The 121,896-nt window shown below is 42.6% G+C and overlaps 5 protein-coding genes and 2 long non-coding RNA genes across 13 annotated transcripts; 2 read left to right on the top strand and 5 right to left on the bottom strand.

Moving 5' to 3' along the window:
* Positions 1–4,778: 4,778 nt before the first annotated feature.
* On the top strand, positions 4,779–34,330 carry LOC121542467. 2 transcript variants are annotated; one of them, XR_006657545.1, is made up of 7 exons: positions 4,779–4,985; positions 27,050–27,093; positions 29,568–29,711; positions 29,911–29,980; positions 30,999–31,024; positions 31,115–31,192; positions 34,217–34,330. It is a non-coding gene; the product is annotated as an uncharacterized LOC121542467 (long non-coding RNA). The 2 variants fall into 2 exon arrangements; XR_005995910.2 differs by lacking the exons at positions 4,779–4,985; positions 27,050–27,093; positions 29,568–29,711; positions 29,911–29,980 and having other exon boundaries at positions 30,762–31,024.
* Positions 34,331–36,683: 2,353 nt separating this feature from the next.
* On the bottom strand, positions 36,684–39,599 carry LOC121543830. Its single transcript, XR_005996047.2, has 6 exons — positions 39,509–39,599; positions 39,173–39,266; positions 38,918–38,990; positions 38,663–38,793; positions 38,425–38,570; positions 36,684–38,095 (listed from the first exon to the last, which is right to left on the bottom strand). It is a non-coding gene; the product is annotated as an uncharacterized LOC121543830 (long non-coding RNA).
* A 7,524-nt stretch (positions 39,600–47,123) lies between these two features.
* LOC121557846 (aryl hydrocarbon receptor nuclear translocator-like protein 1) lies at positions 47,124–73,949 on the bottom strand. Of its 6 annotated transcripts, none has more exons than XM_045208843.1 (17): positions 73,694–73,949; positions 62,078–62,240; positions 61,930–61,968; positions 61,775–61,816; positions 60,823–60,980; positions 60,354–60,442; positions 59,232–59,324; positions 58,225–58,342; positions 57,719–57,865; positions 57,281–57,512; positions 55,742–55,848; positions 53,102–53,249; positions 50,206–50,258; positions 49,994–50,105; positions 49,591–49,675; positions 49,112–49,217; positions 47,124–48,904 (listed from the first exon to the last, which is right to left on the bottom strand). In XM_045208843.1, the coding sequence occupies exons 1-17, from the start codon at positions 73,749–73,751 to the stop codon at positions 48,747–48,749; spliced, it is 1,908 nt and encodes a 635-aa protein (XP_045064778.1). In that variant the 5' UTR covers positions 73,752–73,949; the 3' UTR covers positions 47,124–48,746. The 6 variants fall into 6 exon arrangements, with proteins under 6 accessions (XP_045064778.1, XP_045064780.1, XP_045064781.1 ...); XM_045208845.1 differs by having other exon boundaries at positions 49,994–50,102; XM_045208846.1 differs by having other exon boundaries at positions 57,719–57,862.
* Positions 73,950–80,526: 6,577 nt separating this feature from the next.
* Positions 80,527–91,169, bottom strand: LOC121557844 (serine/threonine-protein kinase 38-like). The gene is made up of 13 exons (XM_041871312.2): positions 90,794–91,169; positions 88,936–89,075; positions 87,900–87,951; positions 87,617–87,739; positions 87,214–87,421; positions 84,667–84,821; positions 84,456–84,558; positions 84,268–84,329; positions 83,926–84,043; positions 83,645–83,768; positions 83,030–83,125; positions 82,734–82,825; positions 80,527–82,379 (listed from the first exon to the last, which is right to left on the bottom strand). The coding sequence occupies exons 2-13, from the start codon at positions 89,067–89,069 to the stop codon at positions 82,255–82,257; spliced, it is 1,392 nt and encodes a 463-aa protein (XP_041727246.1). The 5' UTR covers positions 89,070–89,075; positions 90,794–91,169; the 3' UTR covers positions 80,527–82,254.
* A 2,141-nt stretch (positions 91,170–93,310) lies between these two features.
* LOC121557855 (mediator of RNA polymerase II transcription subunit 21) lies at positions 93,311–95,843 on the bottom strand. Its single transcript, XM_041871323.2, has 4 exons — positions 95,711–95,843; positions 95,318–95,432; positions 94,634–94,734; positions 93,311–94,134 (listed from the first exon to the last, which is right to left on the bottom strand). Exons 1-4 carry the CDS (start codon positions 95,750–95,752, stop codon positions 93,955–93,957), a joined length of 438 nt encoding a protein of 145 aa, XP_041727257.1. The 5' UTR covers positions 95,753–95,843; the 3' UTR covers positions 93,311–93,954.
* A 166-nt stretch (positions 95,844–96,009) lies between these two features.
* On the top strand, positions 96,010–98,507 carry LOC121557854 (FGFR1 oncogene partner 2 homolog). The gene is made up of 6 exons (XM_041871322.2): positions 96,010–96,096; positions 97,032–97,185; positions 97,310–97,427; positions 97,616–97,758; positions 97,872–97,985; positions 98,080–98,507. The coding sequence occupies exons 2-6, from the start codon at positions 97,051–97,053 to the stop codon at positions 98,215–98,217; spliced, it is 648 nt and encodes a 215-aa protein (XP_041727256.1). The 5' UTR covers positions 96,010–96,096; positions 97,032–97,050; the 3' UTR covers positions 98,218–98,507.
* A 453-nt stretch (positions 98,508–98,960) lies between these two features.
* Positions 98,961–115,900, bottom strand: LOC121557852 (transmembrane 7 superfamily member 3-like). Its single transcript, XM_041871321.2, has 12 exons — positions 115,626–115,900; positions 108,970–109,124; positions 107,559–107,709; positions 106,918–107,038; positions 105,433–105,604; positions 105,123–105,300; positions 103,289–103,375; positions 102,773–102,853; positions 101,482–101,634; positions 101,238–101,335; positions 100,899–101,061; positions 98,961–100,806 (listed from the first exon to the last, which is right to left on the bottom strand). Exons 1-12 carry the CDS (start codon positions 115,696–115,698, stop codon positions 100,553–100,555), a joined length of 1,686 nt encoding a protein of 561 aa, XP_041727255.1. The 5' UTR covers positions 115,699–115,900; the 3' UTR covers positions 98,961–100,552.
* Positions 115,901–121,896: the final 5,996 nt, after the last annotated feature.

The following is a 121,896-nucleotide window of genomic DNA, read 5'->3' as shown; positions in this document are numbered from 1 at the left end:
TTAAATTAGCAGAAAAACTCCATAGACTTCAATGGTCAAATTGGATCCCCCACTGCTCTTGAACCGTTTATGCTACAAAAACCAGACTGACTCGATGTATATTTCTTCTCAAAAGCCTATAACCATTTTCAATTTGCACAAACGCTCCATAGGCTTCAATAGTAAAATGTGGATTTGCCAATTCTCTTGAACCATATTAGCAAAAAGAGAAAGAAAAAATAACCAATGTTAAAATGTGCAGCTTGTCAACAGATGGTTGATTATATTTAGACTTTATAAACTATAAAGCTTTTTGCATTTTATCTTCTTTATTTTGGTAAGATTTAGGTTTTTAGACAATAGACATAGGCTGCAGTCCAAACACGTTATTTTTACCCCCTCAGCCCTCGTGCTAGCCACTTTCCTTCAGGGGAATCCCCATAGAAACCAGATGCAGTTTGATTGCCATCTTAACTGGAGGTCCAATTCAAAAACGTTGCCCCCTCTGGGAGCTAGTGAAGAAGTTTGGTCACTTGTGGGGTTGATATGACCCACAATTCAGTGCAAACTGTAGTCACATGTCAAACTCTGGTGGCCGCGAAGTGTCAAATTTAATCAACACGGCTGCATTTTCGGCATGTGAGACCAAATTATGACACTAGCTTGCTCAAAAAAATACACTGCTCAAAAAAAAAAGGGAACACTAAAATAACACATCCTAGATCTGAATGAATGAAATAATCTTATTAAATACTTTTTTCTTTACATAGTTGAATGTGCTGACAACAAAATCACACAAAAATTATCAATGGAAATCAAATGTATCAACCCATGGAGGTCTGGATTTGGAGTCACCCTCAAAATGTAAGTGGAAAACCACACTACAGGCTGATCCAACTTTGATGTAATGTCCTTAAAACAAGTCAAAATGAGGCTCAGTAGTGTGTGTGGCCTCCACGTGCCTGTATGACCCTCCTACAACGCCTGGGCATGCTCCTGATGAGGTGGCGGATGGTCTCCTGAGGGATCTCCTCCCAGACCTGGACAAAAGCATCCGCCAACTCCTGGACAGTCTGTGGTGCAACGTGGCGTTGGTGGATGGAGCGAGACATGATGTCCCAGATGTGCTCAATTGGATTCAGGTCTGGGGAACGGGCGGGCCAGTCCATAGCATCAATGCCTTCCACTTGCAGGAACTGCTGACACACTCCAGCCACATGAGGTCTAGCATTGTCTTGCATTAGGAGGAACCCAGGGCCAACCGCACCAGCATATGGTTCAAGGGGTCTGAGGATCTCATCTCGGTACCTAATGGCAGTCAGGCTACCTCTGGCGAGCTCATGGAGGGCTGTGCGGCCCCCCAAAGAAATGCCACCCCACACCATGACTGACCCACCGCCAAACCGGTCATGCTGGAGGATGTTGCAGGCAGCAGAACATTCTCCACAGCGTCTCCAGACTGTCACGTCTGTCACGTGCTCTGTGTGAACCTGCTTTCATCTGTGAAGAGCACAGGGCGCCAGTGGCGAATTTGCCAATCTTGGTGTTCTCTGGCAAATGCCAAACGTCCTGCACGGTGTTGGGCTGTAAGCACAACCCCACCTGTGGACGTCGGGCCCTCATTCCACCCTCATGGAGTCTGTTTCTGACCGTTTGAGCAGACACATGCACATTTGTGGCCTGCTGGAGGTCATTTTGCAGGGCTCTGGCAGTGCTCCTCCTTGCACAAAGGCGGAGGTAGCAGTCCTGCTGCTGGGTTGTTGCCCTCCTACGGCCTCCTCCACGTCTCCTGATGTACTGGCCTGTCTCCTGGTAGCGCCTCCATGCTCTGGACACTACGCTGACACAGCAAACCTTCTTGCCACAGCTCGCATTGATGTGCCATCCTGGATGAGCTGCACTACCTGAGCCACTTGTGTGGGTTGTAGACTCCATCTCATGCTACCACTAGAGTGAAAACACCGCCAGCATTCAAAAGTGACCAAAACATCAGCCAGGAAGCATAGGAACTGAGAAGTGGTCTGTGGTCACCACCTGCAAAACCAGTCCTTTATTGGGGGTGTCTTGCTAATTGCCTATAATTTCCACCTGTTGTCTATTCCATTTGCACAACAGCATGTGAAATGTATTGTCAATCAGTGTTGCTTCCTAAGTGGACAGTTTGATTTCACAGAAGTGTGATTGACTTGGAGTTACATTGTGTTGTTTAAGTGTTCCCTTTATTTTTTTGAGCAGTGTATATACACTCTTGGTAAAACATTTTAGAACACCTACTCATTCAAGGGTTTTTCTTTATTTTTACTATTTTCTACATTGTAGAATAATGGTGAAGACATCAAAACTATGAAATAACACATATGGAATCATATATCCACCCTTTGCCTTGATGACAGCTTTGCACACTCTTGGCATTCTCTCATCCAGCTTCACCTGGAATGCTTTTCCAAAAGTCTTGAAGGAGTTCCAACATATGCTGAGCACTTGTTGGCTGCTTTTCCTTCACTCTGCGGTCCAACTCATCCCAAACCACCTCAATTTAGTTGAGGTCAGGGGATTGTGGAGGCCAGGTCATCTGATGCAGCACTCCATCACTCTCCTTCTTGATAAAATATCCCTTACACTGCCTGGAGTTGTGTTGGGTCATTGTCCTGTTGAAAAACAAATGGTAGTCTCACTAAGCCCAAACCAGATGGGATGGCGTATCGCTGCAGAATGCTGTGGTAGCCATGCTGGTTAAGTTTGCCTTGAATTCTAAATAAATCACAGACAGTGTCACCAGCAAAGCACCCCCACACCATAACACCTCCTCCTCCATGCTTTACTGTGGGAAATACACATGCAGAGATAATCCGTTCACCCACACCGCGTCTCTCAAAGACACGGCGGTTGGAACCAAAAATCTTAAATTTGGACTCCAGACCAAAGGACAAATTTCCACCGGTCTAATGTCCATTGCTCGTTTTTCTTGGCCCAAGCAGGTCTCTTCTTATTATTGGTGTCCTTTAGTAGTGGTTTCTTTGCAGCAATTTGACCATGAAGGCCTGATTCACAGTCTCCTCTGAACAGTTGGATGTTGAGATGTGTCTGTTACTTGAACTCTGTGAAGTATTTTATTTGGGCTGCAATTTCTAAGGCTGGTAACTCTAATGAACTTATCCTCTGCAGCAGAGGTAACTCTGGGTCTTCCATTCCTGTGGCAGTCCTCATGAGAGCTAGTTTCATCGTAGCGCTTGATGGTTTTTGCGACTGCACTTGAAAAAACTTTCAACGTTTTTGAAATGTTCCGTATTGACTGACCTTCATGTCTTAAAGTAATGATGGACTGTCGTTTCTCTTTGATTATTTGAGCTGTTCTTGCCATAATATGGACTTGGTGTTTTACCAAATAGGGCTATCTTCTGTATACCCCCCTACCCTGTCACAACAACTGATTGGCTCAAACGCATTAAGAAGGAAATAAATTCCACAAATTAACTTTTAAGAAGGCACACCTGTTAATTGAAATGAATTCCAGGTGACTACCTCATGAAGCTGGTTTAGAGAATGCCAAGAGTGTGCAAAGCTGTCATCAAGGCAAAGGGTGGCTATATGTGTTTAACACTTTTTTGGTTACTACATGATTCTATATGTGTTATTTCATAGTTTTGATGTCTTCACTATTATTCTACAATGTGGAAAATTGTAAAAATAAAGACAAACCCTTGAATGAGTAGGTGTTCTAAAGCTTTTGACCGGTAGTGTAGATTACATTGATTTTAGCGTTGGCAAGTGGGAATGACGCTCAAATTAGCTTAGTCTCATTGTGAGGAGCCTATAAAACGTAGCTAGCTTCATAAACATATTTTTTGGAATTCTGAAATGTATTGGATTAAATTACCAAACTATAAAACTAGCTAGCCAGCTATGGGTAACTGTAGCTAAAAAGATTTAGGTTGGTTGTTTTTAAGCTCAACTTCAAGATTTCCACCAAGGACGTTGCCTCGCTGATCATCAATCTTATACTTTTTCAACTATAAGCATTTCAATTTTGCATAAAAACTCCATAGATTAGAATAGTACACTTAGAATTTCAGATGAGCAGACTGAATCAACTTAGATTGCTTCAATAAAGCTTTATGCTACTATTTACCACAGTCAGTAGTAATACCACAACTATTGCAGTAACTACTACTACTACTACTACTACAACTACATCCACTACTGCTGCAGTCGCTACTACTACTACCACCACTAACACCACTACCATTACTACTAGCCCACTATAACCCACTATAATAACTCCACACCTACACATCACCCCAAAATAGGTCACTATAACTAACCCATAGCCTATCCTATTGTCATGAATGAGCCTGGTCATTGTGGCCTGATGACTCCTCCAGTCCCCCAAACGGACTGTTAATACTGAAACAAAGAAGAAGCAGAAAAAGAGGATCCAACAACAAGCTGCTGAAGAGGCAGGAAGGAAGTGGCAGGTGCGGGTAGACTATAGATGTTCCTCTGCCGGAGGGTGGAAGTTCATCTTATATAGCGTCATACTCGTCGAACTCAAGCCCTGGGTTAGAGCCACAGGAGGTTGGTGGCACCTTAATTGGGGAGAACGGGCTGGTGGCAATGACTGGAGCGGAATAAGTGGAATGGTATCAGATACATCAAACACATGGTTTCCAGGTGTTTGATGCCATTCCATTTGCTCCGTTCATTATTATGAGCCGTTCTCCCCTCAGCAGCCTCCTGTGGTTAGAGCTGGTGGAGGTGCCAAAAGGCACATGGGCGTTGAAGCAGTTGTCACCGCGGATCATCATCACAAGTGAAGAAGACAATGTGTTACCTAACTCTGTTTAGACATCACGTGTAAAGGAGACAATGTGTTGTATGGCTGTATTTAAGAGAGGCATAAGCTTGGGCAAAATGTATAAATAACAATGTAAGCGATCGGGAAAGGGCAGATGCTGGGGCGGACAGCGCAGGAGCAGATTGATTTGTCAGAAACTTGAAGATTTTGGGTAAGTACAGAGTGTAGCCCTTTCCTGCAGTCAAATTACCTAGTGGCCTCATGGGTGGAATATTATTAATCTTTTTCATAATTAAAATCAACAATATTTCAAAATACCTGACGAAAAACCTGTGTTTCTATGTCAAACAGTGTTATATTCCACTCTTCTGTGATGTATATAAAGTGTAATATTGGGATGCAAACTCAAAATCAAATACATTTAATCTATATATCTGACATGGTACAGGTGTCTTCTTTTTTTTACGCCCATAGCCATGTGTGTGAGGTGTATACTTTTGTTTTTTTGTTTAAGACTACCAAGAAACACTGTGTGACCCTGATTTAGTCCACTGCAGTAAAATGTTAATTACTACTGTTAGAAGCAACTGTAGAAAGAACCAAGTGTTATTGCTATACAAACTAATCAAAATGTATCAGTTGTGAAACTGAGGGACCGAACAATACGTTTTACTGTTTCACTAACTAGTTAGTCTGTTGGTTGAATAAAGTGTTCAAAGGAAAAGAACACTGACAACAACCTTAGTTTAAAGGGCTCTACCTTAGGTGGCCTGCTGCCAGACCATATTGTGAGCCCGAGCAGGATACCAAAGGGGAAGAGCGGGATACCAAAGGGGGACAGCAGGATACCAAAGGGGGCAACTGTGTTAAAGGCACACTGGGAGTCTGGCCTGTAGAGCTTCAGTCCTCTACCCAGACAAAGAGCCAAACCCCTGTTTTCAGCTAAAGACGATTTAGTTGAAACCCTATACCCGGGACTTAATGAGTGTGACTCACCCATGAGGGTGTTGTCGGTCAATTATAAAATGGAGGAACAGCCTCTAGCAGGAGTGACTAAGATTATGCACGCTTATAATAAATAGTATTACCCCGTGGCGTAATGTAGCCTGCGAGCACAGCTACAGTAGCGCAGTAATAACCGCACCAAGTATTAAAATAGTAAAGAGCAGACTATAACTAAATATCAGACAAAAAATAGCCCCCGCTGACACGTAGTATACCATGTCATGAACTGCTTGTGAAGTGTGGTCAGTAAGAAGGAGTAAGCCAAGAGGGGTGACCCGGTTGTTTTGAGTGGAGCTCAGCACTGTGCTTTAGAATACAACTAGTTGTCGGAAGACCACTCACCGGGAAATAAATGTATCCCGCGGGATAATCCAGGCCTACAACGACTGGTGAGAGTTGACCCACCCTGTGTGATCAGTTGAAGATCCACAGGCAGTAACTACCCACGCGTGAGTGAACTTAATAGGGATGTTTGGGAGATGGCCCGTACTAGTCACCTCGACACTATGAAAACTTTACTACTACTACTACTACTACTACTACTATTTCACAACCATAAATACCTCAAGACTAGCAAGCACACACATTTACTTCAGGAAATATAATTTTCTAGTTATTATTTTCCTTCTTCCAACAGCTCTTGCGCTTAAACTGCTTTGGCTATCAACACTAAACCATTTTAAGAATGTGCAGGCAGACCATCTTCAGGTTGCTATTTGCATAAAACTCAATTAATGTCAATGGCCATAGACTTGAATGGTAAAAATATAAGACGCTACTCCTCTTGAACTGTTTATGAAAATGTATGCACTCACTAACTGTAAGTCGCTCTGGATAAGAGTGTCTGCTAAATGACTAAAATGTAAGCTATCAACTCCAAACCAATGTTGAATGAAATGTGCAAACTGGCCAACTTAGGTTGACTGTCAAAGGTGTTTTAATACTATGTATAGGTACTTTTTGAACCATAACCATTTTAACTTTGCATAAATAAATACAAATAAAAAAGAAGAAACCCGCACACTGCTCTTGCTAGTATCACCGCTCTTTATTAAGCTTTACGTATCGGCCTCAAGGCATTCCTCAGAGCTTTTGTGAGTGTTTACAACTTGCACCCCTTTGTAGACACTGCTCCACCCACATCAGTTCAATGCACCGAATGGGGTTGGAGTCGAGCGAAAACAAGGAAGTGTTACCAAATATAACAATGTGCACCTCACAAGTATTCCTATAAAGTGTGCACATAAAACGCCCCAAACACATCTGCAAAACCACAATGAGGACAAGCCTTCACAAATCATTGGGCACAGTGCAAGAAAAAACGCCAGAGTGGTCTGAATTGATGGCATTCATTCATGTTCACATTTACATCATAACATGCATGGGCATTTCATCATTAAGACTGTTATGTTCTGTTATTTACTGATGTCCCCTTTAAGAACGGAGCGCCCTTGCTCATGCGCAGTGTTGCTCTATGTTATTCTTGTACTAACTCGCTTTAGTAAATGTGACGCTCCAGTTCACTTCCTTGTATTCGGAGTCTTTCTTATTATATCAATTAGTAATAAGAGCTAAGACACTACAAAGGCGACGAGGATGACGAGAAGGGAGTGCTGAAGAGAACGAGGCGGCAGAACAAATATTGCAAAATCACCTACCACCTAAACCACTCCTCATCGCAGAATGTTTTCGTTTACACAAGAGAGACCAGAATGAGGGGGAGGGTGTTAGTACATATCAAATCAAATTGTATTTGTCACATACACGTGTTTAGCAGATGTTATAGCGGGTGTAGCGAAATGTAGCAGAGTTGAAGAACCTGTCTGAGCATTGCCAGTTTGGAGAGAACCTAAATGACACATTATAGATAGGGATAGATGCGTTTGTGGACTGAAACATGAACACATTCAGAAACGTTTGCTCACAGAATCAGATCAAATTTTTGCAAAGGCTGTTGCAATTGCTGTAGCTATGGAAATTGCGACCAAAGATGCAACTGAGTGGCGCAGTGGTCTAAGGCACTGCATCGCAGTGCTAACTGTGCCACTAGAGATCCTGGTTCGAATCCAGGCTCTGTCGCAGCCGGCCGCGACCGGGAGACTCATGGGCGGCGCACAATTGGCCCAGCGTCGTCCAGGGTAGGGAATGGCCGGCAGGGATGTAGCTCAGTTGATAGAGCATGGCGTTTGCAACGCCAGGGTTGTGGGTTCGTTTCCCACGGGGGGCCAGTATAAAAAAAAAGATGTATTCACTAACTGTAAGTCGCTCTGGATAAGAGCGTCTGCTAAATGACTAAAATGTAAATGTAAAGTTGCAAAGTAAAATAAATACTGACCACCTATCACAAACTTCCCTGCACAAGTTCACGCAGCCGACCGTGTGGCCGAAAAATGCAACAGGCGTGACAGATTGTCACAGAGCAGAGGACTGCCATTTCAAAGACGAAATTTGTCACAAATGCAAATAGAAGTGGGCACATTCAAAGAGCATGCAGAGGTAAATACAGTCACAACAGGAAAACTGAGAAAATGAAAGGGTCTGTTAATGCACTAGCAGAGAACAGTAGCAGTGATTCAGATGAACAATTAATTGGTACAATGGACTTAAACACAGTGACTTCTCCCAGCAGTAGAATAATATGGGTGACACCAGAAATTGACGGCAAACCCCTCAAAATGGAGCTGGACACATGATCTGCAGTGTCTATAATTTCCATGACTGTTTACAATGAACACTTCAAGGCTATCAAGCTGAAGACATACTCAGGAGAGAGATTGAGCCCAATGGGGGTGTTGCAGGTCAGAGTGAGTTATGGGGAGCAAACACAGCCGTTGCCGCCCTATGTGGTGCCGGGAACTGCCCCCCCCCATTATTTGGCAGGGAATGGCTGTCCAAAATAAAGCTGAACTGGTGGGACTTGAAAATGCTCCACATATCCCAGCCTAAAGAGAAAGGCACAGACCAAACACTGGAACACTTGCTGAAGAAATACAACACCGTTTTCATCAGATGGGAACAGTAAAAGGCTTCTGTCATGAGAATTTCTATCTCTAATTAATCAAACTTTAATGCTCTGAATAATTCCCAGAGGGTGTAAATTCTCTGGTTTAATCATGAATTAAACAAAGGTCCGCTACCAGCAAGAATGATCTGTATTTTTATTCATGGCGAGCTCTCCCGCCCAAATACATACATACAGATTTATACCCCTTGACACACAAAGGCACTTTGCTCCGCCCACCTTTAGGAGGCTTTCTTAAACAGTTTCCTCAGTCTCCTTCACCCTGGAATGTTTAGTCCCGCCCCCCTCTGTTAGTGGGTTGACACTACATTCTAATTCTAACACCGTTTACACATTTATACTGTATTTGGGGTGAAATCCTTTAGTCATTATTCTTAAAATACAAATTAATCTATCAGCTTCACAGCCAAACTCGTACTGAGAGATGATGCAACCCCAAAATTCTGCAAAGCCAGATCTGTTCCATACTCCCTGAGACCAAAGTTGGAAGCGGAAATCGATCGCTTGCAGGATACAGGGATCCTGACGAAAGTGGACAGAAGCGAATGGGCCACACCCATTGTTCTATTGTAAAGAAAGACGGGTCTGTTAGAATGTGTGGGGACTTCAAGGTAACTGTGAATTCAATGTTGCATGTGGACCAATACTCCCTGCCACGTCTGGATGACATCTTTGTTGCACTAGCTGGTGGGAAACACTTCAGTAAAATTGACCTGAAACAGGCTTAACTGCAGCTACCAGTTGAAGAGAGCTCAAAACAAACAAACAAACACACACACACAAAGGTCTATACAGGTATAACTGCTTGGTTTTTGGCATTGCTTCAGCCACAGCCATTTGGCAACTAACTATTGACCAGAGTTTGCAAGGAATCCCAGGAACCCAGTGTATCCTGGATGACATGATCACAACAGGACGCACAGACAAAGAGCACCTGGCTAACCTGAAAGAGGTCCTGAGAAGACGGAAAGAGTATAGACTACAGGGCAAACGTACAGAAGTGTGAGTTCTTCAGAGACAAGATTGTCTTCTGTGTACATGAAATCGACCGAAATGGATTGCACAAAACACAGGACAAAATCGATGCAGTTGTACAGACACCACGACCGCAAAATGTGACAGAAGTGAGATCTTTCACTGGACTGATCAATTACTACAGAAGATTCCTCCCAAACCTTTCAGCAGTACTCCAGCCTCTCAATCAGCTCCTGGAAAAGAATAGGACATGGCAGTAGACAGCACAGTGTGAAAATGCGTTTCTTGAGGCAAAACATCTCATCACATCTGAGCAGGTCCTGATGCATTCTGACCCCAAACTGCCAGTGAAGTTGGCTTGTGATGCGTCCCCTTATGGCTTAGGGGCCGTCCTTTCACACACACTGAAAGATGGGTCAGAGAGGCCAGTGGCCTTTGCGTCACAAATATTGAATGATGCAGAGAAGAACTACTCACAAATCGACAAAGAAGCATTGGCGCTAGTGTGGGGCGTCAAGAAATTCCATGCATACCTACAGTTGAAGTCGGAAGTTTACATACACCTTAGCCAAATACATTTAAACTCAGTTTTTCACAATTCCTGAGATTTAATCCTAGTAAAAATTCCCTGTCTTAGGTAAGTTAGGATCACCACTTTACTTTAACAATGTGAAATGTCAGAATAATACTAGAGAGAATGATTTATTTCAGCTTTTTATTTCTTTCATCACATTCCCAGTGGGTCAGAAGTTTACATACACTCAATTAGTATTTGGTAGCATTGCCTATAAATTGTTTAACTTGGGTCAAACGCTTTGGGTAGCCTTCCACAAGCTTCCCACAATAAGTTGGGTGAATTTTGGCCCATTCCTCCTGACAGAGCTGGTGTAACTGAGATGTTGCTTCAATATATCCACATAATTTTCCTTCCTCATGATGCCATCTATTTTGTGAAGAGCACCAGTCCCTCCTGCAGCAAAGCACCCCCACAGCATGATGCTGCCACCCCTGTGCTTCACGGTTGGGATGGTGTTCTTCAGCTTGCAAGCAACCCCCTTTTTCCTCCAAACATAACGATGTTCATTATGGCCAAACAGTTATATTTTTGTTTAATCAGACCAGAGGACAATTCTCAAAAAAGTATGATCTTTGTCCCCATGTGCAGTTGCAAACCGTAGTCTGGCTTTTTTATGGCGGTTTTGGAGCAGTGGCTTCTTCCTTGCTGAGCGGCCTTTCAGGTTATGTTGATATAGGACTCGTTTTACTGTGGATATAGATACTTTTGTACCTGTTTCCTCCAGCATCTTCACAAGGTCCTTTGCTGTTGTTCTGGGATTGATTTGCACTTTTCGCACAAAAGTATGTACATCTCTAGGAGACATAACGCGTCTCCTTCCTGAGCGGTATGACGGCTGCGTGGTCCCATGGTGTTTATACTTGTGTACTATTGTTTGTACAGATGAACGTGGTACCTTCAGGCATTTGGAAATTGCTCCCAAGGATGAACCAGACTTGTGGAGGTCTACAATTATTTTTCTGAAGTCTTGGCTGATTTCTTTTGATTTTCCCATGATGTCAAGCAAAGAGGCACTGTTTGAAGGTAGGCCTTGAAAGACATCCACAGGTACACCTCCAATTGACTCAAATGATGTCAATTAGCCTATCAGAAGCTTCTAAAGCCATGAAATCATTTTCTGGAATTTTCCAAGCTGTTTAAAAGGCACAGTCAACTTAGTGTATGTAAACTTCTGACCCACTGGAATTGTGATGCAGTGAATTATAAGTGAAATAATCTGTCTGTAAACATTTGTTGGAAAAATTACTTGTGTCATGCACAAAGTAGATGTCCTAACCGACTTGCCAAAACTATAGTTTGTTAACAAGAAATTTGTGGAGTGATTGAAAAACGAGTTTTAATGACTCCAACCTAAGTGTATGTAAACTTCCGACTTCAACTGTATATGGCAAGCATTTCACACTGGTTATTAATCACCAGCGATTGCTTCCCATTTTCAGTCCAAAGAAAGGCATTCCGGCAATGACAGCGGCCAGGTTACAGCGATACACCTTGTTCCTTGCCGGTCATATGTACGACATTGAGTTTAAGTCGTCGTCCCTCCACACAAATGCAGATGGATTACCCAGACTGCCCTGTACAAGAGGAAGACAAAGGAGTGCGGACGCAGTGGACATTTTCTATACCTCTCAGCTCGAGGCACTACCTGTCACAAGCACAGTTATCAAACGGGAGACAATGAAAGATGTGACATTGTAAAAAGTATACACCTACACCATGTCAGAATGGCCAGCTACAGGCAGAAAGGAGCTGACAACGAATTTCCAGCAGAGAAACGAAATTACAACATACCAAGGATGTTTGATGTGGGGAATGAGAGTCATGATACCTCAGAAATGCCAACATCAGGTTTTGCAGCAACTACATAAAGGGCATGTTGGAATTGTCAAAATGAAGCTGCTCGCGAGGAGCCACTTCTGGTGGCCCGGTCTGGATCAACAGATAGAAAACATGGCGGATGTTTGGAAACACTTCACATGCCTGCTCCTGCCCCAGTCCACCCATGGGAATGGCCCAGAGAGCCATACCCTGGCCCCTTTGAAAAGCACATGTTTCTGGTTATAGTTGATGTCCATTCCAAATGGCCAGAGGTGTTTTGCACTGACTCCTCCACCTCAGCTCAGACAATAGTGTCTCAGAACAACGTTTGCACGCTTCGGATTGCCTCTGCATCTGGTAAGCGACAACGCGCAAGTTTTCGTAAGTGACGAGTTTACCAGATTCATGTCAGTAAACGGAATCAAACACTCAACCTCAGCTCCGTACCACCCTGCCACCAATGGGCTGGCAGAACGCTTTGTGCAAACCCTAAAGCAAGGACTCCGTGCAGCAAAACGAGACGAAGGGAATTTGCAAACAAAACTGGCCAAGTTCCTGGGTTCCTACTGAAACACCCCACATGCCACAACAAATGAAAGCCCAGCAGCACTGATGTTCAAGCGGCCTTTCCGCACACAGCTGGACATCATGAAGCCAAACAGGCGTAATTAAGTACTAAACAAACAAGCCAAGATGCTCTCCGGCGGCCGGGAGCGCCATCTCCGAACAGGACAGGAAGTAATGGTGCGAGACTACAGAAGGGGAGGGAAATGGACAAGCGGGACCGTACACGCACAAACGGGACCCAGAACTTACCAGGTTCAAGTGAGCCCAGACATAATGTGGCGGCGTCACATTAACCAAATGCATTCTACGGAAAACAGCACACTAATCGTGAGAGCACAGGCACAGAGAGCTCCTGGGAGTGACACACAGGGAACTGTAGAGGATGGTGGGGCAATACAGAGACCCCAGGCTGAAAGATGGGAACGTGTGGATGAAGGTGCTGCGATAGCAGAAACTATTATGGAGCAAGCACACACTGAGGATGTGCAGGAGCCTCCAGACATTCCAAGGCTAGCCTGAACAAAGGCACCATCCACCAGACAGACTGAACTTATAAACAAACAAAAAACAAAAAAAATAACTAAGACTGTTCAAATCAAAGATGCAAAATAACTACAACAGGTTCTGGGAAATGTTTCGGTTGTGGTTTGGTAAAAGTAACTGATTGTATAAGAGAAGGAACGAGGAACGTTATGTTCTGTTAATTACTGATGTCCCCTTTAAGAACGGTGCGCCCTTGGTCATGCGCAGTGTTGCTCTATGTTATTCTTGTACTAACTCGCTTTAGTAATTATTGTACTAACTCGCTTTAGTAAATGTGACGCTCCAGTTCACTTCCTTGTATTCGGAGTCTTTCTTATTATATAAATTAGTAATAAGAGCTAAGACACTACAAAGACCTTTTGGGAATAATGTCTGGAGGGTGAAAATCCCTAAACATTCTCTTTTGTTCAGAGTAATATTTATATCACCTCCCCTGTCTGATATCTTGACTTCCTCTATGCCACAAAATCTAAAAAGTAGAAACGTCAAGTTGTTGGTCATTAAAATGTACTGCGACTGATAATCCCTGTCGTTTCTCCTGATTGAATTTGTATGTTCACTAATTCTCTGTTTGAGAGAACGAGAGGTTGTATTTACATAACACAGCCCACATGGACATGTAATCATGTAGATAACATGGGTGGTGGAGCACGTAATAATGTCATTTATTTGGAACCGTTTTCCTGTATATGGGTGGCAGAAATATACACACTTCATAATGTTGCACTGTGCGCAACCTCTGCAATTATAGCTACCATTCGGAAGAGGGACTAAAAGAGCCTGGCTCATTTTGTTTTGTTGGCTGGCTGTTGGCATGGACCAATTTGTCGCGTAAATTGCGACCTCTCCTATAAACAATGTGGTGACAAAGCTGGGTCCGATGATAATACATTCTGTTTATTGACAGCATCTCCCACTTTGCGCGAGTTCAAAGTATACGTGGTGGTGAACATTTCAGTATTCTTTAGCTCTAGTGGGTATTTTGTGTATTAGTTCATTTCTTGTTTTCCTTAATGCCAAATTAAGAGCTTCATCCACACATTGTGGAGAGTAGCCTCATTTTAGAAACCTATTGCGCATCTCCGCTGCTTTTTGTAGATAGTCGTCTGTGGAGTGGCATATACGGCGCAGTCTGAAAAACTGGCTTCTTGGAAGGCCTCTTTTTAATGGCTCAGGGTGGAAGCTGTCCCCCTGTAATAGTGTATTTCTGTCCGGGTTTTTTTTCTGTACAGAGTTGTAAACAGGATTCCATTCGATTTCTCAATCCACATATCGAGGTAGTGAACACGTTTAGTGTCACATTCAATAGTGCATTTGAGATTTGGGTCAATGTCATTGAGTAATGCCTAAAGTCTGGCAGCTGTTCTCCCGTTCCTCCCCATATGCAAAAAATGTAGTTAATATATCGATACCACTTCAGGATTTTATTCTATAATGGATTTTAATTGTTAACATTTACATTTTAGTCATTTAGCAGACGCTCTTATCCAGAGCGACTTACATGAGCAATTAGGGTTAAGTGCCTTGCTCAAGGGCACATCGACAAAACGTTCTTCAAAATTACCCACATAAAGGTTAGCATAGCTTGGAGCGAATGTGGAGCACATCGATGTTCCATTCATTTGGTGGTAGTATTCATCATCAAACCTGAAATAGTTATGTCAAAACATATTCAGCCAGCTTTAGAATAAAGTTTGTTGGTGGGTATTTGTTAGTATCTGTCTTTCAAATAGTGAGCTAGGGCTGCCAGCCCCCTCGTGTGGGGAATGTTGGTATATAGACTCTTGACATCTAATGTGACCAAAATTGTCTTCTATTTATCCCGTTATTGGTGAGATCTTATTTATGAAGTCTATAGAGTCTTTCACATATGATGGCAATGCTTGCACATGAGATTTAATAAAATAGCCTATAAAGTTTGACAACGGCTCTAGCATTGAGCCTATTCCTGCAACCACTGGTCTGCCTGGACAATTGCCTTGTTGTGTTTTAGGGTTGTGTAATGTAGGCAAAATATACAGGCATGGACGTATGGCACATTTGCAGCAAAGGTATTCATATTCAGGTTTTGAGATAAGGTTGTTTAATAGGGCTTGCTCCAGATTTGAGCTAATGTCCCTTTGGAAGACCTGTGGGGATCAACACTCAGTTTTCTATAGAAACGTTCGTTACTGAGTCGTTTCAATCTCTTCTTTGTATTTTTCGTAGTCTAACACGACCACAGCACCCCCCTTGTCTGCAGGTTTGATAACCAACGATTAGTCTTTCATTAGCTCATTGAGTGCCTGTTCTTCTGTCCTGGTGAGGTTCTTCTGAATATGGTTGGTTTTTCTCGTATATATACAGACATGGCTTTTTGTTCGACTAACCTACAATAGGTATTAATCGAGGAGTTGTTAACCATAGGACATAATTTGCTTTTGGGCATAAAATGGGTAACAGTTCTTTGTTGGGTTTCTAGGCCAGAAACAGTGTTTTGGGAAAAGACGTGTTTAAGTTTAATCTTGCGAAAAATTAACAGATCTACTTTCATATCAAATGGTTTGTCTGTACATGTAGGTACAAAAGAGAGGCCCTTAGATAAGACTGAGACTTGTGCGTCAGTGAGCTCTTTTTTGGAGAGGTTAATTACGGCGTCCTGCTGTAGCTCCGGTGTCCACGGCCTGTGTTCATGGTCCCCTCTTTGACCGCTCTCCTACATCGTTTATTTTCTTTCGTGGAGCCTTGTTGTATTGCTTTGGGCAAAAAAATAACTGTCTGTGTGCGATGGTAGCTGGAGTCGCTGTCTGTAGGGAATTCGCTCTCAGTGGATGCCTCTGTGTCTGCGTTTTCGTGTCCCCCAGCTTCTGTGTATCTGCGTCCCCAGGTCAGTGGTGCGTCCATACCTCGGCCTCTCGTGCTCCCGTCCTTGGGCCTTCCCATGCGTAGACCTGGTTGAGCTGGTAGTCCTCTGTGTCTCACTGATATTTCTTGATCTTTGTTGCTTGTAGGAAGTCTCTTTATTTCCCAATGGACTGGTTGATTGAGTCGTCTATGGCTGTGAAGTCTGGGCCTAGAATCTCTTTCATTATAACCTCATGTTCACTGACATTAACTTCAACCTCTTTTACTTCCTTCGACACATGTTGAACGATTAGTAGCATTAAATCTAAAGAACATTTGAGGATTTCACCCCATTTCTGAACGAAAGTTGTCGTTTTTCCCTATTGTAGGCTCCTTCTGTACTCTTCAGTCCAATATGACTAGACCGCACGCGCATGTTGATTTTGTCCACCCACACCAGACTTGATCAGGACATGCAGGTTGAAATATCAAAACGAACTCTGAACCAACTATATTAATTTGGGGACAGGTCGAAAAGCATTAAACATTTATGGCAATTTAGTTAGCTAGCTTGCTGTTGCTAGCTAATTTGTCCTGGGATATAAACATTGGGTTGTTATTTTACCTGAAAGCAGAAGGTCCTCTACTCCGACAGTTAATCAACATATACAAGGGTAAACAGAGTTCGTTTCTAGTAATCTCTCCTCCAGGCTTCTTCTTCTTTCGACTTTATATGGCGGTTGGCAACCAACTTGAAGGTGCATTACCACTACCAACTGGACTGGAGTGTGGACCTCAGTTCATCTTTCAATATATGCTCCTAAAAACCAATGAGGAGATGGGAGAGGCAGGACTTGCAGCGCGTCAAGCGTCACAAATAGAACGAAGTTCCAATTTAGCGCCTGGCAACGCAGACCCTCGCGAGCAGTGTGGGTGCAATGATTGAATAATGTACAGTAGCTGTCAAAAGTTTGGATACACCTACTCATTCAAGGGTTCTTCTTTATTTTTACATTGTATAATAATAGTGAAGACATCAAAACTATGAAATAAAGCCAGATCTGTTCCATACTCCCTGAGACCAAAGTTGGAAGCGGAAATCGATCGCTTGCAGGATACAGGGATCCTGACGAAAGTGGACAGAAGCGAATGGGCCACACCCATTGTTCTATTGTAAAGAAAGACGGGTCTGTTAGAATGTGTGGGGACTTCAAGGTAACTGTGAATTCAATGTTGCATGTGGACCAATACTCCCTGCCACGTCTGGATGACATCTTTGTTGCACTAGCTGGTGGGAAACACTTCAGTAAAATTGACCTGAAACAGGCTTAACTGCAGCTACCAGTTGAAGAGAGCTCAAAACAAACAAACAAACACACACACACAAAGGTCTATACAGGTATAACTGCTTGGTTTTTGGCATTGCTTCAGCCACAGCCATTTGGCAACTAACTATTGACCAGAGTTTGCAAGGAATCCCAGGAACCCAGTGTATCCTGGATGACATGATCACAACAGGACGCACAGACAAAGAGCACCTGGCTAACCTGAAAGAGGTCCTGAGAAGACGGAAAGAGTATAGACTACAGGGCAAACGTACAGAAGTGTGAGTTCTTCAGAGACAAGATTGTCTTCTGTGTACATGAAATCGACCGAAATGGATTGCACAAAACACAGGACAAAATCGATGCAGTTGTACAGACACCACGACCGCAAAATGTGACAGAAGTGAGATCTTTCACTGGACTGATCAATTACTACAGAAGATTCCTCCCAAACCTTTCAGCAGTACTCCAGCCTCTCAATCAGCTCCTGGAAAAGAATAGGACATGGCAGTAGACAGCACAGTGTGAAAATGCGTTTCTTGAGGCAAAACATCTCATCACATCTGAGCAGGTCCTGATGCATTCTGACCCCAAACTGCCAGTGAAGTTGGCTTGTGATGCGTCCCCTTATGGCTTAGGGGCCGTCCTTTCACACACACTGAAAGATGGGTCAGAGAGGCCAGTGGCCTTTGCGTCACAAATATTGAATGATGCAGAGAAGAACTACTCACAAATCGACAAAGAAGCATTGGCGCTAGTGTGGGGCGTCAAGAAATTCCATGCATACCTACAGTTGAAGTCGGAAGTTTACATACACCTTAGCCAAATACATTTAAACTCAGTTTTTCACAATTCCTGAGATTTAATCCTAGTAAAAATTCCCTGTCTTAGGTAAGTTAGGATCACCACTTTACTTTAACAATGTGAAATGTCAGAATAATACTAGAGAGAATGATTTATTTCAGCTTTTATTTCTTTCATCACATTCCCAGTGGGTCAGAAGTTTACATACACTCAATTAGTATTTGGTAGCATTGCCTATAAATTGTTTAACTTGGGTCAAACGCTTTGGGTAGCCTTCCACAAGCTTCCCACAATAAGTTGGGTGAATTTTGGCCCATTCCTCCTGACAGAGCTGGTGTAACTGAGATGTTGCTTCAATATATCCACATAATTTTCCTTCCTCATGATGCCATCTATTTTGTGAAGAGCACCAGTCCCTCCTGCAGCAAAGCACCCCCACAGCATGATGCTGCCACCCCTGTGCTTCACGGTTGGGATGGTGTTCTTCAGCTTGCAAGCAACCCCCCTTTTTCCTCCAAACATAACGATGTTCATTATGGCCAAACAGTTATATTTTTGTTTAATCAGACCAGAGGACAATTCTCAAAAAAGTATGATCTTTGTCCCCATGTGCAGTTGCAAACCGTAGTCTGGCTTTTTTATGGCGGTTTTGGAGCAGTGGCTTCTTCCTTGCTGAGCGGCCTTTCAGGTTATGTTGATATAGGACTCGTTTTACTGTGGATATAGATACTTTTGTACCTGTTTCCTCCAGCATCTTCACAAGGTCCTTTGCTGTTGTTCTGGGATTGATTTGCACTTTTCGCACAAAAGTATGTACATCTCTAGGAGACATAACGCGTCTCCTTCCTGAGCTGGTATGACGGCTGCGTGGTCCCATGGTGTTTATACTTGTGTACTATTGTTTGTACAGATGAACGTGGTACCTTCAGGCATTTGGAAATTGCTCCCAAGGATGAACCAGACTTGTGGAGGTCTACAATTATTTTTCTGAAGTCTTGGCTGATTTCTTTTGATTTTCCCATGATGTCAAGCAAAGAGGCACTGTTTGAAGGTAGGCCTTGAAAGACATCCACAGGTACACCTCCAATTGACTCAAATGATGTCAATTAGCCTATCAGAAGCTTCTAAAGCCATGAAATCATTTTCTGGAATTTTCCAAGCTGTTTAAAAGGCACAGTCAACTTAGTGTATGTAAACTTCTGACCCACTGGAATTGTGATGCAGTGAATTATAAGTGAAATAATCTGTCTGTAAACATTTGTTGGAAAAATTACTTGTGTCATGCACAAAGTAGATGTCCTAACCGACTTGCCAAAACTATAGTTTGTTAACAAGAAATTTGTGGAGTGATTGAAAAACGAGTTTTAATGACTCCAACCTAAGTGTATGTAAACTTCCGACTTCAACTGTATATGGCAAGCATTTCACACTGGTTATTAATCACCAGCGATTGCTTCCCATTTTCAGTCCAAAGAAAGGCATTCCGGCAATGACAGCGGCCAGGTTACAGCGATACACCTTGTTCCTTGCCGGTCATATGTACGACATTGAGTTTAAGTCGTCGTCCCTCCACACAAATGCAGATGGATTACCCAGACTGCCCTGTACAAGAGGAAGACAAAGGGAGTGCGGACGCAGTGGACATTTTCTATACCTCTCAGCTCGAGGCACTACCTGTCACAAGCACAGTTATCAAACGGGGAGACAATGAAAGATGTGACATTGTAAAAAGTATACACCTACACCATGTCAGAATGGCCAGCTACAGGCAGAAAGGAGCTGACAACGAATTTCCAGCAGAGAAACGAAATTACAACATACCAAGGATGTTTGATGTGGGGAATGAGAGTCATGATACCTCAGAAATGCCAACATCAGGTTTTGCAGCAACTACATAAAGGGCATGTTGGAATTGTCAAAATGAAGCTGCTCGCGAGGAGCCACTTCTGGTGGCCGGTCTGGATCAACAGATAGAAAACATGGCGGATGTTTGGAAACACTTCACATGCCTGCTCCTGCCCCAGTCCACCCATGGGAATGGCCCAGAGAGCCATACCCTGGCCCCTTTGAAAAGCACATGTTTCTGGTTATAGTTGATGTCCATTCCAAATGGCCAGAGGTGTTTTGCACTGACTCCTCCACCTCAGCTCAGACAATAGTGTCTCAGAACAACGTTTGCACGCTTCGGATTGCCTCTGCATCTGGTAAGCGACAACGCGCAAGTTTTCGTAAGTGACGAGTTTACCAGATTCATGTCAGTAAACGGAATCAAACACTCAACCTCAGCTCCGTACCACCCTGCCACCAATGGGCTGGCAGAACGCTTTGTGCAAACCCTAAAGCAAGGACTCCGTGCAGCAAAACGAGACGAAGGGAATTTGCAAACAAAACTGGCCAAGTTCCTGGGTTCCTACTGAAACACCCCACATGCCACAACAAATGAAAGCCCAGCAGCACTGATGTTCAAGCGGCCTTTCCGCACACAGCTGGACATCATGAAGCCAAACAGGCGTAATTAAGTACTAAACAAACAAGCCAAGATGCTCTCCGGCGGCCGGGAGCGCCATCTCCGAACAGGACAGGAAGTAATGGTGCGAGACTACAGAAGGGGAGGGAAATGGACAAGCGGGACCGTACACGCACAAACGGGACCCAGAACTTACCAGGTTCAAGTGAGCCCAGACATAATGTGGCGGCGTCACATTAACCAAATGCATTCTACGGAAAACAGCACACTAATCGTGAGAGCACAGGCACAGAGAGCTCCTGGGAGTGACACACAGGGAACTGTAGAGGATGGTGGGGCAATACAGAGACCCCAGGCTGAAAGATGGGAACGTGTGGATGAAGGTGCTGCGATAGCAGAAACTATTATGGAGCAAGCACACACTGAGGATGTGCAGGAGCCTCCAGACATTCCAAGGCTAGCCTGAACAAAGGCACCATCCACCAGACAGACTGAACTTATAAACAAACAAAAAACAAAAAAAATAACTAAGACTGTTCAAATCAAAGATGCAAAATAACTACAACAGGTTCTGGAAATGTTTCGGTTGTGGTTTGGTAAAAGTAACTGATTGTATAAGAGAAGGAACGAGGAACGTTATGTTCTGTTAATTACTGATGTCCCCTTTAAGAACGGTGCGCCCTTGGTCATGCGCAGTGTTGCTCTATGTTATTCTTGTACTAACTCGCTTTAGTAATTATTGTACTAACTCGCTTTAGTAAATGTGACGCTCCAGTTCACTTCCTTGTATTCGGAGTCTTTCTTATTATATAAATTAGTAATAAGAGCTAAGACACTACAAAGACCTTTTGGGAATAATGTCTGGAGGGTGAAAATCCCTAAACATTCTCTTTTGTTCAGAGTAATATTTATATCACCTCCCCTGTCTGATATCTTGACTTCCTCTATGCCACAAAATCTAAAAAGTAGAAACGTCAAGTTGTTGGTCATTAAAATGTACTGCGACTGATAATCCCTGTCGTTTCTCCTGATTGAATTTGTATGTTCACTAATTCTCTGTTTGAGAGAACGAGAGGTTGTATTTACATAACACAGCCCACATGGACATGTAATCATGTAGATAACATGGGTGGTGGAGCACGTAATAATGTCATTTATTTGGAACCGTTTTCCTGTATATGGGTGGCAGAAATATACACACTTCATAATGTTGCACTGTGCGCAACCTCTGCAATTATAGCTACCATTCGGAAGAGGGACTAAAAGAGCCTGGCTCATTTTGTTTTGTTGGCTGGCTGTTGGCATGGACCAATTTGTCGCGTAAATTGCGACCTCTCCTATAAACAATGTGGTGACAAAGCTGGGTCCGATGATAATACATTCTGTTTATTGACAGCATCTCCCACTTTGCGCGAGTTCAAAGTATACGTGGTGGTGAACATTTCAGTATTCTTTAGCTCTAGTGGGTATTTTGTGTATTAGTTCATTTCTTGTTTTCCTTAATGCCAAATTAAGAGCTTCATCCACACATTGTGGAGAGTAGCCTCATTTTAGAAACCTATTGCGCATCTCCGCTGCTTTTTGTAGATAGTCGTCTGTGGAGTGGCATATACGGCGCAGTCTGAAAAACTGGCTTCTTGGAAGGCCTCTTTTTAATGGCTCAGGGTGGAAGCTGTCCCCCTGTAATAGTGTATTTCTGTCCGGGTTTTTTTTCTGTACAGAGTTGTAAACAGGATTCCATTCGATTTCTCAATCCACATATCGAGGTAGTGAACACGTTTAGTGTCACATTCAATAGTGCATTTGAGATTTGGGTCAATGTCATTGAGTAATGCCTAAAGTCTGGCAGCTGTTCTCCCGTTCCTCCCCATATGCAAAAAATGTAGTTAATATATCGATACCACTTCAGGATTTTATTCTATAATGGATTTTAATTGTTAACATTTACATTTTAGTCATTTAGCAGACGCTCTTATCCAGAGCGACTTACATGAGCAATTAGGGTTAAGTGCCTTGCTCAAGGGCACATCGACAAAACGTTCTTCAAAATTACCCACATAAAGGTTAGCATAGCTTGGAGCGAATGTGGAGCACATCGATGTTCCATTCATTTGGTGGTAGTATTCATCATCAAACCTGAAATAGTTATGTCAAAACATATTCAGCCAGCTTTAGAATAAAGTTTGTTGGTGGGTATTTGTTAGTATCTGTCTTTCAAATAGTGAGCTAGGGCTGCCAGCCCCCTCGTGTGGGGAATGTTGGTATATAGACTCTTGACATCTAATGTGACCAAAATTGTCTTCTATTTATCCCGTTATTGGTGAGATCTTATTTATGAAGTCTATAGAGTCTTTCACATATGATGGCAATGCTTGCACATGAGATTTAATAAAATAGCCTATAAAGTTTGACAACGGCTCTAGCATTGAGCCTATTCCTGCAACCACTGGTCTGCCTGGACAATTGCCTTGTTGTGTTTTAGGGTTGTGTAATGTAGGCAAAATATACAGGCATGGACGTATGGCACATTTGCAGCAAAGGTATTCATATTCAGGTTTTGAGATAAGGTTGTTTAATAGGGCTTGCTCCAGATTTGAGCTAATGTCCCTTTGGAAGACCTGTGGGGATCAACACTCAGTTTTCTATAGAAACGTTCGTTACTGAGTCGTTTCAATCTCTTCTTTGTATTTTTCGTAGTCTAACACGACCACAGCACCCCCCTTGTCTGCAGGTTTGATAACCAACGATTAGTCTTTCATTAGCTCATTGAGTGCCTGTTCTTCTGTCCTGGTGAGGTTCTTCTGAATATGGTTGGTTTTTCTCGTATATATACAGACATGGCTTTTTGTTCGACTAACCTACAATAGGTATTAATCGAGGAGTTGTTAACCATAGGACATAATTTGCTTTTGGGCATAAAATGGGTAACAGTTCTTTGTTGGGTTTCTAGGCCAGAAACAGTGTTTTGGGAAAAGACGTGTTTAAGTTTAATCTTGCGAAAAATTAACAGATCTACTTTCATATCAAATGGTTTGTCTGTACATGTAGGTACAAAAGAGAGGCCCTTAGATAAGACTGAGACTTGTGCGTCAGTGAGCTCTTTTTTGGAGAGGTTAATTACGGCGTCCTGCTGTAGCTCCGGTGTCCACGGCCTGTGTTCATGGTCCCCTCTTTGACCGCTCTCCTACATCGTTTATTTTCTTTCGTGGAGCCTTGTTGTATTGCTTTGGGCAAAAAAATAACTGTCTGTGTGCGATGGTAGCTGGAGTCGCTGTCTGTAGGGAATTCGCTCTCAGTGGATGCCTCTGTGTCTGCGTTTTCGTGTCCCCCAGCTTCTGTGTATCTGCGTCCCCAGGTCAGTGGTGCGTCCATACCTCGGCCTCTCGTGCTCCCGTCCTTGGGCCTTCCCATGCGTAGACCTGGTTGAGCTGGTAGTCCTCTGTGTCTCACTGATATTTCTTGATCTTTGTTGCTTGTAGGAAGTCTCTTTATTTCCCAATGGACTGGTTGATTGAGTCGTCTATGGCTGTGAAGTCTGGGCCTAGAATCTCTTTCATTATAACCTCATGTTCACTGACATTAACTTCAACCTCTTTTACTTCCTTCGACACATGTTGAACGATTAGTAGCATTAAATCTAAAGAACATTTGAGGATTTCACCCCATTTCTGAACGAAAGTTGTCGTTTTTCCCTATTGTAGGCTCCTTCTGTACTCTTCAGTCCAATATGACTAGACCGCACGCGCATGTTGATTTTGTCCACCCACACCAGACTTGATCAGGACATGCAGGTTGAAATATCAAAACGAACTCTGAACCAACTATATTAATTTGGGGACAGGTCGAAAAGCATTAAACATTTATGGCAATTTAGTTAGCTAGCTTGCTGTTGCTAGCTAATTTGTCCTGGGATATAAACATTGGGTTGTTATTTTACCTGAAAGCAGAAGGTCCTCTACTCCGACAGTTAATCAACATATACAAGGGTAAACAGAGTTCGCTTTCTAGTAATCTCTCCTCCAGGCTTCTTCTTCTTTCGACTTTATATGGCGGTTGGCAACCAACTTGAAGGTGCATTACCACTACCAACTGGACTGGAGTGTGGACCTCAGTTCATCTTTCAATATATGCTCCTAAAAACCAATGAGGAGATGGGAGAGGCAGGACTTGCAGCGCGTCAAGCGTCACAAATAGAACGAAGTTCCAATTTAGCGCCTGGCAACGCAGACCCTCGCGAGCAGTGTGGGTGCAATGATTGAATAATGTACAGTAGCTGTCAAAAGTTTGGATACACCTACTCATTCAAGGGTTCTTCTTTATTTTTACATTGTATAATAATAGTGAAGACATCAAAACTATGAAATAACACATATGGAATCATGTAGTAAACAAAACATATTTTGTAGTAAAGCTGTCATCAAGGCAAAAGAGTGGCTATTTGAGTATATATATATTTTGATTTGTTTAACACTTTTTTGGTTACTACATGATTCCATATGTGTTATTTCATAGTTTTGATGTCTTCACTATTATTCTACAATGTAGAAAATAGTAAAAATAAAGAAAAACCCTGGAATGAGTAGGTGTGTCCAAACCTTTGACTGGTACTGTATATTGCACAGGAAAAAGTACGTTCGAAATTATTTTGTCTTAGTTAAGAACAAATTGTCATCCAGTAGGCTTTGATTAAATCTCCAATATCCCGTCAACGTGGAAATTCTGTAAGAGTTATGTGGAGGCCAATTAGATGGTGGTCCGATCGCATTCTGTCTCGCAAGGCTTTGGAAAACCACCCTGGTCTTTGTGGTTGAATCTGTGTTTGAAATGAACTGCTAGACTGAGGTACTTTACAGATAATTATATGTGTGGGGTACAGTGTCACGTTCGTTGAGAGACGGGTCGGACCAAGGTGCAGCGCGAAAAGCGTACATGTTTATTAACTAAATAAACAATCAACAAAACAAGAAACAACATAACGTGAAGTCCAAAGGGCTATACACATACCAGCCTAACAGGAACAAGATCCCACAACTAAGGTAGGCAACCAGGCTACCTAAGTATGAATCACATCCGGCCAAACATAGAAATACACTAACATAGATCTCAATACAGTTTAGCCTCCATACAGTATATCCATTAGTTCCAGTGGCGACCTGTCATTCGGGGCAGGTGGGGCAGAGCCAGTTTAGCAATTTTTTTGTAGCTTTTTTGTTGTTGTTTTTTGACTGTTTTGCATGTTATTTTGGCATGCATGTTAATTTGGCATTAATATGTGTCACATATTAGTTTGCAAACAATGTATGAATAATAATAACTGAGTTAATAAAGCCACATACAAACATGGTCTCTTTTTTGCTTTCTTGAGTAAGGCAGCTCCAAAATGCAGGTGTTTCAGCATAGCTCAGCGCTTTCTGTGGTGGTGGGGCAGCCAGCGGAAAATACGGAGCGTATGGGTTGGTAATGTTCTCTAGTTGCGCCATGATTGGCTCAGTGTTCTGTCAATCATAGGGACACTACGTCACCGCAAAAAATCTATGGGGAGAGCTTGAAAATTCAAGCCCCTTGGGTGCTGCTATAGATTTACATTAGAAGTGCCCATCCAAGAAGGCTCAAGGTCATTGGCCGTAGCTTTGATAGGACTGATCATGTCAACATCATACTTTCAAAATCTTAGCTAGCAAGCTAGACAAGCAGTCATCATCATGAATCATTATGAATCAAGTCGACAATCTAATGGCAAATATGAAAATTTCTCTTGTCATATGAAGAGAAATTATAGATAAAACATATCGGTGCTCATTGGCCATTGGACATAAACATTACACAACAAGTTGGAATTCGCAAATTCAACAATGAGTGGTTTTGAAGGAATCAGTGGCTAATTGCAAGCATAGCAAAGCAATCACTCGCCTGCTATTCAGTGGAGTGGATGTATGGTCCAAATCTGGGTTTAAGGGTCTCTTTTCCAAGCTTAAAAGGATAAACATTCACATACCATGGGCCAGAAAAGGTTGAACACATTGGCCATGCTGTCAATCCAGCATGACTTCTGCCACATTCAAAACAACTGGAAACTCAGAACTGAGAAATCTCAGACTTCATTGAGTTCAAGACAAATGGGAACTCGGAAAAAAATGAGCTCAGACTGGGAAAATACGTTTTGAACGGTCATCCAACTCGGAATTCCAGGTCGGGAACTCGGCCCTCTTTCCAGAGCTCCGACCTGAAATACACTGACATCATGATTCAACCTTATTTTTTTCAGAGTTCCCAGTTGTCTTGAAAGCACCATCAATCCAGAGAATGCCAGACTTTGATGACAAAGTTTAATGACAGAATTTGCCCACAGGAAGGACCGCCGCGCCACCTTACTGTTCAAGTGAGCACAACAAGGTGAGTCCAAAAATGTATTGTATTCTGCTGCATAAATGACGTTATATGCCAGGGAGATATGTATACTGTAGCTTAGAAAGTAATACTAAGTGTATGTTGTGTAGTAATCTGCCCATGTGTCTCACCCTAATAATTTGGTCCCTTTCCCCTTCATAACTTAGCCTACTGTTCTGACTTGGTGGTGAACATGTAGCCTTTAGCCTGTTTTAGAGAAATGTAATCATCGAATATTGTAAAAGCTTTCATTGTCTGCTTATATGCCCCCTTTATTTATCCTACGGTTCTGACTTGGTGTACAGGGAGAACACTGTAAGAACGGCCCATGTTCTGAATTCTGTCACTGTACATTTCAAAAGTGCTGAACAAATAGTTATATTGACTACGTCCGTCCTAGCTCACTCAATAATGTCTTAATCGAAGTGACGGATTACCTCTTATCCGCTCATCGTTCCCTTATGCCATAGTTTGTACATCTCAATTGTCAGTAGAAACCACATTTGTTTAAGCAAGTCAGACATGGGCTCCCGAGTGGTGCAGCGGTCTAAGGCACTGCATCTCAGTGCTTGAGGCGTCACTATTTTGTACCTTAGCAGTGCTAAGATATATTAGCGTTTTTTTTTCATACATTTTTTACAGATGTTAGAATTTTTCTTCCACTTTGACATCACAGAGTATTCTGTGTAGATCGTTGACAAAAAAATGGCAATTAAATCCGTTTTAATCCCACTTTGTCACACAACAAAATGTTGAAAAAGTCAATAATAATAATATGCCATTTAGCAGACTCTTTTATCCAAAGCAACATACATTTTTATATATGGGTGGTCGCGGGGATCGAACCCACTACCTTGGCGTTACAAGTGTCATGCTCTACCAGCTGAGCTACAGAGGACCACAAGTGGTGTGAATACTTTCTGAAGGCACTGTACATGGAGGAGGCTTTATCAAGCTAGCCATCTTGACTAACATCTTGTGTCATTTTCGCTTGCACCAAATGTAAAAAAAAAAAAAAAAGTGTTGATAGGACACAGAATGCGATTGGACCACAATCTAATTGGCCTCCACATAACTCTTACAGAATTTCCACGTGGACGGGGTATTGGAAATGGTATCAAAGCCTACTGGATGACAATTTGTTCTTAACTAAGACAAAATCATTTATAACTGACTTTTTCCTGCACAATATAGGTACAGCAGATCCCTTTATTGTATGGGTACGTTGAGGCTATTCAATACAATACTCATCATTAAAACAAAAGCAGTTTCGGTCAAAATAGATTAGACTAACAAAGGAAATGGAGGAACTAACACTTCCCACGTCTGTGAGAGGAAGAGAGAGTGCTATTGCACATTGATCAAAGGCAACAGTAGTCAATATTGCTAGCTTTCCTAGCCTGTATATACTCACTGGCCTGCATAGTGTCAGGGTTAGCATGGATAAATAATGACCAGAACAATAAATAGGGCTGGGTTATGAAAAGAAAATTAATGATGGGGCATCATTTCCTGTCCTTTTTTTTCATATTTTTTTTTACAGATGTTAGAATTTTTCTTTCACTTCGACATCACAGAGTATTCTGTGTAGATCGTTGACAAAAAAATTGCAATTAAATCCGTTTTAATCCCACTTTGTAACACAACAAAATGTGGAAAAAGTCAATAATAATAATATGCCATTTAGCAGATTATTTTAACCAAAGCAACTTACAGTCATGTGTGCATACATTTTTATATATGGGTGGTCCCGGGGATCGAACCCATTACCTGGGCGTTACAAGCGCCATGCTCTACCAGCTGAGCTACAGAGGACCACAAGGGGTGTGAATACTTTCTGAAGGCACTGTACATGGAGGAGGCTTTATCAAGCTAGCCATCTTGACTAACATCTTGTGTCATTTTCGCTTGCACCAAAAGTAAAAAAAAAAAAAAAGCGTTGATAGGACACAGAATGCGATTGGACCACAATCTAATTGGCCTCCACATAACTCTTACAGAATTTCCACGTGGACGGGGTATTGGAAATGGTATCAAAGCCTACTGGATGACAATTTGTTCTTAACTAAGACAAAATCATTTATAACTGACTTTTTCCTGCACAATATAGGTACAGCAGATCCCTTTATTGTATGGGTACTTTGAGGCTATTCAATACAATACTCATCATTAAAACAAAAGCAGTTTCGGTCAAAAGAGATTAGACTAACAAAGGAAATGGAGGAACTAACACTTCCCACGTCTGTGAGAGGAAGAGAGAGTGCTATTGCACATTGATCAAAGGCAACAATAGTCAATATTGCTAGCTTTCCTAGCCTGTATATACTCACTGGCCTGCATAGTGTCAGGGTTAGCATGGAGAAATAATGATCAGAACAATAAATAGGGCTGGGTTATGAAAAGAAAATGAATGATGGGGCATCATTTCCTGTGCTGTGTGAGAGGTTGGGGGTGTTGGAATCTTTTTTTCTTTCTTTTAGTGGTCTGCCTTCTCATTGGGAGTCCAGGGTGCTGAAAGGTTCCATCATGGTGGCTACACTGGGAGACCCGGTTGGTGGACCCGGTGTACACAGGCTGGTACTCTGTCAACCACAGCCGAGCACAGAGCCTGGTGTGGGGAGAGGGTAAGGGACAACCACTGCACAGTGTTACTTTAACTATAGCTAGGTCATCACTTTGGGTAAGCTCAAAGCATCTGCTTCTTACTATACAGGAAGTCTATATAGAAAGAAAGAAGTAAGGTGTTTTATGAGCGAGTCTGTGCATATCTGGTCTGTGTCTGTAGTAAGTTTAGTGTGTATGTCTTTTGTGTACTTTATGTAGGTGAGGGAGCACTTTTTGGATCGCTGTCAACCTGCCATGACAACCCCTCCTCCTTCTTCTGCACAGGCAGGTACTGTTATTATTTATTAATATCAAACACTTATCCATCTGAACAGAAAACCACATTTTCCCCCTCCTCAATAATATCTGTAGCTGTTCAGTTCATCCATCTCACTCTCTATTTGGCTTGTGTTCTCGTCTCTGTGGATTAGGGTGTCATTATCTTAACCTCCACAAGGGGGAGTGCCAGACTGACCAGTACCTGGATAGGTGCCGCAAACCTTCTGCTCTCATTCACTTCAGTTTAACCGTTTCCCTGTACTCTGTTCTCCATGACAAAATTGTATTTCAAACACCTCTCACCTTCTTTACCATTACACTCATTCCCTATTCGTTTTTTCCCTCGGATGCTCTGGATCAACGTGTACTACAGCGTGTTCCAGTTCCCACCAATATTTTGTTTTTAACTAGTCAAGTCAGTGAAGAACAAATTCTTATTTACAATGACGGCCTACACCGGCCAAACCCGGACGACGCTGGGCCAATTGTACGCCGCCCTATTGGGCTCCCAATCACGGCCGGTTGTGATACAGCCTGGAATCGAACCAGTGACACCTCAAGCACTGAGATGCAGTGCCTTAGACCGCTGCACCACTATACAGCAACTTTGAAGAGGAGTGGGACAACATTCCACAGACCACAATCGACAGCCTGATCAACTCTATGCGAAGGAGATGTGTTGCGCTGCATGAGGCAAATGGTGGTCACACCAGATACTGACTGTTTTTTTGATCCATGCCCCTACCTTTTTTTAAAGGTATCTGTAAAGATCTCCTCAATTCAAGGTAAAGGTTTCTCCCTTGTATGATCTAAATGTATATTGTTTTATGAAGATACCATTTATCTTTTCATATTCGTGCAAATGGATGGGTTGACACTTTATCCCTTTTAAAATTCTTTCTAAAAAAGAAAAAGGATACAATTTAATGGATATCAATCAACAAAGAGGTAAGAGAATATGTTAAAGGCTAGCTGCATTGGGCGCAGATGACTGAATTGCTCACTTATTTGTGTGTCTGTGTCTGCAGGTATACTGACAAGGAAGCACACAAAGGTATGTACAATTGGTATTGGTTTATCTCATAATGATCACATGTATCATCTACAGTTAATTTTAATTAATGGTTTCTCTAAAACCTTATAGGAATCAGTCACTGTAGCCATCTTCCTCCTCCATTACCTCTTCAATGAAGATCCCAGAAGCTTCTACATTATGGACAAGGTATGTGTATGAAAACCGTTGTCAAAAGTTAACAGTTCTCAATCCTACCAACCAGCCATGGAGATATGTCACTCGCCGTGGAAATCGAAAACAGCGTCCTCTGGCAACGGGGCCCTCCTTGGAGATGTTAAGCCCGGACCGGACACAGACTAGAAACAACTTCGCCGCCCTGGATCCAGAGGCTCCAGCGCCTTCTTCCATGGGGGCTTCCGATTCGAGATCGGATCTGGAGGTACCTGTGCCTTCATCCTCTGTTCTGTCTCCCTCTCTGGTGGCTTCTACCTCGGGTTCAGATCCTCAGAGCTCCCACCCTAATCAGACCGTGAGGCTGTCTGAGACTCCGGCCCATTCATCATCCACGATGGATACTACAGCTGGCTCGGATCCATCGGGTACCACCGCCCTTCGGTCCTCGAGGGGTTTGCGAAACCACTCGAGGCAAAAGAACGGCCGGACCTCCCTGGGACAAAAACTCTGTGATATCCTGGAGTACGAGTACAGGACATTACAAGGCTGCTTCCGACTGTTCTATGACAGCTGCCGAGAGCTGACGCTGTCATAGTCCATGTGGGGTCAAACTACATTAGGAGAGCTAGTTCGGAACTTCTGAAAATGGATTCTAAAGAACTGATTCTAGCACTGAAAGATTCCTAAAAGCAGCCAATTATTTCACGTCCAGTACCATCGTTGGGCCGTAGGTGTGAAAGATTCAGCAGGCGACTGGCATTACACACCCGGCTAAAAGATTACTGTAGCTCTGTTGGAATCACTTTTATAGATAACTTTGACACCTTCTGGAAACAGAAGATGCTTTACAGGAATTATGGAGTCCATCCGAATCATATTGGCTCCTGGGCTCTGTCCATGCATTTCAAGGCTGCATTGAGACAATGACCCAAGCCCAGCTCAGTTAATCCCTACCATTGTGTCGCTGAATTGTCATAATGTTGCAGCAAATGTACATTATCCTAGGGGCGTTGGCAGACACAATGTAAGTAACCTAATGTATGTCCCTCTAACTGCCCTGAATGCCTCTGTTGATCCGACAGCTATTGTATGCAGTAATCATGTGCCTATGAACCAGAGTTATACTGTTAGCACTGAGGCAGGTTGCCCTAGTAGGAAGTCCACTGTGTGCAGCTCACCCTGCTCTAACATAAATAAAATATGTGTGAAATGCTTGATAACGTATGTGATATCAACAGAGAGGTATATTTTCTGGGTGATTTAAATATTGACTGGCTTTCATCAAGCTGCCCACTCAAGAAATAGCTTCAAACTGTAACCAGTGCTTGCAACCTTGTTCAGGTTATCAGTCAACCTACCAGGGTAGTTACAAACAGCACAGGAATTAAATCATCAACATGTATCAATCACATCTTACCTAATGCTGCAGAAATGTGCTTTAAAGCAGTGTCCAAATCCATCAGATGTAGTGATCACAATATAGTAGCCATATCTAGGAAAACCAATGTTGATGATGTAAAGAATGTTTGCTGATCTGTGATGTGTAATGAGGAGCAACCAGACACTGCACTTGACACATTTATGAAATTGCACCCATTAAGAAAATTACTGTAAAAACATCAAACCCTGTGGTTTGATGAGGAATTGAAAAATTGTATGGTTGAGAAGGATGAGGCAAATGGAATAAGTCTGGCTGTATAACCGATTGGCAAACGTACTGCAAATTGAGAAATCATGTGACTAAACTGAATAAAAATAAGAAACTATACTATGAAACAAAGATAAATTATATAAAGAATGATAGTAAAAAGCTTTGGAGCACCTTAAATGAAATGTTGGGAAAAAAGGCAAACTCGGCTCCATCATTCATTGAATCAGATGGCTCATTCATCACAAAACCCACTGAGATGGCCTACTACTTTAATGACTTTTTAATTGGCAAGATTAGCACATTTATGCATGACATGCCAGCAACAAACGCTGACACTACACATCCAAGTATAACTGATCAAATTATGAAAAACAAGCATTGTAATTTTGAATTCCGTAAAGTAAGTGAGGATGAGGTGAAAAAAGTATTGCCACATCTTCAATCTAAGCCTACTAGAAAGTGTGTGCCCTCAGTATCACGCCCTGACTCAGGGGACGCTTATATATTGAGTCAGGGTGTGTATATTTCCTTGTTGTGCTTTTTCTATGTTGTCGATCTAGTATGTGTGGATCTATGTTGGCCGGTGTGGTTCCCAATCAGAGGCAGCTGTCGCTCGTTGTCTCTCATTGGGGACCATACTTAGGCAGCCTATTGGCACTGTCTATCTGTGGGATCTTGTTCCGGTTAAGGTATGTTGTGTGTGCTACCTTGGACTTCACGTTTAGTTTGTTTTGTTGTGTGTTTATTAAGTTCAATAAACATGTACGCATATCACGCTGCGCCTTGGTCTGACCCGTCATTCAACGAACGTGACACTCAGGCCTTGAGGAAAGCAAAAGTCATTCCGCTACCCAAGAATAGTAAAGCCCCCTTTACTGGCTCAAATAGCCGACCAATCAGCCTGTTACCAACCCTTAGTAAACTTATGGAAAAAATGGTGCTTGACCAGATACAATGCTTTTTTACTGTAAAACAAATTGACAACAAACTTTCAGCATGCTTATAGGAAAGGGCATTCAACAAGCACGGCACTTACACAAATGACTGGTGATTGGCTGAGAGAAATTGATAAAGAGATTGTGGGAGCACACGCACTCTCCACAGACGTACATTGTAATATTGTTGTAAGGTGGTATTATATATTTTGTATTGTAGATATGTAGTAGTGTAATAATGTTATATGATGTATCGTTGTATCTTCTGTTTTATTTGTGATGTAAGTGCCTTAATGTGTTTGGACCCCAGGAAGAGTAGCTGCTGCCTTGGCAGGAACTAATGGGGATCCCTAACAAATACAAATACAGTTAACAGTTTTTTCATTCACATTTACCACAAAAACCAAGGTATGAATACTGTTGTGTGCACGTTTTGTTAATCATCTGTATAATAATTTTTTGTATTCACAGACTTCACCCTTCCTACACCTCTGAATATAACCAGAAACCGGTTCGATCACCATGCACTGCAAAATCATTCTGGCTATGGATACAAAAGACATCACCATGCCAGAGGATATACCCATTGACTTGGGGCTCTGCTGGGAGTTTACCTCATATTTGGATTTTTTAATTCTGCTTTGCCACTAAAATATAAATAAACACTGAGAACTAAAATATGGTTTTATTGTTGTTATTGTTATGCTGATTATTATTATTATTAATGGGGGTGGGGTTAAAAAATGAACCCAAAAAGGTTATTTGAGGAACCATAGTTTCGATTTGAAGAACCCTTAAAGGATCCACCAGGAACCTTTTCTTTTTAGAGCGAGTAAGTTGTTACTAACGCCATGGGGGAGAAAATAACATCACAACAATAAATATACCAATGACACATGCTGACAAACAAAACTCCCTGCATAAACACAGAATTCCCCTGAGACACCCGAGGCAGGGTTTCCATTAGGAAAATGTGGCACCGACCGGGAATATTTTAATTTACCCGCCATTTGAGAAATTGACCAACACATACAGTATATGCATTGGGTGTGTAACTCATTAGGGGGTCCACCCATGGTGCACAGAATGACAGAAATCACATTCCGATTATGGTAATTCATCTTAACAAAAGCATGCAACTCCTGTAATGAAACAGCCAATAAAACATGATTTTCAAACATTTGGCAAAATGCAATTAGCTGGAAAAGGGGAAACACTATTCTAAACAGCGCACCTGAAGCGAGCGGTAGGCTATATTCATCATTATCATATTATGGCAGAGATGAAAATCTCCGTTAGGAACTTAGAAAGAGGGTGAATCTAAAGCTGTAACAACTAGGATGGGTTGCTATTATGACTAGGATTGTGCATTTGGCTTCTGGACAATGAAAGAAAGTTGATATGAAAACCAATAGAACAGGAGAGAAATGGCAGGCAGTGAACGTGGCAAACGACTTAGCTGATTATTGAGTTGTGGCTGTCAGTGAAACGCATCTAAAATATGTGTGAAGATAATGTGTCTTGGGTATAATTTAAAATGTTGAGACAAGAAGAAGGGGAGGGGTGTGTGGCGAAGACAGCCTATAGGCGCATCTCTCTCCAGAATTTAAAACTCAGCTCTCCAGAATCCACTCAGCTGTCTCCCGCCAATTCTTGCCATTCATTGTTTTCACTTTGATTGTTTATTTTGATAAATTCCCCATTACATATGTCACCAGCAGTAAATGTACTTTTAATGCCCTTCATTTGCTTACATTAACTACTGTTAATGCATGGTACTACTAATTAGGCATACAGTCATTTACCGTTCTCATTCTCAGAGTGGAAACATTGTTTGCAGAGTTCACAACCTGCTACACTTGTGAGAAACAAGTTGTGGTTTATTTCATAACATAATTTACTAGTTGTCAATTTTTTCATTGTCTTTTGTTTGGAGTGCACCATGTGAGCAATAAGCATGGGTCTGGTTTGTCTGTCTTCTTAATGTTGAGGGAGCGCATGCACCTGAACACACATAGAAGTAGCCTACCTGGCCTGCTGCGCGCAAATGTAGGAAAGCCCATTTGGGGATGTTGGATTTCTGATTGTCTTAGTCACCACGTCCACTACTAATAAACTGAGCTTCTCAGTCATCTCACAGAGTAAGACAATGAAGTCTGTTTTTTTAACATCCATTGTGAATGATAATCTAATAGTTCCTCACAGTAGGCCAATTTGAAAAATCTTTCCAACAATCTCCACCTCAATAATCACCAAGCCTCCAGCCTCCCGAGTGGCGCAGCTGTCTAAGGCACTGCATCGCAGTGCTTGAGGCATCACTACAGCCCCGGGTTTGATCTCAGGCTGTGTCACAGCCTGTCGTGACCGGAAGACCCATGAGGCGGCGCACAATTGGCCCAGCATCGTCTGGGTTAGGGGAGGGTTTGGCAGGCCAGGATTTCCTTATCCCATCATGCTCTAGCTACTCATTGTGGCGGGCCGGGCGCCTGCAAGCTGACTTCGGGTCGCTTGTTAAGCGAGCAGTGCAACTTGGCAGGGTCGTGTTTCGGAGGACGCATGGCTCTTGACCTTCACCTCTCCCGAGTCCATAGGGGAGTTGCAGCAATCGGACAAGACTAACTACCAATTGGATATCACAAAATTGAGGAGAAAAAGGGGTATAAGTACAAACAAATAAATTGCCTCGGTGAGCAAGATATCATTATCTGATGATCCCATATATCCAGTGGAAATTTCATAAAATACCTGAGCTCACTGGCGCAGGAAACTCTGAGAGCCTAGAATAGGCTAGTTGTTTGCTAGAGACAGCTTCGGGCAGGATCCAGTTGATTGATTTGATACAATGTTGCACTTCACTAGCAATAGCTCAAGTCAAGACAGATAGAAAGTGAGGCAGACAGGTTGAGTAGAGAGATTGTGAATGAAAAAAAACAGAATGTATATTTTCTACTGTTTTTATTTGTAGGCTTTATGTATTTTTACTATAGTTGAAAATGGAAATTAAAGGCCAACGGCTGCATTGGCATTCTCTGAGTCCTATGTGCTTCTTTAGTCTATTTATCCTCAAATGATCACGGTGTATCAATGTGTCCATAATATGGCGAGGCTGGTGCTCTAGCATTAGTTGAATTCTAACTTTTATATTTTGATCATTTAAATTATGATTTGCATTATTAACCACTTGACAATGATTTTGAGAAAGGAAAACGATATTATTGAAATTAAATTGATCCATGAAAATGCACATGTGAAAATCATAACTGACACCCAGATCAGTAGAAATGGTGGGATAAATTGTAAGCCTATGCTTCCCCAAACTTGAGACTCACATGATGCCTATGAAGTCTTTATAAAATAATTGCGTCCACCTTTCTATGGTCGGATTTCCAAGCAAGGTAAGACATGGTTCATAATATGAAGTAAAAAGTTCAGGTTTAAAACAATTTGTATGTTTTCAAAATGCATACTGCCTCCAGCTCACATTGTAAAGTGGTGGGTGACCCGCTGATAGCCTGCCTACTATTGTTTTTTCTCCTGGTCAATTTGGCCAGCAACCATTTTATTTATCGGCTTTCCATTTGTTTTCGGCCAAAAGCTGGCATTTTTCGGCTAACAGAAACCCTGACCCTCAGAAAGATGGGGTCAGAGCCAGGGTCAGCCATATCAGCACCCCTGGAGGAATTGGGCTTAAGTGCCTTGCTAGAGTGCACCTGTATACATCAAGGCCTGGTCAATCGTCATCGTGACAGAAATAAAAGTAGATGCCACATGGCCAACAAAAGATATAGCCTAAACACAAACAACAACAATTACATTCAGGGTCTTCTGAATCTGAGGCATTAGAATTTTGCTGGGGAGTACTGTTCGGTTGGACAACGGGATTTTGCTGGGGAGTACTGTTCGGTTGGACAACGGGATTTTGCTGGGGAGTACTGTTCGGTTGGACAACGGGATTTGGCTGGGGAGTACTGTTCGGTTGGACAACGGGATTTGGCTGGGGTATTCTGTTTGGTTGGACAACGGGATTTGGCTGGGTTGTTCTGTTTGGTTGGACAACGGGATTTGTCTGGGGTGTTCTGTTTGGTGGAGAAGCAGTATCACTGTACTGTATGAGGTATTCGGGGTAAACCTGATACTTTTCAAAAACTACAAATACTTTGGGGTCTTGGATGTTGTCCACACAGCTGTCATAGAAGATGGATCCTCCGGTTTCTTTAGGAGGTGGTTTCACATAGCTGGAGTTTCCCACAGTGTAGTCTCCCACCAGCACTTGACAAACAAACATGGACCTCACTCCTGACTGGCTGGTGTAGCTGTGTGAGTACTTAGCATCCTTGGCAAAGTAACTTCCTGAAAATAAGATTTATTGACCATGATAAGCCCAATGTTTAGATGCTTTCATTTATTAAATCTTAGCTATAAATTGCCTTTGTTCTTACTGACAGTAAGGGAAGGATATTACAAGTGTTAATAAACCAGTTGGGACATTTTTCTATCTAAGAATATGTAACTGGCCATTTGAACCTTTGAAATTATAATGTTTATCCATTGGGCATACCCTAATAGTCTATGATATTCACAGGCATAACAGCCTTTATGCCTGTGAATATCAACTGTTATTCATTTGGATTCATTGAAACATTGCATACACAAAGTATACTATTATACTGGCATCCAACCTTTTCCAAATGAAGTACCATTTGTTCCACATAGCCTCCAGTCAAAGTTGTTTCTGCAAATGCTGTCAACATGTTTGGAGTCAGTTCCATGGAAAAGCTGCTTCTCATTGATGCTTGTCCCTGAGGATTCCATCTGATCTCTTTGCCTAAAAAGGAATATACTTGAGTCAATTAAAACCCAACTAAAGAAAAAACGAAATACATTTGTTTTTGATGGAACTGTCTTTAAGAAACCTACAGCACATAGAACTTCCATAGGATAGGGTTTTGCACTCTCTCGATGGTGAGTATGTGAAACCCCACTGTTGTTTTCTCAAAATGGGCTTTGATGTCTTTGTATTCCTTTGCTGAGTTTGGCAACATAACTCTCTGTGAAGACAGATTTACAGTAAGACAAACTCCTCATAAGCTCATTCATATTCAATGCTCTTTCAATGTAAGGTCAGACTCACAGTCAGTGAGTATTGACACAATGTTCAGTGTTTTGTATTACCTCAAAGCCAATCCCAGGCAACCGAGACTGGTCCCAGAAAGGTGGCACAGATGAAGTTTTGGTATTAGATATGCTTAAGGAAGAAGTGAAGGGATACAGTGTCATCAATGACCATATTGTCCTCATCATACCACAAAGATAATACAAATCTAGAGATCCAATATCACACTCAATGAACCAAAATCAAATGACATCATCTTGTATCCTTCCCCTAGAAAACCAATCATTATTGAGTTTGCTGTATTTCACTCTTACCCAGTAACTCTCTGAACATCTCTGGATGATTTGAAGATCGGCCTTCTTCTTACCAGTCTTTGGGTGTGTGAGCTTGTATTTATCTGGATCAAGACTAAAAATATATATCTCTCAGTTCAGTGAATAAAACGGGTATACAAAAATGGATGAGTAACCTACAGACACAACATACAAGGTACTCTCTATCAACAATAACGTCTGACTATCCTGGGAGTTTCAGATGGGACAACATGTTTCATTGTTCAATCTGTAGTGTTCTGAAAACCTGTTTTTATCAACAGTATTTTAACTGTGCTGTATCTACACCATACTGAATCACATCTGATATCTGCCTACCTTCCAAATTGACTTCATAGGTGAATCTTCCAGTGGTAAACACAATCACTGAGCCATGGGAGGGATCCTTGTACACCCTCTCTAGGTCCTCCACAATCTTAGGAGACACACACACACACACACACACACACACACACACACACACACACACACCAACACTAGAGACACCTTTTCTTTGTGCCATATTATAGGGAGAAATTAGGTATCCTCACTACATACAGATGACAAATATGGAGTCCAGCCATCCTGGTGTTCCTCCCAGTACCAGGTCCACTTGGTAGCAAGGACAGCATCTGGCTGGTCCAGGGAGGAAACCGTAGCAAGGCGGCGAACTTTGCGGTGCCCACAGGTCATGGTGATAAAGTTAACCGGTGGTATCCTGCAACTGCAGGACATAGGAGCATCTTCAATGCTTTTATTTCATTTTTACACATCCTCATTGTCTCACTGCATCCTAACTACACGTTGTGGACATACATACCTCTGGGTCTTTGCTGGGTCACAGTAGTCCCTTTCAACACCCTCATTATCTGGGATATGTGACCAGCCACATCCATTCTCCACCTCCCATTGGTATGGCATAGTAGAATGGACGCCCATGCACTTAGCTTAAATATAAATCAATATCAGTTCAATAGACCTTGCTGATTAAGTCTGGGAAATTAGAACAGTAATGTGTTATTCAAAATACTGTAAAGAATAATTTACAGTGTGAATGGTACTTTTCCACTGATAATACAACAGTGCTATTGTAACTGAGTTGGATTGATAACCTCACTCCTCAGCTTGAAATGCCTCCAGCCACACCATTGAATGCCTAACTTTTTGGTTGCGCAACATGCTAAGAAGTTGTCAAGAGGGCCATCACTTGTGTTTGAAAGACATAGGACTTGAGATCACTAACCGGTAAGGACGTGAGAAAGGAAGCTATACTGTTAAGCAAGCAGTTACTGTACCTCCTTGAGAGCAGCGTCCAAAAATGAAGTCATGACAAATGTATTTTTTTTCTGTGGACAATGTAAGATTTCATATTTAATTTCACATTATGTTGCAAAGTAAGCTTGTAATTTATTTGAAGACCACGTGAAGCCAAAAAGCAGCAAAACAGTAAAGTAAACAAAGCATGACAATCTAAACTTTCAACAGTTATGTGAGTGACCAATAGGTTCAACATAAAGGTTTATGCAGTATTTCACAATAATAATGATTTTGTAATTCTGTGTATTGCATTACCTCATGTGAAAATTAAATATAATTTAGATCATTACCATTGTTGGGCACATTTGCTGAACCTTCCATGATTTTGAAAAATTGTAAACTCTGTTGGAAAATTTCAGCAAGATCCATGGACTTTTGGTCTGCATCCTCCATCGTAGGATAAACACATATAGACAAACTGTGTATAGAGAGACAAGAAGAAGAAGAAAGAAGGAAGGAAGGAAGCACAACAACACGTTTCACTCCTCCCGCAGCCGTTGGATAGGCCTATAATGCTGATAGTCTATAGTCTAATTTACTTTCACTTGCCCATTGTAGCCTACTATTACAGGTTAAGGTAGCTTACTCATCTACACTCTTTAAAAATAAAGGTTCAAGTTGGAAGGTTATTCAGAGCGATGCCACAGGGGAAGCTTAAATGGGATGGTTCTTTGAAGAACCATACACAAATCAATATAAGGTTCTACAAAAAACTTTTATGGTTCTTTGCGGAACTGCATTGATAAATGCAATTGGGTGTTGTTTTAAGCCTTATTTGCATATTTCCCAGCGTGCTTTTCGAGTGAATTTTCGAGTTATCAGTACCACCCACGACTGTGTTTGCTAGTGACAGAGACATGGTTGTTACATTCATTAATTTTCAGTCCTGTGACCTTCACCAAGTGAGGTCCTAAGTGAATATGGTATCATTCAAATAAAATTATTTTGAGGGCCTTAGTACAGTGGCCTGAAACTAACCACATATGGCCTGCAAGTCACATTATGCTGGCTTTCACAGTGATGTGTAATTCCTATTGGAATCCAGCCAGGGATATCCAACACTTTGAATTTTTATTTACCCCTTTATTCAGAATGACTGCCTGGGTTGGGAAGACTATCATATGAGACTACCTAAAACTTCTAAACTGGAACAACCATTTCAGTAAATCCAAGTAACAGATTGGATTAGTTTATATAATTTTTTTGTTGTTATTTATAATTGGTGTAGCATAAGATTAATTAATCAATCAATTACATGCAAAAACATAGATCTTGGAAAATAAAATAAAAAATAAACCTGCAATAGAGCATGCTGGGAAATATAATAAATGGCGTGGTTTTGGTTCAAGTCTGGTTATTAACACCAGCACGGGTGTTATTTTACAACACTGGGTGTTAATTTAACTCTTTAAAGTGTTAATTTAACTCCTGAATCAACACTATAAATGTTAAACTGAAAAATTAACTCTATAGGTAATTAACACTGGCCAATTTCTGCATACTTCCAAACATGCTACGTCAAGAACCCCCCACTTAACTCAAAGGTTATTTATCGGGCAAGAGTTCTCTCCAATTAACCTTAAGAGCTGAGGAAGAACCATTTAAGAACCTTTATTTTTTTGCAGTGCACTTTGGACAGGCAAGATTGCACTACAGTGTAGGTAGGCTAGGTTGATCTCCCTCCGCACTGTAGAGGTAGCATCCACCTGGACTACAGACTTAGAAATCACTGTTTTCCCAACCAACCACACCAATATTTCAACTTACATTTTTCAAACAGCAAAAGGTACATCAGAAAATTGGAAAAACGTTATCAAAATCTAAATTTTACAGGTTAGAAAATTCCAAATAAAAGAATGGAAAAATATTTATATTACAACATTTGAATTAGTGGGTCGGAAAAATTTGAAATGTAAGCATTGAAACTAAAATTATATTATTCAATTCGACTGTAGTATTAGATCATTGATAAGCGTAACACGGATCCCACGGAAATATATACTGGCTATTGATGACCTACTATGAGATCTGTGTACAGGTGTTAGCTTTGGCTATGTAAAGCTCATCTTTGGAGAGGGCATTGCCTGTACTTAAAGACTGTACTCTTATCCTTTGTCAGATATTAGGTACTGTACCATAGACATCTTGATTCTATACAGACAAAATAAAGTAAGTCAGCAACTACATCTGATTCAATAGGAGCCTAAAAACAGGAAGAAGTGAGAATGCTTACCTCTTGTAGGGAGATACAGCCTCAAGTGTGCTCAGAGATTATGACACTAAGATAAATGCTGTGTTACTCGTACAAGGAAATGACAAATGGCTTACCGCAAATTGAGCCAAAGAATAATTCAAAAATTCCACTCTAAATGGACCATGGACTTCGTCCTTTGATTTAGTTCATAAGAAAATATCTGCCTCACACAACAACACGTTTCACTCCTCCCGCAGCCATTGGATAGGCCTATAATGCTGATAGTCTATAGTCTAATTTACTTCCACTTGCCCATTGTAGCCTACTATTACAGGTTAAGGTAGCTTACTCATCTACACTCTTTAAAAATAAAGGTTCCAGTTGGAAGGTTATTCAGAGCGATGCCACAGGGGAAGCTTAAATGGGATGGTTCTTTGAAGGACCATACACAAATCAATATAAGGTTCTACAAAAAACTTTTATGGTTCTTTGCGGAACTGCATTGATAAATGCAATTGGGTGTTGTTTTAACACTGTAGGGAGTTAAGCCTTATTTGCATATTTCCCAGCGTGCTTTTCGAGTGAATTTTCGAGTTATCAGTACCACCCATGACTGTGTTTGCTAGTGACAGAGACATGGTTGTTACATTCATTAATTTTCAGTCCTGTGACCTTCACCAACTGAGATCCTAAGTGAATATGGTATCATTAAAATAAAATTATTTTGAGGGCCTTAGTACAGTGGCCTGAAACTAACCACATATGGCCTGCAAGTCACATTATGCTGGCTTTCACAGTGATGTGTAATTCCTATTGGAATCCAGCCAGGGAATTTTTATTTACCCCTTTATTCAGAATGACTGCCTGGGTTGGGAAGACTATCATATGAGACTACCTAAAACTTCTAAACTGGAACAACCATTTCAGTAAGTCCAAGTAACAGATTGGATTAGTTTATATAATTTTTTTGTTGTTATTTATAATTGGTGTAGCATAAGATTAATTAATCAATCAATTACATGCAAAAACATAGATCTTGGAAAATAAAATAAAAAATAAACCTGCAATAGAGCATGCTGGGAAATATAATAAATGGCGTGGTTTTGGTTCAAGTCTGGTTATTAACACCAGCACGGGTGTTATTTTACAACACTGGGTGTTAATTTAACTCTTTAAAGTGTTAATTTAACTCCTGAATCAACACTATAAATGTTAAACTGAAAAATTAACTCTATAGGTAATTAACACTGGCCAATTTCTGCATACTTCCAAACATGCTACGTCAAGAACCCCCCACTTAACTCAAAGGTTATTTATCAGGCAAGAGTTCTCTCCAATTAACCTTAAGAGCTGAGGAAGAACCATTTAAGAACCTTTATTTTTTTGCAGTGCACTTTGGACAGGCAAGATTGCACTACAGTGTAGGTAAGCTAGGTTGATCTCCCTCCGCACTGTAGAGGTAGCATCCACCTGGACTACAGACTTAGAAATCACTGTTTTCCCAACCAACCACACCAATATTTCAACTTACATTTTTCAAACAGTAAAAGGTACATCAGAAAATTGGAAAAACGTTATCAAAATCTAAATTTTACAGGTTAGAAAATTCCAAATAAAAGAATGGGAAAATATTTATATTACAACATTTGAATTAGTGGGTCGGAAAAATTTGAAATGTAAGCATTGAAACTAAAATTATATTATTCAATTCGACTGTAGTATTAGATCATTGATAAGCGTAACACGGATCCCACGGAAATATATACTGGCTATTGATTACCTACTATGAGATCTGTGTACAGGTGTTAGCTTTGGCTATGTAAAGCTCATCTTTGGAGAGGGCATTGCCTGTACTTAAAGACTGTAAAAAAATAAATAAATAAATAAAAAATTGTAAAGTGGTTATCCTACTGGCTATAGGGTGAATGCACCAATTTGTAAGTCGCTCTGGATAAGAGCGTCTGCTAAATGACGTAAACGTACTCTTATCCTTTGTCAGATATTAGGTACTGTACCATAGACATCTTGATTCTATACAGACAAAATAAAGTAAGTCAGCAACTACATCTGATTCAATAGGAGCCTAAAAACAGGAAGAAGTGAGAATGCTTACCTCTTGTAGGGAGATACAGCCTCAAGTGTGCTCAGAGATTATGACACTAAGATAAATGCTGTGTTACTCGTACAAGGAAATGACAAATGGCTTACCGCAAGTTAAGCCAAAGAATAATTCAAAATTTCCACTCTAAATGGACCATGGACTTTGTCCTTTGATTTAGTTCATAAGAAAATATCTGCCACACACCTCTGACTGGTCTATAGTAATATAATATATGCCGTTAAGCAGATGATTTCATCCAAAGTGACTTAGTCTTGCTTGCATATATTTTACGTATGGGTGGCCCTGGGAATCAAACCCACAATCCTGGTGTTGCAAGCGCCATGCTCTACCAACTGAGCCAATTATTTTTCAATTGTCTGTTAAGTCAACAAATATGAATCTCTATGGATGTCATTATTTAGGTGGTACACATACAGTATTGGCTAAGATGTTGAACTGACAGTCACAGGGACCTGGGATCGACTCTTGGTCGGTACTCCCTGAATTAACTCCATTGGGTGTCAGAAGTGGGATAGCGCTGATGGGAGGTCATAAAAATAATTTCCCATCAGTACGGGCACAAGAGACTTGTGAGAGTGAAGCAGAGGGACTCACTTTCTAAAGGAAGAGGGTGGTGTCGGGACCATAGTACTCCTAGCGTCAATTAAACTTGATAACTATTGCATTCACATACAGTGAGGGAAAAAAGTATTTGATCCCCTGCTGATTTTGTACGTTTGCCCACTGACAAAGAAATGATCAGTCTATAATTTTAATGGTAGGTATATTTGAACAGTGAGAGACAGAATAACAACAAAAAAATCCAGAAAAAAGCATGTAAAAAATGTTATAACTTGATTTGCATTTTAAATGAGGGAAATAAGTATTTGACCCCCTCTCAATTAGAAAGATTTCTGGCTCCCAGGTGTCTTTTATACAGGTAACGAGCTGAGATTAGGAGCACACTTTTAAAGGGAGTGCCCCTAATCTCAGTTTGTTACCTGTATAAAAGACACCTGTCCACAGAAGCAATCAATCAATCAGATTCTAAACTCTCCATCATGGCCAAGACCAAAGAGCTCTCCAAGGATGTCAGGGACAAGATTGTAGACCTACACAAGGCTGGAATGGGCTACAAGACCATCGCCAAGCAGCTTGGTGAGAAGGTGACAACAGTTGGTGCAATTATTCGCAAATGGAAGAAACACAAAAGTACTGTCAATCTCCCTCGGCCTGGGGCTCCACGCAAGACCTCACCTCGTGGAGTTGCAATGATCATGAGAACGGTGAGGAATCAGCCCAGAACTACATGGGAGGATCTTGTCAATGATCTCAAGGCAGCTGGGACCATAGTCACCAAGAAAACAATTGGTAACACACCAATGAACATCTGAATGATTCAGAGGAGAACTGGGTGAAAGTGTTGTGGTCAAATGAGACCAAAATTGAGCTCTTTAGCATCAACTCAACTCGCCGTGTTTGGAGGAGGAGGAATGCTGCCTATGACCCCAAGAACACCATCCCCACCATCAAACATGGAGGTGGAAACATTATGCTTTGGGGGTGTTTTTCTGCTAAGGGGACAGGACAACTTCACCACATCAAAGGGACGATGGATGGGGCCATGTACCGTCAAATATTGGGTGAGAACCTCCTTCCCTCAGCCAGGGCATTGAAAATGGGTCGTGGATGGGTATTCCAGCATGACAATGACCCAAAACACACGGCCAAGGGAACAAAGGAGTGGCTCAAGAAGAGCACATTAAGGTCCTGGAGTGGCCTAGCCTGTCTCCAGACCTTAATCCCATAGAAAATCTGTGGAGGGAGCTGAAGGTTCGAGTTGCCAAACGTCAACCTTGAAACGTTAATGACTTGGAGAAGATCTGCAAAGAGGAGTGGGACAAAATCCCTCCTGAGATGTGTGCAAACCTGGTGGCCAACTACAAGAAACGTCTGACCTCTGTGATTGCCAACAAGGGTTTTGTCACCAAGTACTAAGTCATGTTTTGCAGAGGGGTCAAATACTTATTTCCCTCATTAAAATGCAAATCAATTTATAAAATTTTTGACATGCGTTTTTCTGGATTTTGTTGTTGTTATTCTGTCTCTCACTGTTCAAATAAACCTACCATTAAAATTATAGACTGATCATTTCTTTGTCAGTGTGCAAACGTACAAAATCAGCAGGGGATCAAATACTTTTTTCCCTCACTGTACATATATTTTTAATATTCAAATTCAGAGTTGAAATGCAGTTTCCAGATTTTCAATATTTAAGTCATGCCTATAAATGACGTTGACAAACTTTCAAGATAAAAACATACGTTTCATATTCAACTTAATGGGTTCAGATTTGTTTTTAATGTTTAATTGTATTGCGTGGATGCATTGGTCAGAGCCAAAGAATATCAAAGTTTGACATGCAGCCTATTAATTTGCTTTTCTGTACCAGATTACTTGATTCTATGCACATGAAGCCATGATCTTCCCTCACCCAAAACATTTAATTAAAATCAACACTGCAGGAGTGCACACAGGCATTACAATTCAAGTCTTTACGGATTCACTGATATTTCTCCTTTTTGTCCCTCAAGTGGTAATCACAATTGCAGAACTAAATGTACAGTGCATTTAGATTGAATTCCAGCAAGAGACTGTGCAAACTTCACACAGAGAGAAAGTAATGCTCTGTTCATAGCAAAAGCAGACATGGTATTGAGATTGGTTCTAAAGAGGCTTTCACAATAGTTTGCTAAAGCGAGGATCAAAAGGTTGTTTGCAAGCAATTTTCCTTGTCTGGATTAGTTTCACATCTCCACATTTCAAACACACTAAGATGTAGGGTTTAAAGGATTAAAGTGGGTAAGCGCTGAACGCTGGTCGTGATGACGGGCAGTGAGTATTTAAATGTATCATTATAAATTACATTTAAAACCATTGAGGACAAAACACAATAAAGCCTGAGAGCTTATTTCCATTGTGGTCCTCTAGGATAGGCAATGCATACGCTATTGCTAACAACGCAGACGTTGCGTAATAAATGCGTAAATGCTTTTCGCACAATAAAAAGGTGTTTGTGCATTTAGCCTCCATTACATCCCTGCAGGTGCACCTTCAGGGTGTTCTGTTTCAGTGTAAATAAAAACATTTCAAGAGAAGCAGCTCTACCTCTGTGTGACTTCAGAAAAAGTTATGCTGCTGTCTATGCAATAGACATGGCAGCAATATTGATTCACCTATACAAAAGCCTACAACGCAGAGCAAAAAGACAGAACAATATACAATCTAACTTTGTAATAATAGACGATGACAATTTGAGTGAAGACACAGCTGCAATGGTTCATTTGAAGTTATTCACACAAGTGATCAGTGTTCAGAGTTCATATACTTTGAAATGGATTAACATATGCCGCCGTCTACTCCCTTGAATTTGAGTTGATCAATTTCACACCGGCGGGAACCCCATGAGTACCAAACTGCTATCGATCTGTGACTCCCCAGATATAGGCAAACTAGGGTGGTTTTAGTACACATTCAGTTACATTGAAAAATTTATCAAAAAAATCCACACCAAAATTGAAACAGCTGTGTAAGCCACCAAAGAGTTTGCTGGTTTTAGCCCAGGCTGGATATCTCTTCCTGAAACATGAACAGAGAGCCGAGCCGTAGAAGTCCCTCAGAAGCACATAAATCTGTTTCCTTGATAGCGGAGCACACAAAAATATAGTCCCTGGATGGAGCTTGTCTAACCATAAACTACAGAGTTTAGGACTGATGGTGTTGGGGGTCAATTCCATTTCAATTCTGGGAGTGAATTGAAATCCCAATTCAGGAATTCAATGAAATCCTCTTTGAAAATGCTTAAATAAATAAATGAAGTAATGTACGTAAGAATAAATATCATTTTTCAATTCTTGAATTGGAATCTCAATTCTTCTCCTGAATTGATGGCATTTGAATCTCTGCTAGTGAGACCAGTGCATGTTGTCAAAGTCTACTGCGTCCCCCAGGTTGGCATCAGTCTCCAGCAGGCTCATGATGACGGCCATGGCGGCCTCATCATTGCTCAGGGTACCGAGGCCTGGTCCCACCATGCTGTCCAGGTCCATCTGGGAGCTCTCTCCTGGGGGAGGAGAACGGGCTGTCATCAAAATCAACCAATACTCAAAGTTATGTCAGTCGTATGCTAACCAAGTATAACTCTAAGTATAACTAAGTAACCCAAATATACACTTAAAACTGTCTGATTGATAACAGTCTAGGTAAATTAAAGATCATGTAAATGCATTGCTTCTAAGTTTACTTTGTATATGCTTTGAATGGTAACTACCTGTGTCCATATGTGTGTCGCTGCCAGCGTATGTGGCCCCCTTTGAAGCAGACTCTGATCCAGACTTGCTCACTGTATCTGAGTCAGTCACCTCCTCATTTGGCATCTGCAAGAGGACAAGTGGGTACATAATAATACAGAACAGTTTTTCTCTAGATTTTTTGATACAAAGTTCCATTTACAAAACTCTTCAAGCGCACCTAATATGAGGGGTAATATTTACCCTGGTAATTGGTAAGTTAAAGTACATCAAAACATTACATTCAGCTTAAAAGTGTTTAATCTATGCAAGGCATGTGTTCATAGGGAGACCTCCAGTGGTTATGCATGTAAAAAAAACACCATACTCTCTCCCTTTATGCCGTAATGAAAATAGTTTTGAAAAAGTGTTTTTTAAAGTTTTATAGTCAACATGCAACTACTACCTAGGGTCCTAAAGACACTGTAGGATGAGAGGGGAGGTAGGTAAGGTGACTCACATTGGCATGAGAGGAGACCTTTGGAGACCTGTCCTGAGGTGGACAGAAGGGACTGGAGTTTCCACTGGATGGAGAACAGTTGACCCTGCACAGACACAGAGACATCGTCTATGAAACAGTGACATTTTGGCAGTGAAAGAAAGCAGAACTAATGTAACAAAATGTTCAAGGTCATGGGCCAATAAAACAAAAAAACTATGTAAGCTGACTGTACAAGTACCAGCTTCGTCCTGGTTGCCAAAGAAAGCTCTGACAGAAACCTTCAGTGAAAATGGTTTTAATAATCAAACCATTGCCACCACAGAATTATGGGTCATGCTGTTGCCTACGTGGAGACCAATTAACATCCAAGATCGGTACATTTATTGCATTGTAAAACAATGCCATAATACATGCAACACACCTGTTGGAGTCCAAGAGCTCGTTTGCTATCTGGGTCCCTATGCTACCAGCGTAGATCATAGTGGCCATGCCACTGGAGATGCCAGGGATAAGTATGGTACGTTTGCCATCTTCTGTAACAGAGGGAGGGGTCAGGACAGTGAGCTGAGGTCGGTCCACACACCCAAACTGAGTTATATCCAAAATGACCAGGACAAATATTCCTTTCCTTACCCTCCAACAGCTTGGAGCTGCTCGGCTGTTCAGCTTCTGTGTGACCGGGTCCCCTGTGTGTGGAGAGGGAACAGACGACAAATTATTGTACATCCCTTGTATGATGTCATTAGTATAACGCAGAGGACTCTCGAACAACAGCTACATTGTGACACTCTGGCTCCATGGACTTTATTATTGAGCCAGGGTTGTTATTTTTCACTTGGGTGTATTTCTATGTTGGGTATTCTAGTTGTGTATTTCTATGTTTGGTTGGAGTAGCTTGTTAGTCATATGACTCCCAATCGGAGGTAACGAGTGTCAGCTGTCGGCTCGTTATCTCTGATTGGGAGCCATATTTATACTGTGTGTTTTCACGGTGTGTTTGTGGGTTTTTGTTCCATGTTTCTGTCAGTGTTACAGAGGACTTCACTATCGTCATTTGTTGTTTTTCGTGGTTGCTTTATTAAATAAAGTCATCATGTTCACTCCACGCGCTGCGTATTGGTCCGCTTCTTCAGACGATCGTGACAGAAAAACCCACCATAAAAGGACCAAGCAGCGTGTCAAGCGGCAACAGGATCCACCTACACAGGATTTATATCCACCCATAAAGGATTCATGGACATGGGAGGAGATACTGGATGGTAAGGGTCCTTGGGCACAACCGGAGAATATCGCCTCCCTCGTGAAGAGCTGGAGGCAGCTAAAGCCGAGAGGAGGCGATATGAGGAGGCAGCACGGAGGCAAGGCTGGAAGCCCGGGAGTACTACCCAAAAAATTTTTGGGGGGGCACATGGCTGGGGCGCCTGGGCAGCAGGAGGCTGCCACAGGGAGATGTGGAGAGAAGGCTATCGGATTACGGGAGCCATTGGCGAGTAGAGGGAGGGAAGTTGTTGCCGCACGGCATGAGAGACTGAAGTGTGTTACCAGTCCGGTCCGGCCCGTTCCTGATCCCCAGTTAAGGCCAGTGGTGTGTGTTCCGGTACGGACCGGCCTGTTCCTGCTCCACGCACGTATCCTACGGGTGCGTCACCAGCCCAGCCCGGCCTGTTCCTTCAGAGCCGTCCGCCAGACCGGAGCCGCTAGAGCCTTCCGCCAGACAGAATCATACACCTGCTATGGAATCAGCAGGAGCCGACGCAGCCTATGCTGGACTGGAGGCTCGGGTTCCGTGACCGGCAGGAGCGGCTCATGCGGATGGGAGCCGTCCTGCTGGAGGTGATGACTGCAATCCGAGGCTGGGGTCCGCCTCCACCGCTAGCCGCCCAGCCAGCACCATCAGCCAGCCATGAGCAGCCAGACCCGTCAGCCAGCCATGAGCAGCCAGATCCGTCAGCCAGCCATGAGCAGCCAGATCCGTCAGCTAGCCATGAGCAGCCAGATCCGTCAGCCAGCCATGAGCAGCCAGATCCGTCAGCCAGCCATGAGCAGCCAGATCCGTCAGCCAGCCATGAGCAGCCAGATCCGTTAGCCAGCCATGAGCCGTCCAGCCAGGATCCGCCAGAGCCGTCCAGCCAGGATCCGCCAGAGCCGTCCAGCCAGGATCCGCCAGAGCCGTCCAGCCGGGATCCGCCAGAGCCGTCCAGCCGGGATCCGCCAGAGCCGTCCAGCCGGGATCCGCCAGAGCCGTCCAGCCGGGATCCGCCAGAGCCGTCCAGCCGGGATCCGCCAGAGCCGTCCAGCCGGGATCCGCCAGAGCCGTCCAGCCGGGATCCGCCAGAGCCGTCCAGCCGGGATCCGCCAGAGCCGTCCAGCCGGGATCCGCCAGAGCCGTCCAGCCGGGATCCGCCAGAGCCGTCCAGCCGGGATCCGCCAGAGCCGTCCAGCCGGGATCCGCCAGAGCCCGCCCAGCCGGGACCCGCCAGAGCCGTCCAGCCGGGACCCGCCAGTGCCGTCCAGCCGGGACCCGCCAGAGCCGTCCAGCCGGGATCCGCCAGAGCCGTCCAGCCGGGATCCGCCAGAGCCGTCCAGCCGGGATCCCGCCAGAGCCGTCCAGCCGGGATCCGCCAGAGCCGTCCAGCCGGGATCCGCCAGAGCCGTCCAGCCGGGGATCCGCCAGAGCCGTCCAGCCGGGATCCGCCAGAGCCGACCAGCCGGGGAGCCACCAGAGCCGTCCAGCCAGTATCCGCCATTCAGCCTGGTACTGCCCCTTAGTCCGGTACTGCCCCTTAGTCCGGTACTGCCCCTTAGTCCGGTGCTGCCCCTTAGTCCGGTGCCGCCCCCTAACCCAGTGGGGGTTTAGTTGGGGGGTGGTCATGTGGAGGAGGCTAGGGAAGCGGGTGGTGACTAAGGTGGGATGGGGACCACGACCAGGGGCAGAACCGCCACCGTGGACAGACGCCCACCCAGACCCTCCCCTAGACTGTATGCTGGTGCGCCCGGAGTTCGCACCTTTAGGGGGGGGTACTGTGACACTCTGGCTCCATGGACTTTATTATTGAGCCAGGGTTGTTATTTTTCACTTGGGTGTATTTCTATGTTGGGTATTCTAGTTGTGTATTTCTATGTTTGGTTGGAGTAGCTTGTTAGTCATATGACTCCCAATCGGAGGTAACGAGTGTCAGCTGTCGGCTCGTTATCTCTGATTGGGAGCCATATTTATACTGTGTGTTTTCACGGTGTGTTTGTGGGTTTTTGTTCCATGTTTCTGTCAGTGTTACAGAGGACTTCACTATCGTCATTTGTTGTTTTTCGTGGTTGCTTTATTAAATAAAGTCATCATGTTCACTCCACGCGCTGCGTATTGGTCCGCTTCTTCAGACGATCGTGACATACATTTTGGGACCAAAATGGGACAATTTTGACTGAACTTGTGTCTTGATTCGAAGCAGATTATTAAATTAAATGTATTTTACTGAATATCATTATAGATCGTTCAACCCACAATCTAGACCTAATGTGAAAAGGCACTCACAAAACTTGGTTGGTTGACACAATAAACTCCACTTCTTTGGTCCACGGGTTTATAAAACTAAACCACTGACTTTGAAGCATGACAAAGGAGCCATGTTTTGTTTTGAACTTGTAGCAGCTGGTCTCAATCTTCTCTTTACTGCGGAGAACTGTTGAGACACAAAACGCCATTTATGTCACTGCAATGTGCCCCGCAATAAAAAACAAGTAAGCATTGGTTATTATGGTGTAATTACTAGGGCTGTTACGGTGACCGTATTACCGCCACACCGGCGGTCACGAATCATGAAGGCAGTCAAATTCCACGTGCCGTTTAGTCACGGTAATTAGGCCTCTCCAAGCTCTGATGCTGCTGATGGTCATTAGTAGCCTACCAAACTTGCTAACTGCCTGGTACTCAGCACTCCATTGTCCCTCTAATCACTCTGACATCAATGCAAACGTCATCGAAAATCTAATCACACAGAGTGATGGCCTCTACTAAAAAGAGGAGGAACCCATCAGCTTTCTATAGGCTAGGCCTACTATAGTTATTTCTCAGCTTTCTAATATTAAGCACATTGCTTCTCTTTACAACAGGAGTATAGCCTACCTGGCTGGCATGAAAATGAACCACAGGAAAAGCGTCCTCCATTCGCTATTTAAGTGCATAGATTACATGTATTTTTTTCAGCTGCCCCTGTTTCGAAACAGGTGCATGATAATGGTCCATTCTAAATCATAACAAATTTCACACATATATTATTTTATATATGTAAAGACAAGATTAAATCAAGAATAGTGTGATGGGTGAAAATATTAGCCTATCACTTGTGAATGATGACCAGTTTAAGGCAAGAAACAGCGCATGTTTTTTTTGCAACTTTTTCAAATCATAGTCCCACACCTCATGTAGCCTAGCCCATAGGCCTATATGTTTTGATAAGGTTTGTATCACAACTAAAGTGGCCAAATAACTTCTTAAAATGAAGCACATTAATCCGCTTTACAACGGGTGTAGAGCCTAACTGGCATACATACGCAGCGCGTGAGTTTCAAGTTTGGGGAAGATAATTTCCACCATAAAAATGCACCTTTATAATAAAAGTATTACATGCATAATCGCATTTGTGGTCACTTTTTAGAATGGTGTTTTCCTGCTAATGAAACATTTGCGCTTATAGCCTACTGCCGTGTGCACATTGCTGCACTTATAATGTGAAGAAAATAATACTTTATCAGCATTTTAAGCTAAATGTTCTCATCTGTTGCATCAGGCTCCTTGCTTAAAACAGGTTTTTTGATGCAAGTGGTTGTATTAATTTGGGATCTATCGCATCCCACAAATGTCCCAGACTATGTTTGGAATATTTATTTCTCTCACAGAATAGAATAGCTCAACTTTTGTACTATGGGGGATAGTAGACTGACATAGGCTAGTGCTTTTGCTGTTCGTTAGGCCTACTCATCTGGTTGGCTGATGAAAAGTGGACAGTTCTTCCAATATCTCCAATATGCGCCTCGAAATTGGATAAAGACGCGTGCAGTTGCGTCCCCAATGTGTCTGTCTTCACTTGTAGCCTGTGAGAAAGACACGATCACATGACAGAGAGCCATGTGAGTGAGAGGTGCTTCCATGTGAGTGAGAGGTGCTTCAGCACGCAGCCGGGAGAAGGGAATTATACTTATTAAATTCAACCCAAGGGCACAATGGCCACTGGCCGAAAAAGGCAAGGATTTTTTTAGGGGGCATTACAGCCACACAAAGGGGATGCAGCCAGGAAATTCGAGGCATTATCAAGTGCTTGTCAAATTGTGAACGAGAGACTGATGAAGTGTGTACAGCCTTAGAATATATAAAAAATCTAAACATATAACCCAACATTTGTATCACAACTAAAGTTACATAAATAACTCTAAATTAAGCATATAGGAGTACCTGTTTCTTTGTTAACCTCTCAACACAGAATAGCCGCATGTGTGCACTCCCTCAAATCGTTTGGAGAAAATATTATTTATATTTTATTCAGCTACGTTCAATTGTATTCTTCATACTATAAAATTATATAAAATAATGCCACGGAATTCTAAGCAAATCTTGTCTGCTAAATGAACTAGTGTAGCCTACAGCCATATGGCATAGCCAGATCAGGACCTAACATCAAATCAAATTGTATTGGTCACATACACATATTTAGCAGATGTTATTGCAGGTGTAGCGAAATGCTTGTAAGGACAACTCAGTGTATGATATTCTGTTCTTCTGAAATGGGCTACATTTTCTTATAAAATGTTTCTTTAGACCTGTCTTAAATAAATAATGGATTTATTAGACTTTTTTAAATGTAGATGTTTCAAAGGTCTGCATCAGTGGCTTGCAGGCTATGTGTGGAAGCCAGGAGATGATAAAAATGTTTATGTTAATTAACGGTCAATTACTGTGAGACCTGTAGTTATTTGCTTGACCATCACCGGCTGACAAAATGTCATGACCGCCACAGCCCTAGTAATTACCATTTTACCATGCAACATAAGTAAGAACCTGGTCATTTTCTGCAACCGAAATATCTTTCATATCTGTTTGAGCAACCTGCACATTTGGAGAACATATGGTTCTCACCTATAAGTAGATACCAAAGACAACCAAACTATTCTCCATTACCTTTCCTGTGTGTCTCTGCAAGTTGTTGCAGGTCGTCCTGGTGGAAGTACTCATAACACGACGTCCCCAGTAGTTCCTGTGGCAAGTAGCCCAGAACAGTAGTGGCTCTGAAGGACAGAGACGAGGAGGCTGTTATTCTCTATAAACCAACTACAGTACCAGGTTGATATCTTCTGTCCACTTACCAGCTCTAACTATGTACATCATTTCAGAATGGCACAATAAATACTAACTATAACCATCAATATACATGATGCAGCCTTTCTGTTTCTATGGAAATGAGTAAATGGAATGGTTGTCAAACATCTGACCACAGTAAAGTGAACTGGGTTCTTGTTCTCTGAATTGGGATCAAATGCCAAAGTAGAAAGAATCTCACTAAAAAGCAACAAAAATAAAACTACTTACAGATAATATGAATTATACTGTAAACATAAATCAAATTGGACTGACGCGTTCAATGCACTCTCTGCTGTTAGTCAGAAGATCTCACCACCAGTGTAACATTTTAGGACAGCCGGGGTCACAATAACAAATTCACATACGTGAAAGGGCTCCTGTTGTGAAATGGAGCTGCCTATTTGACAACCGATAAGTAAAAACGTATTTATCTTGACATGCTTACTATATAAAAAAAGAATATTTCCAACACAATGTTCCAAGTAAACATTTTTCAACTCACTAGTTAGCAAAGTTATTATCAATATTTCAAACCAATAGTACTAGTAATGTACCGTTGCCATCTCTTGAAATAATCAGTACAGTCATCTCTTCAAGGGGTATATTGTCTCATTTGGAATGCATTCAGACCAGTTGCTGGAAAACTTGGGGTAACCCCATTACACTTACAGCCACTGTGGTATGGTAGGGGGTGCCATGGCAAACCCTATCCAAGATGACTGCCTGCCAGGCCTGCCTTAACCAACGTCATTGCTTTTCTCTTTATTTGTTTCTTTCTTTGGCTGTTAATACAAGCACAGGTTGGGTTACCCAGGGTATAACTGTAATGTTAGCCAAGGCCATTTTAACTTACCGTGGCCTTGGCTAACATTACAGTATGTATCAAAACATACTCAACTCAGCTGAAAGAGATCAAATCTGAACAAAACTCTGAGAACAATACGCTATGAAAGTTACCAGGAAGTGACTGCCCCTCAGCATTGTAGTTTTTTAAAACTTTTGTAGGTTTTTTGAATGGTCTTCAATGGGCAAAAACATAGCGCAATGGTCTTAAGTGCAAAAACTCTGTAAAAGCGAATGTAATTGTATATATATATATATTTCGAATTTGATTATATAACCGTGAAGCCCGTTCAAAAGATTAGCGGACTTGATCCAGAAGTAAAGCGAAAGGTGTGGTTACTTTCACAGGGTATAGATTCGGTTTTATTTTCCTCCCAGTGTTTTTCACCAGGTGAAGGCTATGCCCACAATGCCCCCTTATGAACAGTATTGGTTCAACATTATGCCAACACCTGCCAAGAATATTTAATAATGAGCGAAAATCGCAAAAAGGGTTGTGTAAGAGACACCACTTACTGTTGGTCCACGAAGGTGAACTTGCCGTCAATTGAAAAGCGAGTGACAAACTGGGTGGGTTTGACCTTGACCTCTCGTGAGGGCTGACAGGCATTGTTAGGGTGAATGCGGCACACAGCGACCAGGCAGGACAGATGGGAGGACTCGTTATCGTCGCTCTCAGCATCCAGCTGGGTGGAGGGCCAACTCCGCATGTAACCAGTGCAATGGACAGTGCAGTATCGTTGAGACTCTACAGGGGTAGACAGTGCACATAAAACACATGTTTACATTTAACCCCCACATGCAATTCCAATCATGGCCCTATCAGGGCTAACCAACTACCTCAGTGAGGTGGAATCAAGAAAAATACATTGTGCTTCTGGGTTGATGACCACCACGTTCCTCTCTGCTCTTACGATGTATTTAGTGAAAGTTCTATCTGCATGGCTCTCTCACCCTTTTTCTTGGAGCTGCTGGGCTGGATGGTTTTGTCTTCTGTCTTCATAACTGTTCTGCTGTGCTTCATGCGGCAGAAGAAGGAGCGCCGTGCCCCTGTACACAGTTGAACTGCTCCCACAGGAAGGTCCTGGACCTGTAACCCTGCTAAAGAACCGGGAGAGCCTATGATCCAACAACATCACATTATATTTATAATAAATATTTTTAAACACAACGTAACATTGAAGACGGAACATAAAAAGTACAAATCTGTGACCTCAAAAGAGAACGAGGTCAAAGTGGAAACCAGTAAAGCAACAACAAACAGAACCCAGGCTCTCTGCTCTTTCCCCTGTGCTAATAGAACTGAAATAACAGCTGTAGCTTTCTTTAAAGTAATACCGTTATAGTGAGATAGCTTAAACTGAATTTCAACAAGACACAAACAAAACAAAACACAGAGAGAAATAAAATAGGAAAATCCCAGCAACAGATACATTTAAATAAAGTCTTTGCAGACTTACTTTTGGCATCTATGAGCCGTTCGCGAGGGTATAATCCTGAGGCTGACAGCTGCTCTTTCACTTTACTAATGTCCTTTGGGTGGACATAATCAAAAAGACTCTGTCCAATTAGTTCCAACTGTAAACAAAAACAGCACTTTAATTATCAGAACCAAACTATTCATCTCAGAACCCGGAACCAAATCTTGTGTGAGCTAGCTAGCTAGCCAACTATACTTCTGAACTAGGGGAAACAACTGATTCAGATCCCCACTTCAGAACCACCGGAACTTTCTGGTTAAACCTCCGGTCTTCACTTCAAGCATCACCTCCACAATATAAAGCATGAAACAGATTCAGGTATAACTTTACTATGGTACAGAAATTACAAGGTATTAAAGGGGAATTTAGTATTTTACAATTTAATCTTAGATAGTTCCTCGCCCTGTAAGTAGTCTATGGGCCAGGAGAAAATATAATCCATGGCTCGGTTTTCTTTAGACAGCCACTACAAACTTCAGATAACTTTAGCCACCGCTAGCTAAAAATCAATGGGAGTGGTAGGGGCATGGGCTGCCTGTTACAAATGGCCAAAGAAAACCGAACCATGGAACTAAATGAATGGGATAGCACTGTTAAGTAATGGACTCTTCCTAAATAGGATTGAGTGATAGTGACCTCAATAATTAGCTCAATTTAGTAATTATCCGCGTTGTGTTGTGCCTAAGAACAGTCCTTAGCCGTGGTATATTGGCCATATACCACACCCCCTCGGGCCTTATTGCTTAACCCTCCCCTTGTCCTAGGGTCAAAATGACCCGCCACTGTGTTGAACCAACTTTATTTAATTTTTATATTTTTTGGATCATTTGTGAGAAGGAGGCAGTGATACTTTCTTTAAAGTCTCACTGCCTCCTTCTCACAAATGATCCCAAAAATATAAAAATTTAATAAAGTTGGTTCAACACAGTGGCGGGTCATTTTGACCCTAGGACAACGGGAGGGTTAAGTATAACCAGTTCACTGACCCGACTGTAGTTGAGGAACTTGGAGACGGATTCTGAGGTAAAGAGGATCTTCCCCCTGTCGCAACTCACCACGAACAGGAACCCATCTGCAGCCTGGGAAAAAGAGACACGGCACGACCTCAATATATTTCAATCCATGAAAACACTGACACTGCTACAGTATTTTGAAACCATCAGTGTGTATCCACTCCCTCTGTTTACTCCAAAATGGCAGACTGTGTGTGACAAACATGCACACTTGTGGGAGATCAGAGCTGGCAAAGGTTATACAACAGAACACTCCAAGCGAGGGGAAAGAACTGGAGCCGTTGACACATCCTGTTCTTAACAGGGATTTCCCAGAGTGAAATGAGTTAACAACTGAATTTAAAAAATACTGTAGCAAACCCAGAGGGTATGCCTGAGGTACTGTCCTTAAAATAAAGTGTAGACTTAAAGTCTAAAGGAGAAACATTGTCACTAGAACCGATGTGGATGTGGTGGAGGAGTCAGGCGCAGGACACAGAGGTTAAGTCCAACAGACTTTAATAGTCTAATGCTTACGAGAAAACCCCGACCTCGACATACACCAAGAGGCGAGGGAAAATTACGCACACGCGTAAACACTAAACACAAAACAAACAGGGTGCAAACACGTAGCTCCGACACAGTGGCAGTCATAACAACACACAATCATACTAGTGCAAAACAAGGAACTTATAAGACACGTAATCAACACACAAATGGACACAGGTGTAACAGACAGACAAAAGCAATCAAACGACGAAACATAGAGCGGTGGCAGCTAGTACTCCGGGGACGGCGAACGCCGAAGCCTGCCCGAACTAGGAGGAGGAGCAGTCTCGGCCGAAACCGTGACAAACATGTCCACCAGTCTCTCATAACTTTGGATAAAATGCGGCACTTTTAAAGTAAAAACCACACAATTGTAGATATTATATTTCCCATATTAATACCAAGATTCTCAGCTATTTTTGGAGCCTAGTAGACCCAACACACAAAAACTGTAAATCGACATACTACATAATCCTACCCCACTGTTGTGACTGCTGCCACAATACCAAATGGGATTGCTCTTGGTTGATTGAGAAAGAGATTGAGACAGATTGAAGGGCGGCCTACCGTGAGCACCAGGTGCTTGAGATCATCCTGAGGCAGAAACGAAGGCTTGCGTTTGTAGTTAACGTCAGTAAAGGAGCTGCTGGCACCTGCTGAGGAGACGAACACAGCACTGAGCTGTTAGTCTGTGTTGTACCTGTCCCTTAGGAGCTTGACATTTATACCACAACTTGAGTTAAAAATATATATAAATATTAAATATAAATATTAAATATATATATATATATAAATATTAAATATATATATATATATATATATATATATATATATATATATATATATATATATATATATTATCAGCAATGAACCAAGCTATTTGTGCACAGCTGTGTATTTTGCAGCCACCATGTGTCCAAGACTAACTGCATTAGTGTAGCTTTATGAGATCTACCTTAAAGAGATGTGTGGTGCTGCACAGATTGCCTGGTGTGGTACCGTGTTGTAGGGGCAGTTTTGGGATAATGAGGCCTACCTTTCAGGGCTTTGAGGTGCTGCACAGCCATTCGCAGCACCGTGAGTTTGTCAAGCTTTCTGGCCATGGGGTTACAGGAGGGAATTATCCCTGACAACTCGTCGATAAGGGTGTTCATTTTGTCCCTCCTCCGCTTTTCAATTTGGCTGTGTGGCTCCCTGTGAGTGAGGGCACAAATACACGTATTTCTCTCTCACACACATATCTCACTACGGGCTGAGGCAAGGTGAAGCTTGTTGCTATCAAGTCAGCATGATATCATTTATTAAAACAACAACACATGAGAGGGTGTGTGTTATTGTTATTATTGGCGTTATGGTGATGTGGTCGCTCGCATCGTACCACCAGCTTCATAGAGTGCCAATAATCACACAAAAAACACACCCGAGTGTAGTATTAGGTCATTTATAATATTAAAGTATCCTCTTGTTTTTTACTGAACTTGAGAGGATAGGCCTAAAGCATACTTTAAAGGGCCAGTGCAGCCAGAAATGTGATTTTCCTGTGTTTTATATATATTTCCACACCAAAGGTAGGAATAATACTGTGAAATTGTGAAAATTATGATAATGCCTTTTTAGTGTAAGATCTGTTTGAAATGACCGCCTGAAATTTCAGCCTGTTTTGGTGGGATGGAGTTTTGGCCTGCCTGTTGGTAAATTAGTTGATAGACCAATAAGAAAGAGAGTTCCAAACCGCTCTGCCAATACCGGCTGGTTTTCCCCTCCCCACTCAGACAACTCCCAGACAGTCCTAGCAAAATTCTTGCTTGAGAAACTGCTCTTGCTAAGAAGCTATTTTTGTTTCTTTTTTACCATATTGATTGAAAACAATCACAGTAAGGTACTGAATTGTTACCCAGAAAGGATTTGATATTGTGATAAAAACGGTTGCATTGGGCCTTTAACTCCCTTTCAATATACCAAATGAATATGTACGCCCAGGCTCTTACCTGAAGCATTTCATTTTGACCTGCTGATCATCGTCTTCCGATCTAAATTGGAATGGGAAATATATATGATTATTTAAAATGATTAATTTAATCACCTGGCCTGGCCCTGAGAGATCTTGCCAAGATAAAAAAGAATTTCTAAAGAATTCAAATACCTGCTCTGTTCCTCCTCCATTTGAGCATCACCATTTTCCCTGCAAGACATAGAGAACACAAAATATAAGTCCACCGGGTAAGAGACAAAAATAAGAATGTTGTTCTTTTTATGCTACTTTATGATAGGTGAGGTCTCTCTGCTCTTACCTGTTGTCTAGATCCCCCTTCCGTTTCCTAGGCAGCTCTTGGATTGGCATGGCTCCTGCCAGGTGTGGGGTTATGACATGAGGCATGGCTCCTGCCAGGCGTGGGGTTATGACGTCAGGCCGAGAGACAGGAAGGCTATTGTTTTCTCCTATGGGTAAAGGTCCTAAACCACAGGCACAAGAACCATACAAAACTGACACATTAGTTTTGATTTCTCATCATTTGTAATTCCTCCACGGTCAAATCGATGCATTATTGTAGCACTGACACCCTTACGGAGACATTTACATTTTTAGTCATTTAGCAGACGCTCTTATCCAGAGCGACTTACAGTTAGTGCATACATTATTTTTTATACCCCCGTGGGAATCGAACCCACAACCCTGGCGTTGCAAACACCATGCTCTACCAACTGAGCTACATCCCTGCCGGCCATTCCCTCCCCTACCCTGGACAACGCTGGGCCAATTGTGCGCCACCCCATGGGTCTCCTGGTCGCGGCCAGCTACGACAGAGCCTGGATTCGAACCAGGATCTCTAGTGACACAGCTAGCACTGCGATGCAGTGCCTTAGACCACTGCGCCACTCGAGGACCTAGAGACAAAATGGGTTGGTGTTTTGTTGAATTCCTCTGATTTTTATATTTGCCAATTTTGACAACCTCCATAAAAGACATTCACATATCCCCGATCCTCAATTGAAACACTCAACTGAGGACTGAGAAAATAATGAATGGATGCTTGCAGCTACTTGCTTTGCCCAGAAGATGGCACAAATACCAACTCAATGGATGTTGACTTCAAGCAACCCATACATATGGTTGGAACCTTGTATAATTACAAGGTGCCTGGGAGTGTAACTCAATATTGTGTAAAAAGTTTCAAAAGATAAATAATTTTAAAACATCTTATAAATATAAATGTTATTGTGTTGATCAGTCACATGATAAGTGTGTATGCACTAACTAACATCCACTTGAGAGGACTATAAATAAACTCTCCATTGTATGCCTATTGACAAATGTTCCTCAGTGTAAATCAGTTTTAAGTTCAGCTAACTGGAAATGACCTTCCAGCTTGTAACTGATCATCTTGAAAGCTATAAGCCTGGCAGGTGAGGTGAATGAACTCATCAACCTAAATCAGCCTAGCAGACACCAACCTCTGGCTCAGACAGTTTCTCCCGGCTGTCACGCAGCACGTGATGAGTTTCCATGTCCCTAGTACAAGTCACCATGAGAGGGCGTCTAACCACTGGCTTTCTCCCAGTTTCCCCCCAGCATGTGGCACGTGATGGTTTCTGCTATCGCCTTACCTCACTGCTTATATAAATGCTGTAACATTGACCTACTTCCTGCACATGACTCCCATTATACTTTAAGAGTTGACATTTTATTTGAAATATTGTTGAAAAAGGGGGAAGATATTTTGGGATTCTAATGCTTTTAATGCTTACAAATAATGAATAATCAACTAACCTAGGCTATTTCTAGGAATTTGGGGGTCATTTCTGACAGAGGTGGAATGCACAAAATACTCCACCCCTGCCCTCCCGCTCTTCCTTTTCCTGCAGGCATCTCACCAAGCATTGAGAAACTGTAGTAGCATAAAATCAAAACAGGTGGAAATATTCCACAGGTAGAGAAATGGTAGTAATTTTAATAATTTAGCTAATTCTGTAGTTGTACCATCATGTAGGGTTAGCCAGTTATTACTTTATTTTAATCTCCATTTATTTATTTTTCAATTTTCATGAAAATAGTTCAGACAAATCTGACAAAGTTTGTTGCCCAATCAAAGTAGAAACATTGTGGCTTTTGGATGTTTGACTAAGTGTCACGAATGTTGAGAGACGGGTCGGACCAAGGTGCAGCGTGAAAAGCGTACATGTTTATTAACTAAATAAACATTCAACAAAACAAGAAACAACGTAACGTGAAGTCCAAAAGGCTATACACATACCAGCCTAACAGGAACAAGATCCCACAATACACAGTAGGCAATGGGCTACCTAAGTATGATCCCCAATCAGAGACAATGAGCGACAGCTGCCTCTGATTGGGAATCATACCCGGCCAGACATAGAAATACAACACCTAGAACATAAACATAGAAAATATAACATAGATTTCCACACCCTGACTCAACAAACAAGAGTTCTATAGGTCAGGGCGTGACACTAAGACAGAGAGTAGCTCAGGGTTGAGGTAAATTTAGAAGAATGCTTTGGTACACACTAACATGTATTAATTGAAAAGTGATATAAATTAGAACAACATAATACATTTCATAAAATCCAACACAATTGTAAAGGGAAGAGTGGAGATCCCTATTTTGCAGTAACTAACTAAAGGGGAAGACAATGTCATATCAAATACAATTAGGTAGTTATGTAGGGAAATGGCTGTGCTACACATCCGTTTGGTTGACCCACTTCGGATCAAAGTTCATCAGGGGGACCAGAGCAACCCCTGGTAAATACGCAGCAGTCATTTCCTGGCTAGGCCAGCCTCTCTCCATGTCATCTCCTGCCGTTGTGCCTTTGAGCAAGGCAGTTAACCCTTAAATTCTCAGTGTGCTTCCGACCCCTTAGAGTGTGTGTGTCTCAGGGGGATTGGAACTCATTTCTGTTTTCTGAAAGAAAAAATTGACTGTAAAGTATTCTTCTTAAATGTTGATCCAATTCTTGTGGCTAATAGGAGATGCAGAAGGAAACGCAAACTCACTGACAACTGGGAACCAGACATTAACAAGATCCCTGGTTGTGCAGGACATGAGTGGGTGGTGCAGACACCAGGTCAATTGAATCACCTTGAATGCGACACAAGATTACACTTCTGGTCCTGGCTTCCTAAGAGATGACTGTATGGCGAGTGAGGCCTGTGTGACGGAGTGAGAAGCCTCTGCATTGGAGCTTGATAGTGCAGCCACTGAACCTTCCATGGATGATGCTCTCTCCTGGCTGGATTAATGTGGTGAGGATCGCACTACTCCATTGGTCCAGGTCTTCAGCTGATAATGATGAAGACCCTGGCAGTCACAGCCAATATAACCAGACCCTCAAAAGGACTCTCCCTCATCAGATGAGCTTCCTGTGGCTGGTGCTACAGGTGCTGGTGCCCCATAATCACCCTCCCCTATCCCTCACTACTGACCCGTCGCTCTCACACAAGAACTCACTACACCTCTATGTTTGGGAGTGTTATAAAGCCATTGTGTCGATAGGGTCTATGGTAAAACTAGAACATGAATGTCGAAAAGTTGATTAGACAGCACAGCAGTATGACATCATGGCAATACAGTGGGGGAAAAAAGTATTTAGTCAGCCACCAATTGTGCAAGTTCTCCCACTTAAAAAGATGAGAGAGGCCTGTAATTTTCATCATAGGTACACGTCAACTATGACAGACAAATTGAGAAAAGAAAATCCAGAAAATCACATTGTAGGATTTTTAATGAATTTATTTGCAAATTATGGTGGAAAATAAGTATTTGGTCACCTACAAACAAGCAAGATTTCTGGCTCTCACAGACCTGTAACTTCTTCTTTAAGAGGCTCCTCTGTCCTCCACTCGTTACCTGTATTAATGGCACCTGTTTGAACTTGTTATCAGTATAAAAGACACCTGTCCACAACCTCAAACAGTCACACTCCAAACTCCACTATGGCCAAGACCAAAGAGCTGTCAAAGGACACCAGAAACAAAATTGTAGACCTGCACCAGGCTGGGAAGACTGAATCTGCAATAGGTAAGCAGCTTGGTTTGAAGAAATCAACTGTGGGAGCAATTATTAGGAAATGGAAGACATACAAGACCACTGATAATCTCCCTCGATCTGGGGCTCCACGCAAGATCTCACCCCGTGGGGTCAAAATGATCACAAGAACGGTGAGCAAAAATCCCAGAACCACACGGGGGGACCTAGTGAGCTGGGACCAAAGTAACAAAGCCTACCATCAGTAACACACTACGCCGCCAGGGACTCAAATCCTGCAGTGCAGACGTGTCCCCCTGCTTAAGCCAGTACATGTCCAGGCCCGTCTGAAGTTTGCTAGAGTGCATTTGGATGATCCAGAAGAGGATTGGGAGAATGTCATATGGACAGATGAAACCAAAATATAACTTTTTGGTAAAAACTCAACTCGTCGTGTTTGGAGGACAAAGAATGCTGAGTTGCATCCAAAGAACACCATACCTACTGTGAAGCATGGGGGTGGAAACATCATGCTTTGGGGCTGTTTTTCTGCAAAGGGACCAGGACGACTGATCCGTGTAAAGGAAAGAATGAATGGGGCCATGTATCGTGAGATTTTGAGTGAAAACCTCCTTCCATCAGCAAGGGCATTGAAGATGAAACGTGGCTGGGTCTTTCAGCATGACAATGATCCCAAACACACCGCCCGGGCAACGAAGGAGTGGCTTCGTAAGAAGCATTTCAAGGTCCTGGAGTGGCCTAGCCAGTCTCCAGAACTCAACCCCATAGAAAATCTTTGGAGGGAGTTGAATGTCCGTGTTGCCCAGCGACAGCCCCAAAACATCCCTGCTCTAGAGGAGATCTGCATGGAGGAATGAGCCAAAATACCAGCAACAGTGTGTGAAAACCTTGTGAAGACTTACAGAAAACGTTTGACCTGTGTCATTGCCAACAAAGGGTATATAACAAAGTATTGAGAAACTTTTGTTATTGACCAAATACTTATTTTCCACCATAATTTGCAAATAAATTCATGAAAAATCCTACAATGTGATTTTCTGGAGAGAAAAAAATCTCATTTTGTCTGTCATAGTTGACGTGTACCTATGATGAAAATTACAGGCCTCTCTCATCTTTTTAAGTGGGAGAACTTGCACAATTGGTGGCTGACTAAATACTTTTTTCCCCCACTGTATATAGTTATGGCAGTATCTAGATAAGGCAGTATGACGTTATGGCAGTATATAGTTATGGCAGCAGTGGCGTAAAGTACTTAAGTAAAAATACTTTAAAGTGCTACTTAAGTAGTTTTTTGGGGGTATCTGTACTTTACTTGACTATTTCTATTTAAAACAACAAGAAAATCGTGCCGTCTGGTTTGCTTAATATGAGGAATGTGAATTGATTTACACTTTTACCTTTGATACTTAAGTATATTTAAAAACAAATACTTTTAGACTTTTACTCAAGTAGTATTTTAATGGGTGACTTTTACTTAAATAATTTTCTAAGGTATCTTTACTTTTACTCAAGTATGAAGTTGGGTACTTTTCCCACCACTGTATGGCAGTATGAAGTTATGGCCATATCTAGTTATGGCAGTATGAAGTCATGGCAGTATCTAGGTAAGGCAGTATTGGTGAGTGGTGAGTAACCGAGTTCAGATTCCCTATTATATTCACTGAAAAAACGTATGTAGTTTGCCACCTGATAAACTAGTAATTAGTGTAAGTACCCTTGTTTACATTACACACATCCTTCTCCGTTCAAATTCCATATTATACTTGTAGAAAATGATAACTAGCTTATCGGGTGTCTATTGGTGTCCAGGTTTCCAATATGCACTTTATTCTCATCTCCCCCTCATGGAAAAAGGGAGGTTCCAGTGAAGTTGTCCTCCACAAACATATTCATGTAAAAGCCTAGAATGAATTATGGGTTAATCATTAATGGCTAATCATACCTCCTTGTGTTTGCACATTTTCTTTCAGAGGAATCTGAGCTTTACACTTCACTTCATTTAAGGAAGCTTGTTTTTATTATCAGAAAATAAATCCAATCCTTTGGCTGTCTTTTAAGCCAACAAAAGAAAGGCAACAGTGAGGCAATTCTACACCTGTCACATTGGCCAATCTGACTAGTTCACCTGAGGACCATTCCCCTCCCACTCCCACAGGATTCGCCCCCACCACCACCCACCTACAAACCTCTGCACTGGTTTTGAATAATACTAGGGGCCAGGCGATATCAGGTTGAACACATGCATACGTGAGATGAGATACGTATCTGATACAATATTAAGAAAGAGGCCTGACAGCTGAATACATTTGGTTTATTCAATATACAATACAGAGGGATTACATCTTGTAATGGGGAAATCTATCCTATTCAGGTGAAGTACAGTTTGTTGTTGGCAACATGGTTTTAACAATTGGTTGCCTGACTGAGTGCGATGTAATACATTATTTTCTCTGTCCATCCTCTTTATCGATTCCAGTTTGTTATCCTAGAACACCTTTAGGTCTGGTAGTACTTTAAGTTTTTTCAATAATTATTAAGGTCAGGAATAAATAAATACTGTTACAGCAATTGAGTGATAAACCTACAACACCATTAAGAATCGTCAACTAATGTCAAAATGTTTGCCTCATATTTGACATGGGCCACAGTCCAGAGCAAGACTGTTTGTAGTCTCCCAACAAGGATAATGTTGATGTTGATAAATGAAATTCACACCATATTTGCTGATAGTCCTTTTGCATTTCATATTGTTAACTTGAAACTATAGTCATATATAAGCCAACCCAGGACATGTTATTGGTGTGTGATGTTAATGCGTAAAGACGAGTGGCAAGAAGAAAAACTCCCAAGTGTTGCAGCTTGATTGACCTACAGCCTACCTCTTGAATAAGCGTCCAAACGTTCACGTGCAGCTTGCTTTGAAGAGTTATATCAAGTTATAGGCTATGGTGTTTTACAAAATAACTGAACACATAGGCCTAATTAGCCTAAACAAGTTGTAAGGTAATATTGGCCAAAGCGCAGCTAGCCTAGCCTACTTGAAGTAGCATAGGCTCAATTAAAATGTGTCAGGCAGGCCTATACATTTTTTACAAATGTTTAATGCTGCGAATAGGTATTATTTTCAAAGGAGCGTCCTCGGTGACCATATTCAACTAAATTCATAACACGTCCGTTATTGGATGTTATGGACAAATTCCAAATGGGAAATTGTGTTATTAAGCATGCATGCTTAATGCATAGTGGTGTGAGGAGCGATGGGGTGAGGTTGTGTTCCTCTAAGCGGGGAGGTAAGCTTGCCTTCTTCATTATATGTGTCGAGTAAAGCTTAAACCATGCATTTAGATTGTAGGTAGGTATTGTAGGTAGTTTATCCAGGTAGTTATTGTAGGTAGTTATTGTAGGTAAGTATTGTAGTGTATTCGGCTGAGCCCGGTGAAGCACGAGGCTAGCTAGCTAACCCACTACCTGGACCATTAAAGCTAGCTAGCTAGCGGGTAGCAACACCACAGCCACTGCTAGCTGGCCAACTATCCAGCTAGCAGTACTGTAGCAACTAAATACATTTCAACGGAACGATTTGATTAGTGTAAAGTTAGCTAGCTACATAGTTGTCTTGGTATCAAAGACAAAGGTGTAGTATAAAGAAAATATCGAGGTTAGCTAGCCAGCTACATTTTCAAACAGTCAACACCGCAGCCACTGCTAGCTAGCCAACATTACCAGCTAGCAGTACTGTATCATTTTAGTCAATGAGAACTTTGCAACGTAAGCTTCACTTTCTGAACATTCGAGATGTGTAGTCCACTTGTGTAGCTAGCATGACTGACTTTGTGCTAGCTAGCCAACTTTTAATTACTTCTGCGTTATGAAAGGAACTAGACACGGACATGAATGATCCATTGGTAGTTTGTTGTAACCAAGTATTGATGCTAAACCGTGTGTTATTGGATGCTAGCATGCTAGTTAGCTATGGCGTCATAGGATACGGTGCCCTGGTCGGATACTGTACCAAGTTAGCTAGCTGAATAAACTAAGTTAAGTCTATTCCTGGAAACATTGGTCAGCGGGACGGTGGCACAGGAATCCTCATCTCTCCCAAGTGGACATTCTCTCTTTCTCCCCTGACCCATCTGTCTATCTCCTCATTTGAATTCCATGCTGTCACAGTCACTAGCCCATTCAAGCTTAACATCCTTATCATTTATCGCCCTCCAGGTTCCCTTGGAGAGTTCATCAATGAGCTTGACGCCTTGATAAGTTCCTTTCCTGAGGATGGCTCACCCCTCACAGTTCTGGGTGACTTTAACCTCCCAACGTCTACCTTTGACTAATTTCTCTCTGCCTCCTTCTTTCCACTCTTCTCCTCTTTTGACCTCACCCTCTCACCGTCTCCCCCTACTCACAAGGCAGGCAATACGCTTGACCTCATCTTTACTAAATGCTGTTCTTCTACTAATCTCACTGCAACTCCCCGCCAAGTCTCCAACCACTACTTTGCATCCTTTTCTCTCTCGCTCTCCTCCAACACTACTCACTCTGCCCCTACTCAGATGGTAATGCGCCGTCGCGACCTTCGCTCTCTCTCTCCCGCTACTCTCTCCTCTTCCATCCTATCATCTCTTCCCTCTGCTCAATCCTTCTCCCTCCAATCTCCTGATTCTGCCTCCTCAACCCTCCTCTCCTCCCTTTCTGCATCTTTTGACTCTCTATGTCCCCTATCCTCCCGGCCGGCTCGGTCCTCCACTTCTGCTCCGTGGCTTGACGACTCATTGCAAGCTCACAGAACAGGGCTCCGGGCAGCCGAGCGGAAATGGAGGAAAACTAGACTCCCTGCCGACCTGTCATCTTTTCACTACCTCCTCTCTACATTTTCTTCCTCTGTTTCTGCTGCTAAAGCCACTTTATACCACTCTAAATTTCAAGCCTCTGCCTCTAACCCTAGGAAGCTCTTTGCCACCTTCTCCTCCCTGCTGAATCCTCCTCCTCCTCCCCCTCCCTCCTCCCTCTCTGTGGATGACTTCGTCAACCATTTTGAAAAGAAGGTTGACGACATCCGATCCTCATTTATTAAGTCAAATGACACCGCTGGTCCTGCTCACACTGCCCTACCCTATGCTTTGACTTCTTTCTCCCCTCTCTCTCCAGATGAAATCTTGCGACTTGTGACGGCCGGCTGCCCAACAACCTGCCCGCTTGACCCTATCCCCTTCTCTCTTCTCCAGACCATTTCCGGAGACCTTCTCCCTTACCTCACCTTGCTCATCAACTCATCCTTGACCACTGGCTATGTCCCTTCCGTCTTCAAGAGAGCGAGAGTTGCACCGCTTCTCAAAAAATCAACACTCGATCCCTCCGATGTCAACAACTACAGACCAGTACCCCTTCTTTCTTTTCTCTCCAAAATTCTTGAGCGTGCCATCTTTAGCCAACTCTCTTGCTATCTCTCTCAGAATGACCTTCTTGATCCAAACCAGTCAGGTTTCAAGACTGGTCATTCAACTGAGACTGCTCTTCTCTGTGTCACGGAGGCTCTCCGCACTGCTAAAGCTAACTTGCTCTCCTCTGCTCTCATCCTTCTAGACCTATCTGCTGTCTTTGATACTGTGAACCATCAGATCCTCCTCTCCACCCTCTCCGAGTTGGGCATCTTCGGCGCGGCTCACTCTTGGATTGCGTCCTACCTCACAGGTCGCTCCTACCAGGTGGCGTGGCGAGAATCTGTCTCAGCACCACGTGCTCTCACCACTGGTGTCCCCCAGGGCTCAGTTCTAGGCCCTCTCCTATTCTCTCTATACACCAAGTCACTTGGCTCTGTCATATCCTCACATGGTCTCTCCTATCATTGCTACGCAGACGACACACAATTAATCATCTCCTTTCCCCCTTCTGATAACCAGGTGGTGGATCGCATCTCTGCATGTCTAGCAGACATATCAGTGTGGATGACGGATCACCACCTCAAGCTGAACCTCGGCAAGACGGAGCTGCTCTTCCTCCCGGGGAAGGACTGCCCGCTCTATGATCTCGCCATCACAGTTGACAACTCCGTTGTGTCCTCCTCCCAGAGTGCAAAGAACTTTGGCGTGACCCTGGACAACACCCTGTCGTTCTCCGCTAACATCAAAGCGGTGACCCGATCCTGTAGGTTCATGCTCTACAACATTCGCAGAGTACGACCCTGCCTTACACAGGAAGCGGCACAGGTCCTAATCCAGGCACTTGTCATCTCCCGTCTGGATTACAGCAACTCGCTGTTGGCTGTGCTCCCTGCCTGTGCCATTAAACCCCTACAACTCATCCAGAACGCTGCAGCCTGTCTGGTGTTCAACCTTCCCAAGTTCTCTCATGTCACCCCGCTCCTCCGCACACTCCACTGGCTTCCAGTTGAAGCCCGCATCTGCTACAAGACCATGGTGCTTGCTTACGGAGCTGTGAGGGGAACGGCTCCACCGTACCTTCAGGCTCTGATCAGTCCCTACACCCAAACAAGGGCATTGCGTTCATCCACCGCTGGCCTGCTGGCACCCCTACCTCTGCGGAAGCACAGTTCCCGCTCAGCCCAGTCAAAACTGTTCGCTGCTCTGGCACCCCAATGGTGGAACAAGCTCCCTCACGACGCCAGGACAGAGGAGTCACTCACCACCTTCCGGAGACACTTGAAACCCCACCTCTTTAAGGAATACCTGGGATAGGATCAAAGTAATCCTTCTACCCTCCCTCCCCCCACCCCCAAAAAATATATATATATATATATATATATATATATATATATATATATATATATATATATATATATATATATATATATGGTGGCTATCATAAGGTGCATGCACCAATTTGTAAGTCGCTCTAGATAAGAGAGTCTGCTAAATGACGAAAATGTAAATTGTATATTAGCCTAGCATGCACATTCGAGAACTAAAAATGTCCCATTCTGCATTCCAATAAATCCACCCACCCACCTTGAGAATTTGGAAACTGTTTCATAACCCACTTCTTGGTAATATTCTTTAACATTTTACCATGCATCCCAAAATCACAATGGGGTTATGGGGATCAGTCTACGAAACATGTGGCAATGCATCAGAATGCTTTAGACATGGGAAATTCTCGTCGCCAAAAGTACAAACTTGCCGCGATAGATTCTAATTATACTATCAAGATACTCACAACTATGAAAACATGTAGGCTAGGCTACCCAACACACATATTTAAAATACAGTTTAGGCTATACGTCCGACTGAACAAGATATGGTACAAGCATAATCCATGCATAAAATGCGTGATTGGTGCCATTTTAATTGATTATCTTATTTTATAATAGCCTGCATAATAGCCTACAAAATACCAAAGGGATGAACAGAAGATCTGTTGACCGCCTATGAAAAGGCAGCTGCATGGTTTTACACCAGGTTTACCATAAACACAATTCCACCATGCACAAATTCTAATAAAAGCACGCCAACTCATACCTGTTAAATTAAATGGTAGAATGCCACAAATATGCCCCAAATTATTAAACTCTCACGAGCGCATCCCAGGACTTCCTCGAGTGTGCGTTTGCTCCAGTGATCTACTGACCTACATTTTTGGGTAGAACCACAATTGTTTTCAAAGCGAAAGACATGGAAACAGCTCCCCTCAATTCCTCCCGGCACATAGCATCGACTGCAATAGGCTATTATTACCTCATAGACTAGAACTCACACGTGATGCTTTCAAGACAACTCGGAAAGATCAGAACCTCCGAGTGAAAATATGGGTACGATTTTTGCTTAGAGGTTCCTATTGGTTGATTCTGATACATTCCAAATGGGAAACGTGGAGCTCATCTTACGAGTTTCCGAACGACTTTCCGAGTTGTCTTGAACACGGTACAAGTAGGTCTACTGGTACCTGTTCGTTTGTCCGCGGTCCAGTCATTGCCGCCGGCCGCTGAATTCTCTACGGACATGGCTGGAGCCGGTCAGTAGGAGCCCGGCGCCGCAGAACATGAGGAAGTGGTAGTGTAGCTTAGATGTTGTAGAAGTAGTCTACTGTAGGGGAGAAGAGGCGGGGTATTGTTGTATAATTTACTTTATTTTTTCCTCCTCTCTCTTTTCTAAGGCGGGGAGGGGGGTAGACATAGAAACGTAGACCTACACGTGCGAGGACAAAGTAGTCTCCTGAGTAATGAGAACACAACTCCAGTAAAACGCGGAAGAGGTCCATCTGGCTCCTCCTCTACACTCGCATTCATTCACACAAACCACCCGAGAAGGGTACACTCTGTCCATTGCATTCACACACACATACACAGAGGCTATCGTTTAGTAGGCTATATTCTAGCCCAGAGCCAGTAGGACAACCATTGATGAAACACCAACACCAACATTTCACTTTCATTACAATTGTAAAGAGTTTTCTGTATGCGTCCCTTATCAATAGGCAATAGCATAGCTCATTATATTACAGCCCGATTTTGGAATGAAACGTTCCTTTTATCTTCTAAAATAATAGGCTACAAAGTGTAATTTTGTGTAAAAAAGTGTAAAATTTATATATATATATATATATATAAGTAAACTCATTCAAGTGGTCTTTTCCCCCCTCTTTCGAACTTATTTTTTTGTCTCTCAGGTTAGTGTTATTCGAGATCTCTGCACGATACTTTATGTAAGTGTACGTGCCAAACAAGAATCGTGTTGACCTAAATATTTTTGCCTTATACAACCATGTAACCGTCACGTGTAGCAGCTGTCTCATTACCCCGTCTGAAGCGCGGGGTGTAATCATTAGTCCAAACAGTTGCATTCCGTTTGCAACTAAAACGAGAGTTTCTATTCGACCAATTGAGGTAAATCCCTCCACGTTTCGTTCCGTTTGCTTCCGTTTAAGAAACGGTTTGCAACAGAACCGGCGGAATTGAATACACCCCTGTCTACAGCTAAAGTTAACGTGCGTCCCAGTGCACTTTACAGCCCCGCACCCGTTGTGTAGGTTAGTCTTGAGTGTCATGGATCGAGGGCATCTACAACGAGTTGCCTTTTACGCATGACCACCGGTCGCTGTGATATCTTATATTGTCACGACACTGCGAATTAATACATTGAACCACACGTTTGCCTACATGTATTTACGCTACTATCTAGCCTAAAAAAGATTGTCATAGTATGCTAAATAGGCTGTGTTTTGGCAAAACGTTTTGCCTTCCCTTGGCGAATATCATAGGCCTGTCTCTGATTGGCAATACGTAAATACAATGACGGGTAAATCATAGGCTACAACCGTGAGACATTATTTATTATTGTGTAGCCTAGGCTGCGCATTGTAGTTCAACATGCGATTTCACAACATCAAATCAAATTTTATTTGTCACATGCGCCGAATACAACAGGTGTGAAATGCTTACAGTGAAATGCTTACTTACAAGCCCTTAACAAACAATACAGTTTTAAGATAGAATACCAAAAGAAATCACAAAAAATACAATATAAAATAATACTAAATAAAAGTAACAAATAATTAAAGAGCAGCAGTAAATGCAAATAGTCTGGGTAGCCATTTGATTAGATGTTCAGGAGTCTTATGGCTTGGGGGTAGAAGCTGTTTAGAAGCCTCTTGGACCTAGACTTGGCGCTCCGGTACCGCTTGCCGTGCGGTAGCAGAGAGAACAGTCTATGAATAGGGTGGCTGGAGTCTTTGACAATCTTTAGGGCCTTCCTCTGACACCGCCTGGTATAGAGGTCCTGGATGGCAGGAAGCTTGGCCCCAGTGATGTACTGGGCCGTATGCATTACTCTCTGTAGTGCCTTGCGGTCGGAGGCCGAGCAGTTGCCATACCAGGCAGTGATGCAACCAGTCAGGATGCTCTCGATGGTGCAGCTGTAGAACCTTTTGAGGATCTGAGGACCCATGCCAAACCTTTTCAGTCTCCTTAGGGGGAATAGGTTTTGTCGTGCCCTCTTCACGACTGTCTTGGTGTGCTTGGACCATGTTAGTTTGTTGGTAATGTGGACACCAAGGAACTTGAAGCTCTCAACCTGCTCCACTACAGCCCCGTCGATGAGAATGAGGGCGTGCTCAGTCCTCTTTTTTTTCCTGTAGTCCACAATCATCTCCTTTGTCTTGATCACGTTGAGGGAGAGGTTGTTGTCCTGGCACCACACGGCCAGGTCTCTGACCTCCTCCCTATAGGCTGTCTCGTTGTTGTCGGTGATCAGGCCTACCACTGTTGTGTCATCAGCAAACTTAATGATGGTGTTGGAGTCGTGCCTGGCCATGCAGTCATGAGTGAACAGGGAGTACAGGAGAGGACTGAGCACGCACCCCTGAGGGGCCCCCGTGTTGACATTCGTCATTTGAATAAAAAGGCACAACTGTATTTGTGTCATCAGTGGCTAAGAAGATCCACCCCATCTGTACAAGTGCATGAACTTCCTACATTAATGTTTGGAAATTAACAAAGGCTACCATCAATAGAATATATAGGCTACGGTAAAAATTTAGGCAAAATATTTTGGGGGGAGATAAGTATATTGGTAATACTTTTTAATAAGCGTAATTAATAATGTATAAATAGTGTATATAGCATTAATACATGCATTTTGTTATTTGTGAACATTTAAAAGCATTATAAGCACTACAATTCAGTAGTAGTGTAGCCCAAAGGCCGGCAGATAGAGATATTGAGTCGTTTCATTTTACTGTCCAAAGGGAATGCATGCACAGGCCATACACAATATCAGTGGAGGCTGCTGAGGGGAGAACGGCTCATAATAATGGCCGGAACGGAGCAAATGGAATGGCATCAAACACCTGGAAACCATGTGTTTGATCTATTTGATACCACTCCACTGATTCCGCTCCAGTCATTGCCACGAGCCCGTTCTCCCCAATTAAGGTGCCACCAACCTCCTGTGATACACATGTATCCCGGTTCATACATAAAACATTCTCTATTCAGGCTCCTTAACTCAATTTAATGGCGAGAAGGTGAGAAAAAAAACAGGAAAAATATGCACTTTCTTTATGAAACACTATTTTCCACCACCTTGCTAGAGGGGCTAGTCCTGGATGTTGTGTATCGCGTTCAGCCAATCAGGTCGCAGCATATTTTTCCTGTTTTTTTCTCACCTTTTCGCCATTAAATCGAGTTAAGGGGGAACGTTGCGCCTTTGCAGCCTGAATGGAGAATGTTTAATGTACGAACCGGTCCATGGGGATACAAGTGTATACATGCCCTTAAGATGGAACGGCTCAATATCGCCATCTGCCGGCCATTGGGCTAGTAGTATAAGCATACAGTATAAAACATGTATAATAGCTTATTCATGAGTTATTATAAAGTGAACCTACATATATATATATATATACACACACACACATATACATATATACACATACATATACACATATACATATATATACACATACATATACACATATACATATATATATATATATATATATATATATATATATATATATATATATATATATATATATATACACACATACATACATATATATATAGGCCTTATGCATGCTGTAGTGTATAGCCCTTGCTGTTATATACTTACCTGTGCTAGCTTATACAGCCATGGCATTCATATTATAGCAGTGCTATAGCAGACATTTTATTTCTCTGCTTTCCTTTCAGAACCACATAGTTAATGTCAGTTATCACTGGACATGATTCTCAGTTATCTGAACCATGAGTGGTCAGGTGTGTGTGTGTGGATGTGGACATCTTCCATTAAACTCCCCTTAACCTGAACATCCGCCTCATCCTTGTTCTGACCGGACATTCTGTAGTGGTTGCTACCGGCCTTAAAACAGCACCTAAGGTTTCTATTACATTCATGGTCCTTCGATTCTCTACAACACTCCACTCTAAATGTTGCGTTTATATTTTTGTTCAGTATACATACATACAGAACATGTTTCACAAGCACCTGACAAATGAAAACTACGACTTCATTCAGAAACAAGTTGACACTTTTGATAGAATTGTCTGCACTCAACTGATGTTGGTCTTAGCGCAAGTCAATGGCGCACCCTACTGGCATAAGGATCATTTTCAGCTGCAGAAATCTGACTGCATGCTCATTATTTCTTATCCTTAACATTTTGGTCACAGTAAGATAGGAAACCGATGTCGTGACTAATCAGTTTGTATCCTTTTTGTACCAATATGGAGCCTGGTTCCCAAAGTTCTAAATCATTCTGGGCTTTGTAGTTTTGGAATCGTTTATTTTCAGTATTTGTGAACTCAAATATTCAAAAGGTTTTGTACATATATAGTTCTACAGTGAATATATTAATTAGCCCATCCATCCTTACTCTACCTATTACACACAAACAACATAAAACACTCATCACATCCTTAGTCAGTGTTCACTGACAGTTACTCCCTTTACCATTCAGTTACACTGGATCATTGTCCTGAGGCAACAGGTAATGGGCATGCAAAACAATGGCCGACTAACGCTAAGATTAGAACCTATTGAAGAAAACAAATCTATAAAACTAAGGTTGCGTTTACACAGGCAGACCAATTATGATCATTTTTTCACTAATTTGTATTTTTTTAACCAATCAGATCATCTCTGAAAAATATCTGATGTGAAAAGATCTAATGTGATTGGTCCGAAGACTAATAAGTAGGAAAAATATCAGAATTGGGCTGCCTGTGTAAGACCTTCTGAGACAGAGGCCATTATATGAAGTTCATTTGGTTTTAGCGTGGTACACTTTGTCAGTACAATTTATCCCCTAGTGAAATAGACATCACGGTAGGCTTCCAGTTCAGTCATATCCTCTGTGTGGCTCCCTAACTATTTCATCAAAACAGTGATTATGAATGTAACAAACAAGCAATCTATTGCAAGTATCTATTGCAGTTATACAATATGCACTACAATCGCTTGGTCCAACTGTCTTCAAGACCATAATGTAGAGTTGCCTATATTATGAGAATGTACCTATGGAATATACTGTTGTTTGCTGTGAAAGACAGTTTAACTAATTATTTACTCGATGGATATCAAGTCATATCTACACAACACAAATATATATTTTTTGTGTATTCGATACCAAATAATTATCTTCCATCCAAGGAAATCCTCTTGCGGTCTCCTTTTCCAGGAATAGGAAACAACAGGGTTCATTAAAACACTAGCACATACCTCACAGGAAAAAAATTGTTGGCAAAATAACCAGGTTTCCATCCAACCTTTTTATGCGAGTAAAGTAAATGTTGGATAAAACATATGACGACACATTTGACGGTAAACTTTACAAATGTCGACAAAACAAAATACGCTAGATCTTTGTGCGGGTAAAATTAATTAAGCTATAAATGGCGGCGGAAACCCCTTTATGGGCATGTATTGATATAATGAACATCATATCGAAGTGAACTTGGAGTCACGCGATGATATTGCGTGGTCCTCCCAATACGACACGGGAAAGCATGCAGTTTATTACGCTACAGATTAAATAAATTATGAACTAAACCCGTGGTGAAAGTGCACAATGATGAGTTTGATCCTCCTTTCCAATAAATATCGAGGGTCTTACTCTGGAAAGACGATCGATGCTTGGCTGCCATTAATATATATATATATACATATACACACACATCTTGCTCTTATCCATAATAATGTTATCATGTAGGTATATACAAGCTGTTGGCTAGAGCGCACGTGCCAAGACCAGAGTGGGCACATTCACTACATAACGCCTCCTGTAGCTCTGTTGGTAGAGCATGGTGCTTGCAACGCCATGGTTGTGGGTTCGATTCCCACGGGGGGCCTGTATGAAAAAATATATGCACTCACTAACTGTACGTCGCTCTGGATAAGAGCGTCTGCTAAATGACTAAAATGTAAAATAACGCAACATTTGTTGTGACAAAACCATCAGCACAGCTGAAAATGCGTACATGGCAATTTAACCAGCAAAAAATATTTTATGTGCCCTACGTCATCACGCACAGCCTTTTCTCCACAAGTCAATTTGATGGAAACCTCTCAGGTGGGAAAATACACATTGTTTTTATGCGGACTTGAAAATAATCGCATGAAAATCTGTCGCCAATTGGATGGAAACCTAGCTACTGTCAGCATTTTGTGCAAATCCTCTTCCACACATACACAACCCCTTCCTGCTCCCTCCCAGTGCCAACCCAGGGAAATTAAAACCAAAGCATAGCCTGTTTATTGAAGGGTAAGGAAACCAATGTGTCATTTTGTAATCTTGGTGAACTACCCCTTTAATATATTTTGCAACATGTTCCGGTTAAAGACTGAGGAACAAATGCATCAAATAATGAATTTGAGGGAAACTACTTTTTATAAAATGTACATTAACTCTTCTTCTCTATGTAAACAATATTAGTTTTTATTTCCCTTCTTGAATAATTTACAAGTTAAAGGGTAACTTCGGGATTTTGTCAATGAGGCCCTTTATCTACTTCCCCAGAGTCAGATTAAGTCGTGGATACCATTTTTATGCCTCTGTGTCCAGAATGAAGGAAGTTAGAGGTAGTTTCGCGAGCTAATGCTAACTAGCGTTAGCGCAATGACTGGAAGGAATTGGGTATCTGCTAGCATTGTTATATTTTAGGTATTTCGTTTTAGTCATCAACACTTTAATTTGTCATGACACCCTAATTTGTGATGTGTTTGGGTGTTCACTACTGCAAACATTTGGGGATTTAGCAATTTGTTCATTGTCAAAATAAATCATTTGATACATTGATTTTATTATAATAATAATAATATTTTACACCTGCTCCAGATCACATAGCCTTTGAACTTTGACCTGTGCCAGATAGCCAGGGCAACATTACATGTGTTTAGTTTATTGAATATGCAAGTTGTGCTGACCACCTCAGCACAACTAAATCAGAATCGCTGAAATGTTTGACACCTATATTTGAATATCTATATGAAATCACACACAGCGGGGGTTCAGTAAAGTTTAGGAAATGTTGACTATAAAACGTACATTTAATTGAAAATGTAGTTCCTATCTTAAATGGATGAATTTAGGTGAGCGATGTGAAGTGGAGATCAAACATGAATTCCGATGTACTTTAAAAAAAAGGTGCCATCTGATATTTGTCAATAAATTTGAACAGAAATGTAACTACTGTAAAGTTAGACTCAGCGAAATGGCATTGCCACGAGCAGCACCGCAGATATTGAGATGAGCGAGATGCAAGATGTCACTCTCCCGCAGTCACACACAGCATCTGCACATGTGCCGGGGTTCGCTTCATACCGTATACAGCGTGGTAGCCACGGGACCAAAAAAGCAGAGAAGTTGAGCCTCACGCTTCAACGCTCTTAGTTGTGGAAATTGACCCAATATGCCGTTTACTTTCTGCATCTACGTCATATTGCTACCTTTAAGCATTAATAGCATTGCATTTTAATTGACATCCATGACTTGTCCTCTAACTTGCAAAAACAAATCTGCTTATACATTAGTTTCTAATCTCAACCACTAGAATACAACACTTTTCTATGAATCTTTCACACCATTAAATAATTTATAGATCTATTAATTCCAGATTATCAAGGCATTAAATAGATACAATGGATTAATCCCAGAGCAATAGATACATGTACGTATGGCTCACCATACTCCATGTTGGCAGCGAACGTTCCATGACAGAAGGATTATTATTTGCATTGTAACTAGAATGAAAACAGTATTGAAACTTTTTGACTAACGTGGCACCCATAAAAGACTTGAAACCTTAGAACTTTGTATATCTACAAGTTTAGCAAACAACGTTACTTAACATTAACTATATGCATTTTTCTTCAGTCATATGAGGTCACTAGGATAACCACCAACCGCTCCCCCCAACGAATACCCTGTGTGTGGGGGTCCTTCTACAGCATTTTAGACCCTGCAAATCAGTGTGTAAACATGCAGATACGATGGTTGCGTTCCCCGCTCAGACGTTGCATGCATCAACCAATGGTTGTGTACCACATAATTGACTGTGCCGTCGCCGGGCACCAGATTGCTATAACATATGATGTGGTTAGCCGATAGGTAAAATACTTATCCAGGTGTTGTAAGATCTGGCATGCGTCAGCAACGCCTGGGCAGAGGAACGCGTCCGTTGATTTAGTCACCTAGTAGTAGTCGCTTCAAAGGGGGAAGTTCCATTTTTTCAGGATGAGGAACCATCTAACATTAAGTTGTAAAACACAAACTTCCCCTTTAACAGCCCAAGAGGCCTAAGACAAAAGACGATACATGTGTTATTTATATCCCTGTGACTCTTGCCATTGTCTGGTGCCTGGTGGATCTCTGGTCAATCAGGGAAGCCCTGGTGAAGCATGAAACCAAGAAGCTCCTCATCCTTCTTGATCCTGTGCTTTCAGCACAGCAGGGGTTTACCGCCCAACCCTGTGTCCACATTGTCTCTCCCATTTTCCCCCATGCCCTCATTAGGCCTTCCCTGCCTTCATGTAGGTGGGGATGGTGCCTCGCTGAGTCAGCCCCTCAAACCTCTTGTAGGTGTAGTTCAGGAACACCCAGTCCTTGGATTTGTCTGGCTCAGTCACGTTGGAAACTGAAACAACAAGATTGTAAATGATATACAACAGTGTATTACGGTTAATACCAGTGTTAGTCTCCTCCCTGCCACTAGAGGGCAACACTGAATAGGACATTAATCTAGATCTCAGCTGTAGGAATGTGTGAATAACAACAGGAATATGGGTCCTATTTAATCTAAATTAGAGATGAGCTGGAGATGATGACTCAGATTCCTGTGCACCAAAGCAAACTTGCACTGCAGCACAAATGTTTCTTCTGCTTTAATAGTTTTTACATTTTTATCATTCATTTCATGCTGATTGTGAAGAACTTTGAGCTGCTTTTTATGTATGAAAAGGTGTAATAGAGACAAAGTGATTATTATTACCTGGCTGAAGGATGTCTGATTCTGGGAACTCATCAAAGTTCGATGTGTCATCGATGCTCTTGATCTCAATGGAGATGGCGGCTGGTCTTTCCCTATGGAAGGAAGGCAAATGTGAGCCGTTGGTCTATTTAAAACCTTTTTCCTAATGCATTTTGCTGAAACGCATCAAAGACAACCCAATGAAGGCTAAGTGACTTGTCTTTTTTTTGGCTGTGATTGCATGTTATACCTCATTTAAGATATTGCCATCCCACATGCTTAGACACACACACAAGTACTGAAGAACAAACACGTACCTGATGTGTTCCCAGTCCACAGGCTCAAAGAAGGCGTGACTCTTCATCTCCTCAACACTCACAGCACCAACACGGTTCTCAGCATCATTACAGTACCTGCAATGGGTTCATGTTGTTGGAACACCAAAGCCTTTGTTTCACAAAAGAGGAAATCCATTGCGCTGAAATAAAATGTCTACTTCACTGCAGTTTGATACTGCGTGTTTTTGTGGATGTGAATGGAATAATTTGTGTGATCATTTGATGGTGTACCAGACTGAGAAAAGCATTTCAGTAACTCATCCTGCAGATTTGTGACTTACAATCTAATTATAATGCATTAGAGGACGTCATTAGCATGTATGACCCCCTTATGTCTTATTATCATCTTATAATGATCATGATTGAGTAACAGCTATTTTGAGTCAGTTTCAAATTTGCTAGGTAGGGATACATAGGCCTAACTAATAAGATTTATAATAAGACATTATAAAAGGCTCATACATGTTTATAACAGGTACTAAAGCATTATACCAGTAAAGTTTTATAATATTTTTTTCCTAAGAGGACAATAAACTCTGATATATACACACACACACCAGCGGATATCCTATAAGGTTTCATATGACCACCAACCTGAGAATCAAGTCCTTGGCCCTCTCCGAGATGGGCACCTCGGGGGGGAAGACTAAGGTCTCCTTCCAGTTCATCACCTTCCTATAAGTCTCCTGGGGTGTCTCAGAACAGAACGGGGGGTACCCTGAGAGAGACACCAGGAGAGAATGTCAGTTTGTTACAAATTAGGACCAATGAGTTAGCCAGCTAACTTCCTTAAATATTCTTAAATAACGTCATAGGAGTTCATAATGAAACACAGACTTGGGCATGGTGTAATTGACTCGGTTACATAGACATACCTATCAGCATCTCATACATGATGACCCCCAGAGACCACCAGTCACAGAGCTTGTTGTATCCCGTCTGCAGGAACACCTCTGGGGCAATGTAGTCCGGTGTTCCCACTGTGGAGTAGGCCTGTTGGTAAAACACAAACAGATGGGGAGACACTAATAAGAAGAAAAAAAAAACAAAGGCTATATTATTGGCTGTGCTTGTTTCACAGCACAAGGTCTGTGGTGCTCAGAGGATCCTTAATAAAACATCCATGAGATCCCTGAGAGGGATCCTACTCAAAGGACCAATGGGAAAGATATAATGGGCGGTACAATATATAGTCTCTCACATGCACAAACTCTTACCAGTTGCCTCCGGTTCTTCTTCCATGTCTCTGCTTTCCTCTTTGAGTTCATGTTTTGGAAGGCTGTGGAATATTGCAAGTTCAAAGACATGGCAGTGTTCTACCATAAAAACGACTGAATAAACAAATTCTATTTTGCCCGAATGAAAATAAAAGTTAATGATTCACAGGTTGTAAAGAGTGACTCACAGAAGTCACTGGGAGGGTTGTGTGTGAGGTTCCTGTAGAACTCTGTACGGTGGGCCTTCTTCAGTCCCGTACACAGACCAAAATCAGACAGTTTTACATGGCCCTGCAATACGAACTTTGTAAGTGAATGCTTCTCTGTGTGTTAGTCTCTGAGCATGTGTCTGTATCTGTTTGTGTACAGTGGTAGGCCTGGACCAGGCCAGTGTCTCACCCTGGAGTCCAGAAGCAGGTTATCAGGTTTGATGTCTCTGTGGATGAATCCCAGCTGGTGAATGGAGTCGATGGCCAGGACAGTCTCAGCGATGTAGAACTGGGTGGCCTCTTCAGACAGGGTGTCCTTTTTCATCAGCAGGGTCATCATGTCACCTGCACATCGAATTGATATTAATAACACTGTGACACTATGCCACTAACCCCCTCGTTTTTGACATGATGTAGGTAACAGATGGCCAATTAAATTAAAGTATATAATAACAGTATACACTGAGTGGCCAGTTTATTAGGTACAGCCATCTAGTACCAGGCCAGACCCCAATTTGCCTCCAGAACAGCCTGAATTCATCGGGGCATGGATACTACAAGGTGTGGCGTTCAAACTTCGCACAATTGGTATCAAGAAAAACATTCCCCACACCAGTACACCACCTGCCTGTACCGTTGACACCAGGGAGGATGGGGCCATGGACTCATGCTGCTTATGCCAAAACCTGACTACCATCAGCATGACGTAACAGGAACCGGGATTCGTCTCACCAAATTACACTCGTTCTTCATTACACTCAATGGAGTATTTGACATAGGCTTACCAGTCGCGGCAAGGAATACCAGTCGCGGCAAATGCCGCAGGCTGCTGGTAAACGTTCTTGACTTAGAGTTTACACTTCCTCTTTCAATTATAATGTGGGGAGGTCAGAATAATGAAATACTATCAACCAAATGTATTCATTGACTGCTTCTCCTTGCCATTATCATTCACCGGATAAGATATGAAAATAGTTTTTATTGCTAAAATGATGGGAAAGTAAAGGTTAAAGATCCCTGCTCTAGATGTCTCTCTGTACAATGTGTAATGTGACTATATTTTATTCCCTGTAATTATACAGTGGGGGGAAAAAAGTATTTAGTCATCCACCAATTGTGCAAGTTCTCCCACTTAAAAATATGAGAGAGGCCTGTAATTTTCATCATAGGTACACGTCAACTATGACAGACAAAATGAGAAAAAGAAAATCCAGAAAATCACATTGTAGGATTTTTAATGAATTTATTTGCAAATTATGGTAGAAAATAAGTATTTGGTCAATAACAAAAGTTTCTCAATACTTTGTTATATACCCTTTGTTGGCAATGACACAGGTCAAACGTTTTCTGTAAGTCTTCACAAGGTTTTCACACACTGTTGCTGGTATTTTGGCCCATTCCTCCATGCAGATCTCCTCTAGAGCAGGGATGTTTTGGGGCTGTCGCTAGGCAACACGGACTTTCAACTCCCTCCAAAGATTTTCTATGGGGTTGAGATCTGGAGACTGGCTAGGCCACTCCAGGACCTTGAAATGCTTCTTACGAAGCCACTCCTTCGTTGCCCGGGCGGTGTGTTTGGGATCATTGTCATGCTGAAAGACCCAGCCACGTTTCATCTTCAATGCCCTTGCTGATGGAAGGAGGTTTTCACTCAAAATCTCACGATACATGGCCCCATTCATTCTTTCCTTTACACGGATCAGTCGTCCTGGTCCCTTTGCAGAAAAACAGCCCCAAAGCATGATGTTTCTACCCCCATGCTTCACAGTAGGTATGGTGTTCTTTGGATGCAACTCGCATTCTTTGTCCTCCAAACACGACGAATTGAGTTTTTACCAAAAAGTTATATTTTGGTTTCATCTGACATTCTCCCAATCCTCTTCTGGATCATCCAAATGCACTCTAGCAAACTTCAGACGGGCCTGGACATGTACTGGCTTAAGCAGGGGGACATGTCTTGCACTGCAGGATTTGAGTCCCTGGCGGCGGTGTGTTACTGATGGTAGGCTTTGTTACTTTGGTCCCAGCTCTCTGCAGGTCATTCACTAGGTCCCCCCGTGTGGTTCTGGGATTTTTGCTCACCGTTCTTGTGATCATTTTGACCCCACGGGGTGAGATCTTGCGTGGAGCCCCAGATCGAGGGAGATTATCAGTGGTCTTGTATGTCTTCCATTTCCTAATAATTGCTCCCACAGTTGATTTCTTCAAACCAAGCTGCTTACCTATTGCAGATTCAGTCTTCCCAGCCTGGTGCAGGTCTACAATTTTGTTTCTGGTGTCCTTTGACAGCTCTTTGGTCTTGGCCATAGTGGAGTTTGGAGTGTGACTGTTTGAGGTTGTGGACAGGTGTCTTTTATACTGATAACAAGTTCAAACAGGTGCCATTAATACAGGTAACGAGTGGAGGACAGAGGAGCCTCTTAAAGAAGAAGTTACAGGTCTGTGAGAGCCAGAAATCTTGCTTGTTTGCAGGTGACCAAATACTTATTTTCCACCATCATTTGCAAATAAATTCATACAAAAATCCTACAATGTGATTTTCTGGATTTTTTTCCCTCAATTTGTCTGTCATAGTTGACGTTTACCTATGATGAAAATTACAGGCCTCTCATCTTTTTAAGAGGGAGAACTTGCACAATTGGTGGCTGACTAAATACTTTTTTCCCCCACTGTATCTAAAAAAACATTTTTTTAAATGTAATTTGTGGAGGGAGACTGGCCAGCAAGAGAAACCCACCTCCAGGTAGAAACTCCATGATGAGGTAGAGGTTCCTCTTATCCTGGAAACTGTAGAACATCTTGACCACCCAGGCCCCGTCTGCCTCCACCAAGATGTCCCTCTCTGCCCGAATATGAGCCACCTGCTCCTTCTCCAACATGTCAGCTTTCCTCAAGATCTTCATGGCATATATGTGCCCGGTGTCTTTTTTCTGCACCAAGCGGACCTGATGACAAACGTATGAGTCACACATGAGTATGCCACATTAGTTTCTAGCTGCTTTATAAACGAGTGATCAGACCAACCTATGCATTGCAAACTTCTCAGTAAAGACCATATTAATCCACAAATCAATACCAGCATACACTCAAAGGTCCATATAAAGAAAATAAACTGAAGAGAGAGAGCTATCATAACACACCTCTCCAAAGGCGCCTCTACCAATGACCTTTAGTGACTCGAAGTCATCCAGGCCCAGCCGGGTCCTCTTCAGCCGCAGGAACTCTGTCTCCTTCCTGGCGTGCTGGGAACGTCGCATTACCTTCTGTTGAGAAACATGGGCACAGAGACACAGATGATCAGTTCCATTTGGTTTCCTCCAAAATAGTAGACATGACAAACACGCAAAGAAAGTGCTACCCATGATATTGAATCCAATCCATTATTAGAATTAAAGCCATCATTCCACAGGAGTGGAGGATTACCTCTTCATCTATCAAGCCATCCTCATCCATGACTTTCTCCAGCTTCTTCTGCCTGGAAAAATAGAGGAACATGCAGGTATTCTGAAACACTCTACCCCAGTCTAGTTATTCTGAAACAGTCTACCCCAGTCTAGTTATTCTGAAACAGTCTACCCAGTCTAGTTATTCTGAAACAGTCTAGTTATTCTGAAACACTCTACCCAGTCTAGTTATTCTGAAACAGTCTACCCAGTCTAGTTATTCTGAAACAGTCTAGTTATTCTGAAACACTCTACCCAGTCTAGTTATTCTGAAACAAGTCTAGTTATTCTGAAACACTCTACCCAGTCTAGTTATTCTGAAACAAGTCTAGTTATTCTGAAACAGTCTACCCCAGTCTAGTTATTCTGAAACAGTCTACCCCAGTCTAGTTATTCTGAAACAGTCTACCCCAGTCTAGTTATTCTGAAACAGTCTACCCCAGTCTAGTTATTCTGAAACAGTCTACCCCAGTCTAGTTATTCTGAAACAGTCTAGTTATTCTGAAACAGTCTACCCAGTCTAGTTATTCTGAAACAGTCTACCCCAGTCTAGTTATTCTGAAACAGTCTACCCCAGTCTAGTTATTCTGAAACAGTCTACCCCGCGGCGTTGTCTTTCATGATCATCTATCAACATTTTTCAGACATAAAACTGTGATGATTGTTAATGATTAAAGTGCCATTTCTACTCCAAATGTTATGGTCGCTATATAGCCTACCCTGAGAGTTATTGTTGTCTGTTACAGTTTCACCCACCGTAGAAGAAATGTCCTATGGGAGCCACCGTACTTTGGCTAAACAGTTGTGATTGTGATGCTAGCTCACGAACGTGAGGATGCTCGGGTTAGAATAAACCCCAGCCATTTTATAAAGAACAAAGTCTCTCTCGTTCTTTCAACATAACAACCCACTATTTGGGTCCTCTTAAAATGATCCTAAACAAGCTTGCGTTGCCAATGCAAATATTCTGAACACCTGGCTGTCACATGCATGGGTGGCCTATAGGAGACACGTACCTCGTCTCTCGCTCCTCGTGCTGTGTCAGCAGAGTGCTGTAGAAGTTCTCTAGTGTCAGCTTGGCCACGGTCACCCTCTCTCGGGTGTGGTTGCTCATGGGAAGGGCAGCTGCAGTCCCTCCCGTCATGGCCATACTATCCTGTTGAGCAAACAATGACTGACTGAGGCCCAATACACATTTACTGATATTCAACATAAGCCTACTGTACATCCAATAGCTTTTAGTTCTATTTTAGTAATATCTGAGAGACATTGTATTGCTACGGAGTCCCTTACTAGCAGTGAGAAGCCTGTTTTAACTTGTCTTTGTGTAATACAGACCAGTGATGGCCACTCTAATACATCTAATGTTACTGCTGTACATATTCTTAGTATATCTTGTGTAAATTCATTCGGTGTCTATACGTATAGATTACATCTGGATGACAGTATGAAAATGTATGCACTCACTAACTGTAAGTCGCTCTGGATAAGAGCGTCTGCTAAAAATGACAATAAATAATAAATAAATTTAAAAAATGTTAGTGCTATTTGGGTTGTTAGGTTAATTGGATTCATTTGGACATTTCTTGATTTGTTTAAATCTTTTATTATTTGTGTACTTGTTTGACATTTTACTGCATTGTTAGGAGCTAGTAACATAAGCATTTCCCTGCACCCGCTATAACATTTGCTAAACTGTGTACGCAACCAAAAAACGTTGATTTGAAGCAAGTTCACTATGTTTCTTGAAAGACAGGTGCAGATAGAGAGGCCATTGTGTGCAGTGGGGAAAAAAGGAAACTTAACAAACATGCAATCAAGAAACCAAGTGGTCTCCACCCTGTGAGTCAGCACCGGACAGGAAGCAACTCCCCTTCAGCATGAAAAGACCCAGTCATGATGCCAGAGGGAGGGGGGACTGTCTGGGACACACACACAGCCAAGAACAACACCAAGCTCCATGCCCTCAGCTACATATCAATAGGCAGTGAGGAAGAGTGTCTTGGGGGACTGGTCACTGGGGTTGAGCTCATGTACCAGTCCAATGGATCACAACAGAATTTCCAATGCCTGTTTTCATGAGTTGTGCACCAGGATCTGGCTGCCTAATACTTCACCCTTGAAATGTGCACTACATAGTCAGTTTCCTTCTGCTTCACCTATGCAAAGGCCATCTTTAATTATACTATTAGGCATATCAATTTAGCAAGCATGACATATTGTATTTTCTGAGATTTAAGCTAATGGTTAATACTAGTAGTAATGTCCTTTATTGTGTGGATTTCATACATTCTGTATCTCATCACTATTACTCAGGCATGATTGAAATTGGGATATTTCTGATGGCCTTACCAAAGCTTGTGAATTGTGATGTTTGATTTGATACAAGTGTTTCCGAGGTCCCATAGTTTTTTGAGAATTTTGAACTATTGAATTTGATGCATAACTAGATCCAAAATAGAAAATGATTGGACTGTAATGTAGGGAGATTTTCCTTCATTCAATTCAATTCCAATGACTCAAAGTCTATAAGAGGATGCCCATGATGAGGATGTTGCTTATGTGGCGCTAGTGTTTATAATAAGGACTGTACGAGCAGGTGATGATGAATACGTCATTGCCATGATTTGTGCATTGTGTTGCGTAACCAACAGACGTAAACATGACAAAACCACAGGTATGTATGCAACGAGACAGGTCTGCCAAAGAGAACATAACTATTTAATGCTGTCGTTGCATTTTAACGTGTAGGCTAGGTGTAGGCTGTCTATGTATTGATAGTTGCCGGTCTACGTTGACCATAATGTCAAAACTATCCCGAAAAGCCCTCTCAGTAGACAGACAGACTTGGGTGTAATAATAGCTTTTACCTACCTCAGTATCCTGCTCCAGAGTCAATTGATGGCTAGGCTAGTTGCCCAGCCCTGCTCCAATTTGACAGAATATAGGTCCGTAAATTTGGCTAGGGGATGAGGGGAAAGACCCAACGTTAGGTACTAGCTATCTAGCTAGCTTCACACACTGCAAACACGGACTGTGTATGGAGAAAATAAAAGACTCGAGTCAATGACAACTATTTCTGACATTTAACAAGACTACAAGGGTTTGGTAAGCGCTGGTCGTCTCCATTCATCCATCTTCGACCTCGAATCCTCCCTGTAAATAGTAAAATACCCAATTACTCCCGGAATGGATGCACTAAAAACATAACGCTCACACGCCACGCAAATTAATGCTACAGAAATTGCACCTAGATTAGCCAATAGAAGAATATACAATTAAACGAATGTTCATTTTAACCAATCGGTCGTGGAAATATTGGGGGACGTAACCTAGCTATCTACCAATCAGATGAAAGTAATATGCCTTCTTTCAGGTCCGTCCACGGGTTTACGCGGAGCATGGTTGCGTTCATTGTAGCATGGTTGCCTACATTGTAGTAATTGAAAGTACAGTACATTACAGGAAACCTATTTTAACAATCGGACAGGACTGCAATGTAGGCAGCCTGGAACACTTCTCACGTCTATTGTTTCCCAGATAGTGAGGGAGTTCTATTAATGTCCGGGGTGAATCGGGTTAGCGTTGATTGCATTCGTTTTGGAACTGGGCTACCTCTCGGGCTTGAGTCAGGTGCCCCATTTTGACAGATGGCGAGGTCGGTTCAAAACAAAAGTGATGTCCAGTACCAGTCAAATGTTTGGACACACCTACTCATTCAAGGGTTTTTCTTTATTTTTACATTGTAGAATAATAGTGAAGACATCAAAACTATGAAATAACACATATGGAATCATGTAGTAACAAAAAAAAGTGTTAAACAAATCAAAATATGTTATATTTTAGATTCTTCAAAGTAGCCATCCTTTGCCTTGATGACAGCTTTGCGCACGCTTGGCATTCTCTCAACCAGCTTCACCTGGAATAATTTTCCAACAGTCTTGAAGGAGTTCCCACATATGCAGAGCACTTGTTGGCTGCTTTTCCTTCACTCTGCAGTCTAACTCATCCCAAACCATCTCAATTGGGTTGAGGTTGGGTGATTGTGGAGCCAAGGTCATCTGATGCAGCATTCCATCACTCTCCTTCTTGGTCAAATAGCCCTTAAACAGCCTGGAGGTGTGTTCGGTCATTGTCCTGTTGAAAAACAAATGATAGTCCCACTAAGCGCAAACCAGATGGGATGGCGTATCGCTGCAGAATGCTGTGGTAGCCATGCTGGTTAAGTGTGCCATGAATTCCAAATAAATCACAGATAGTATCAGCAGCAAAGCACCCCCACACCTCCTCCTCCATGCTTCACGGTGGGAACCACACGTGGAGATCAACCGTTCACCTACTCTGCGTCTCACAAAGACACGGCGGTTGGAACCAAAAATCTCTAATTTGGACTCATCAGACCAAACGACAGATTTCCACCGGTCTAATGTCCATTGCTTGTGTTTTTTGGCCCAAGCAAGTCTTCTTCTTATTGGTGTTCTTTAGTAGTGGTTTGACACTTGGAAGAAACTTGAAAAGTTATTGAAATGTTCCGTATTGACTGACCTTTGTGTCTTAAAGGAATGATGGACTGTCGTTTCTCTTTGCTTATTTGAGCTGTTCTTGCCATAACATGGACTTGGTCTTCTACCAAATAGGGCTATCTTCTGTATACCACCCCTACCTTGTCACAACACAACTGATTGGCTCAAACGCATTAAGGAAAGAAATTCCACAAATTAACTTTTAACAAGGCACACCTGTTAATTGAAATGCATTCCAGGTGACTACCTCATGAAGCTGGTTGAGAGAATGCCAAGAGTGCGCAAAGCTGTCATCAAGGCAAAGGGTGCCTACTTTGAAGAATCTCAAATATAAAATATATTTAGATTTGTTTAACACTTTTTTGGTTACTACATAATTCCATATGTGTTATTCCATAGTTCTGATATCTTCACTATTATTCTACAATGTAAAAATAAAGAAAAACCCTTGAATGAGTAGGTGTGTCCAAACTTTTGACTGATACTGTATGTTCAGCACGTGGAGTAATGAGTAGGATTCTGTCTTTTCACATGCAAAATATATTGCATTTGATTAAAAGGCTTTATCTGCCGTACCAATGAAAATTTTATGGAAAAATTGTATGTTTCTGAATGATGTATGATGTTGGCAATATCACCGAGCGGCGCAGATTACTGTTCTATTTGAGCAGGGTGCGCCTCCCTCACCGAGTTCGCCCAGTCACGTGACAGGCCATTGCCCGGTTCAACCCAGGCTGCATTATCGAATCCCTTCAATATATAACACTTAAAAAACACTTTCAATTCAGGGCATTCTGAAAGCCATTTTTCTGTGGGGCCAAGGTTTGTCTGTGTTCAATATCAAAATGTGCAGCACTAACAGTCCACATAAAATGCAAACGCTTGACTTTATTTTAAAATACCATTTATGCCAGAAAAGTATAAACAGTTGATAAAAACATGTTCATAAACCAAATAAAACACATTGGTATAAAATAATACAAACACGACAGGGCTTGCTTTTATAATGGTATTATTTGCTGGCATGCAGCATGTAAAATGGGCTTCTATCAATTTAGGATGGTTGTTCTTTTTACCAGCTGCTTTCAGTATGTACAAAAATGGCTACCAACAGAAGTCAGCAGACCCTTAACTAGCATCCTCAAAATAACCAGGGTTAAGAAAATGACAGCAGATGTTGACTCCGGAGCAGTGCTCTTTAATCCAAAATAGCGTGTGCTAAGAAAAGGACAGAGTAAACAGTTCCTTGCTGGCAGAACTCAAGGTCCTTGTGTAAAGGAACATGTGGGTTTATAGCTTGCCTCACTGAATTCCCCAAGCACCAACTTCCCAATGTCCTACTCACATATTGCGAGAAGGATTTTCAATAGATTCAGCTCCTTGAGAGGTCAGCTGTTCAGGTCCACCCAATGGGCTCCTTATTTGATTTCCTGTACACACTGGCACCCTCTGGTGTGTTTATGTGAGAAAGTGATGTGATGTGAGAATGTCTTTGCCCCATGTTGTGTGGGGTCATGATTCGGGCGGTGTGGGCTGGCTGGGCCCTCCACTGCGAGTACGAAGTTGTGACTGAGCAATATCAGCCAGGGCACCTTGGATCTTCTCCAGTAGCAAGTCCCCTCGGTATACCACCTCCTCGAGACGTGCCGCTGCATCATGATTCTCCTCCTCCAACTGCCGCAGACTGGCAGCCTAGGGAGAGGGGCAGGGAGTAAGACAAGGAAGGTGGAGGAGGGGAGAGGGGGTGAAGGGAAAAAGAGAGAGGGAAGAAAGTCCATCAAATCTCCATACAAAATGTAAAGAAATTGTAGTTATTTGAGGCTGAACTCATTGAAGTAATGTGTGCCAAAGTGAGAGTGGAGTGTCAATACTCCCACGTACACTTCTTATAAGGCGATTTACCCAAGCTATTTGTTTGTATGTCCGGGGCAGGGCTATAGTAACCAATGCTAATGATAGCCACTTACAAGTCTGACTTGGATTGTAACCAAAGTAGTTACAGATTCCAGCCAGTCCTCCCCCAGGCCCCATATGCTATTTTCAAAGTAAGAGTATAGCAATACAGAATTAGAAGTGAACTATCGCTTTCACTTGAAAGAACATACTATAATAACTTTCAACATGGGAATGGCACTCTAGTTGGAGGTTTTCCACTCCTGTTGAATCACAGGAGTCAATTCAACCTCCATACCTGTAGAGCTGCCGTGGACTCCTCACTGGGCAGTGAGTCAATCAGCACGTCCACATCCTTAGCTGTCCGGGCAATCAGTGCAGCAAATAGTTGTGCATACTCTAAGGAAAGAAAAAACAACCCCATTACAAATGAAAGGTGTAATCTGTAAAATGTTCATATGCAAATTGCGCTGTGCGGTCAATGTCGTGATTTCCGTCAAATTGTATTATATTTGGGCAACATGAGATTCAATTTGTATCAGCAAAGTGTCAAAAATGACTTTCACATTGCTGGTGGCTAACATATAATGTAAGCGAATGGCAAGGGTGTGTCTTGAATTTAGGTCACCCCGTCCGAAGGCAAACACACTGACCACTGCTCCAACTTGGGGAAGGTCGTAACAGACTTACATTGGCTAGGTTCATTACACAAACCCCTCAGAACGGGAAGCACTCCAACTTTCTTGCAAGTGCCTTCCTACGTCCGTCCTTGCCTCCAACTGCATCACAGGAGAGTACATCATAGAAATAGAATTAATGATTCTATGTCTGTGGAGTACATCCCACTTCTGACACCAGTGTAGCAAACGGTGGGTTTAAGTCTTGAACTCAGGTTGCCCGGCCCAAAGGCAAACATGCCCCAATGGTATCCCACTTGGATCTAATATTACAGTTAACATCTGAGCTTAGGACAGGTCCTTACCCTCAGTGGGGTTAGATGGCTGGTCCTTGTTGATTGCTGTCTGAATGTTGTTGAACGAAGCAGGCGGCGCACACTGCTGCAGCACCCCGATTGCATTGCAAAACTGATCAGCAAGCTGAATGACATCAAAAACACGTCATGAAAATATTGTCATGAGCATATTGATTAAACAAAAACATAAGACATTAAATAATGTGATTGTTTGTTAGATAGCTAACGTTAGCTCAGCAAATCTTGCAACCGAGAACTTAGCCAACTAGCTAACTGTCATTATTCAGCCTAGTCCTCTTCCAAATACTAAGAAGTCAGTCAACCTAAACGTGACATGACAATTTGCTGACCATTAAATCATTTGTGCGGTGTAATAATAGCTAAATTAAAAATGTATCGTACCGAATTCACTGCATCTTGAAGTTGCGTTAGCCTGTCCGCCATCTTTGTTGTTTCTCCCTCTCCTTGGATTTCCGGGCAGACTAGACGTTTTTTAGCGTGTTGTTGCCACCCGCAGGTTGGAGTACACAACGCACACAGTGAAAGAAAGAAAACAAAACTGGGAAAGGAGTATCAGAGATTTTATATAATGTAATCAGTATCTGATTGGGAAAAGTGTCTGATAGACCTAGCTATCCTAACTGGAATATAGAAGGAGGGGAGGCTATTCAGTTTGACAGCAGCGCAGCGCTTCTAATCTAAAGGATCCGGAACGTGCCCATATATTTCCCAGACTGCAGCAGGAACAACAGGAAGTGTACAGCTTGGCTAAGGAGTTTCTCGCTAAGGTAAATCTACGAGTATTGGTTTGTTTTATGTGTAATTTCACTTTTCTTCTGACAGCTAAGTATATCAAATGTTCAGCAAATACAATGCCAACATGAGACTCTTGCAGCTTTTGTTTGCTTGTATTTTCAGTGACCGATTCACCTGATTTCCGTAGCATTTAACTAGCTACTGTAGCTAGCTAACCTTGTTGATTCACTAGCTGTAAGGATACTAGCTAACTAGTATCTGACAGACAACTGCCTAACGACATCATTCCGATTACGACAGTCTGCTTGGAAGGAAAGGAAGGTTATCAGCTAGCTAAAGTACCCTGTTCGAATATTTTGCAAACGCAAACATCCTTCTGGTGTCCACTGTTCAGTCACTGGGATTCTATTGTAAAACGTTTCCTAAACGGAAGCAAACGGGGCGGGACCTATCTGAATTTGTCCAGTAGAAACATTCGTTTTTCTCTGTTTGCTTCCGTTTGGTTCTTAAAGGGTAAACGGTTTACGTAATGAATACGCCCCTGCTGACCAGGAGATTATACGAGTTAGCTAGCTACTTAGGCAGGAAAGGTACATGAATGAGGGTCCAGATCAGATTATCATGTTTAGGATTGTTTGGATCTGGTGACTCTGACAGGATTTCAGTCCATTCATTTTGACAAGCTCAGGACATATGTGCCAAGATCTGAGTCAGGTGTTTATGTAATGGATGCCAAGGTGTAGCCTTGCATGATGAGTAACTTTGCCTAAGATCTGAAAAGTTACTTTAGGACTGATTTGATAAATATGGTTGTCTAGCACGTACTTATACCAATCCATTGCTTTCAAATCCTTGAGGGGCAGTGAGCAAGTGCACATTCTAGGGAGAAGGGGGAGAAATGTAATGATGTATTTGAGTTTGGTGAGGCTTTGGAGCGGCATCTTAACCTTATTTATTTTCCTTCCAGTGTACTTTTTCAAACAGGGATGACGTGTTCATTAGAAAATGTGTTGTCAGACGCCAAGTCGTTGGTGGAAAGACTTCGCAGCCATGACAATGCAGCGGAGGTACTTATTGAACAGACAACGTCCCTTAACAAGAGGGTGGAGGCCATGAAACAGGTAATGCCAATGTCACTGGTGGTGCAGCTCTTTTGATTGGTGTTCGAAAGCGTATGCACTTGCCTTTAACTGACCTTTATTGAGTTGAACTGAGTTGACTGGAGTTCTGTGTGTCTGTTTGCAGTATCAGGAGGAGATTGAATCGCTGAACCAGGTGGCCCGGCATCGGCCCCGTTCCAACCTCGTCATGGGCATCCAGCAGGAAAACCGGCAGATCCGTGACCTACAGCAGGAAAACAAAGGTAGAGCTGTGAGAGAGAGAGAGCTAAAGAGATAAAGGAGAGAGAGAGAGAGGCTGAAAAACAAATGAAGCTACTCTGTTTATTGGTTTCATAATACAGGCTGAAAAAGTACCATGTAAGTACCATGTATGGATAAATCCACAGAAATGTGAGTATAATGTGTTTATCCATGTCTTCTCGCCCTGCAGAGTTGAGAACATCCCTGGAGGAACACCAGTCGGCCATAGAGCTCATCATGACTAAATACAGGGAGCAGGTCTTCAGACTCCTCATGGCCAGTAAGAAGGACGACCCAGCCATCGTCACCCAACTAAAGGAGCAGCACTCCACAGTGAGTGACGGACCCTCTACTACTGTCACATTACACTCAGGAGCTACCCTTTCCTCTTGCATCCAGGAAGTTCAAAGAAAATATTTAATTGTTTCTATTCTATGACTCTGCAGGAAATGCAAGTGCACATAGACAAGATCAACGAGATGGCTACGGTGATGAGGAAGGCAATCGAAGTGGACGATGGGAGGTTGTGTGAAGACGAGGAGAGGATCAAGCAACTAGAGGTGAGTCTCACAGGTTGTCTGTATTCTCTCTGTTTACTAAAAGCATTGAGTACTAACAGTACTACTATTTCAAACATACTGTTTTTTTGGGCAGCTGGAGAACAGTGGTCTTCGTGAGCTGCTAGGGATCAGTCGAGAGGCCTTCCTAGTTCTGACGAGAGAGGAGGCCTCGGATAACACATCCCTGTCTGCCCTGTTGACCAGCGCCGACATCAGCCTCCGGAAGAGTTAGGCCCACACCAGCTTGGAGAGACTGTATATATATATATATATATATGCCCCCCGCCCAGCCAGACTCCCAGAGGGCACTCAACAACGAACGATGCCCCAGGTCTTACTGCCACAATGCAGGAGGAAGCCTCGGTGACAAATGGGAAAATCCTCCAGCTACAGCAGTTTAGTCGGTCATGCCTTTTTAGTCTTGGCATGCATTATGCTGCCTGATGAGGCTGTGGGTTTTTAGAGTGTGAATGAGTGAAAGTAAGTGCTGCTCTTGAATGACAATAAAACACTTGAAAGAAACATGTTAAAGTTTGGCGAGTGCCCTCCAGCTGAAACCCAGTGGTGGAAATACCGTATGCATAAACAGGACTGTTTGAATGCACAACGTACAGTATGTAGACTAAATTGGACCTACTAGTTGCACCATGATGCATCACAACTTCACTGATGACACACTTTGGGACAAGAGGAGCAGAGAAACGAACACAAGTGATTTTTAGGAAAAACAATTTATTAAATAATTAACTAAATTTCTCGCACAACAAAACAAACACTGTAGACAAACAGCCCATTTTAAAACATGACATGGCACATGAAAAGGTAAGTACCTAAGAGCTGTAGTGAAAAATACTGAAAGGCAACCTTGACCTTTAAGAAAGCTTCATCAGTAATCTTAGTGCATAGAAGCATTTCCAAGTGAGGAATTTCAACAGTATGGCTATAACTTTGTTTGCCTCCTCACACCCCTGTGTGTTTTGGTTTGGAAACTGAGAAAAGTATAAATGGCCATTTCTACTTGCATTTCACTCTTTCCCATCCTTGACATTGTAATCTGAATCCTGTCAGGTGATTCTGCTAATCATAAAAGAGCAAAACATCCTGTCGTGTGCAAATGGCGAGGATTTACAAAATCACTTGTGGGATATTACACTGCATCTGAGGATACCTTGTTCAGCACAAGAGGGAAAATAATCTCTTAAATTATCCACTTAATCAAGCTTCAATAATACTGAACATTTGGAGGAAAAACTGACATCGGTCATGGAATGCATTAATAAACCATTTCAGGTGACTCTGCAGGCAAATTCCTGTACACATTATTAATGCCTCAATAAGACAGCTTTTCAAACCAAAACACATACTGGGTGGGTAATAAGAGAGAAAGAACCTAAAGAAAAGTCCCACAAGACACATATTGGACTACCTTAAAATCAGTGTTTCGCCTATGTTCATTTAGCAGTGGTGGCTAAATTGTTGCCACTGCTGCAAAAATAAATATATATATATATATATATATATATATATATATATATTTTTAAATTAATATATTTCTGCCAAGACACGCTTTTAAATGGATAGTCGTTGGCCCAATGATTGGAAGTCTATGGGAACAGCTAGCAGGACATTGTCATAGGGGAAACACAAATGCTTTACCAAACTAAAGCTGGCAATAAGGAACATCAACAGCAGGCCCACTTTAATGAAGTGTTAGGCCACCTGACAGCAAGAGGCTGTGACACTTGTCGTTTCCTCTTCCTGCTACTGCTCAACACGGAGGAAATCCTGAAGGGCTTGGCTAGATCACCATTTCCTATAAACATCAGTGCCCAGGATCCACCTACACCTGCGGTTTATGATTTTAGAGTGCTGTCAAACATTTTAGGCTGCAAGTTCCCACCGATACCAGTAATAGTGTTCGATGCAACAACTACGTTTCGCAAAATGGGTCCCCAAAACACATGCATATTTCAATATAACATCTCTCATATTTCTTAAAAATCTAATTGTTCATATTTGTAAAAGAAAATGAAAAAGAGTGGCATCTACATACAGTTTTATAAAACATGGTGTAAAAGTGAGTTTGCACACAAAAATGTTGACAAAACATAAAAAACAACATAGCCATTGGAGCTGAAATGGGCATACCCAGAACTCCCTGACAGTGGTGTCATACCCATTAAAACTGGGGGGACAAATATTAAGTGGCAGCGGTAACAACTTCCTCAGTACCCTCTAAGAACATGCAGCCAAATACCACAAGACTAAGGAAGTGAAACAAATCATGCTCGAAAACAATGCTTTGAAAATTCTCTGTGTGCACTTTGTGGGACACATTCTGCAGAAGTTACATGCCAAAGTTCCGCCCCGGGCATATAAACACTACCTTACTGCACTGTTACCATCATCAATGGAATCAAAAATCCATAATCTGGAATAAAAATGCTCCAACGCAATGGTGCTTTCCCTGTACTGTAGATACAGAGACAATGCCCCATAGCACCCTCCTAGTGGGGTGAATCGGTCTACCTGGCTGGGTAAAATGGGTCTGGGTCGAGTGGGTGGGTTTAAAGGAGGAGGGGTGTGCACTCGCCAGCGGACTCTCTCCGGCTAGTCAACTGTCGGGCACGGGCGAGGAAACGGGAAGGGAGTGAGGACGTGTGGTGGCTTGGGTCCAGAACGTTGGTCTTGCGGCGCTCCCGCTCTTGCAGCCACATGAGGTAAGGGCTGGGGGGGAAGAAGGGCCGTGTGCGTTCCCGGTAGAGCTGTAGCACGATACCAGACACACCCAGAACCACCCACACTGTGATCATGATGAAATCTGGAAGACCAAGAATGAGAGAGGACAAAAAGGATGTTAGGGTGAAAGGTCAGAATCAGGGGGGGAAAAAATGAAGAAAAGATTTTACTCACCGATGTCCTGGAAAGGCACATCAGTAAAGGCCTTGCTGAAGTTGTCGTTGAGGAAGCGCTTGAGGATGTTAAGAGTGATGTACGAGAGGCTGGTATAGATGTAAGCATTCACAGCCAGCACCACAGCATAGGCTCCAGCAACACCACACGTAGTGATGTTACCCTGCAGAAAGACAACACCCACACAGCAATATTACCCAGAGGCTCCATTTCCACATTTGTCCTCCCAAAGCATTGAAAGTTCTAAGCCCTTCTTGAGTTTAAAGTGGGAGGGGACTATGACGTAGAGTTGGACAGCCACTGTAAAGAAAGTGCAGAAGGGTGGGGATCAGGGCCTACCTCTCTTGGCCAGCGCACAAAGAAGAGCGGTACCACGACCACGATGCAGCTGAACGTCACCCAGAACACCACATTTGAACGGAACACCTCCATGTCGCCTGAGGAAGTGGTGATGATAACTTCTTTACCACGTCGTTACAATACTTTGTGTCATACAACTTTCGTCTGACTGAGCATTATCCTGCTTGAACTTGTAAATCAAAGAAATAATAATCTGACGTAGGTGTTTTTTTGGTTCTTTTACCGATAGGCGTGAAGAAGACAGTGGAGGAGATGAGGAACCCCAGCATGAGACCGACGACGACGACACAGGACATGACCGAGCCGAAGCGCCACCAGCTCATCACCAGGATAACTCCCCCCACTACGCCAATCACTGCTGTCAGGGTCAGACGGACTGCAGAGAGGAAGCACACACACACACTTCTGTTCTGTCTTTCCACTAAAGCATGTTGGAACCCGTGCTCCAACTTAATTACTGGAACATGTGCTTTTACCGTGAGATGTAAGTGGTCCTCTGTAGTTCAATTGGTAGAGCATGGCGCTTGTAACGCCAGGGTAGTGGGTTCGATCCCCGGGACCACCCATACGTAAAAATTTATGCACACATGACTGTAAGTCGCTTTGGATAAAAGCGTCTGCTAAATGGCATATTATTTTATTATTATGTTTGTTCTATGCAGAAATGTGTTGTTTCACACTGAACTGTGTGCTATGCACAGGGGAAGTTTCCCATTGCATCCTAGATGAGTTCTCTGGCATCCATCCATCAGCTCCACCATTGAACAAATCACATTAGGGTTAGGGTTAGGGTGTGTAATTCTCAATTAATACACTCACCGCCATCCTCTATGACTAACACATAGTCGCATCCACATACAAGCCAACGCTGACATCACCTTGCATATGGGGAGCGCGAACACCCATGCAAGTCATTCTAGGTTTACCCAAATCAACATACACAAACTGTAACATAAGCATAAAATGCATCCGTGACATGTTTTGCTAGACCTTTTAGATTGCATGTGGGGCACATGTCCCATATTATCAATTATCTCCATACTGTAACAACTGTACTGATTTAGCACTGTCTAATATGATTTAATTTCCCAGTTAAGAAGACCAACAGGAGTTTATTTCAACTGAGCTGACCTGATTGAATCACAGAAAAACTCTGTGCTTTCAGGAGGCACCGACTGGAGCTTCCAAATTAAAATAGGATAATGTTTTGGGGGAAATCATATTGATATGGCATGACTATCTAATTCACATTAATGAGAGACCTGTGCCGATTAATGCAATTTGGCTGGAAGCAAAGCCAATTTGTATGGCTAATTTCATTCCAAAATACTGTATGCTTTGGAGACGCATTAAAAACTACAGAGGGAGTATAGAGATAACTGAACAAGCATATGACCAAATAAAAAACAACATAATTAATATCCTTATCAACCTGGCTGCCAAAAAAGGCAAGTACATTAGATAAGACAATGTCAACAATCTTCTTATCTTCATTTGAAATCACTTGAACTTACTGTCATAGTCCAGTTTTGTAGTTCTTGTGAAAAGGATAAAAAAGAAAAACGCTGTGAAGCCAAAGCCCATACAGAATAGCTCTAAGAGAGAGGAAGATAGAGAGGGGAACAAGGGAGGAAAGTTTAATATGAGAAAGCAACACAGTAAACACTCCTCTATTTTCTAGCATGACATCTAGGACTGGTTTCCCAGACCCAGATTAAACCTGGTACTGGTCTAAAAACATGACCAGCGAACAGTCTATTTATTATTTTTCTTTCAAATTATTTTTGCCCATTATGTGGGAGCAACAGTTTACAACAAGACCTTTAACCTCCAGCCCATATTTCCATTAGCTGGCTGGCATGAACTTTGAATGAGAGTTGGACTTTAACACACCATAAATAGCTGGGATAAAGCAGCTATTTATTACTGGTGTTCTATGGGGAGGAAAAGTCCTGGACTTCCCAAACGTATCTTCCAGTGGTGTAGTGGAAAAGTCGGTAAATCAACACTTGTTTCCCTTGGTTACTCACCACATTTGAAGAAGTGGTGCCCAAAGAAGCACACGAAGAGGCCAGCTAAACCAACGATGGTGAAGAAGATCATTGTGGATATCTTCCCTAGAAGAAAATAAAGTACATCAGCCTTTAGTCATTCTGTCTTTCCCCATAGTTGTTCTAACTTGTTGTTGGTCTAATAAGAGCAGCAGACCCTGTGTCGACGGTTTGTCTTTTTCCTCCTGCTCTGAAATTGCTCCATTGCAGTTTGTTACTGTTGATTAGAGTTGACATATGGGTTCATAAGTCAGCTGCTAATCAAAATAGAGACTGAAATCAGCTGACAACATATTCCTAGGGGACTGGTGTTGATCTTCCCTGGTCTGAAATGCACACTGTCCTTCAAGGTGCATTCCAGAAGATTTCCACGCAAATAGCCCTGAAGGTCTCAGCCAGAACGATTGCAGTACAGTAAATGTATTCTGTGTAGAATTACATTATACTCTCCTTCCACTCAACAGAAAGTTTAGTTGAATAAGGTCCCAGGAAATCAGACAGGAATACTCAGATATGTCTCCATTATAGACACACTATATATACAAAAGTATGTGGACCCCTTCAAATTAGTGGATTTGGCTATTTCAGCCACACCCGTTGCTGACAGGTGTATTAAATCGAGCACACAGCCATGCAATCTCCATAGACAAACATTGACAGTAGAATGGCCTTACTGAAGAGCTTGTGACTTTCAACATGGCACCGTCATAGGATGCCACCTTTCCAACAAGTCAGTTCGTCAAATTTCTGCCCTGCTAGAGCTGCCCCAGTCAACTGTAAGTGCTGTTATTGTTAAGTAGAAACGTCTAGGAGCAACAACGGCTCAGACGCAAAGTGGTAGGCCACACAAGCTCACAGAACGGGACCACAGAGCGCTGAAGCGCGTAAAAATCGTCTGTCCTCGGTTGCAACACTCACTACTGAGTTCCAAACTGCCTCTGGAAGCAACGTCAGCACAATAACTGTTCGTCGGGAGCTTCATGAAATGGGTTTCCATGGCCGAGCAGCCGCACACAAGCATAAGTTCACCATGTGCAATGCCAAGCGTCGGCTGGAGTGGTGTAAAGCTCGCCGCCATTGGACTCCAGAGCAGTGGAAACGCGTTTTCTAGAGTGATGAATCACACTTCGCTATCTGGCAGTCCGACGGACGAATCTGGGTTTGGCGGATGCCAGGAGAATGCTACCTGCCCGAATGCATAGTGCCAACTGTAAAGTTAGGTGGAGGAGGAATAATGGTCTGGGGCTGTTTTTCATAGTTCGGGCTAGGCCCCTTAGTTCCAGTGAAGGGAAATCTTAACGCTACAGCATACAATGACATTCTAGACAATTCTGTGCTTCCAACTTTGTGGCAACAGTTTGGGGAAGGCCTTTCCTGTTTCAGCATGACAATTCCCCCATGCACAAAGCGAGGTCCATACAGAAATGGTTTGTCGAGATCGGTGTGGAAGAACATGACTGGCCTGCACAGAGCCCTGACCTCAACCCCATCAAACACCTTTAGGATAAATTGGTATGCTGACTGCGAGCCATGCCTAATCTCCAAACATCAGTGCCCGACCTCACTAATGCTCTTGTGGCTGAATGGAAGCAAGTAACCGCAGCAATGTTCCAACATCTAGTGGAAAGCCTTCCCAGAAGAGTGGAGGCTGTTATAGCAGCAAAGGGGGGACCAACTCCATATTAATGCCCATGATTTTGGAATGAGATGTTCAACGAGCAGGTGTCCACATACTTTTGGTCGTGTAGTGTATATTGACTGATGTTTCCCTGCAAAAATACCTTTTTGGCCCTGTGCTGGTTGTCCCACTTACCCAGAGTGTCGCAGCCATCCAGGGTGGAGGCGAAGCTGCAGGCGTAGGTGTGGACAGGGATATACGAGGAAGAGGTGTTAATCACTGGGTCTCTGACTATGACAGAGTAGATTACACCCTGGCCCGGGATGGAGCTAAACACTACCTCCGTCTTATCATTGGACGAAAGTGTCATGAGCTACAGGGAGAAAAAAAGGAGAAAAGCTCACCATACCATTACACCACAACCAGCAAGTTTACAGTCTACGATCCCAATCTGTATTTTTATACATATCCATTTTGCACTATATTCACGCTGTCATCAGCTCACCCTTTTCCCATGCTCTGTCATGGTCTGGACGTTGGCCACACTCTGGATGCTGGTGATGAGGCTCTGCTCTGATAGGTCGCTCTCAGGCAGGAAGTACTGGTAGATGTCGTACCTCAGGCGCCAGCGAGTGTTTTCACCCACTTCAGTGTCACAGGCGGGCGGAATGGAGCCCCTGAGGAGGTGCCAACAGAGGTCAGTTCACAGTGGATTCTGAAAGTTTCCTTTAAAGTACGAATGCGCATTTGGGGAAACTGTGCCACTGTTCGCCCCAGTGACTTTGTTATTGTTTAGTTGATGAAAACAGAGCAGAAAAGCGTCCGGCAGCATGGTAAAAAGAATTGCTGTACATATTCTGCTGTTCTATCGCGTGTGCAATGATGTCAGAGGGAAAAACAGTGTTCGTTGTTTACAGTAACTTCTTTGTTGTTGTAATATCCTAAACGGACATGGCTGTTTCACCATTAAGGATTCTAGCTTTAAACAGAAATGTTGTAGATTATTTTACTTTTAAAAAATTTAAATATTTTTCACAATTAAATAAGATGGCTCAGAAGAGCCGTCACAAATAATTATAATAATACAGCAATATGAAAATGCAACAGAAAGGGCAGTAGTCTCAATTACAATTTAGAGACTACGCAAAACAAGTGTCTCCATCACTTTTATCTTATTCAAAATATTTCAAAATCTTTGTGACTCTTTTTGGTTTCGCCACAGACCTCCCCAGACCTCTTTGGTCTTTTGCTTTTTGAATCACTGCTATTTCGAAATCTTAGTTTCTTTTTCTTCTAGGTAAATTCAGATACAGTTCTGTCAACAGACCACAGGCCAATGTAACATTGAAGCTGCTTGATGCACAACAGGAAGATTGTGTGTGTGTGTGCTTCCTCTCTGCAGTCTGCTTGGGCCTGACAGAAGTGCGTGTGTTTCCTCTCTGCGGTCCACGTAATGCGAGTAGGTACTGTATGTGGAAATACTAAAAGACAGCACTTCCCATAGCCTGGTCACCAGATCGGTTTGTGCCATATTGCCAACTCCTATGATCATCATCTCACCATAGCCTGATTAATAGCAACAAAGTATTTTATTTATTTCCATAAAGAAATATCAATGATTTCCCTATCCCAAAATGCTGAAGAGGTTGGGTTCCACTCAGTGTACCTCGCCACTTGTGGGTAAAGCTCTTTTCTCCACTAAAGCACATTCCTAGCCAGAGCCCTGCCATTAAGACATTTCTTACTCTGCTTCCACAACAATGAAAAACACACAAATGTAAGACAGCACATAGTGCACTCATAAGATTGCTTTGTCTTTCAGTCACAGGACTATTTCTTTGACTAATTGTTGGCTTTTCACCAGGGTTAACTTTAAAATGTATAAACCAAAACATATGCAGAGAGTGCCCTGCCTCATATGTGTTTGCAGTGAGACAGAAGTGGTTAAATCCAAGTGGTTAAATCCATAAACCCTCTAGTGTGTTGTTACCTTGAATATCCAATATTTGCAGGTGCAAAGCGGATAGTAGTCTCAAAAAGGTTGTAGTGGAGATATATATTTGGGTCAATGTCCAGGTCAAACTCCAGATTACAAGCTCCAGGGACTGGGTCTGCAGAGAGAGAGAAAACACATCTAATTAAAACCAGCCAATCAAGTCATTGTTTTTTCTTGAAGTCCATTAACAGTGCAGTAGTAGCAGTAGTAGACTGAGTTAGTACCATTGGTCTATGCAGATGGCCTACTGGTGACTTTAGAGAAGTTGTAGAGTGCAGATTACTCTACACAGATACAATCAGTTTGGTGGAAGGCAAAACAGCTTTGAAGTTTGTCCTCAGTTGACTTTCTATTTGTTTTGTTCAGTAATCCAACTGACATTCTTGTTTTGGGGTTCGTTTGAAACGGACTCTAGGTCTACTAGACACACTTGCTATTGCTTTAACATGGTATATGGAGTGGTTAAAACAATGGTGGATTGAGGGTGAGTAGTGAGAGGTAAAATATCCTGGAATGCTAACAGTGATGTAAGGTGACATAGCCCCTTGACAGGTAGTGGGAGGTCACCTAAAACTGTAGAGGAATTGGTGTATTATTTTGGGAAGCGGAGATGGATGATGGAAGGGCATACATACCAGAGCTGGTGTAGGGGAGGATAACCCCTGTGCCGGACACAGAGTCCCCATCAGCGGCCAGCAGGAACCAGGAGAGCGTGGTCTGACCGGGGATCAGGGGTGAGAGAAGGCCTGAGTCCACCGCTGTTAGAGAGAGGCCCATCCCTGGCATCTGCCCAAAGTAGGAAGGAATGCAGCTGTCAGTCAACCAGACAACCAGAAAATCACTCAAATAGTCAGCCAACAACACATCCCTAATCTATCCAAATCGGTCACAAAAACAAAGCCTGAAATCCCATGAAGATCCATGTTCTAAAGCTCTAAGTCAATCTTTAGTTGATTACAATGCACTGAATGCACTGATTTGCCTGAAGGTTTCAGTTGCTCTCAATTTTCTCCGTATCCTGGCAAATAATGTCTCCATTGTGAGTAACTCTAACGTAGTAATTACCATACTACCACCATGTTATTACTGCTTTATTCCTCCGTATTGTAATGTAAAGTACTACTGAAACGTGCACAGTCGCCCGGCTGACCATCTGTTCTCACATAGCTGTAGGCTATACCTGCCAGATGGTTTAGACAGTGGAGAAAGAACGACTTGTGGTGATATTTACTTCCAGCTGACACTCATTAACTGTCTATGCCGTGTTTGGTACATTTGCCCTTTTTTAGCAGACGCTCTTATCCAGAGCGACTTACAGTTAGTGAGTGCATACATTTTCCTACTGGCCCCCCGTGGGAATCGAACCCACAACCCTGGCGTTGCAAGCGCCATGCTCTACCAACTGAGCTAAACAGGGCCACAGTTGGGGCCAGTTTTCATGTTGACTTCACTACAGTCAGAGCATGTTTACTGCTTTAGCCTATTCCCACTATGAGTTAGGACTACTTTGATTTAGGACTACTTTAATTTAGGACTACTTTGAGCTAGTTCAAAGTGTTTTCAGTTGTAAGAGGGAAAGGCATTCACACAGGTTTCCGTCAAGACCAAAGAGCTTGTGATCAGCCCAACACATGACAGCTCTACTCAGTCAGAGTGTCTGCAAATCTCACAAGACTCCACCACAAGTGGGTCAGTAGAAGGTGTTTGTGTGTGTGATAGGGAAATAGGCGATTGTTTCTTCACCCAACCCTTAGGTTCTCTGGGACCAAGGCCAGGATTGGTCAACCCATCTTACCCTTGCCTCATGCCCCGCCTTCCTCCCATGATGTGCAACCAGTCTGGTTGCACATCATCTGACTTCCCTCCAAAAGTCAGCGGACCAATCAGTGCCAATCGTGTGTGTGTGTGTGCGTTTGTTCGTATGTACGCATGTGTTTGATATGGTAATAGGCAATATTGAATGAATGAACACTGACCTGAATTAGACTATTACATAAATCTATTTTACTGTGAGCATGTGTGTTTGTACGCGAGCCAGTGTCTTACCTTGTTGTAGGACAGCGTAGCATTGCTGTGCTGTGTGTGGAACTGGAGGGTGATGAAGGCCACTTCAGGGGGGATTCTGGAGACCACTGCCTGCACCGTCTCGTTCTCATTCATACTCACGTTCTGAAAGGTGTTAAACAGGAAAACCACGCGATCTGAGAGAGGAAATAGATGTTACAGCATTATTTACATTGACATTTTAGTCATTTAGCAGACGCTCTTATCCAGAGCGACTTACAGTTAGTGAGCGCATACATTTCCATACTGGCCCCCCGTGGGAATCGAACCCACAACCCTGGCATTGCAAACGCCATGCTCTACCAACTGAGCTACACGGGGCAATTCCCTACCTTCTGGCTGTCCTGCAGTAACTCACTTTGAGGGAAGTAGCTATAGAGTAGCTAATATCAGGCCAGGGTGACAGGTAGCTAAAGCACATTTGTTGATTTTGTAGTCCGGTCAAAACGGAATGATTCTTAACACTCCCAAGTCCCAACTTCGGCAGACAAGTTTCACATTCTCACTGAAGTTTCTAGCCAAAAGCATAAACTAGTTAGCTGGGGAGGGCTCATCAGGACGACTGACTGAACCGAATCCACCCACTCAACTCTCGCTGCCCGACATACGTTATCAATTTTGGGTACAAGGCGTGTCTGTATAGCCTCTCCCTGTTTATCATTGGTGAAACTATGAGCTTTTCAGCAATGCAGTCATTATATAGAGTTAATAAAATTTACCTAAGAAATACTGGTCATTTACTTGAAGAAAATTAAAGTAACTGCATGTACAAGAAGAGAAAGTGTCTCACAGGAGATACGGCTAATCGAAGGATGGTCCCATTCTTCATTTCACTATGGCTCTGGAAAGAAAGATGGTGAACATTGCTACTACCACAGCATGATGCTGTAGCAACAAAACAAAACTTTATATTGGTGATATGACATACACTATATATACAAAAGTATGTGGACGCCTCTTAAAATGTGTGGATTTGGCGATTTCAGCCACACCCGTGCTGACAGGTGTATAAAATCGAGCACACAGCCATGCAATCTCCATAGACAAACATTGGCAGTAGAATGGACTTACTGAAGAGCTCAGTGACTTTCAACGTGGCACCGTCATAGAATGCCACCTTTATCATCCTAGGCTATCCACAACCTGTTACTAGGTTAATTTATATACAGTGGGGTCTGAATACTGAGCTATATTTTATGCAAAAAAAAATTTGAAATTATTTTATACTAATACAATTGCTCAGAGAAAGAGTAATACTTTTTTTCTCAAAAAGGTAGGGGTAAAAAATATTTAAATACCATTCAATACCTCACCTTGCAAGGATAACAGCACAGCCTTTTTCTAAAATGTTTTATGAGTTGGCCAACCGTAAGTGTGAATGTCTTTCCAGTTCTGCTGTTCTGATTTCTGTTGAGGGCCCACTGATAAATCTCGCACAGGGACCCGTGACAATGTGGTTACACCTGTGGTTGTGAAAACATCATCCAGGATGTGGGCCTATTGTATGTACCTCTGAGAATTGACACCTTCAATCCACAACATATACCAAAAACAAGCCAGGCCAGATCCTCACACAAAACAACTATTGTATTGTAACTATTGTGGCACGGCTTAGCTAATCTCCAAATAGGCTACTGGTTGTTCTCACTGCTTGTGTATTACACTTGGCTTTTTCACTTTCTACTTTCTTGCTCACCTTCCTTTGTACAGCCTTTTTGTCTACTTTTCTGGTCTCTCTGTCTGTCCATACCTCCTGAATTGTCACCTGTCTTTCTCACCGGTCTCTTTTCTCTCGCTGTTAAATATTCAAACACATGATGTCACGTCTACTCCTGCTCCTCCCCTCCGGCGTGCGACGTCGCCGGAATACTAACCACCAGTCCTGGGATTCTTCATTACGCATACCTGGCATCCATCATTACGCGCACCTGCAGATCATTGTGATTCACACCTGGACACCATTACCTTCCTTATTACCTCCCCTTTATATGTCCCTCCCTTACGTTTAGTCCTTAGTCGGTATTGTTCTTGTGTCCATGCTATATCGCCACTGTTACGCTGTCTCGTTTCATGTTTGTTGTTTTATTAAACGTTTCACCTGCACCTGCTTCTCGACTCACAGCGTCATTGCTACAGAATACCGACTAACCATGGAAGCAGTAGGAAATTCGAATATCTCTCAGACGGTCGATGAACAGGGTTATCTTCTACGTCAACACCATGACCAGCTGGCACAACTGGGATCGGCTATAGAGGAGGTTCTTCAGTGTGCAACGTCTCGAACACACCCAGGAGGCGTTGCCTTCATCCAGCAGAGGATCCTCTACAACCAGCCGACCCAGCGAGCCAGCACATCAGCCCATTCAGCAACCCGCTCAGGTCAGCGATGCCCATTTATCCCTCCCGGGATAAATATGACGGTACACCATCCAAATGCCGTGGCTTCCTACTGCAGTGCTCCCTCTATTTTACACATCAGAGGGGAGCTCCCACCACCGAGAGGTCCAAGGTTGCCACGGTGAATTCTTTGCTGACTGGGCGGGCGTTGAAATGGGCTACGGCCGTCTGGGAGAGAGGAGAGGAGGAGCTTGATTCTTATGAGGGGTACATGGCTCTGTTTAAATGTATTTTTGATCATCCCCCGGAGGGCAGAGAGGGAGGTGAGCGGCTACTGCAATTATGGCAGGGGAACCAGACAGCTGCTGAGTACGCGCTCACCTTTCGGACAGTAGCAGCATCCAGTGGATGGAATGAGCCGGTGCTTCGTACGCTATTTAGAAGAGGTTTGTGTGAAGAGGTCCAGATGGAACTGGCTTGTCGAGACGACAACCTCACCGTGGAAGCACTCATTGCGATGGCCATCCGTCTGGATAACCTACTTCGGGAGCGCCGGTACTCTCATCGCTTCTCTCCCTCCCTCAGTGAACACTCGGGATCAGAGTCTGAACCCATGGAGGTAGGGGTCACTCGTCTCCCCGCGGCAGAGCGCCGCAGACGGATACAGCTGGGGCTCTGTCTGTACTATGAACAAGGCGGGCACAAGCTCCAGAGGTGTCTGGCATGTCCGAATCCAGGATCCACAAGAGCAGAGGGACAGTCACGTGATCTTCCACCCCCTAGGGCAGGAGTGAGTATTCCATCTTCATCACTGTCTACTAGGCTCTTTTTGGTGTCCATTACACTATCTGACTGTCCCTCATGTACTGTGTCTACAGCGTTTGTGGATTCCGGTGCCACAGGGAACTTTATTGACCATACCTTTGCCTCCTCTCTTAACATCAACTCATACCCGCTCTCCTCTCCTTTTCCGGTTCAAGCCCTGGATAGTCGGCCTTTAGGACCCGGAACAATCACCCACATCACTCAACCACTCACCGTGGAGTCCATTCATCAGGAGAACATTCCCTTCTTCATTACCACTGCACCAGTCCACAAGATCATCCTCGGCCTCCCTTGGCTTCAACGCCACAACCCTACCATCTCATGGTCGAGAATGAGAATTATAGACTGGTCACCCGAATGCCGGAGGACCTGCTTCCCTGTCCCCTGTGGTTCCAAGTCGGTTGAGAGTCCTGTGCCCAACATCCCAGAGGTATACCAGGACCAGCGGGAGGTATTCTCCAAGACCCGCGCCACCTGTCTTCCTCCTCATCGCCCCTGGGACTGTACCATCGACCTGCTTTCAGGTTCTGCGCCTCCGCGCAGATGCATCTACCCTCTGTCGGTGGCTGAGACCCAGGCCATGGAGGAGTACATCCAAGAGGCGCTCCAACAAGGTTTCATTCGCACGTCCACTTCCCCTGCGTCGGCTGGTTTCTTCTTCGTGGCCAAGAAGGATGGAGGGTTACATCCCTGCATTGACTACAGAGGATTCAACGAAATCACCACCAAGTATCGGTACCCTCTTCCATTGGTGCCGTCAGCCATCGAGCAGCTCCGCGGGGCCCAGGTTCTTTACCAAACTGGACCTGCGGAGTGCATACAATCTCATCCGCATCCGGGAGGGGGATGAGTGGAAGACTGCATTTAGCACGATGTCTGGTGATGCCAAATGGCTTAGCCAATGCTCAGTCAGTGTTCCAGGCATTTGTTAATGAGGTGTTCAGGGACATGCTCGGCCGCCAGGTGGTCGTGTATATCGATGACATCCTGATCTACTCGGCTACCCTGGAGGATCACATCATTCACGTTCGAGCAGTCCTGGAACGCCTCCTCGCCAATCACCTATTCGTCAAGGCTGAGAAGTGCCAATTTCACCAGAGGACAGTCTCCTTCTTAGGCTACCAAATCAGCCTGCAGGGTGTGACGACAAGAAGGTAGATGCAGTCAGGTGAAGGCCAGTTCCAACTACCATAAAGGGGTTACAACGGTCTTTGGGGTTTGCCAACTTCTACCGCCGCTTCATCAGGAACTTCAGCTCTGTCACCGCTCCTCTCACCTCCTTAAAGGAGGGCCCCGTAGGTTGGTGTGGAGCCCAGCAGCCGAGGCCTTCTGTCTACTCAAAGGACGTTTCACCTCTACCCCAGTACTCAAACACCCAGATCCCACGACATCCTTTGTGGTGGAGGTGGACGCTTCAGAGGTAGGCGTGGGGGCAGTTCCGTCTCAACGACAGGGTAACCACAGAAGTTGTACCCGTGTGCGTTTTACTCTAAGAAACTGTCCCCTGCGGAGAGGAAATACGACATCGTAGTTGGCATTAGAGGAGTGGCATTAGAGGAGTGGAGACACTGGCTGGAGGGCACCAAGGAACCATTCGTCATTCTCACCGACCATCGGAACCTGGAGTACATACGGACAGCGAGGAGGCTGAATCCGCGCCAAGCAAGGTGGGCCCTTTTCTTCACGAGGTTTGACTTCACGCTGACCTATCACCCAGGTTCTAGGAACACCAAGGCTGATGCTCTGTCCCGTCTCTACGGGGGTGGGTCCTGCCCAGAATGCGCCCATAATTCCATCCTCCCGAGTCGTAGCTCCTGTGGTCTGGGACGTTGATGCGGACATCCGCCAGGCTCTGGAGAGGGAGCCCGCACCCACTAATTGTCCTCCGGAGCGCATTTACGTTCCCACAGGGATAAGGGATCGGCTGCTGACCTGGGCGCACACAGCTGTCATCGCTGGACATCCAGGTATTTCTCACACTATCTCTGGGAAATACCGGTGGCCCACCTTAGCGCAGGACGTCACTCGCTATGTCAACTCCTGTTCCATATGTGCTCAAACCATGTCCCCCCGGAACGCTCCAGCAGGGAAGCTCCTGCCGCTTCCCGTGCCTCAGCAACCCTGGTCACATCTATCCATTGACTTTGTAACCGATCTCCCCTCCTCTGACGGTTTCGCCACCATTTTGGTGGTAGTGGATAAATGTTCTATCCTCTTCCTGGTCTCCCCACTGCTCTCCAGGTCGCTGAGGAACTCCAGCAGGTCTTCTGGCATTATGGCCTTCCGGAGGACATCGTCTTCACATCACGAGTATGGAGGGCCTTCATGTAGAAGCTCAGGGTCACGGTCAGCCTCACTTGCAGGTACCAGCCTCAGTCCAACGGGCAGGTGGTGAGGATGAACCAGTAGCTGGGGAGGTTCCTGAGGAGTCACTGTCAGGACCGGCAGGGTGAGTGGGCACGATTCCTTCCATGGGCAGAGTACGCCCAGAACTCGCTACGTCATTGTCAACTGTATTCTCATCGTGACCGATTTTAAAGGTTAGACTGAAAAAGAAGCATGACTGCCATGGAGGGTTCTTTTCCTTTCGTTTAACATGTGATGAGGGGGGGATTAAGCAGCCAATTCCTAAAGCCTACTTCTTTCTCAAGCATTAAATCTGTCAATGGCATCCAACCTGTTCACTAGGGCCAATCCGAAGATGCCTTGCAGTGCAAATAGACCTACATTTCAATTATATGTAGCAGTAAAGGAATTACATTCCATGAGAGGAATATCTATTTTTGAATGCTGTGCATCTTGGCATTTCAAGGGTGGGTGTATACAATCAGCATTTTATCCTATGTTTAGTGTAGCATATACATAGCCTATACAACCTGGGTATGAAATTGAGCGTGAGATAATGCTTATTTTATTTTTTACCATGAACAATAATATTTTGAAATCCCAGACTAATTCCACATAACTATTTTACTGTTGAAGACATATTGAATATTTTTCTTCCACTTTTCCAGCAACTAGTACAACTGTCTTCACCTCATCATAACCCAAAATATAAGGATGTTTTACTCCACTGTTTATGTTTTTGTTGACATTTGAGTCGTTGTAAAAAAACAAAAAACACTATGCCATTTCAAAATACAACTAGTTAGTCCATGACATGGACTATCAGCCCGTGCATCCACAGTTCCATCTATGAATTTGAGAGTGGTTCATACTTCTCCAGCCTCTGACTGTGAAGACTAACTACAACAATAGGTAACATCCCCAAAATAGGAATGGTTAACAATTCATAAAGTTAGTGGAGTGGATATCTCTGATTCAAAGAAGACGCAACGTATGTTCTTCATTTAAAACAATAAGACGCTAGCTAGAGTTTGATTGGCTTTCAGCCAGCAGCCTTGACATAATCTAAAAGTTATTCAAGTTAATCTAATGCCAATTTTATTTGAAAACAAAAGCATAACATGACTTACTTTCCACTTGTGCTACAACTCCATCACAGACCAAGAAAGATACAAATATGTATATTAGCCAGGAGGACAGCATTTTCTTCAGGCCCACGTTCCTACTTCCTAGTCTTCTACATTCAATGGAAACACAGTTGCTGAGATATTCAATAAAGGCTTTCCTGCAACAGGCCAGTGCAACATAGCGTGCCTACGAATTCGTTTTCATTGCTTTTGTTGCTTCAGCGGAACAACTCCAACCACGTCCGGCCGCTCAAACGTACTGCCGATATGTCAACTGCTGCCAGCCACTTCCTTTCTCCAGCGAGACGTCAAAACAAACGGGGCAGGTCCCAATCCCAGTCCGAGTGTGCGTTCCAGAGCGCCTAGATTGTAACCTTTCACCGAACAAAACAGCAACTGGGTGATTCTCATGAAACCAGTTTTAAACATGCCTGTAGCAAATTGAGTTACAAAACCATGATGCATCTGCAAAAATCAACTATCATTCTGAGGACTAAGATGTCTCGTTTTTGGCAAAGTGTCTTATTTTAAATACATTTGTAATTTTCGCCAGGATTTTGAAAATGTACATACCAAATTCTCATTACCGAAATGCATGCAGATTAGATTCTCAGGCCCACATTGTATACAATTTTACTTTAGAAAAACCAAACTTATTTGAATAAAACACAAAATATGTTGCTGTAGTTTGTCCATCAATCATAAAAATGGAATGCTAGTTGAAATTTACATTAAACTATCATATTTATTAGGTACAACAGTGTATGTGTCTCATTACTGTAACACTTTTTCAAGTTCGTGTAAAACTCCAATCAGTATTATTAACCCATGATGCATCATCTAGAGGAGTAGTAGAGGTTAAGTTAATTTATTCATTTAAAGCCTTCAGAATTAGGTTCTTATTCTCAAACACCCGCTTTACCTCACTTGACCTTCTCATTACCAAAATGGCTAAAACGCTCAAATTGGCAAAAAGTTAGATATAATTATTTTATAATTTCATTTGAAATATTATTTTCAGTGTTATGTTTAACTCAGGCTTTTTCATTTGGGGAGAAATGTGAAAAATATATAATAAATGTATTGGTTTATTACTTTTTTGGACTGTTACAGTAATGAGAATTTTGTGGAAATTGTGGTAAAATGCACAATATCTGATTAAAAAAAACATAATAATAATTATGAAATAGATACAGTGCCCTCAGAAAGTATTCACACCCCTTGACTTTTTCCACATTTTCTTGTGTTACAGTCTGAATTTAAAATGGAAAAAAATTGAGATGTTTTGTCACTGCCCTTCACACAATACCCCATAATTTCAAAGTGGAATTATGTTTTTTTGTTTTTTACAAATGAATTACAAATGAAAAGCTGAAATGTCTTGAGTCAATAGGTATTCAACCCCTTTTTTATGGCAAGCCTAAATAAGTTAACATTTTAAGTTAAGGAATACAAATGTGCTTAACAAGTCACATAATAAGTTGCATGGACTCATTCTGTGTGCAATAATAGTGTTTAAATATATATATTTTGTCATTTAGCAGACGCTCTTATCCAGAGTGCATACATTTTTTCATACTGGCCCCCCGTGGGAAACGAACCCACAACCCTGGCATTGCAAGCGCCATGCTCTACCAACTGCTCTACCAACTGAACAGGGGACTTGATAACATGATTTTTGAATGACTACCTCATCTCTGTACCCAACACATACAATTATCTGTAAGGTCCCTCAATCGAGCAGTGAATTTCAAACATAGAACACAATGCCTCGCAAAGAAGGGCACCTATTGGTAAATGGGTAAAAAAGAAGAAAAAAAAGACATTAAATATCCCTTTGAGCATGGTGAAGTTATAAATTACACTTTGGATGGTGTATCAACACACCCAGTCACTACAAAGAAACAGGCTTCCTTCCTGACTCAGTTGCCAGAGAGGAAGGAAACCGCTCAGGGATTTTACCATGAGGCCAATGGTGACTTCAAAACAGTTACAGAGTTTGATGGCTGTGATAGGAGAACACTGAGGATGGATCAACAACATTGTAGTTACTCCACAATACTAACCCAAATGACAGTGAAAAGAAGGAAGCCTGTACAGAATAAAAATATTCCAAAACATGTATCCTGTTTGCAACAAGGCACTAAAGTAATACTGCAAAAAGACGTGACAAAGCAGTACATTTTTGTCCTGAATACAAAGTGTTATGTTTGGGGCAAAACCAATACAACACATTACTGAGTACCACCATTCATATTTTCAAGCATAGTGGTGGCTGCATCATGTTGTGGATATGCTTGTAATCGTTAAGGACTGGGGAGTTCTTCAGGATAAAAAAGAAACGGAATGGAGCCAAGCACAGGCAAAATCCTAGAGGAAACCTGGTTCAGTCTGCTTTCCAGGAGACACTGGGAGATGAATTCACCTTTCAGTAGGACAATAACCTAAAACACAAAGCCAAATCTACACTGGAGTAGCTTACCAAGAAGACAGTGAATGTTCCTGAGTGGCCGAGTGACAGTTTTGACTTAAATCTACTTGAAAATCTATGGCAAGACCTGAAAATGGCTGTCTCAATGTCTAGCAATGATCAACAACCAATTTGACAGAGCATGAATACTTTTTTAAAGAATAATGGGTAAATTTTGAACAATCCAGGTGTGGAAAGCGCTATGAGACTTACCCAGAAAGACTCACAGCTGTCAACGCTGCCAAAGGTGCTTCTACAAAGTATTGACTCAAGGGTAAATTAGATATTTCGGTATTTCATTTTCAATAAATGTGAAACAATTCTACAAACATGTTTTCAATGTAATCTTTTTTAATTCAGGCTGTAACACAATAAAATGTGGAATAAGTCAAGGGGTATGAATACTTTCTGAAGGCACTGTAAGTACAGATCCTAACCTCAGTGATCCAAGAGGAAATTTAGTGGAAAATGACAGTTAACAGTTTTTTGGTCAGTTTCGTGAGAATGACCAAGCTACAGTTTATTGGGAAAAAAAGTAATATTATTAGTGGGAAATATTATTTTGTGCAATATGTTGGAATTCTTGGGGTATGATAAATATTAATTTGTGTTTTTCATTTCTCAATGTCACAAGTTCAGTCCTATTTCACCTCCAATTCAAGCCACCAGGAGGCATAAGCGTAACATAGTTGAGGCACAGGCATTTTGGCATTGATTGCCCTGGGAATTTGTTTCAGTTGGGTTGATTCAGACAGTCTGTTGTTTTACACTATGAATGTTTGCAAGAGTATTATATGGTTATCAGGGTCGTATTCATTAGGGCATGCATACCATAGCAAATGTGAATGGATTGAATCTCATCACTTTCAAGAAATGGCACTGGGTATTACATTTACATAACATTTTATTCATTTAGCAGATTATCTTATCCAGAGCGATTTACCGTTAGTGCACTTATCTTAAAGGGGTAATCTGCTACATCCATAGAAAATATGTAATTGCTACATCCATTTTTGGACTTTGAAATTAATGATATGTACCTATTGATTCTTGAAGAATATAATTTATACACTGAGTGTACAAAACATTATGAACTCCTGCTCTTTCCATGACATACAGTGCCTTCAGAAAGTGTTCATAACCCTTGACTTATTCCACATGTTGTTGTGTTGAAGCCTGAATTAAACATTTATGAAATATATAGTTTTTCTCACCCATCTACACATACCGCATAATGACAAAGTGAAAACAAGTTTTTAGAAATTTTTGCAAATGTATTGAAAATGAAATACAGAAAGATCTAATTTACATAAGTATTCAAATCAAATCAAATCAAATCAAATCAAATTTTATTGGTCGCATGCGCCGAATACAACAGGTGCAGACATTACAGTGAAATGCTTACTTACAGCCCTTAACCAACAGTGCATTTATTTTAAACAAAAAAAGTAACAATAAAACAACAACAAAAAAAGTGTTGAGAAAAAAAGAGCAGAAGTAAAATAAAGTGACAGTAGGGAGGCTATATATACAGGGGGGTACCGTTGCAGAGTCAATGTGCGGGGGCACCGGCTAGTTGAGGTAGTTGAGGTAATATGTACATGTGGGTAGAGTTAAAGTGACTATGCATAAATACTTAACAGAGTAGCAGCAGCGTAAAAAGGATGGGGTGGGGGGCAGTGCAAATAGTCCGGGTAGCCATGATTAGCTGTTCAGGAGTCTTATGGCTTGGGGGTAGAAGCTGTTGAGAAGTCTTTTGGACCTAGACTTGGCACTCCGGTACCGCTTGCCGTGCGGTAGCAGAGAGAACAGTCTATGACTGGGGTGGCTGGAGTCTTTGACAATTTTGAGGGCCTTCCTCTGACACCGCCTGGTATAGAGGTCCTGGATGGCAGGAAGCTTTGCCCCAGTGATGTACTGGGCCGTACGCACTACCCTCTGTAGTGCCTTGCGGTCGGAGGCCAAGCAGTTGCCATACCAGACGGTGATGCAACCAGTCAGGATGCTCTCGATGGTGCAGCTGTAGAATCTTTTGAGGATCTGAGGACCCATGCCAAATCTTTTTAGTCTCCTGAGGGGGAATAGGCTTTGTCGTGCCCTCTTCACGACTGTCTTGGTGTGTTTGGACCATGATAGTTCGTTGGTGATGTGGACACCAAGGAACTTGAAGCTCTCAACCTGTTCCACTACAGCCCCGTCGATGAGAATGGGGGGCGTGCTCAGTCCTCTTTTTTTTCCTGTAGTCCACAATCATCTCCTTTGTCTTGGTCACGTTGAGGGAGAGGTTGTTGTCCTGGCACCACACGGCCAGATCTCTGACCTCCTCCCTATAGGCTGTCTCATCGTTGTCGGTGATCAGGCCTACCACTGTTGTGTTGTCGGCAAACTTAATGATGGTGTTGGAGTCGTGCCTGGCCATGCAGTCATGGGTGAACAGAGAGTACATGAAGGGGACTGAGCACGCACCCCTGAGGGGCCCCCGTGTTGAGGATCAGTGTGGCAGATGTGTTGTTACCTACCCTTACCACCTGGGGGCGGCCCGTCAGGAAGTCCAGGATCCAGTTGCAGAGGGAGGTGTTTAGTCCCAGGATCCTTAGCTTAGTGATGAGCTTAGAGGGCACTATGGTGTTGAATGCTGAGCTGTAGTCAATGAATAGCATTCTCACGTAGGTGTTCCTCTTGTCCAGGTGGGAAAGGGCAGTGTGGAGTGCGATAGAGATTGCATCATCTGTGGATCTGTTGGGGCGGTATGCAAATTGGAGTGGGTCTAGGGTTTCTGGGATTATGCTGTTGATGTGAGCCATGAGTCAATACTTTGTAGAAGCACATTTGGCAGCGATTACACCGGTGAGTCTGTCTGGGTCAGTCTCTAAGAGCTTTCCACACCTGGATTGTGAAACACTTGCCCATTATTTTTTATTTTTATTTTACATTCTTCAAGTGCTGTCAAATTGGTTGTTGATCATTGCTAGACAAACATTTTCAGGTCAAGCCTTAGATTTTCAAGTAGATTGTAACTCGGCCACTCAGGAACATTCACCGTCTTCTTGGTAAGCAACTCCAGTGTAGATTGGGTCTTGTGTTTTAGGTTATTGTACTGCTGAAAGGCGAATTCATCTCACAGTGTCTCCTGGAAAGCAGACTGAACCAGGTTTCCTCTAGGATTTTGCCTGTGCTTAGCTCAATTCCGTTTCTTTTTTTATCCTGAAAAACTCCCCAGTCCTTAACGATTACAAGCGTACCCATAACATGATGCAGCCACCACTATGCTTGAAAATATTAATGGTGGTACTCAGTAACGTGTTGTATTGGTTTTGCCCCAAACATAACACTTTGTATTCAGGACAAAAATGTAAATGCTTTGCCACGTTTCTTGCATTATGACTTTAGTGCCTTGTTGCAAAGAGGATGCATGTTTTGGAATATTTTTTATTCTGTACAGGTTTCTTTCTTTTCACTTTGTCATTTAGGTTAGTATTGTGGAGTAACTACAATGTTGTTGATCCATCCTCAGTTTTCCCCTATCTCAGCCATGGGGTACAGAGATGAGGTAGTCATTCAACAAATCCTGTTAAACACTATTATTGCACACAGAGTGAGTCCATGCAATTTATTATGTGACTTTATAAGCACATTTTACTCCTGAACTTATTTAAGCTTGCCATAACAAAGAGGTTGAATACTTATTGACTCAAGACAGTTCAGGTTTCAGTTAAAACATAATTCCACTTTGACATTATGGGGTATTGTTGGTAGGCCAGTGACAAAACATCTTTATTTAATCCATTTTAAATTCAGGCTGTA

This window comes from Coregonus clupeaformis, chromosome 28, assembly GCF_020615455.1.
Source record: "Coregonus clupeaformis isolate EN_2021a chromosome 28, ASM2061545v1, whole genome shotgun sequence".
Lineage (NCBI taxonomy): Eukaryota > Metazoa > Chordata > Actinopteri > Salmoniformes > Salmonidae > Coregonus > Coregonus clupeaformis.
Note: the sequence above shows the minus strand (reverse complement) of the source record. Positions and strands in the feature narration are given on the sequence as shown.

What these genes read in the sequence shown, in the direction of transcription:
- LOC121557846 (XM_045208843.1), bottom strand. Translation starts at nt 73,751, where the DNA reads ATGTCCGTAGAGAATTCAGCGGCCGGCGGCAATGACTGGACCGCGGAC. An exon ending in GACCGCGGACAAACGAACAG is followed by an intron (nt 62,241 to 73,693) that starts GTACCAGTAGAC and finishes CCTGTGGTTTAG; the next exon opens with GACCTTTACCCATAGGAGAA. An exon ending in AGTTCCTCAACTACAGTCGG is followed by an intron (nt 58,343 to 59,231) that starts GTCAGTGAACTG and finishes TTTTGTTTACAG; the next exon opens with TTGGAACTAATTGGACAGAG.
- LOC121557844 (XM_041871312.2), bottom strand. Translation starts at nt 89,069, where the DNA reads ATGGCCATGACGGGAGGGACTGCAGCTGCCCTTCCCATGAGCAACCAC. An exon ending in CACGAGGAGCGAGAGACGAG is followed by an intron (nt 87,952 to 88,935) that starts GTACGTGTCTCC and finishes CTATTTTTCCAG; the next exon opens with GCAGAAGAAGCTGGAGAAAG. An exon ending in CAACCCTCCCAGTGACTTCT is followed by an intron (nt 84,330 to 84,455) that starts GTGAGTCACTCT and finishes AATATTCCACAG; the next exon opens with CCTTCCAAAACATGAACTCA.
- LOC121557855 (XM_041871323.2), bottom strand. Translation starts at nt 95,752, where the DNA reads ATGGCGGACAGGCTAACGCAACTTCAAGATGCAGTGAATTCG. An exon ending in GCCATCTAACCCCACTGAGG is followed by an intron (nt 94,735 to 95,317) that starts GTAAGGACCTGT and finishes TTCTTTCCTTAG; the next exon opens with AGTATGCACAACTATTTGCT. An exon ending in AGTCCACGGCAGCTCTACAG is followed by an intron (nt 94,135 to 94,633) that starts GTATGGAGGTTG and finishes CCCTCTCCCTAG; the next exon opens with GCTGCCAGTCTGCGGCAGTT.
- LOC121557854 (XM_041871322.2), top strand. Translation starts at nt 97,051, where the DNA reads ATGACGTGTTCATTAGAAAATGTGTTGTCAGACGCCAAGTCGTTGGTG. An exon ending in TAAAGGAGCAGCACTCCACA is followed by an intron (nt 97,759 to 97,871) that starts GTGAGTGACGGA and finishes ATGACTCTGCAG; the next exon opens with GAAATGCAAGTGCACATAGA. An exon ending in AGAGGATCAAGCAACTAGAG is followed by an intron (nt 97,986 to 98,079) that starts GTGAGTCTCACA and finishes TTTTTTGGGCAG; the next exon opens with CTGGAGAACAGTGGTCTTCG.
- LOC121557852 (XM_041871321.2), bottom strand. Translation starts at nt 115,698, where the DNA reads ATGCTGTCCTCCTGGCTAATATACATATTTGTATCTTTCTTGGTCTGT. An exon ending in TGTCTTCTTCACGCCTATCG is followed by an intron (nt 101,336 to 101,481) that starts GTAAAAGAACCA and finishes CCACTTCCTCAG; the next exon opens with GCGACATGGAGGTGTTCCGT. An exon ending in TTGTGCGCTGGCCAAGAGAG is followed by an intron (nt 101,062 to 101,237) that starts GTAGGCCCTGAT and finishes GTCTTTCTGCAG; the next exon opens with GGTAACATCACTACGTGTGG.